This window comes from Tursiops truncatus, chromosome 10 (genome assembly GCF_011762595.2).
Source record: "Tursiops truncatus isolate mTurTru1 chromosome 10, mTurTru1.mat.Y, whole genome shotgun sequence".
Taxonomy (NCBI): Eukaryota; Metazoa; Chordata; class Mammalia; order Artiodactyla; family Delphinidae; genus Tursiops; species Tursiops truncatus.
In genome coordinates, this window is record NC_047043.1 from 59,998,771 (window position 1) to 60,103,952 (window position 105,182).

The 105,182-nt window shown below is 43.3% G+C and overlaps 1 protein-coding gene, 1 long non-coding RNA gene and 1 pseudogene across 2 annotated transcripts; 2 read left to right on the forward strand and 1 right to left on the reverse strand.

The window, feature by feature from the left end:
• Positions 1–5,858: 5,858 nt before the first annotated feature.
• Positions 5,859–5,982, reverse strand: LOC117314037 (U5 spliceosomal RNA; annotated as a pseudogene).
• A 2,762-nt stretch (positions 5,983–8,744) lies between these two features.
• Positions 8,745–87,114, forward strand: SCN11A (sodium voltage-gated channel alpha subunit 11). The gene is made up of 28 exons (XM_073811066.1): positions 8,745–8,834; positions 9,158–9,292; positions 16,107–16,417; positions 19,904–20,021; positions 21,040–21,142; positions 24,255–24,383; positions 25,818–25,921; positions 29,649–29,816; positions 30,587–30,650; positions 38,190–38,331; positions 38,968–39,165; positions 40,098–40,271; positions 42,912–43,041; positions 44,068–44,306; positions 48,677–48,862; positions 51,128–51,496; positions 53,103–53,534; positions 56,059–56,178; positions 56,943–57,057; positions 59,412–59,566; positions 62,865–63,038; positions 67,755–67,856; positions 68,337–68,606; positions 69,300–69,353; positions 71,922–72,063; positions 78,113–78,213; positions 82,156–82,426; positions 85,364–87,114. The coding sequence occupies exons 1-28, from the start codon at positions 8,801–8,803 to the stop codon at positions 86,389–86,391; spliced, it is 5,568 nt and encodes a 1,855-aa protein (XP_073667167.1). The 5' UTR covers positions 8,745–8,800; the 3' UTR covers positions 86,392–87,114.
• A 7,636-nt stretch (positions 87,115–94,750) lies between these two features.
• Positions 94,751–102,987, forward strand: LOC117313906 (uncharacterized). Its single transcript, XR_004528506.2, has 4 exons — positions 94,751–94,896; positions 96,071–96,216; positions 98,091–98,208; positions 100,976–102,987. It is a non-coding gene; the product is annotated as an uncharacterized lncRNA (long non-coding RNA).
• Positions 102,988–105,182: the final 2,195 nt, after the last annotated feature.

Genomic DNA, 105,182 nt, shown 5'->3' on the forward strand with positions numbered 1-105,182 from the left:
CTGATTCTGTCTCTCTTAGGCCACCTGGCTGCCAACAGCTCCAGCTAAAGGAGCACCAGAGTGCGGGTAATGGGACCCAGCCACCACGGGAGGCTAGAGTGGGAGGTTGGCCCAGTACTTGTCATCTCTGCATGATGGCTCTGTGGTCCTGGAGAAGCTACAAGCCTGAGACTGCTCCCACCTCCCCTCCCCATTCAGGGAGGCCCAGCATTTTGTTCCCTCCAATTAACTGTGCATAACAACAAGGAGTGAAACCAAGTGATTTAAGTAATAATTTATCATATTCAGTTCACCATGAACAGCCGTCTAGTGTTTCCTTTGCCCTTTTAAATGAGTCTTTGTTCTGATGCTCAGCTCTTTTGTGTATTCCATAAGCTTTTAATGCATGCCTTCCCTCCCTCCCTCCCTCCCTCCCTCCTCCTGCCTTCCTTGAGCTTTGAAGCACTAGTGTATTTCTAGAAGCAGCTGAGCCACCTCTCATCTAGCATCCTTGTCCCATTTAATAGGGAACTTGAGTGTTAGTTTATGAGCATGAACTCTCGGCTCCATGCTGAGAAATGCAAGGGAAAAGGATACAGTCTTTACTCTGGACCAGCTTTCAACCTAACCGGGGGGATGAGGCTCATCCAACATGAAGCCGTCAGAGGAGGAAGGAGAGGACCGTATTTGTCAGTATCAGCAAAGTTCGGCCTTGCTGTGAGGAAAGCTCCCTGGAGGAAAGGACTGAAACCAGTTCTGAATGTTGGTGTGGATCTGGGGAGGAAGTAGAGGAGAGGGCAGCTCACGCAAGGGCCTAGTGGGAGCACAAGTGTGGATTTGGGCAAATCTGGCGTGAGGGCAGGTGAGGTAAAGTCAGGGAAGTGAACCTTAACCAGGGTAGCACTGATTAAGGGAGCCTTTTGTCTGCCTGCTTGCTAGTTTGTCTCACCTATGGGATCAGCTGGCCTATGAGCCTCCTTTTCTTAACCCCATGGTTTCTGGGGTGTGGAGAGCCCAAACTTACAGAGGAAGTCAGGCAGTTTTAGGTTTTCTTAGTTTATTTACTTTCACAGCTGTATTCTAGTGGGCTCTGTGTGTGTGTGTGTGTGTGTGATCAGGTATGTGTGAATGCACACCTTGGCTCTCAGGGACTCTCATCAGACAGTTATGTTTCTGGATTTGGCACTGGGGTGGTAATAACTGAACTGGGGCAGCAGGGGCCATAGCTTTGAGTCACTGAGGCTGTGAGACCCTGGGCCCCTGAAGAGGCCCTGATAGCAGATCTGTCCCTACCTCAGGCCTGTTGGGCTCCCTGATGGTGGAGGACGGGCCTAAGCATGGGGAGACAGGGAAGCCTGGACCTTCGGAGGAGCTGAAGGAGCGCCTACACAGGTCCGTCCTCTTGAGCAAGGTCCCGGGGCTCTGGGGTCACATTGAGGGTCCCATAGTCAGGGTGTGCCAACAGCCCAGTGCACTGTTCCCTTCTCAGAAGGAGACACCATGCTGGGGGAGGGGGTCTCACTGGCCTTCCAAGGAGCCAAGGTGCTAACAGACTGGACTGCCCAGGGCACAGATCATCCTGGAGAGTGAGCTGAGGAGGGAGACGATGTGGAGGGACCCCATAGTCTGACTCTCCAGCCGTCTAGGAGCCTGTATTCATATGCTCACTTCAGGGTGTCTCTTGGCTAAAATGTCTTAAAAATGAGGCCTCGGGGGGGGGAAAAACATTAACTAAGATTTCTTTTCAATTTCTGAAATTAAATATAAGTTGAGAGCAAGCAAAATAAGACAACATTACCTTTAATTCCAAACTATGGCAATCCAATGATGTGGAGACCTACTTCTTTACTCAGATGTCTTTTGGGAAGAGCATATTATTTATTTGAAAGAAATACTCAGAGAAATTGCTTGAGGTGGAGGGTAAGACCCCAGGGGCATGCACGTAAAAAAATACATGGGGCATCTTTGAAACTGTTATACTCAAGGCATCAAAAGAAATTTGCCTCATTCCTGAGAGGAAAGTTGGTAGGAAATTTAGGTGAATAGAAAGAACTGAGGGTCCAGTGGAGTTGGGGAAAGCCAAGAGAGATCCTCCAGGGCCAGAAGTGAGGGGCAACAGGATTGGATACAGGTGACAGCAGAGGGACAGGCAACTAACATCTGTGCGACAATAAAAGGACACATTCTTTTAATGGCAACAGATGGCCACAGGGTCAAGCATGCCTGGGGGTTTTGGTTGGGCCACCTTATACAGAAGTAGCCGGGGAGGTTCTGTGCTCAGGATTTTAGAGAGAGAACCGAGTCTCATCCAGTTTAGGTTTTGACATGAAACAATTAACCCGAGGCCACATGGTGAACTGAGGAGGAAGGTCTTCCGATTTCTCCTGTGACACTCAGTTATTCTCTTTCTGAACTTAAACCTCAGTTAGCAGATATTGTCTCTGTTCTATGTACACTCATTTCCAGATGCCTTTAAATTTGCTCTAGAAATACCAACATCCTCTTTCTCCCTAGTCAGGAAAGAGCAGAAAAAGAAAGCTGAAATGTCATCTCGAACACTGACTGCAGCCCCTGGACCACCTTCAGCCTCCAGGGGATGGTGGGAAGGGGGCGGGGGGCAGGGGGGAAGGATGGGAAGCGGGGGAGGTCAGGAAGGCAGCTTCACAGTCAGGTCAGATGTGTTTCTTCCTGTTGCTGCAGCTCAACTCCCTTCCTTTGCGTTCCCCAAGGACTGACTGTGCAGATATCTGATGTCACGCAGGCCACTGAGTTTTTGCTGAAAGCCTAGACCCGTTCTTCCCTTTTACAAGCTTGGTGGTGCTGCCCCTTTAAGACTTTTCCTTGGCTTTACCTCTTCCCTTCGTCCCTAACAAGCCCAAGACCAAACCGAGAAGAACGAAGCCAGGGTAAATTGAGAAAAAATATTTGAAACCTATTAAGTGTGGCTACAAGTTTATTGCAATTCTTAAGTTAATTATATCCTTTTTGACTTCCAGCCAGTCCCTCACTGGGCTTCCATATAGACTTGGCCACCTATCCCAGCCTCAGGCTGGCGGCATGCCTATCTGTCTGCCTCATTCCTTCCCTCCCTCCTTCCCACCACCTCTTCCCCCCTCCCTCCTGCACAATTAAGTAGCAATCCTCTGTAGCTACCTCCTGGAGCTTAAATGTGGTCAGGGCTGTAGTGTGTATAAAGAACTTGAAGTGTGTGTGTATTTGTATCCCTGTGAGGGGCAGGGACATGGTAGATAGTGGAAGATCACGTATATAAACGTTTTCTCTTACCTCAGCCACAAACATTTATTTTAACTTGTACCTTACAAAGTGTTATCCCCTGGTCATTTAAATCTCATGAATCCTTTGTACAAGTAGGTGTTATCACTGTACATCCAGGTGTTTATGGATGAAGAAACTGAGGCTCAGAGAAATTTTACAAAGGGATTGATCGCACAGCTATTAGGTGGCAGAACAAGATGGGATTCAAGACCAGGTGTTCAGTTCTAAGTTGTGTGTGTGTGTGTGTGTGTGTGTATGTGTTTCCTCTCTACACTACACTGGTTCTCAAATAACAATAGAGTTGTACCTTTGTATAACATTTAAGAGTACAAAAGGAAGTTCATTCATATTGCCTTATTTAATCATTAAAACATTATGATGTTGGTGCTGTCCCCATTTGGGGGTTCTTTAGGAGTTCTCCTCCCGGATCTATCCCCAGGTTGGCATTGGGAGCTCCCTGACCTCTAGCTTCCTGATCCTCTGTTTATTGGTTTAGAGTCAGGCCCCCGAGCCAGGTGAGGTCACTCAGCCCCTTCCCTGGGAATTTTGAGAATGAAAAAGGTCAGCATGTAAACACAGTGGTTGAGAGTGCCCATTTTCTGTCAGGTCAGCTAGGACCAGAGAAAGCCAGTGTACAGTAAGACAGGAGAGCAAAGAGGCTGGGGAACAGCAACAGAACCAAGAGATGAGGAGAGGCAGAACTTCCTGAACGTCCTGCAGGTCTTCAATCTTTGGTTCTATTCCATGAGAGTCAGCAGCTTCTCTTCCCTTGGATTCTGTATGACACTCCTGTTCCCTGCCAATAAAATATTTTTTGCTTATACTGTATACTAGGGTTAGAATTTTCTTACTTGCAACTAAAAGGATCCTGAAAAATACATATCAGAAAATGGAAGCAGTGAACTAAGCGCTAAATATAGGTACAAGAAGTGAACGATAGGAGTTAGAGGATGGAGCAGTTTTTGCTGTTGTGTTGCAGGAGATCTCATGAGCTGAGCTTTGAAGCCTTGCTCACAACCTACATGTATGTAACCATTTGGCAAACCCTGTGGAGGGGAAAGAAGAATACACAGGAACCATCTTTTAGGAAGTTTCCGAGCATAGCAGATGCTTTCGGTACTCCTGACACATTCCGTCAGACTACCTCTGATTTCAGCTAAAGCTGTGCTGGACAGCTCTTGTGTACTAAGCATCCCACCTCAAGGGTCTGTCTTGCTTCTCTTGGCTTTTCTGTCTCAGTGCTTTCTCCAAAGCCACGGGAGCTCTCTCAGCCCATGAGCAAGCATAGCCCAGAGATTTGGAGGATGGAGAGAAGTTACTCCCAACTGAGATTGGAGGATCTGCTTCCAAGATGGCTTACTCTCATGGCTGATAAGTTGGTGCCAGCTCTTGGCAAGAGGCCTCCGTTCCTCCCCATGCAGAATCTCCCCAGGGCTGGTTGAGTGTCCTCACAGCATGGTGGCTAGCTCTCTCCAGAGGGGCAATCCAGGGAGAAGGCACATTGCCTTTTGTGACCAAGCCTCCCAAATTACACACTGTCACTTCTGCAATATCATGTTGGTTATACCTGTTCAGTTTGGGATAGGACCACACAAGAACATGAATACTGTATCAGAGGTAAGGGTCACTGGGGCTATATTAGAGGCTGATTACCATAATGCCCCTGTGGACAACCCTCAGCCAATAGGGGATGTAAGCTAGAGGACAAATGCCCAGCCTCCTAATTCTGAAGTAAATTCTGCATAGCTCCTCAGAAGCTCCCCAGAGAGGCTGAGCCCCAGTCTGCCATATCTGTAATCATCTGAAGTGCACACCCTTTGTTGGCTTCTCCTCCTTCTTAGCTTTCTATTCCTCTCTCCCTCACTCCTGTTTCCTGTGATTCACCTCCCAAACAAACTCTTTCACTGAAGTACTTGTCTAATGCTTTTGGAGGAACCTAAACCAAAACACAAAGGTAGTATGTAAAATAATTTTGTTTGTTTTAATATTTATTTATTTGGTTGCACCAGGTCTCAGTTGTGGCACGTGGGCTCCTTAGTTGCAGCAGGAGGGCTCCTTACTTGTGGCATGTGAACTCCCAGTTGCGGCATGCATGTGGGATCTAGTTCCCTGACCAGGGATTGAACCCAGGCCTCCTGCATTGGGAGCACCGAGCCTTACAAACTGGGCCAGCAGGAAAGTCCCTCGCTAGGTCTATTTTTTTTTTTCAATTTTTTAAAAATTTTTTTTAAAGTTCTCTTTATTATCAATTAGAAGATCTTTAGTATTCCCTGGCATGGTTTTTTTTAAAAATTAATTAATTAATTAATTTTTGCTGTGTTGGGTCTTCGTTTCTGTGGGAGGGTTTTCTCTAATTGTGGCAAGCAGGGGCCACTCTTCATCGCGATGCGCGGGCCTCTCACTATCGCGGCCTCTTTTGTTGCAGAGCACAGGCTCCAGACGCGCAAGCTCAGTAGTTGTGGTTCACGGGTCCAGTTGCTCCGCGGCATGTGGGATCTTCCCAGACCAGGGCTCGAACCCTTGTCCCCTGCATCGGCAGGCGGACTCTCAACCACTGCGCCACCAGGGAAGCCCTAGGTCTATTTTTATACACAGGAATATTAGGCTTGCTTATTCCCACAAGCCCTCAAAAAATGGAAGCAACAGTCATACTTGTCCCTCTCCACATGAATCTTTAGTAAAAGGCAAAAGATTCATTTGATTATGAATTATGAAAGTACAAGTATAGATTAAAATAGTTTTGAAATGGTGTGGAGCTGATCACGAAGGTATGTGATATACTGCGCTGTTGGAATATTGATGGTTAACCATGTAGAGGAAGCTCACAGAGGGATAGCATGGTCATGAAAGCTTTGTGGAAGCATCAGGAATTGAGAAATGGAGGGATTGGGGGAAGGGGCAAGAAGAAAGGCAAGAGGAAGGCAGCTTTAGCAATACCTGTACCTCTGTATATACCTATACCTCTGTACTGAGCGAGGCAGGGAACAGAGAAGAGGGATGTGGCTGGGAGAGGAGTGGTCAGTGCGTGGGACAGTCTACCAGGAAGGGGCTGGGGCAGACTGTCCGTTGGGAAGGCCATTGTGACAGTCCAGTGAGAGGTTAGAAGGGCTTGTACATCTGGAAATGAAGGATGGAAGTGAAGAGCAAGATCTTACAGAGCAGGACACGCCAGGGCTTCCTTCCCAGAACCAGACAGACAGGATTGAGGAGCCTGCATTGGGTTTCAGAAAGGACTGTGAGGTTAGCAGTTCTTTTATTCATTCATAAATAATTATTAAACACTTATTAAATATGTACTCTTTTAAGCATAGGGCCATAGCAGTGAACAAGATCATGAAACTGTGTCCTCAACAAGCATGTTTTCTGTAAGGAACTATCTAGGAACCTCCCTTAGGATCCTAAAGGCAAGTGCATGCTAGGAAATGGATTCTGGACTTCCTCAGAGCTGTGTCCTCAGCATCAGTCACAGCTAGTTCTCCTTGGTTTGCTCATTCCAAGTTTCCCCACAAAATGTCCTGTTCCCTTTGGCTGCTCTCACCTTCTGCTGTGGTGTACATCACACCTTCAGCATCACTCATTAACATCTGTTCATTTGCATGGATGTCTGATTGTCAGTGTGATTACAGCCATGGTGCATATTAGGGAAACAGGACTTGGTGGTTATTCATAAAATAATCAGAAGCCTAAGACAGTGCTAGTGCCATGCCTGTGACTCAATACAAGTTCAAGTTCATACTCATCAGTATCCAAGTGGTATGCAAGGCCATGCAAATCATCCTTTTATCTTAGCCTCCTCCTCTTCTATCCCCATGGAACCACTTGAGATTCTCTACACATGTCCTATCCTTCCAGGCCTGTGTGTCCTGGCTCATGCTTTTCCTGGAAAGCCCTACTTTCTCACATAGAGTTCTTACTCATTTTCTGAGCCTCAGCTCAAATCCCATCTCTTCTTGGAATGAGTTGCTCTCTGCTCTATGCTGCGAAGGCCTCTGTTTGCATCTTGCTTGCAGCCCCTTGATGCTCCCTTTCTTGTTTTATAGTTCTTTGGACAGGTTTCTTTCTCATAAAGAGACTGCAGGCTGCTCAAGGGCCCAGGTCTTATTTTGGTATTTCCAGGTGCTCTGCAATAGTGGAGATTCAGTGTCATCTTTGCTAAATCAACAGATGGAAGGCATGGCTGCTACTAAAGCTGATGCACCACCTTGACCACTGATGCTGAAACTGATCAGCTTATCAGATGGTGGGACTGAGACTGGCAAGGTCTTGCTGCCTGCTAGCACTCGAGGGAGGTGACGATGCTATATGGCTCAAGGGATGCAAATGTGGGTGCTCTGGCATTGGCATCTTACATTATGAAGTCCCAGCACAGGTGCTCTGCTCCATTTTTCAGACGCGTGTTTGCCTTCCCTAAGTTCTCCACAAGAGACGTGAATCTAGGGAAAGTCCTGAGTGCAAGCCCCATAGTGCTCAGGCGGCCTGTGTTTCTCTTACTCTTAGTCACTTAAGTCCTTACATTTGGAATCATTTTCACCTCCTTGAAGATGGAGCTAGAAAGATTCTTTGAAACTTCAGATTGGGAAGTCTGAATCTGACTTAATAGCTTAGAAAAATAATATTTGCAAAGAGTTTATATTAAAAAAGGCCAAGGCCTCTTAAGATAATGGATTTAGAGGCCTCCTTTACCTCTTCAAATGCACACGTTTTTATCCACGTAAAAAATGCTTATTAACTCTAAGCACTTCTTCTATTCTTTGATCTTCTTTTATTCTGAGAGTCACCCTAAAATCAAACAAGGGTTTAGAATTTCTGATCACTGCCTTAAAAAGTCGGGTCATATACACTGTGCCAGGCCTGGTACTAATGCCATCCCATGTCTGTGATTTCATCCTCTCCATGGGGTCTAGGTGTTGAGTCAGTAGAGGTAGAAAAGCAACCAGGCCTTTTCTCTCTTAAATTAAGATACTTATATCTAGTGTTTGCAAAGTGTTTTCACAGCTATTATCACATTTGCTTCCTAAGACTAAGGAGATTTGGAAGATTATCCCATTTTATAGGGAGAAAATAAGGGCTCAGAGAAATGGAGTGGTCCATCCAATATCACACAGCTTAGAGTGGTAGAGCCCAGTTCTTTTGACCAGTATTCAATGCCCCTTCTGGCAGGACCCAAATCTGCCTGTGATTCCAATCCAGCACTCCTTTCAACACCTACTTCCTACTTCCTACTTCATGCTTCCTTATAAACACACATCTTGTATCCTTTACCTCAGTTGGCTGTCAGCCAGCCTCTGTAAGGTGGCAATGGCTGAAAATAGCTTATGGTATGACATTGCCCAGCAAGATTGCATTTTTCCCCAAGAATTAACAAAACAGAAGCCTACATGGGAGAGTTTGGGTTTGGTGACATGTCCATTGTGGGGTTGCTTTGGTAGCCAAGGGGTCTTCTTGGTGTCCCTTATGACAAACATATAGGCAAGCATGTATTTTCATAGGTCTGAACCCCAGTGTTGATGGCACAAGAGAAGAGAAAGAAGGAGGAGCTGAATGGATGTCTTGTGAACAGTTTCACGTTGTGGAACTTGGTAGGTCCTGGGGGATGAGACCTTAGAGCCCCCAAGTTAGTTGGCCTGCAGGCTAAGCTGAATGCAGAAACAGCATGGCTTTTCAGATAGACTTTTCCGTATTTTCTCACCCACTTGGATGAGGCCAAAGAAAAAAACAACCTGTTTCTTTATTAATGATGCTTTCTGCAGAGTTAGATTAAGCACTGATTAAAGGCAGATGCTTCCAAAGTATAAATGTAAGTACCATCTCAGTCACTCTCCGGTTACAGGGTTTCCTACACGATTCGTTAAAATCACTTTGGCTCTCTTCCCATTTCCCTTCCTCTATGCTCTCCACCCAGCTTTGGAGCTGCCCCTCCCAGAAAGGCTTCAATTGCCAGGAGCAGGAGCTTGGACTCTGCGAGAGACTTGCTCTGTGGAGAGCTTCAAGAGGTACCACAGGGGCTGCTGCCTGGAGCCACCTTACCAGGAGGCAGGTAAGTCCTCTGGGCTGGGGGCAGCCCTGTTCTTCTGTCCTTTCAGGGCTGGACCTGCCACTATGGAACTTGCTCTGTTTTTTTCATCAAGACAGAGTACAGGCCTTTTGTAACCTTTTCCTGCTCAAATCAGAGGCAGAGACCAGGTATAGGATACATGGCTCAGGTGATGGGGTCCATCAGGTGGTTCTCCTCCTTTCAAATGCTCTGAGAGGGCATGAGGGCATGGGGACAGGAGATGGCTGGCTGGCTGGCCTGGTAGGTGCTTGCAACCCTGGACTTTGTGTCAGAAATTGGACTTTTCTAGAAATGATGTGCTCAAGTCTTGTGTCCATCTGAGGCTATGGTGCAAATCCTCCAAATATTTTCTGAATTCCCTGTGGCCAATGAACTTAATCAGAAATTGATGTACATGAAGGGTTTTGTTTTTGTTTTGTTTTTGTTTTTTGCTGAAGAGCTAGCAGCTTAATCTTGGGATTGGCTTTGGACTGAGATCAAACTGTGTTAAAGTCTGTTCAAGTTCGCTTTCTTTCTGATTTTCTTATGGGATTTATGAAGGAGGAAGAATATATATTCTTGTAATCCACATTAACGTACATAGCTTATGAATCACCAAAGTTAGGAACTTGTTATGCAGACCACCACCCAAAATGGGTGAAGGGGCATCCTGTAGGATATATCCACCATTGGGTTGTCTGGCTTGGATGAGTGGGAGGGTGTCATGGTGGGACCAGTGGAATGCCTGTGGGAGTGACATGAATGGAGCGGTGGTGGTGAGGCTGATGTCCAGGGAAGAATGTCACTCACAGTGAGGGTGCCGTCGACCCAGTGCAGCCCAGCTGGAAGCTGTGTGGCTTTCTCCTCCTGACTCCCTTCTCTCAGGAAGGGGTGTCTTAGTTTGAGTATGAAGAACTAGGCAGGTAGGTGGAATTGCATGGTAGTGACTGTTTGGGACTGAGATTCTCCAGCACTTACGGGATCATAGGCAAGTGTCTCCATTTCTCTAAGCCCTAATGTTTTCTTCTGTAAAATGTGGATGATATAATAATATCTACGCTGTAGCTCTCTTGGGAAATTATGAGAGATAATCCATTTAAAGTGTTTGACAGTGCTTAGCCTATGGCTCAGAACTCTTATTAACCTCAGTATGGGCCTTTGGCATTTTAGGTTGTGTGGACCAGATCCATGCCAAAAGGTTCTGGTTGTGCAGCTGCAATCCTTTTGTGACTTCCCCTTACTGCTTAGGGTAAAGTTTAAGGGTCAGGTTGTCCAGTTTGGCTCCTTACCTGGAGAGAAAGTTAGAGAGAAACACTAGTCAAAGGAAGATGTAAGGTTAAAATCTCTGCCTCTTAGGAGAAGAATTCACCAGACGAATATTTCCTTTCAGAAATCCCCCAAGGATAATATCTCATGAGGTTGCTCTGAGGATTAAATGAGATAATAATTTTGCCTGGAGCAAGGTAGACATCCTTAAATGATATCTATCATTGTGAAAATGTTTGTGATATGTTAATTGAAAAGTTCATAGGGTAAAATTGCATACCCATCATAATGACAGCTATGTAAATATATCCACAGAAAGACTGTGGAAAAGAAATACACCAAAATGTTAAAATTTGCATGTGTTAGGTGGCTTTGGTGCGTGATCATTTCCTTGTCTTGTTTTCTAAATTTTATTTAATGGATGATTCTATCAGCCCAAGCCCTGGCAGGAAACAGATGGCACATTCAAACTGGGCATTTTGAGGATGTTTTATTGAAGGGACACTTTACAAAAGTTCAGGCAGAGTTACAGTAACAGAAGCAAGTGACAGTGCCGTTCTCAGGTGTGCTGAGAGTGGGGAGCCATTACACCCTGCATCTGAAGGGGCAGGGGGAGGTGCTGTATAACTGGAGGAGAAGCTTTGTGGATGGGCCATCTGATAGGAGCTGTGGTGCGTGCAGCCATCAGGGAGAGAGTTGGGAAAGAAGTCTCCAACCTCATTCTCCCCTATTTTCTGGGTCTCTTGCTGGTGCCTCCCATTGGCCAAACTCAACCAGAAGCCAGAGTTCAGGGGACCCCAGTGAGGGGTTCATGTGGATCAGCTTCATGGGCACTGAGCAGGGTGGAGAAGGATGGGGAGAGACCTGTAGGGCAAACCGAAGATGGCCAGCACAGTAAGGTTATGTAGCTTTTGTAATTATAGGTAAAGTCATAAATAAGAAACAAAAGCCTTTTGCTACCCTCAGTGCTTTCACACATGCATACTCTTCCCTCTTTCCTTTCAGCTCCATGACTTCATCTTTGTAACAATGCCCTCCTCTGGGCTCCCACAGCACCTGGTGCTTCCCCTAGTGTAGCCACACTCATTGCGTGGTTTCATCCTTTGTCCTTAACTTACCTGATTCCCCACACCATTGTAAGACCCTTGAGGCTGGGATGGTGTTTTATATCACTTTGCATTTCCAGCACCCAGCACATGAGTGAATGAATGATTGGAATTCAGATCTAAATACCTCTATAAAGCTATAGATTTGAAGTAAGGTTCAGAGCTACCTAATCTTAACAGAGTGAATTCCCAAAGAATTTAGGGCCTCTGCTTAAGGAAGTGAGGCTTTGGCTTTCGTTCCTAGATGAGTGTTTGTTTACTTTCTATTTAGTGGGAGTGGGCCCGTGAGCCTGCTGAACACAGGCTGGTCCTCAGAGGCCCTGACAGATGGCTCCCCACCTCCCTTGCCAGTCTAGCCCATCACCTGATGGAGGTCTGGCAGAGCCTTCTCACAGGCCTCCCTGTCTCCCATGATTGCCCTGTGTCAAGTCATAATTCACATGTTGCTGGCCTCCTGGTTTAGGACTGCAAATTGAGATTAAGCTTGCTTCCTTTCTGACTCAAGGAGATTTAGAGCCTGTCTTCATACCTGATATTGACTCTTTGTTTTGATTCTCTATTTTAACTCTCTATTTTGAATTAGAGGATGTTTTGAGCCCTTGAAGGATTTTTACAATCCTTTCGCAATCCTATGGGAGTAACATACATGCATATAATTCAAATAGGTCAGGAGGAAAAAATGTTGGGAAGGATATAACATGAAAAATAAAATGTCTCCACCATCACCTATATATCCAGTCGCACTGTTAACCATTTCAGTTTTTCAGTCTTCTGGTCATTGTCTCACTTAACTCTAAATAATTCTCTTATTCTTCTATTTCTTGATTTATCAAGTTTAAGTAAAAAATATTGAATTGCCCCTATGTGCGATGAGGGATTTAACTTATTGACAGTAAACCTTCTGCCTTTCTCATGATTCCTTCCAGTTTTTTTTCCTTATATTTCTAATTTGGTTTTGCACTTGATTACCTGTGTAATTTTAAGGGATAGACTTATACTTGTATTGCTTGATCCGTTGACCTTCCATAGAATGTCTTAATTCTCCATGTGTTTAAGATGAGGAAATTGGTGCCTCTGAGCTTCCCCTCACCTTTTCTCTCCAACTCCAGCTTGCAGCAGAATTTTATAACATTGATAACATTTGAAGTCTATTCTGTAATTATAATTAATTTTGCTTTATGTATCAGATTGTTAAAAATCAAAAACTAATATATAACCTTTATGATATAAAGATTTTGTAGCTACTAGTCTCTAAAACCAAGTACTATATTGGGGCCCATAAAGAAGGGGCTGGACTCTGATGTCACTGACCTTCTGCTGCATGAAAGAGAACATTCGAAGTGTCAGGGTCAAGTGGACTCTCTTTTTTTCCTGTTATTATATTCTGTCGGCTGCTCAGATCATTTAGCTGGCTTCATATGTAAAATGTGACTTTCTGAAGAACATTTTGTTTCCATGGAATTTCTAATTACCTTTCTTTTTTACCTGTTAATAAACCAGTTTTTTTTTTTAATTTTAATTTTTTTGGCTGTGTCAGGTCTTAGTTGTAGCATGCGGGATCTTTCTTTGCAGCATGCGGGCTCTTCGTTGCAGCCACGTAGGCTTCTCTCTAGTTGTGGCACTCGGGCTCCAGAGCGCACGGGCTCAGTAGTTGCAGTGCACAGGCTTAGGTTCCCCGAGGCTTAGTTCCCCGACCAGCGATCAAACCTGTGTCCCCTGCATTGGAAGGCAGATTCTTAACCACTGGACCACCAGGGAAGTCCCCATCTATAACAAATTTTGACATGTGCAGTTTCAGGAGTTGTCAGTTTTATTTTGTGTTATTTATTTTTATTAAGTCTCTTTTCCTCAAGGACCCAGTCAAAATACCCCAGGGTCAGAACAGCAGGGCCAGAATGTCCAGTTTCTTCTTTAATAGTCTCATTATTATGGCAGCAGCCCTCCACTGGATTTCTTGCTGCAACTTAGCATAAGGTCCAGTTTTTGCCATCCAGGGTCTTTCCTGGCTCATCCATTTTATAGGATCAACTAACATTCATATGCTGTTTACTGCAAAAGACTTCATGCTGTCTTAAATATCTTTTATGAGCTCTAGGGCCAAATTCAGTAGAGTCTTATTATATGCTCACTTCATTTATACAAATTCAATTACATATGTTTATGAGAGAGCGGTGAGGGAAGAAATAGAAGGGAAGAGGAACGGAGGGGAGAGGAGAGGAGAGAGAGTAATTTAAATAGTACGGCCAATTCCATTATCCAGGAGCATCCATAAAGATCTTGACCCTGACATCCATAAAGATCTTGACACTGAATGAATGCAGGACAGAATGCATTGAATCTATGGTCCCATATTTGGTTTCTGTTGACATATGGCTCACACCTTGTGAGTACTGCATTACCCTTAGTGTGTTTAAAGACACATATGTTGCCCTTATCGTGGCCTTTAAACAGAATCCAGCTACTTTCTTCACTGAAGAAAGAGGTTCTATTGAATTTGTTGACCAGTGAGTTGGGATGCCTCTTCAATATGGTACCTCCCTAAGGGATTGGCAAGGGAAGTTTTGACTATGTTTTTTGTTTTTGTTTTTTTCTTATGTGCTTTTTTTCAGAGGCTAACACGTGTAAGCTGTGATTTCTCTGTATTCTAGTGCTTCCCGGTTCTCTCCACTTGCAGGTCCCATCAGTGGCTTCAACTCCATGTGTTTTAATCTGAATCTATTCCCCCAAAACTTTTTCCTTCCCTAGTGCTCTCTGTCTGAGCGAGTGGCACTGTTGACTCACTTGCCGAAGCCAGGAGCCTTGGCTCCTTCCTGTCCCTTAAATCCGTCTCTTCCCATGAGTCACTTGTCAAGGCTATTTTTTAAGTGACTCTCAAATCCATGCACTCCATTAGGTCATCCTCAGTGGTTATGACCTGTTGCAACAGTTTCCAGGCTCATTTCTCCTATTCTGGCCTTCCCAACTCCTTCATTCCCCTATCCCAAGCCTATTCATTCTCACCAGTAAGAGGGATATTTAAAAAATGATAGTGTTGCTCCTCTGGAATAATAATAATAGTAATAACCCACCCTTCAGTAACACTCCACTACCCTCAGGGTGAAGTCCATGATCTTTACTAAGGATTACAGGCCCCCACATGCTCTCCAATGCTGACTGACCATTCCACTCCTCACAATCTCCATTCTGGGCAAACAAAACCTGTTGATGGACACCACGTTCTTTTTCAACCAAGTGTCCTCGTACATGCTCTTTCCTCCCCCCTGCAACACTCTAATGTCCGTTTTTTTCTTCTCTGAGACTTACATCTCCTTCAGGTCTCAGCTGAGACATTAAAGCTTCGGTAAGCCACCCCTGATGCTGCAAAACTGCTCAGATGCTTATCCTATGAACAGACATAGCACCCTCTATTTATTTCCTATAGTAGCATTTGTCTTACTCTACTGTAATTTCATGTCTTTTATCTGTCTTCTCCACTACAGCAGGCAGTGTAACTGTAGGGTCTGGAGGAGAGACTGAGGTTTTTTCACCATTAGTGCCTAGCACTGTGCCTGGAACAGGCTCTGAGCACATGGTTGTCGAATGAATAAACCAATCCTGTGTTGGGTTCCCCATTGTAATTCCTTGGAGTGGTGTGGGAGTCAATCCTAGATTGGCATTCAGTAAATTAGAAAGGAAGAAGATGCCTGGCATGGGGAGCAAATGCATTCAACTTAAACACTACTGCTTTTTCTCAGAGTCTAGTTTTAAGCCTGAGTCTGTAGAGAAAGTCCTTGTAGAAAGGGCTGTCAGGGATAGGGGCTGGGAGAGCTATTTTCCCATGGTAGAGTGACCTATTAGCTTTGGCAAATGCTTTTTGCTTTCTTGGGGTCTCACTTCTGCCAGGTCTGGGTCTCAGAAGTTAGGGAGCTGGCAAAGGATCATAGATGTTAGTGTAAATGTTCATGCCTGTGTTTATGTCTCTTTTGTTTCCATCCTGTCACATTTCGAGAAATTTGCCGACCAAAGGTGAAGACTCATGCACTCATAGTTTTGATTTTACAACCCCCAACTATGGCCCACTTGATTCCCTATTCCTTCCTCTCCTGTTCACACTGCAGCCACTTGTCTACCATCTGCAGGTCCCATTTCAGCCGTTCAACTGGTTCAGTCTTACTGTCTTCCTTGATGCTTGGGTCTCATTTTTAGAGGCTGAGCTTCTTCTGCTCATTGACCCTGAACTCAGCTTCCCACCTATTTCCAGGTCCTCCAGGAATGATATCCTGCTTTGGTCTCGCCTATGCCCAAAATTCTTTTTATATCCACAATAGTGGTCACATCTTCTGACCTTCTCCACAGCTAATGAGTTCCCAGGCCCCCTCACCTCAGTCTCAACTCTTGTAGACCCCATGATATGGTCCTTGGAGAGCGGAATCTCAGGGCAGACAGTGTAATTTTCTACCTCCCAGAGCTCTCTGAGGATCTGCTGCTTGTCTCTGCCCTGAGGGTGAAGATGGATGACAGGTGCTGCCCGGTGATCTTCCCAGATGCGAGGAATTTCCGCCCCTTCACTCCTGACTCTTTGGCTGCAATCAAGAAGCGGATCGCCATCCAGAAGGAGAAAAAAAAGTCCAAAGACCAGACAGCAGCAGAACCCCAGCCTCGACCTCAGCTTGACCTAAAGGTGTCCAGAAATTTGCCCATGCTCTATGGTGACATTCCCCATGAGCTGATAGGGAAGCCCCTGGAAGACTTGGACCCATTCTACAGAAATCATAAGGTACCCTCTGTGGGGAGGCTGGGTGTTCTAACCATGTTCTAACCACCAGCTGTAATTGGCATTGCATGGATCTCCAAATATTGATCTCAGGGTATAAAGAGGCCAGACCCCACTTCTCCTTTGCTGTCACTTGCTGTCATTGCTTTCACAGTCCTGAGAATGGCTTTCAGTACTAAGTTTCTCTCTGTAATAATGCATGTCTTGGAAAAGAAGATGAATGAGGACGAGGAGCAGCAGAAGGGTAAAAGGAGAACAGAGAAAACATAAGATGGTGTCAGGAAAGAGGACTGGACTAGCAGTCAGAAAAGTTGGGTGTAGGCCATTTCACGTAATTGGATTTATAACTTTGGGTAAATGACTTCACTCATTCTCACTTTTCTAATCAGTAGAATGGGAATAATACCTGCTCTCCCTACATTACAACATAGGCATGCTATGGAGCCTTTAAAAACTGTAAAACTTTATAAACTGTAAGGCATTATACTGATATGAAGAATTAATATCACTGTCCATGAATGTCCATTTCAGCAACTAGAGTTTACCTTGAAAAACTCTTAGGCAATAGGCTTTTTAGGCTATTAAATGAGATTTATGAAGGTCAGAGCCCTAGACCAACACTTGGCACATAAGAGGAGCTCAATAAGTGAAGTTTAAGAATATTGTAATCAAGTAGGCACATACAGATTACATGTAAACTCCATGCCAATATGTGATAAGCTTGCTGTTTTATCTACCTAGATGTAGGGAAATTCTAGTAAAAGTTCCTCAAAGGGGTTCCTGGATGAGGAAACGTGAGCTCAGTCTCTTCTCATGGCTGTTTGAAAGCCTGGGGCAGTGAGGAAAGTCCTCTACAGACCATCCCCTTTCAGGAAAGACTCAGAAGACCTTGCCATCATCATCTCACTGTGTGATCCAGCAGAGAATGGAAAACCGACTTTGCCAGACTGAAGACAGGAAGGAAGGAAGCTGGGGAGTTTGGGGCAAGTCCTGGAAAATATGGGATGCTGAGAGCATCCTTTTCTGGCACCCATGAGAAACTGACTTCTCCAAAGAAAGATTGCCTGGTTTGTATGTCCTTGAATTGGACAGACTTGGGGTTACCAGGCCGAATGGGGATTGTGTGATGGAAGAAAGCTGGGTATGAGTGGGAAGGACAAAAAAGGGGAAAAGAGACGAAGGAACAAAAACACTCCAATATTTCTCCTTCTCCTAATGCCCCAGAATTCCAGGGGCTTCTAGGAGGCAGAGTAGTTGGAGGTGAGATAACTCCTGGAGGCCTCCTTCTGCCTCTAGGCTAGGTAGGAGATCCAGGAGGTAGGCAGCAGCTTGGTGTTTTGCGGACAGTCCTGGGAGGACAGGCTCTGATACAGCTGGGGTGGATATTCTAGGACCATCTCTTCTCAGCCTGGGTCCTCCCTTTAAATCAGGAGACATGATACTTGTTCAGAGCTCTGCACACCCATGACCTAACACGTCAGTGCTCTCAGCAGTCATGTGAGCCATGTGTGGTGTCATTTGCACTTCACCTTACAGATGAGGAGACAAAGCCTTCATGGGGAAGTGGCTTATACCAGGTCAAACAGCTAGTGAGTGGTGGAGCTGGGACTCAAACCCAAGGGCTCTTTCTGTAGTCGCAGGTCACTTCCTCTCTTTTCAAAGCTTCCATTTTTGAAGAGCTACAAGGAAAAGCGTGGAGATGTGTCAGCAAGCAGACAGGTTTAAATCATTAAAACCCTGGCAAGTGTAGTTAAATACACCATTAGTTGAAATATTTAAAGCAGTCAGAGGAGACATTAATAAAATATCAAAATCAAAGGACATAAAATGGATAACTAATAAGAACCTGCTGTATAAAAAAATAAATTAAATTAAATTCAAAAAAAATCAAAGGGCATAGAAGTAGAGCCATATCATGCCACCTATTAATCTGGGTGACCCACCTTAGGAAGAGGTTTGCTCTCTGCCCTAAAATCGTCTTTCTGTCCAAAGGAAGGGCACAGAATCCCCAAAGTGAGTCTTAGACTCCTGGGCTCATAGCTTTTAAAGATTTCATTTTGTTATGGAGGAAACAGAAAATATCCTAGTCCACATTTTCCCTGCAGCCAGATGGCCAGCAGACAAGTAAGTTCCAGCAACTCAGTGAAGGAAGCTGATGTTTGGCAGTGGCTGAAGTTCTGGTATCTCAACCAAGGCGGCAGCTACCCCACTGTTTCTGGGCCTGGGTGACAAGACCTGTCTTTCCTGTCTGAGAATATGCTGGATTACATGTCAAGTAGTACTTTTCTGCAAATATGAAAGGAGCAATGACACAGAAGACAGGAATGACCCTAGTTCTATGAAGGCTTTTGTAACAGCCATCAGGACATATAAGGGGACAGCCAGATGACAGTTAAATGGAAAGGGAGAGGTCTGAGGGTTGATGTTAGAAGCTTGTGAGTCATTGGTTGCTGTCCAGGTGCGGGTTCAGGCCCAGAGGGCAGGAAGACAGGCAGGGAGGAAACAGGTGCAGGTTTGGTGTTTTTCAGTGGGGCCCAACTGGACACTTTGGGTGAACAGTGCACCATTTGGTGTGTCTGTCCTGGATTTGGCATCCCAGGACGTACCCACTACAGGCCAGTAGAGCCTCCAGTGATTGTGACAGATAACCAAAAACAACCACACACATTTCCATTGCCTTCTGTAGGCCCTCCCCTGCCAGTTGAGAACCTCAGGCAGATTTGCCTATGTCCAGGGAGGTGGGGGGAATGGGAGAGCAAGTCTGGGAACTGTGATGATTTTTTATTGAAAATCCTCAAGGTTAGAAGTGAATGGCAGACTCTTTCATGTAGCACAGCTCAGGCATAACAATATAAACTCTCTAGGTACCTGACTATTCTAAGATTCATTATAAAGTTTTTATTTAATTTTATCTTTTATTGAAGTATAATGGATTTACAATGTTGTGCCAACAAAGTTTTCATTAGTAATCAAAATAATTTAAAATAATCTGCCGAGTGTGAATGTTCAATTCTATTTCTGTCTCTTCAAGTTTTCTTCTAGTTCTTATCTCCATAAATATATACCATGGAGTACAAATCAGAGGGTTTTGTTTGACCCAGTTATTACTCTTCACCTCTTTTTTCTTTACTTGCAGGGCCCATGCGCTTCATTTCTGGGGCTTCCAGAGTATTTCACTGGGTGAACAGTCCACAGCTCAACAGTTATTTTGGGAGTGAGGGATGACTTTCAATAGATCAGAGTCTTGGGACTCTGAGTGAGACCCAAGCCACATGGGGAGATCTCTTGGCTGCCAGAGTGACAGTGTAGGCTGGTCAGAAAGTACCTCTGGCTTCAGAAGACAGGTCTCCAGTCAGAAGCTACAGTCATCATAATAAGATAAGCCATGACTCAACCTGTGGTTCCACCGAATTTTCTCTGAATGAGCTCATGATAAATATTGTTTGGTCACTGCATGTAATTCCTGTTGTGTTTGGTTTTTTTTTGCAGACATTTATGGTGTTGAACAAAAAGAGAACAATCTACCGCTTCAGTGCCAAACGTGCCTTGTTCATTTTGGGGCCTTTCAATTCAATCAGAAGTTTAGCCATTAGAATTTCAGTCCATTCATATCCTTTTGTTGCTTCTTTTACCAAGTCCAGGTCATGTGAAGTGTGCAGAAGCCCTAGGGGTTCACATGTTTGTTGAGTGGAAATAGCTTATTCTTTTAAGAAATACTGGGTGAGTGGCCCTGCTGTATGGCAGGGCTGTGTTGGGACTGGCACCTGTCTGGGATCCTGTGGCCTCAGAGGAGACAGGTCAAAAGGCAAGCAATTTCTTAGTGAGATGGGCAGTCTGGAAGTGGGAGTGTGGAGAGGCTCTGTTGTGCTTTGGAGGTATCAAGAATGGCCTCCTGAAGAAAGGAACATCTAAGTTGAGACCCAAATAAAGGGTAAACTGGCAAACTGTGCACTGTGTTTAGCTGATAAATGAGTCGTGCTAGAACTACAGTGTTTAAAGCTTTTTTAGAAACACTTTCTAGTGTTAAAAGTCCAGATTTTCAGGGGGTGAGGAGACACCAGGCAGTTTTAGATGGGGGGAAGGGGGGTGTGAAAAAGACGTGGGTTGGTAGACGGAAGTACTCAGGAAAACGGGAAGGAATATCTATTTAAGTTGGGTTCCCTAGAAGCAGAGCCTGAGATGGGATTCTTATTTAAGTGATTTAGTGGGGGAGTGCTCTCTGGAAAAGGAAAAACGGAAACAGCATGGAGCAAAAGGAGGAGCCGAGCAAGGACAGGGTCTCAGTTGAGCCCACATCAGACATCAGCTGGAGCCACGGGGATCTCCAGAGCATGAATCTATCACAGAGCTGCCCCGTCTGAAAGCCAGAGGCCCGGTTTCTGTAAATCTGTCGGTCAGACATGTGGAAAGGGAGTGTAGCCCTCCACGGTGAGGAGGCTGCCATTCAGGCTGAGGACAGTTCTTCAAGGGAGGGGACAGCTGTGGGTTGTTCTCAGCCAACGCTCACAGTTAGAGGACAGATGCTCCTGCAGAAAAGGGGCCCTGCAGGGACCCCCACAGCCTCAACTACAATAACTAATGACACATGCCATCCTGCAGTGTAGCTGCCTTAACGGCCCTAGTCACATTGTTCAGCATGTTCATCATCTGCACCGTCATCATCAACTGCGTGTTCATGGCCATGACTCGTGGGAAGGACAGCATTAACATAGATACTGAGAGTGCTGAGTAAGTGTTTGTCCTGCATGCATTTGTCCTATGTTTTTAAGCAAATAAACCTAAAAGAATTATGATTACCTCAGATTTTAGCTATGGAGAGAAGAAAAAGTCACCCATAATCCCAGATCCCCAGCACAAATGCTGGCAGAGTCAGTTTCATTTTTGTATATGTACACTTACAATTGTCTTTAAAGGCCTTTTAAACTTACATTTGTAATAAACAGCACACATACAGATTTTATGTCTAGTTTTACGTGGTCTTCTTTGTCCTTATGTAGGCTTAATAGGAGCCCATTTTGATGCCAATACAATATTTCATCAGGTGACTATACCATAATTTACTTAACTACTCTTGTATTTTACTACTATAAATAGCATTGCAACAAGCATCTTTTGGTATAAAGCTACTTTAAAAAATCATTATTTTCTTAGAATAGAGTCTTAGAAATGGGTTTACTAGCTAGACAACCATGGCCCTGACTGGACACCCTAACTATGGTTGAACTGACAGTGACACACCCCAGAGGGCCTGATTTGCCTGGTGGGTTGAGGTCTCCCTATCATGGAGATCTCAAGCCCTGCTTCCTGCTGGTGGGCATGGCTGTACTCCATAGCAGATGTCATTTTGGTCTACATGTCCCACCACTGGCAGGCTTCTGCTGGAAAAGAGAAAATGGCAGGGTGGGAGGTGGAAGGCTAAATGGCTAGGCAGAAATAGCAGTCAGAGGTGGCTGTCTCATTTGCTTGAGACCTAGATGAAGACTTGCAGAATCCCACACATCTGCAATTATAGCCTTTTTTCAAAATACCTATAATTTTATAAATTATACCTGAGTTTAAAAGATGGCATTTACGGGCAGACATTAATTAACCTTCTGTGTTTATTTGTCACCTAAAAGGTGAGCAGTTTAGAAAAAAGCGGAAGCAGAAGTAGCTCTTGCCCAAGGCAGCCTCATGACCATTTCTGCTCTTGGACTTAGCTGCTTTGGGATTCTTCGAGTTCCCAAGACCTTAGTTCTTTAGCTTTGAGGGCTAACAATGGTTGGACATTCTACCAGAAAAGGTCCACTTCTTTTACTCTGAACCAGCAGAGTGTTCAAAATCATTGTTTCTGTCCCAGATGTGGGACCAGCGTGTGTGTGTGTGTGTGTGTGTGTGTGTGTGTGTGTGTGTGTGTGTGCGCGCGTGTGTGTGCGCGCGCGCGCGAGCCAATCAAGCATATTTTTATTGGGATTATAACAAGAGAGCTAGAGTATTGTCTTTTGGAGGAGGTGGAAGGGGAAGAAGGGAAATAAATTAGAAGGCAGAACATGATGAAGGACTAAAGGAATAAAATGGAAATAGTTTTTTTAAAAATTGTGATAAAATACACATTACATCACATTTGCCATCTTAATCACTTTTAGGTGTACGGATCAGTGGTATTAAGTACATTCGCACAGATGTTCAACCATTACCACTCTCCATCTCCACAACTCTTTTAATCTTGCAAAACTGAAACTCTGTACTCATAAAACAGTAACTCCCCATTCTGCCCTCCCCTCCAGTCCCCTGGAAACCACCATTATACTTTATGTCTCTGTGTATTTGATTACTCTAGGTGCTTCCTGTAAGTGGAATCATACCATATTTGTCTTTTTAAACTAGTTTAAATCCCTTAGTATATGACCTCAAGATTCATCCATGTTGTCACATGTGACAGGATTTCTTTCCTTTCCTAGGCTCAATAATATTCCATTGCATATATATATACCACATTTTATTAATCTATTCATCTGTCAATGGACATTTGGGTTGCTTCTACCTCTTGGCTATTGTGAATAGTGCTGCTGTGAACATGGGTGTGCAAATATCTCTTCAAGGCTCTGCTTTCAGTTCTTTTGTATATGTACCCAGAAGTGGGATTGCTGGATCATATGGTAATTAGATTTTTAATCTTTTGAAGAATCTCCATATTATTTTCCATGGTGGTTGCACCATTTTACAATCCCACCACTAGTGCACAAGGGTTTTAATCTCGCCACATCCTCACCAACACTTGTTATTTTCTGCTTTTTTAAAAAAAGTAGCCAACCTAATGAGTACAAGGTGATATCTCATTGTGGTTTTGATCTGCATTTCCCTGATGATTAGTGATATTGAACATCTTTTCATATGCTTGTTGGCAATTTGTATGTAATCTTTGGAAAAATGTCTATTCAAGTCATTTGGCCATTTTTAAGTGGATTATTTAATTTTTTGTTGCTGAGTTTGTAGGAGGTCTTCATATATTCCAAATATTAACCTCATCAGATATATGATTTGCAGATATTTTCTTCTAGGAGTCTTATAGTTTCAGGTCTTTTTTAAATATTCACAACATTTTTATTTATTTATTTGTTTATTTATTTATCTGTTGGGTCTTCGTTGCTGTGCGTGGGCTTTCTCTAGCCACGGCAAACAGGGGCTACTCTTCGTTGCGATGCACAGGCTTCTCATTGCAGTGGCTTCTCTTGTTGTTGAGCAGGAGCTCTAGGCGCGTGGGCTTCAGTAGTTGTGGCATGTGGGGTCAGTAGTTGTGGCTCGCTGGCTGTAGAGCGCAGGCTCAATAGTTGTGGCGCACGGGCTTAGCTGCTCTGCGGCATGTGGGATCTTCCCAGACCAGGGCTCGAACTGGTGTCCCCTGCATTGGCAGGCTGATTCTTAACCACTGCACCACCAGGGAAGTCCCTAGTTTCAGGTCTTACATTTAACTCTAATCCATTTTGAATTAATTTTTGTACATGGTATAAGGTAACGGTCCAGCTTCATTCTTTTGCATGTGGATATTGTGCTTTCCCAACACCATTTGTTGAAAAGACTGTCCATGTTGGCTGAAGCTTCTCTCAAGAATATGGCTGTGAAGCTAGGTGTTTAAAAGCAGCTTTACAACTTTATCCATGGGCCTCTTTCTCAGAAATCCCAAATACCAGAACTTGCTTGAGGACCTTACCTTTCTGAACTCTGATTTGCTAAGACAAGAATGTTAAATGTCACATTAAAATGGAATCTGACCTCATGAAGGTCATATCAGACAAATGGGCTCTCTCTTTTTCACATAGCTTATCATATTTCTTCTTGTTCTGAATGATTTGCTTTGTAGGTATGTCTTCACTGGGATTTATATATTTGAAGCATTAGTTAAAATATTGGCAAGAGGTTTTATTCTGGATGAGTTTTCTTTCCTTCGAGATCCGTGGAACTGGCTGGACTCCATTGTCATTGCAACAGCGTAAGAATGTTAAGATTTTTACCAAAGAGACTAGAGGTGGGAAAGAAGCCCCTTGGCTTCCAGCAGGGCCCTGTGTAGATACACATGACTGGCTGAGTGCAGCCAAGTAAAGCCTAGAACTGTGAGTGCAGTGTTGGTTGACACTGAACTGCACCACGTAGCCAACTGACCAGAGGCCTTCACACACACAAATCCATTTCTGGCCGCACCGTGAGGCTTGTGGGATCTTAGTTCCCCAACCAGATATTGAACCCAGGCTCATGGCCATGAAAGCACCAAGTGCTAACCACTGGACTGCCAGGGAATTCCTCACAAATCCATTTCTAGGCCAACACTCATGATCTTACTTTTTCAGCCATTTATTTACCAAACACTGACCTGTTATGGGGCCAGGCTCTGTGCCAGATATAGGGCTTGTGATAATGAAAAAAAATATATCATGCATGGTTCTCACCCTGTTGGAGCTCGCAGGTCAGAGGGGAAGTGAGGCATTTAATGACCATTATAACCTGCTACAGTGAGTGCTAGCATAGGAGCTGTGCATGATTCCAGCTGTTAGAGCATGGAGGAGGAATTAAGGGGTCTAGAACATCTTTGTCTACTGAACGGTCACAAAGAGTTTCTCTCATGTTTTCTCCTAAAGTGTTATTGTTTTGGCTCTTACGTTTAATTAAGTTTGTGGTCCATTTTGAGTTAGTTATTGTATATGGCATGAGGTTAGAGTTGAAGTTCTTCCTGAAGGAGAGGGCATCAATTTGGCATCCGAATGATGAGATTCCAAATTCATGAGTCAGCAAAATAAAAAGCAAGAGGGGCAATGGCCCATTGCCAGCACAATAATAATAAACCCAACCTTATTTAATTTGTGCCAGCCATTGTCTTAAGCACTTTGCATATATTTTTCTGTTTAATATTCATGAAAGCCCTTTGAAGTAGTTACTATTAATTTCAGAGTTTTACATTTGAAGGTCAATGGTCAAGTGCTCCTGGTTATTGAGAGATGGTGTAGTATGTGGGCTCTGGAGCCAGACTGCCTAGGTTCCTTCTGGGCTTGGCCACCTGGTGAGACCTTATGGAAGTGTACTGGGGCCTGGAACTTGATAGCAAGTCAATAAATGTTTAAGTTGATTTCTGTTATCCATGGATGTAGCCACAACTGCAGTGACTATTTCAAGGAATCCTCATCTATGTCCAAGTGTAAAGGTTAGCTGAGAGCAGCCTCCTGTGCAATCTGTGGTCCATAGGGTCCATAGCAATAGAGCACTAGTGGTATTGCCAGGTCCTGACACGAAGGTGGGATTGGAAGGGGAGGTTGCAGATTTCATTCTGGTGGACACACACCTCAGGCTGTGCTTACTTGTGACCTTTGTGGAGATGTGCCGGGCAGACGCATGCCTGAACAAGCCTGGACTTTCCTTGTGCTTTGTCTTGTAGGTTTGTGTCATATTCACCATATATCAAGGACAGCAGCATCAGTCTGTCATCCCTGCGTACCTTCCGAGTGTTCAGAGCTTTGAAAGCAATTTCAGTAATTTCAGGTAAGTCACTCTAACTTTCAACACTGGCTCTTAGCGGAAGAGAATAGTTAAAATTTCTCAATATGTCATGTAAACCACAAACTAACAAACTCTGCTTTATTCATTTATTTGATCATTCAACAAATATGTATTGAGCACCTAATATCCACTGTGCTAGCTGCTTGGGATATATCAATGAGCAAACAGACAAAGGTCCCTGCCCTCATGGAGTTTACATTCTAGGTGGGGGGTTGGGAGACAGACTTAAGCAGTAACTATAATAAATAAGTAAATTATATAGCGTGCTGGAAAGTGACATATGCCATGGAAAAATAAAATGGAAAAGTAGGCGATGTGGTGGCTCTTGGAAGTCACGGGGGTTCATGGAAGCAGGTTGCAATTTTAGTGGGGTGGTTAGGATAGGTGTCATTGAGAAGGTGAGATGTGAGCAGATTTGAAGGTGGTGAGGGAGTTTCACAAGCAGATATATGGGAAGGAGTGTTCTGAGCATAGGAAGCAGCCAGTCTACAGACTGAGGACTATACAACATGTGGGTGGGGCTGGAGCAGACAGAATGAGGGGCCAGGTGGTGGAGGAGGGACCACAGAGGTGAAGGGGAGGCACCTAAGTACCGGGAAGACTTGGGCTTTGCTCTGAGAGAAATGGGAGCCATGCAGGGGCTTTGAGCAGAGGAGTCATGACCTGACCCAGGCTTTAAAAGGATTACTCTGGCTGTTGTGTGGGGAACAGAATGTGCGGGAGCAAAGGTAGAAGCAGGAAGACCAGATAGGAGGCATGTTGGTCACCATGGAAATGTGCTGCTCAGATCTCCTGCTGCAGGGAGTGCAGTTGACTAATGGTCCCAGCTGCCCCCTCTCTGGATTCACCACTGCATTCATGTTCATGCCAAGATCACGCTTTCCCTGCATGTGGGGGCCGCTAGTGCAGGCCCACCCCTGAAAGGTATGGGACTCCTCTATGTGGGACTTTGGCTCAGCGGCTCCTCAGCAACCAGGGTGAGACTGTCTCACAGCAGCACTGCAGTCTGAGGCACTTCCTGTCTATCCTGCTTCCTTCCTGATCTCCTTTCCCAGGTGTCAGCCCTGTGTCACAGTCTGAGGCTCTCTTTGTCCCTCCACTCACTCCCTCCAGATTATTCCTCACAAGCATTTCCCCAGGAAATCTCTTGCAGTCTGGTCTCAAAGTGTCTGCTTCTCAGAGGGCCCAAACTGACACAGGGGGCCACTGCCATAATCCAAGCAAGAAGTGGTGGTGCTCTCAGATCAGGCAGTGGAAGAGGAGTTGGTGAATGCTGGTCAGATTCTGTGTAAATTTGAAGGTGGAAACAAGAGAACTTCCTGACAGGTTGATTGTATACATGATATGAGCAAAAGAAGAGTAAAGGATGAGTCAAGGTTTTTTGTCTGAGGGACTGGAAAGATGGAATCATCACTGAATGAGAAAAGGAAGGCTGTGAGAGAAGCAGGCCTTGGGGGTCAGATTAGGAATCAGCTTTGCATGTGTTCTGTTTGAGATGGCTGTGAGACATCCAAGTCAAAGTACCAAGTAGGCAATGAGATATGTGAGGCTGGAGTTCCAGGGCTGCAGATATCATTTTGGAGATTATGAGCCTGTAGATGATATTTAGAGCCATGGAATCTGATGAGATTACCAAGAAAATGAGCATAGATGGAAAGTAGAAGAGGACCAAGGACTGAGTCCCAGGCACTGTAGACCTTAAAGGGGAGGGGAGAGAGGAGAAACCAGCAAAGGAGATGAGCAAGAGCCACCAGTAAAGGAGGAAAGAGAGCAAAAGTGGTCTCTTGGAAGCCAAGCAAGGAAGGAGCTCAGTGGATCAGGATGAAGCCAAGGACGGGGTTGTAAATATGAATTCCAGTTTATCAGAAATGAGGTTATTATGGCACAGTCTTCTCCTTCCCCTTTCCTCTCTTTCCTTTACAAAAAAAAACTTTATTAAAAAATATTCTCCCTCTGGACTCCTTCCTTCTCCCCTTCTTCTTCCCTTCTTCTTCTAGTCTCTTCTATCAAAACTCCAGGCAATTTGGATCTTCTTCATACAGAGGCAGTGGTTATTTTTGGAAACTCCAGAAGAACAACTGCATAGTGATAAAGCAACTGGCAGTCAGAGGACACTTTACGTAGAACATGTCTCTCTTTCTCTTCCTCTTTTGCAAGGTGGACCTTGGTTTCCCAGGTAGATTAAGGGGCTTTCTGCCTGAGCTGAGTCCCTCATACTTCGCGTGGGTAAAATATACATTCAGGGAGACACTTAGCAGCTTTCATGTTCCCTTCCTCGTCTCTAAGCAGGTGAACATACTCTCCATTTTGACTCATGAAACGCATGAGATCCCTGGATGCTTTTTGGAAGGAAGAGTATGAGATACAATCTTTTATGGGACTATGTAAAAATAATTCAGGAATCACAGCTATCTTTCATCCAAATCATCTTGCTTTGGAGAAGACTCGAGCCTCTTGTTACAGATGAAAAATCAGGTGTAGATGAGGTTACACTATTTTCGTGTTTGGTGCCCCTGACCATGCAGGGGAAACGTGATCTTGGCGTGAACATAAGTGCACTGGTGAATCCAGTGGATGTCCCAGCTTGGCCTGAAGTCTCCTCCTCATGTGGCATCACCCTTGGTGGAAGGTCATCTGCTGTGGGCTTGGCCTCCCATCAGATGCTACTTTGTGTTCTCAAGTCTGCCATTCATGGTTTATGCTGATCAACCGAAACTTTGTCACTTAGTGTCATCCCACACATTACCGATGCCATCTGCTGGTTTCTCTCTCCAGCTGTGTTGAGAGCAGAGCCTGTGACTCAGTGTTGTGCTGGGACTGACTTGTTCCAACTCCCCAGCAGACTGTGCACATCTTTTTCCAACTCTGCATCCAGGGACGTCATGTAGGTAGCTTGAAAACAGCTGGGGGAGAAGGGTGTATGGAGGGAGAAGAGGGATCTACGCTCCGGAATTCAGCAAACAAGGACATCTGTAAATGCTGCAAATGAAGACTTTCTCTGTCTCCCCTCCCTGCAAGAGCTGATTTTAAACATTTACCAACAGACTGCAAGACTATGTCCTTTTTATTTTGTAACTTTGGCAGCCTGACAGTGTACCATGGACATAGTATGTGCTTGGTAAATATATTTCTTGAATGAATTTTTAAAAACCCTTATAATAAGTAGTAATCTGAGTTTCTTTTCCTAAGACATCCTTATTATTTGGGTCCAGACAAAGCTCCTTCTTCCAGCTCCCTGATCCCCCAATTTAGCTATATCTCATGGCACCTCGTGTACCTTATAGTAGGTAGTAGCTACCAAATGTTAAATACAGCTCTGCTCCTTCTCTCAGGAGGCCTCACTTTGGCCTTAATGCTGCCTGTGACCCCCAGCCGTGGAGGTGCCTGCACAACTGTCATCAAGTTATGTCTTGTGTCTCTGTGGCATGTTTCTGCTCAAAGTCTTCTCACTTGCCCTTCAGAGCAGCCCTGTGGCATCTGTAGAGCAGGATAAAGAGGCCAAGTCCTAGACCAGTGGACCACTCTGATGACCCATAGCTTCTAAGGCACAGCATTATGGCCTCAGAATCCTAGGTCAGGCCAGTTTCTGATACCAGCATGCAATCAGACAACTTTTGAGGCCTTGTTGCTCCCTGTCTGTTCCTTGCCTGTGTCTGGTGTGTGTGTGTGTGAGTGGGGGGCTTCTCCCCACATCTGTACTCTTCCTCAGGTCTGAAGGTCATTGTTGGGGCCTTGCTGCGCTCTGTGAAGAGGCTTATCGATGTGATGATCCTGACTCTCTTTTGCCTCAGCATCTTCGCCCTGGTAGGTCAGCAGCTCTTCATGGGAAATCTGAACCAGAAATGTGTGAGGAAAGACTGTGACTCTGACTATAAAGGTAAACACCCCACCTTTCACTCCTTGGTTTGTGCATGGTTAACTTTTATTTATCCCCACTCATATGTCTACTGATCTGCATTACAGAGTATCTTAGGATCAAGGGATGACTTGTCCTTCTAGGGTTCTCAAGTGGGTAGATGCATTTCTTAGAGAACTGCCTCATTCTTTGGGTATCCATGAAGAAGTAAAATCCTGAAGCCACATCTATAGGAGTGGTGTCACCTTCCATCTCTGCCCACTTCCTTGTCATGTTTTGCAGAAGTCTTCAGAGTGCCTGGCTTTGGCCAAAGGGGACCAGCAACTTCCCACAATGCCTGCCCCCACCCAAGTATTTTCTTCAATGATATTGCTCCTTTTATGTTGCACCCTCTCCACTCTGAGGTCAACCCTATATCAATTTCATGTGTCCTGAATTTTATGTGGCCATACTTTCTCCATGACTGTCCTGGTTTATGAGCTTCTCATGGGCTGACCCTGTGTCCAGCTTCTCCTAGGGGTGGTCTCTGGTTCAGTTCTATGTACTGAGAGGTACTGCTTCCTCCTCTTATTTCTCCTTCCTTCTCCTTTTCCCTCTTTTTCTCTTGCATCTTCCTGAGGGCTTAGGCTCTAGTTCCTCTCTAGATCATTTCATTGAGATCACTTTGATCACTTTGATCATTTTGGAGGATTCTGAACCATCTGTTTCAAGCATAATCTGGCATATTTGCTATTCTTTTTCCTTTCAATGTTGTTTTTTCAAATCTGAATTTATAATTATTTCCTTCTCAGACTATTGCTTTGAAAAGAAAGATTCCACTGAATTCAGAATATGTGGCACATGGATGGAGAGCGGGTAAGATGTTTATACTCTTCATTCTATCTTTTTGAAGTGATGTGGCAGACAGTCTTTATCTAATGACTTGTAGAAGCAGTGGTGGTAGTTCTCAAACACTACTATTTCATGTGTCTAAGAAAGTTTATTTTATTTGGTTTTTTAAACATATTTATTTATTTGGTTGTGCTGGGTCTTAGTTGCAGCAGGCGGGCTCCTTAGTTGCGGCTCTCCAGCTCGTTAGTCACAGCACGTGGGCTCCTTAGTTGTGGCATGCAAAATCTTAGTTGTGGCATGCATGTGGGATTGGTTCCCCGACCAGAGAATGAACCCGAGGCCCCTGCACTGGGAGCACAGAGTTTTATCCACTGCGCCACCAGAGAAGTCCCTCTAAGCAGGTTTAGATGTGCATTACTAAATTAAAAATTATTTCCAAGTGTTTAAAGCAGTTCTCTCTCCTAAATTATATTGAATTTGTATCTGATGAGAAACCTACTGAAAACATAGGGATATTTTGACATTATGGAGCGCATATTCAAGGCCATCAAAGGTAAGAAAGGATGTTGTGACTGAAAGCCCCATCTAGACCTATTTCCTGTTCAATGACATGGCCCTGATGGAAGACATCTCAGCACACGTCTTCTGTTTGTTGATCTGTGACCCCCACTGCCTCTAATTGCACACATTGTTGTATGTGTGTTCATACACATTCACTTCAACAGTTAGCCCTCTGACCCTTTGGGGATACTGTTCCTTCTTCCAGGATATTAGTACTCTCTGTGGTGAGAGATTCATTCAGTGAAGGTTTATTGAGTGTATTTCAAATTAAGATAATATGCTAGGCACTTTGATGAAATAGATGACATTTATCTCTCAATAACAAATAGTTATCAAGGGCCAACATTGTGCCAAGCTCTGTGTTAGGCCCTAGGAATCCAAGTACAAACAAAGGAGTGCTGCCCTCTTGAAATTGACATCTTTCAGGCAACAGAGATGTACAGTAAATTCTTGAAAGTGTGATGAATGTTATAAGAGAGACCTGTAGATACTGAGAGAGATAACAGAGATGTAACCCTGCCTGTAAAATTAAGGAAGTCTTCTCGTGGTGGTCACAGATTCTGATTAGGTCAAACTCACAGACTTATTAGGTTTTAATACAGGGTTTATTGAGCTCTCTAGAATGATCCTCGGCAGGACATACTGCACGTACATTGTTTTCATTCAATGAGGAGCCCAGCAGCTGTCACAACAGTGCTTCTTTGATCCATCATCCATGCAGGGCAGGTATGGTTACTATAAGCAAAATCCAAGGTGGGGTGGGCCATCTAAACATACAGATGCAGAAGCCTTGGTTTCCAACTGTGTGCCAGTCACAACTCTCTCAGTCTAGGTGTAGTCTCAAAGCTCAGGAGTTTTACAGTAAGCGAACTCCTAGTACATGACCTTCGACACTGATCATAACGTGGTAGTTTCCAAGGAGATGGCAGATCTGAGGTCACCTTCCCAGACAGGCCTCTGTTCAGGGCCCAGGCTTGGTTTTCAGCCTTTACTCACTGCCTCCTCTGAGGACTGACTGAGTGGTGACTACAACATGGGTCTGAAGCATGAGTGGGAAGTTCTGGTGGATGAGAAGATAGAGCAAACGATTCCTGATGGTACAAATAGCAAGGATGAAAGCCTCAGGACATGAGGACATGCGGGGATAGTAAGAAGCCCAGAAGCTTGTTAGGCAAAGGGGCAGGAGACAGGAGCCAACCATGCAGGACCTGGTAGCCCATCACTGCTGAGGATTTTGACTTCAATCACAAAGGAAACAAGACCTGATCAGATTAGATACTTTTAAAACTCACTTTTGTCTGCTACATGGAGAATGGATGGATAGAGTAGATGAAGCAGCCACTTAGGAGGCTATGTTAATACAGATGAGAGTCACGAAGCTGTTCAGTGGAGATGAAGAGAAATGGATGGATGAATCCCAAAGACGTTTAGGAGACAGAAAGAACAAGACTTGTGGATTGAAGAGGGGTGTTGGCATCTGTGCAAATGCACGTGTAGGATAGTGGTGAGAAGTGCAAAGGGGAGAATAGAAAAAATCAATATAGAATTAAAAGATAAAGCAATGAAAGAGACAGAAAATATGAGAATAAATATCAATCCAGAAGTTTCAGCTTTTGACTAAGTAGGAATTCCAGAAATAGAGCACAGAAAAAGCAAAAGGGAGGAAATTAGCAAAGATAATACAGAGAATTTCTCTGGGATTAAAGATGCAAATACCTCAGTGGCCCATAAAGTAGCCAACACAATGAATGAAAAAGGACCATGTCAGGTGCATTATCATGGCGTTTCAGAACGTTTGGGGAAAAAGATCTGAAAACCAAAGAGAAAAAGGTTACCCACAAAGGAACAGTATCAGAATCCTCAACAACAGCATAGGGTTAATAGCTGAGCAGTGATTTTATGTTTCTGAAGAAAAACTATGTTCAACCCCAAATTCTATTTCTGGTCAAACTGTAACTCTACTGTGAAGGCAGAGTAAAGATATACCCATATGTGCAAAGATCACCCAGTCTTCCTAAAAAGCTACTTGAGGTTTGGTCCAGAAAAATGAGGGAGTAAAACTTAGAAAGAGCAATACAAAAGAGCCAAGAAAAAATGTATCTGACGCAGGAGACCCAATGACACAGGCCATGATATTTTCCATGAAGAATGATATAAGTAGTGGTGAGGTAGGGTGGGATGTTGGAAAACCCTTATCTACCACAGCAGAAAGCTAGTCAACAAAGACTAAAACTGATAAATCAAATACCAGGATAAGCATTTTAAAAAATTATAGGATAGTTGAATCTCAATATCATATTAGTTTCAGGTATACAATATGGTGATTCAATATTTTCATAAGTTATACTCTAAAGTTACTGTAAAATATTGGCTATATTCCTGTGCTGTGTAATATATCCTTGTAGCCTATTTATTTATTTATTTATTTATTTATTTATTATTATTTTTTGTGGTACGCGGGCCTCTCACTGTTGTGGCCTCTCCCGTTGTGGAGCACAGGCTCCGGACGCGCAGACTCATTGGCCATGGCTCACGGGCCCAGCCGCTCCACGGCACGTGGGATCCTCCCGGACCGGGCCACGAACCCGCGTCCACTGCATTGGCAGGCGGACTCTCAACCACTGCGCCACCAGGGAAGTCCCCTATTTATTTTATACATAGTAGTTTGTACCTCTTAATCCCCTACCTCTATTTTGCCCCTCCCCCCTTCCCTACTGGAAACCACTAGTTTATTCTCTATATATTTAATTCTGTTTCTGTTTTGTTATATTCATTTGTTTCATTTTTTAGATTCCATGCATAAGTGATAACATTCAGTATATGTCTTTCTCTGTTTGACTTATTTCACTAAGCATAACCCCCTCTAGGTCCATCCACATTGTTGCAAATGGCAAAATTTCATTCTTTTTTATGGCTGAGTTATAGTCCATTGTATGTATATACAGCACATCTTTTCTATTTTTTATATAGGAGTATAGTTTATTCACAATGTTGTGTTAGTTTCAGGTGTAAAGCAAAGTGATTTAGTTATACATATTCATACATCTAATCTTTTTCAGTTTCTTTTCCCATATAGGTTATTAAAGAGTATTGAGTATAGTTCCCTGTGCTCTACAGTAGGTCCTTTTTGAATATCTATTTTATGTACGGTAGTGTGTATATGTTAATCCCAACCTCCTAACTTATCCCTCCCCTGCCACCTTTTCCCCTTTGGTAGCCATGTTTGTTTTCTAAGTCTGTGAGTCTGTTTCTGTTTTGTAAATAAGTTCATTTGTATCATTTTTTTAGATTCCACATAAGTGATATCATACGATATTTGTCTTACTCTGTCTGACTTATTTCACTTAGTATGATAATCTCTAGGTCCATCCATGTTGCTGCAAATGACATTATTTCATTCTTTTTTATACCACATCTTTTTTATCCATTCATCTGTTGGTGGACACTTTGGTTGCATCCATATCTTGGCTATTGTTAATAATGCTTCTATGAACATTAGGGTGCATGTATCTTTTTGAATAGTGTTTTCATTTTCTTCAGCTATATACCCAGCAGTGGAATTGCTGGATCATATGGTAATTCTTTTTTTTTTTTTTTTTTTTTTTTTGTGATACGTGGGCCTCTCACTGTTGTGGCCTCTCCTGTTGCAGAGCGCTCCAGATGCGCAGGCTCAGCGGCCATGTCTCACAGGCCCAGCCGCTCTGCGGCATGTGGGATCTTCCCAGACCGGGGCATGAACCTGTGTCCCCTGCATCGGCAAGCGGACTCTCAACCACTGCGCCCCCAGGGAAGCCCTATTTTTAATTTTTTGAGGAACCCCATATTGTTTTCCACAGTGGCTGCACTAATTTACATTCCCACCAACAGAGTACGAGTCTTCCTTTTTCTCCACATTCCTGCCAACATTTGTTATTTGTAGACTTTTGGATCGTAGCCATTCTGACAGGTTTGAGGTCGTATCTCATTGTGGTTTTGATTTGCATTTCTCTAACAGCGTTGTTCTGCATCTTTCCATGTGCCCGTTAGCCATCTGTATGTCTTCTTTGAAAAATGTCTATTCAGGTCTTCTGCCATTTTTTAATCAGGTTGTTTGTTTTTTTTTGATAGAGTTGTGTGAGCTGTTTATATATTTTGGATATTAACCCCTTATCGGTCATATCATTTGCAAATATTTTCACTCATCTAGTAGGTTGTCTTTTCATTTTGTCAGTGATTTTCTTTGCTGTGCAAAACTTTTTAAGATTAATTAGTTTGTTTATTTTTGCTTTTGCTTCCTATGCCTTAGAAGAAAGATCAAAAAAATATTGCTATGATTTATGTCAAAGAGTGTTCTGCCTATGTTTTCTTCTAGGAGTTTTATGGTTTCTGGTCTTACATTTAGGTCTTTAATCTGTTTTGAGTTTAATTTTGTATATGGTTTGAGAAAATGTTTTAATTTCATTCTTTTCCATGTAGCTGTCCAGTTTTCCCATCACATTTATTGAAGAGACTGTCCTTTTCCCATTGTATATTCTTTCCTCCTTTATTGTAGATTAATTGACCATAAGTACGTGAGTTTATTTCTGAGCTCTATATTCTATTCCATTGATCTGTGTCTATTTTTGTGCCAGTACCATGCTGTTTTGGTTACTGTAGCTTTGTAGTGTAGTCTGAAGTCAGGGAACATGATATTCCCAGCTTTGTTCTTTTTTCTCAAGATTGCTTTTGCTCTTCAGGGTCTTTTGTGGTTCCATATAAATTTTAGGATTATTTGTTCTAGTTCTATGAAAAATGTCATGGTTATTTTGATAGGGATTGCATTAAATCTGCAGATTGCTTTGCGGTAGGATGGACATTTTAACAACATTAATTCTTCCAATCCATGAACACAGTATATCTTTCCATTTCTTTATATCATTTTCAGTTTCCTTCATCAGTGTTTTATAGTTTTCAGAGTATAGGTCTTTTACCTCCTTGGTTAAGTTTATTCCTAGGTATTTTATTCTTTTTAATGTAATTTTAAATGGGATTGTCTTCTTGCTTTCTCTTTCTGATAGTTTATTATTAGTATATAAAAAGCAACAGATTTCTGAATATTAATCTTGTATCCTGAAATTTTACTGAATGCATTTATTAGCTCAAATAGTTTTTTTGATGGAGACTTTAGTTTTCTATCTATAGTATCATGTCATTTGCAAATAGTGATAGTTTTACTTCTTCCCTTCCAATTTGGATGACTTTTGTTTTTTTTTCTTGGCTGATTGCTGTGGCTAAGACTTCCAATGCTATGTTAAATAGAAGTGGTGAGAGTGGGCATCCACCTTATTCCTGAGATTAAGCAAGCGTGTGCATATGTTCTTCATGAGCAGAGTCTCAGTTTGTTACAGCCCTCCTGTAAGTCCCACTGGTTTTCAAACCAGCTAAGGGAACTTGTCTTCCTGGTGTTGGACCCCAGGGCTGGGGTGCCCAATATATGATTCAAACCCCTCACTCCCCAGGGAGGATCTCCAAGCCCATGATATCCCTCTCTTCTGTGCCCCTAACTAAGGAGTCCCAACCTGATTGCTTCTCCTTCCTTCCTTTCTGACTCAGTGTGGATCTTTCTTTACAGTCTTGTGTCCAGTTTACCACCAGTGTCCAGTTTGTTTTCATTGAGAATTGCTCCACATGTAGATGTATTTTTTAATATAAATTTATTTATTTATTTCTGGCTGCATTGGGTCTTTGTTGCTGTGCGCGGGCTTTCTCTAGTTGTGGTGCATGGGCTTCTCATTTCAGTGGCTTCTCTTGTTGTGGAGCATGGGCTCTAGGCGTGTGGGCTTCAGTAGTTGTGGCACTCAGGCTCAGTAGTTGTGGCTCACGGGCTCTAGAGCGCAGGCTCAGTAGTTGTGGCACATGGGCTTAGCTGCTCCATGGCATGTGGGATCTTCCTGGACCAGGGTTCGAACCCGTGTCCCCTGCATTGGCAGGCCGATTCTTAACCACTGCGCTACCAGGGAAGTCCCATGTAGATGTATTTTTGGTGTATTCATTGGGGGAGGTGAGCTCAGCATCCTCCTACTCTGCCACCTTGATCTTCTCCCAGTAAAAGCACTATATTTAGAGATAACAGACCTAAAAGAGCTAAAAGTTGTTGAATTTGAGGTGTATAAATGACAGATGAAGAATGATGGAATGGTTTTCATTACAAGCCTTTTGGTGCCATGTGACTTTTTTTAAACCACATGCATGTGCTACTTTGATAAAAATACTATGTTTATTACAAATTAAGAAAGTACATACTCATAGTATATTCGATAGATGCACTCAATGATGTGTTTTTGGTGATGTGGACAAAGACCTATATGCAAGATATCTACTGTTTTTAAAGTAAAACCCAAATGTTTGCAAGAATAGAGGACTGATAACAATTGATATCTAAATATTTAGCATTAGCAAAGCACTTATATAAATCCCAGAACTGTAGGACATGAAAAGAAATGAGATATTTCCTTGTATGCTGGTGGAAAAGACCTCCAATCAATACCATTCCATGAAAAAAGCAAAGTGCAAGAGAGTGTTCAAAGAATGCTCCCATCCATATATTATAGAAAATGTATATTGATAATATGTGCTTTTATATTCATAGAGGACTTCTGGAAATTTACTAAAGTAACTGTTAAACTGTGCCTCTAGGAAGTGGGGCTGAGTGGGGAGAGAGGGAGACATCATATTCATTGTATGTCCTTTTTTTACTGTAAAGTGTTCACTATGTCACTGCACTTAATTTTTCAATGAAAAAATGCCGGTATGAACTTCCTAATCAATCCATTTGAGAAAAGTCTATGAGTGCCCATGTTTAGATATAGAATGGGAGGCTTGGAAGGTGGAGGATGGCCAACTCTATAAATATTCTCTTCACCTAGGACTTTTGAGTGTGAGCCCATGGTTCTTGGAAGAATCAGTGCCCTGGGCAGGGTGTCGAGGGGAGGTGGGCTGCAGGATATGTAATTCTTTCTCTGTTCCTTTGTTTCCAATATCTAGGGCTTGTTCTGAACAATTTGAATGCAAACATACCAATAAAAATCCTGACTATAATTACACGAATTTTGACAGCTTTGGCTGGTCTTTTCTTGCCGTGTTCCGGCTTATGACCCAAGATTCCTGGGAGAAGCTTTATCAACAGGTTATCTATTTATTCATTCTCTCTCTTTATTTCCCTCTCTCTCTCTCCCCCTCTCTTCCCTGCCCCTCTGCCTCCTTCCCTCCTCTCTCCCTTTCCATCACTTATCTATCTCTTCATCATTTATTTATAACCTACCATCTCTCCTTCACCTTTGTCATCTATTTCTTATCCTTAACAGTTGTACTGTTAAATTGTATTTTAGAAATTCTATTAGAAACATCAAAAAAAGACTATAAATGTGATATTTGGAAGAAGAGTACAAAAAAACTCCTCTTCCTAGAAATATCACCCCTCTCCAGATTCCCCACTGACTGAAGTTCCACCACTAGTGCTTCAGCTTTCATGCAGCATTGCTCTCTCTCTTGCCTTTTTAATTTAAAAAATGCAAATACCCTTGAGAAAGTCACAGTAAAGTCACTCTGACTTCTGTGTGAATGTACAGATGGCATTTCCTTGCTGAGAGATAGGGCATCAGGAGCTCTAGGTGATGGGGGAGGCAGTAGATGATGCTGCAGGTAGCTGAGCCAACCAGGGCTGGGGAGAGACCAATTGCTACAGTGTAATCTCCACTCGAGGTCAAGTCACCCCTCTGCGGAGGAAGGATTCAGATGCCAGCATGTGCTGTGTCCCTTGCAGACTTTGCGCACCTCAGGGCTCTACTCAGTCTTCTTCTTTGTGGTGGTCATCTTCCTGGGCTCTTTCTACTTGATTAACTTAACCCTGGCTGTTGTCACCATGGCTTACGAGGAACAGAACAAGAATGTAGCTGCTGAGACAGAAGCCAAGGAGAAGATGTTCCAGGAAGCCCAGCAGCGGTTAAAGGAGGAGAAGGAGGTAGGGTCATGTGGTGTGAGACAGTGGGGTCTGCTTGGGAGGACCCCAGAGGCCGTGGGGTCTGACACTCAAGGTTTCTGTATAAGGCCTAGTCTCAGTGCTTTCCTAACTGGTGCTTTTCTGAGAATTTTTAAGCCCTTTGCAGCTGGCTCTGCTACAGTCTCCCACTAAGATGTCCAGGCGCAGGGCTCTTGAGGAAGGGAACCCTTGGTTTTGATGAACGTTGACCTTCTGAAACCTGAACCTTCAAAGATAGATCCCAAATTGCTGGCTAGAGGATAAAATGTATGTGTATGTAAATTAAGCCTCTGCTCCAGGCTTTCTTGTGGGAAGCTGGAGATGTTTGTGTCCAGGGACTTTGCTTGCGAGAGTTTGGAAAATCAATCATGGTGGCTGTAGAGATGACAGTCATGATCCTTTCTTATAATCCTTGTTATATTTACAGACCATTCTTATTGTTTCCGTGACATCTTTACATTTTTTCAGCTCTAAGATTCTAAGATTCGATTCTAAGATTTCAGAGCAGGGCCATGTTTTATGCTTTTTCTCATCCTCCACAGAGATTTGTCAGGAGGAAGCCCATCTTAAGTGCTTGATGTCTGCAGCGTTAAGCGCAAACATTTACTGAATGCTTAGCACATACAGGACACTGTGCTAAGGGTTAGTGACACAGAGGTATCTAAGAGTTAACCCTGCCTTCGAGGGCTGCAATCTCGTGGACAAACAGGACATGTTCCCCACATAAACAATGACAAAGCTAGCATCCCACATAAACAATGACAAAGCTAGCATATTACAGTTGGGCAATGAGCAATCAAAATGGTCCAGTGCTACCAGAAGAGAGGAGAGAATGCTTACTGAGGTCGAAGTCATTTACAGTGTTCTGTGGGGAGTGTGATCTGTTCATTAATTGCTTTTTTTCACTCTCTAAGGCTCTGGTTGCCATGGGTATTGACAGAAGTTCACTTAATTGCCTTGAAGCATCATCTTTTTCCCTGAAGAAGAGAAAGCTATTTGGTAATAAGAAAAGAAAATCCTTCTTTTTGAGAAAGTCTGGGAAAGACCAGGTTCCAGGATTAGATTCTGATGAAGATTCTTCAAAAAAGGCAAGTTTGGGCCAAGGGATTGATGATACTTTGGCACTCTTCAGGGGGACAGGTCAAGTTGTCAATATAATCGAAAGGACTCATTCATTCACTCAATCATTTATCCATTCATCCATTTGCACATACTTCCCTGCATCCATGTGTCTATTCAATTATCCATTTATTTACAGATGTCTATTTAAAATGTTGACAGTGTTTATTTGGCACTGGGGTAGGCACTGGGGATACGTAGGATATATAACACAGGCAAGTAATGATGACGGCACACTGACAAAGAGGCAGTTACTGTTCAGTGTGATGACCGACATGATGATCACTGAGGGAGAGCAGAGCAGGAGCATCGTCTTAGGGGCAATGTTTGTTCCCTGCAAGGCAAACCCTGAGACGTTAGAGTGCAAGTAGATTATTTGGGAAGTGATCTCAGGAAGCACTAAGAGGGGAGGGGAGAAGTGATACATGGAAGAGAAGGTGGCCAATTAGTGTGCATTATTAAGCCAGTTTAATCTCCCTGGAGTGAGGGCACTGGAGTATTTATACATCAGCTTTTGTCCATCATTGGTTCAAGACTTCTGTGGTCAGGAAACAATAATTTTTCTGTATTTCTGACGTGCTATGTGTTAGGGCAAAAGTGTTTGGGTTGCCAAAGGAAGCCTGAGAACATATGGATGGGGCCAACAATAGTGTCTGCTTCAGACAGCCAACCCCAGACTTGGTGGGGGCTGGGAAAAGAGCAGTGGATCAGAAAAGAGTTCCCAGAGGAAGCAGTGTGTAAGCTGAAAGGATGAATTAACCGGGTAAAAGGAAGAATGAAGCACTACACATAGAGAGAACAGCACACGCATAGGCCTGGAAACAAAGGAGAGCAGAACATGACCCAGTAGAAAATGTGCAAGTGTGTGTGCGCATGCGTGTGTGTGTGTGAGATGAGGTTGGGGGGGTGGCAAGAGGCTTTAGTGGTAAGATACGGACCATAATAAAAAGCCTTGAAGCCAAGCTAAGGAGTTCATTCTTTACACTGAGAGCAAGTGGTAAGCAGTATGGAAAGGTTTTAAGCAGAAGAGTGATATGACTAGATTTACATTGTGGAAATCCTGGATGCATTGAAGAGAGGGGATTGGAGGAGTGCGAGACTGGAGGCAACCAATTAAGAAGTTGTTGCAGTGATCCAAGTAAGAGGTGACAATGGCTTAAACTATGGTTAGGGCAGTGAGGATAAAGAGAGATGAACAGGTTACAGTGATCTGCAGAGGAAAAGATTTGGCAATTGACTAGATGTAGAGGGTGGGGTTTATGGCTTGGGTAGCCGACTTGTTGGTGGGTAATCTACTGAGATGGGCAAAGAGCATGTTCTGGGGGCGAGGAAGATAGCAAGCTAAGTTTTGCATGTGCAAATTTTGAGGTGCCTATGGGGCATTCAAGTCAGGCTATTGAGTAGGCAGCAGGATATGCAGAAAAGAAGCTATGGGAGGATGTACTGTAGAAAAAGAAAGCTTATTCTTATCATTTAAGGTGGGGGATGTTTGAACATGTTTTAATTCTGGAGAAGAGAAGTCAAAAGAGAGGAAGATGTTGGTGATACAGGCCAGGGAATAATGGCTAGAGCCTCTTTACTGAGGTAGGGGGAGGATGAAGCAGGCAGGAGGTGGGTGTGTGTGCTTGAGCCCGGGGTGGGGAAAGGGAGGTCAAGGGCCTTTGTAGAAGTAGATGCACGGACCTCACCCACTGCTCTGAGCAGTTCTCTGATGGAGTGACAGGGCAAGATCTCACGATTTAGAGGCTTCTTTGCTGTCAGATCACAGCATATTCAAGAGACTGCATATATTTTTTAATATTTTGCAAGTTTTTCCTCATTTCACAAAGCAATAGACAAAGACCCAGACACCTAACATAAAGTGTCTTTTCCCTTTAGCTAGAATAGGAAATAGCTATAGAAAGACTACAGGCTCCCTTTAGAATAGCTTTTCAGAAATGGATAGTTCCCTCTGGGGCCATGGTTGGTCAGAACTTTGGAGGAATAAGTAATTACGGATACCTGAGTTTTCTGGCTAGCTGAAGGTTTATGTCCTTTAATCTCTAGATACTTTAGAGTTGTAGATAAGGTGAGAATCAATAAGCTCTTAGACATAGCCTGAGTGCTTGAAGTTTAGTATATGGATTTTGTGATATTTATTTTGACTGTTCTTTTTAGTTACTGACTATTTCAAAATCTATTTAAGCAGCCACTCAAGGCACTTCACTATGTGGCCTCAATCCACCTTTCTAAATTTATACACCACTTCTGCCCCTCGCAAACATTGTTTCTAAATCGCACTTTTTATTGTTTTCATACCCTGAACCATTGCGCATTCGTTTTTGTAAAATATTTTTTGCTCTTTGTTGACAATGAATAAAACACAGCGAAAGAAATGTTTCTATAGGTACAACTCTAGACTCTAGAAATGGGCATACATAAGAAATATGAATGTTCAAACCATATTTCTCTTATCTATTAAATGTGAATTAAGAAAACTGCACCTTTGGCATGCCATGAAGTTGAAGTGAGTTGAGCATCTTCGCTGCATGTGGCATTGAAACAGTTTGTCAAGTTTTGAGGAGAGGTCGCCCCTTCCCTTAGACAGTCCACCATGCCTTCTCTTATAGGCACACCTACTTGAACAAACCAAACGACTGTCCCAGAATCTGTCAGTGGAGCACTGTGATGAGCACAGAGACCCCTTCCAAAGGCAGAGAGCACTGAGCGCTGTGAGCATCCTCACCATCACCATGCACGGTAAGTTCTGTTCCAAGACCAAGGGGGAGCCTAACTTCAAGGATGCCCTTCCCTTCTCCCTCTCTCCAGCCCCCCAGAAGCCCTTTGCAACCCACTGTACTTCCTGCAGAGTGACTCCCCATGCTACTTTGGAGCATGTGAGCAAAATGGCTTGGAAGAAGCAGGCCTTCCTTTTGGGCCCACCCTGAGCTGCCACTTGGGTAGTGGTGGGACCAAGCGCACCAACGGGACTTCTCATTCAGGCCAGGCAGTCACAGGAAGTTTCAGTGACAATGATAGCCAGCCAAAGAAGAGAAGACATAGAAGTTTCCAGGAGGTTACAGTTGTCATTGAAGTTAGAATAGGGATCTGACATGAATAATAGAAGAAGACTTGCGTATGCAGGCTGGAACCATCTGATGGACCTGATTAACAGGAGGCAACAGGGACCAAACTGAGGGGTTCGTGTTCAAGGGCAGGACTCAAGTCCCAGCAAGAATGGGATCAAATGGGTTCTTAGCACTTTTGAGCCTATTGCATCATCTCATGAGGCCTTGAAATTGTGTGGAAATCAGGGTGCAGCTGCCTTCTGGCCTGAATTCAACCAACTGATAGCATGCCTTTTGTTTCAGTGCTTATAGATGCCCCTGACTGAATATCTCCCCTTCCCCTGAGCCCTGGTAGCTTCCTGTGCTCTGGTACAGCCGTCACCATGGTCTTCCTTGAGTGAACATAACTTGGGCTTGTGTCTTTCTCTCTCATGGGTTCATAGCCAGTCAGTGTTGACTTCCCCATCTGTATCTCCCACAGTGTGGCCCTGCTCCCAGATTCTCAATATAAGTATAAAGACTTGAAGTACTTGACTATACCACATGGAAGTTGAGTGTGGGAAACCTTCCTAGCTATGCGTCAGTACCCTTCTTGACTGATCATGTTGTAGCACAGGAGATGCTAGGGAAGAGGGAGGAAGGAATGCACCCAGGCAAAGAACAGCCAGACTGGCTCAGACCTAACTCCTCAAGTGCTCTTTCAATTCTCCTTCTCCAGAACAAGAAAAATCACAGGAACCTTGCCTCCCATGTGGGGAGAACCTGGCATCCAAATACCTCGTGTGGGACTGTAGCCCCCGGTGGCTGTGCATTAAGAAGGCCCTGAGAACCATGATGACTGACCCCTTTACTGAGCTGGCCATCACCATCTGCATCATAATCAACACTCTCTTCTTGGCCATGGAGCATTACCAAATGGACCAGAGTTTTGAGAACATGTTATACACAGGGAATTTGGTAACTCTAGGCTTTTTAAAATATAAAACATATTTCAAACTTTGAATTATAACTCTTTCACAGTCTAAACATTTTGTGAGTGGCCTAACCTAACGTAGGTCTTTGGTCCTCTTAGGTGGAGTAGAGGGAAAAGATGACAGTTAGGATTTTATTTTTACCCATTTTAGTAATTTTCTATGGGCCCCTGTTCGCCCTCTAGTACGTTGAGGTGTTTCTTTAGTCATCTAATGGATGACTGAAGGGTCATTCAGTGGTAAGACAGAAGCAAGGAGACATCTTAAACGGTCAACTATTTTGGATAATCAAGAAAACATTAACCATATCCAGAGATCCATGGTGATGAGTACCATGGTCCCCAGTGATATTGATGACATCATTTGTCACAAAACAGTGTGACTGCCATTACTAAGTGTTATTTTCCCTGGAAAGGTGAGTCAGAGCATGGAAGCTGTAGGAGGTTCTTTCCCAGGAGTAGGTGTGAGAGGCTTGTGGGGTGGGGTGGGTGTGGGGTTCCAGACTTGAGCTTGCTTCAGTGTGTTTGTTATTGGATGAAGCTACTCTCAGTTAAATTGGGAACATTAAGATAGGGGAGCAGATTTTTCAAGAACTGTTCACTTTAATTAATAGCTCCTGCAGAAGGCCCAAGGGAAAATTAGTTTCCCAAATATCAGAAATAATAAGTAAGTACCTAGTGAATGTTCTACTGTAATTTGCTAATGAGTTAATTAGCTAAAAATCTTACCAGAATGTCTAGCCTTTTCTTCTTACAGTTTTATGTTATTTTTCTAATTTAAAAATCAATGTATGTTTTTTTTAATTTTAAAAATAAGTAACAATACAAAGAAGGGAAATACAAAGAAGAAACTCATTTCCTATGGTCTTAGTAGCAAAGATGATCATTTTTAGCATTGCAGAGTATTTCCAGGCAGTATGTATGTAGGTAGGTATTTTTAAATTTTCCTTTTTTTTTTTTTACTTTGACAAGAACCCACAGTACGTATTGAATCAGGAGTTGGTCCACAGAGATGCTTCCATGCATCAGGTTTAGGATGGTGCAGAACTGTAGACAGGTGCCTGTTACCCTTGGTTCCACATCCCATGCAGGAAGAGTAGGGAACTGCAGTATAAGAGCAGGGTGGATCTCCTTACAGACAGTCTGCATTTAAGTTCTTTTTCCCATACCGCCTTTGGGAAGAAGTGCCCTGTGGGTGTGCATAGGTCAGATTAGATTCCATGTTGCACAATAAAGCTAACACACACAATACCTTCTAACAGGCTGGCATCTTCTGGGCTCCAGGCCAGGGTGTTTAGCTCTCTCCTGTTGAGGTGTCCCAGAATGGCCTGAGGGTTTAGTTTCACTTGGAGGCAGAATGCTGTGCCCTCAGGGCCACAGTCCCTACCTCGACAGAGTTAGCAGGACCCATCTTTCAGCATCTTCTGGTAGATGGAGTTATTGGATAAATTCCAGAGAATACTCAAAGAACCCAGAGTCATCCCCCTGGACACAGCTTCCCAACTGCAAAGGTGGTCTGTCCATCACTTCATCTGCTGGTCCAACTGTGGGAAATAGCCAAAGCCCGCCTCTCACATTTCCCACTGACCAGGTATCCTGGATGCTGAGGTGAAGTTGCATTTTACAGTTGGAAGCTGGCAAATTAAGTGACATTCTTCTTCACTCTCTCCAGAGGCAAAAGGAACACAGGGACATTGTTGGTGTCTGAGAACACAGGCAGCAGCTGGACCCTGGATCCTGAAAATTGAAGAGGAACATGCAGAGCTGATTATGTAGCCTGTGCATCTGTTCCATGTGCCCCATTCCCTAGACATGCAAAAAAAGGGGCAGCCACCTCTCCTCTTGTGCCCTCGTGTTGGTGGTGCAGGGAGGCCTTGGAGCCCTGAGCTTGAAAGAACACATTCAGACCTCTCCTGTCTGATGGATGGACCAGGATTAAGCTGGCCTGTGGAGTTCTGTGGACTAGACTTAGAAATGGACTCTCTAGGCTTCAGAATTGCTTGAATCAAGCGAGTACATTGAGCTCCCAAGAAGTCATAACTAGCAATTGAATTGGATTGCAAAACCAATGGTCCCAAAGCATCTAGGGACGCTGTTGGGCTCAGACACCTAAAGCCTGAAGGAGACAGGAGGAGGAAGAGTGGGTCAAAAGGGGATGGAGATCAGTCCAGCACAGTAACTGGCATGCGCAACACTGCCTGCTTTTAGGCGCTGGTTATGGCACTGGGCAGGAATAGGCAGCAAGGTTTAAAGGGAGAAGATAGGTATAAGCTTTGATTTTTCTTTGCCACCCTTGATTTCTTTTTATTTGCCTATTCTGTGTTTATTTATGCCTATCCTTTTATTTTAACTTGTGTCATTTTATTTTAGGGATGTATTTTATAAATAGTAAGTCATTGAATTATTTATAAAAATAGATCACGTGTTACTTTTTAATAAGGAAATTTAATCATTTAGGGGTTGTTTTTGCTGTTTCCAGAACTAAAGAGGAGAGTCTTATAACACAGCGGTCCCCAACCTTTTTTTTTTTTTTTTTAAGATGTTGGAGATAGGAGTTTATTAATTAATTAATTTATTTTTGCTGTGTTGGGTCTTCGTTTCTGTGCGAGGGCTTTCTCTAGTTGTGGCAAGCGGGGGCCACTCTTCATCGCAGTGCACGGGCCTCTCACTATCGCGGCCTCTCTTGTTGCGGAGCACAGGCTCCAGACGTGCAGGCTCAGTAGTTGTGGCTCACGGGCCTCGTTGCTCCGCTGCATGTGGGATCCTCCCAGACCAGGGCTCGAACCCGTGTTCCCTGCATTAGCAGGCAGATTCTCAACCACTGTGCCACCAGGGAAGCCCCAGCAGTCCCCAACCATTTTGGCACCAGGGACCGGTTTCGTGGAAGACAGTTTTTCCACGGACTGTGGAGCGGAGAGATGGTTCAGGTGGTAGTGCGAGCGATGGGGAGCAGTAGATGAAGCTTCGCTCGCTCGCCTGCCGCTCACCTCCTGCCTGGTTCCTAACAGGCCACAGACCATTACTGGTCTGTGGCCTGGAGGTTGGGGACCCCTGTTAAGACGGACATTTTAGGGGCTTCCCTGGGGGCTTCCCTGGTGGTGCAGTGGTTGAGAGTCCGCCTGCCGATGCAGGGGACACGGGTTCGTGCCCCAGTCCGGGAAGATCCCACATGCCGCAGAGTGGCTGGGCCCATGAGCCATGGCCACTGAGCCTGCGCGTCCGGAGCCTGTGCTCCGCAATGGGAGAGGCCACAACAGTGAGAGGCCCGCGAACCACAAAAAACAAAACAAAACAAAACAACAATAACAACAAAAAAAAGGACATTTTAAAAGACTTTAACCCTTTTCATATTACCCTATTATTTTCATACTATTGTTTTTCTCATTTCTATTTAATGTGTGTGTGTGTGTGTGTGTGTGTGTGTGTGTGTGTGTGTGTGTGTGTGTGTATGTGTGATAGAGAAAGTGCTATTTGCTATGAAGGAATGCTTTGCTTTATCTTCTGCAAAGAATAGAAGATAGATTTAGTTTTGAATTTGGCTACTATGCTACATTTTGCAAATTTCTTAAGCCTGTATTATCTAATTGTTAAAGACAGAGAATTACTTTCCCCTCGGAAAAGACATAGTTTAGTGCTTTTTAAGCTCTTGCCCCTCCTTTTAATTCTTTGATATTTTGTTCTGGAATGATGCACCCTGCATTCTAGTGAGTCTTTAGGATTATATTCTGACTCGCTAATCTTCCTTTCAACCATAACCAATCCAGGGTTTATCCTCTATATCAGGTTGCTCAAAGACATTTTTCTGTGCCTGGTAGTATTTTTCAGTTCTCTGCTCTGGGCCCTTTTAATTTTTTTTTTTTTTCTGATCAAGGTGTTGAGATTGAATGGTTAGGTGAACTCCTCCTGCATTCTGGTTTATGAACGATATTTATCTTTAGTTTTCAGAGCTGTTGTGTACCCCCCCCCCCCCACTTCAGAGTTATTAGTATCTTAAAGAGAATTCAGAGGAGGAATTGCTTGACACTTCCTATTACTCTGCCATCTACCAAGAAGTCAATTTTGCTTTATTTTTTAACAGAATGGAAAATAATATTTATTCTCCATCCTGATGTCTCTTAGCTTGGTGACACTGGAGTGGAGGCCATGGAGGAGGGCAGAGAGAGGGGCAAAGGTAGAGTGAGGTTCATACTACAGTGGTAAACATTTTTTTTGTGTGTGGATTGCAGGGCATATTGTATCAAGCATGAGAATACATTTTATTTCTTTGTAACCTCTGTAATTCCCTTGGACCATTCTTAAAAGTGTATCTCCAAGAAGAGGTAGCTTCCTTTTCTCATTTTTCTTTGTCTCACTGTAGGTTTTCACTGGCATTTTCATGGCTGAAATGTGCCTAAAAATCATTGCGCTGGATCCCTACCACTACTTTCATGGAGGCTGGAACATTTTTGACAGCATTGTTGCTCTTCTGAGTTTTGCAGAGGTGATAATAAATAGTATGTGTCCAGGAAAACAAAGTTGTATGTCACTTCGTTCCTTAAGAGTGGTAAGGCACTTTCTTTCCTTCTTTTTTTTTTTAAGGGGCTGTCAGGATGATAATCCAATTTAACCAGCTCTTTATTTATTTATTTGGTTGCACCGGGTCTTAGTTGTGGCAGGCGGGCTCCTTAGTTGCAGCAGGCAGGCTCCTTAGTTGTGGCATTTGAACTCTTAGTTGTGGCATGTATGTGGGATCTAGTTCCCTGACCAGGGATCGAACCTGGGCCCCCTGCATTGGGAGCGCAGAGTCTTATCCACTGCTCCACCAGGGAAGTCCTATACTGAATAACTTATCTGACAGGATTGAAGAGTCTTGAGTGAGTTCAGTAGCTAGTTTGGATTAAACTTTACCATCTTACCTTAACCTGAGAACCAAAACTGCACTCCTCCTCCCACCCAGGCCTTTAATACCTTTGTGAGTCCCAAGGCGTCTTCTCTCAGGTGAACCCCTACTTTCCTCCCTCTCCCTCCACAAGATGATCCTTCAGGCAACCAGATGCAAAATTGTGTCTTCTGGTATCAGGACTCTGCTCCTTGCTTCGTGTAGAACCCCTCCAATGATCTCTTCCCCCACAGAGCTCTGAGCCAGGCATCCTCACAGCTGGGCTCACCAAGTGGGTGTAGACTACAGAGCCCAGGACGGGGGTCGGGTGCTGCCTGCAGGTGTTATCTCACAGGGTCCCTCCTCATTGCTGCCAGTACCACATTCCTTTTCTGTAGTCTTTGCCCTCCATCCACGAACCATTGGAGGCATCCTGGCAACCTTTGCCGAGCACCTGATATGTACATGAGGGAAGGTTCAAAGGTGAGGAAAACACTGCCTACAAGGAGTTTGCAGTCTAGGGAAGATACAAGACAGGCCCAGAAATGACCATGAGGTAAAGTGGAGTGTGACAGACCCCACAAGAGGTATGGACAGAAATCACAGAGAAATCACATGTGGGAGGGTAATAGGGAAACCACAAAAGGTGACCTCTTGTCCCCTTTCAGAGATTTACTTTTTTTTTTTGGCATGGATAGGATTTCTAAGCCTGTAGAATAAGACATTTGATTCAGTTACTTAAGCATACATTTTATACTTGGCATATGTTAGAAATCACACTGCTTAAAGTCAGGCATTATTAGGCTGCTCCCTAAAGTTTTATTGGTGCTTGGGTGAGCAAAATTACATTTGCTTTACTATTGTTTAGGCTTATTACAGCCATGCTATGAGGCAAGGAGCTCTGTGGCATTGCCTGTGGATAAGAACAGAACCACAGTTTCTCCCTGAGATGCCCTCAGCTCCCCTCTAAGTAGACAGTTGTGGTCCTTCTCTTGTGATATAAGTCTTACTGACCTGCAGTATCTCCCCACCCCCCAAATAGTTGATACTTAACAGGATTGTACTTTGGAGTGAAACCACTGGTTTACATTGAAAGTTAATATAAGAAATAATCTATGAAACTAGTTGCTGTGTTTTTTCTAAGGTTATTGTCTCCTATAAGGTCTGTAAGTTTCCATGGAGAAAATTTCTCGTGGAAAAAGAGAGTGTGTCTTGACTGGCTGATTGCCTTTTCTCTCCTAGGTACAAAACATCATGTTACTCTTGTCATCCTTATGAAGTTTAGATTCAAACTTGTGACCTCAAATGTATAATACAGGAGTTAGCAAACTTTATCTGTAAAAGGCCAGACGGTAAATATTTTCAGCCTTACAGGCCATATGGTCTCTGTCGAAACCACTCAGCTTTGCTATCGTAGTACAAAAGTAGCTGTAGACAGTAGAGAACGCATGTGTGTGGCTGTGTTCCAATAAAACTTTATTTATGGACATGGAAATTTGAACTTCATGCAATTTTCATGTGTAATGAAATATTTAAAAAAATTATTTCCAACCATTTAAAGATGTAAAAAACATTCTTACCTCTCAGGCCATATAAAAGCAGGCAATGGGATGGATTTGGCCCTGGGGCCAAAGTTTTTGACCCTTGGTACATTATGTACGGTTCCAATACATTCATTATATTTAATAAACATGTATGCTCAATTCCACCATCATGATCCCAAAGTCTTTATCATTTAAAATCTTAGACCAAAATATTCCATTTTTAAAACAAAAAGTAGATACAGGTGAATATTAGCTTGGGACATGGAGTTGGTGACCATGTTTAGGATGGATCTGAAAGTTATAAATGCTGTGGTTTGGGAACATGTCATTTAAATTATAGCTGAGCAGATGGAATTTGTTCTTAACTGGCTTTTCTTCCATTTTTGTTTATTGTCTGTTTTTACAGCTGAGGGTCTTCAAGTTAGCCAAATCCTGGCCAACTTTAAACACACTGCTTAAGATAATTGGCCATTCCGTTGGAGCCCTTGGAAACCTGACTGTGGTCTTGGCCATTGTGGTCTTTATTTTCTCAGTAGTTGGCATGCAGCTTTTTGGCTCTAAATTCAATTGCATAAAGAGTAATTCAAAGTCCCATGACCCTGCAGTCCCATGTTTACGACGCTGGCACATGGGGGATTTCTACCACTCCTTTCTGGTGGTATTCCGCATCCTCTGTGGGGAATGGATCGAAAACATGTGGGAATGTATGCAAGAAGCTAACCAAGGACTGTGCATTATTGTGTTTCTGTTGATCATGGTGATAGGAAAACTCGTGGTGAGTGTCTTAGTTTTGTTGTTGTTGTCATTGTATTAAATACATGGACTAAACAAATGCATTGACTTCTTTTGTAACACTTCACTAGTGAAAATTGTTACTCTAAGTATAGTATTATAAATGTAATGTTATATAATATTTTAAAATCTGCATTTGAATTTTGTTTGAAGACAGTACGGTAAGCATGAAAGAAAACCTTGTCACGTAGTGCTCATAAAAATGTCCCAATGTCTATCCTACTCCAGGTGGTTATTCAGATCGCCATTGATTGGCCGAGGTAGGGGTTTTTGACTTAATTTGTTCAATAGATGTAAAGAGATGTCCACTGAGGAAGGTTTCTTGTTGTTTAAAAGAAGAAGGAGGAGGAGAAGGAAGAGGAGGAGGAGGAGGAAGGAGGGATGAGGAAAAAAAAGTAGTCCTTTTTCTTCCTCTGGACCTTTTATGACCGTGACTCTTGGTAGAACTGCAAACATTATACAACCATGAGAAGAACTAAACTAAGACAAAGTAAGCACTGAGGAAGATAGAGGGAAGGTGGAACAAACCTATTGTCGGGTCATAATTGGTCCCCTGTTTAAAACGTTTCAAATATCTTGTCATGTGACATTTTCTTACTGTGTAAGCTGCCCTGAGTCTGTTACTTGCAGCTGGAAACATGGCTATTTATGGAGAGGCTAATTAGGTGTACACCAGTGAGGGTATGAAGAGACAGGAGACAGACAGGGATACCTGAGCATAAGTTCTTCAGAACTGAGTTGGGGCTATCATGCAAATATAATTAGCAATCCACATAGAAATAAAATTAACTCTCCTAAATACCTAATAAGTGATGTTGATAGACAGTAAGAGATACGAAAGATCAGAAGGGCAGGGTATCACCCAAGGGAGTAGGAAGGGAGCACTAAGAAAGGCTTTGTGGGAGACACAGTACTTGAGAAGGGCACTTAAGATGCAAAGAGGACTTAGCAAATAGAGGAGAGCTTGAGCAAAGATTCGGACCTGGGAATTCTCCTGGTGAAGCTGAGGAAGAGTGACTAGACCCGTTAACACCCACAAGACACTTCTCCCAGAGAGCTGTATATGTTTGAGCTGGCGAGAGCCACAAACAAAAGAGATTAAAAAAAGCCTGCACAAGTATACCATCTCTCAAATTGTGCAGACAGGAGAGGACCTCCTAGCACAGCAGTCTTAGACATCAGACCCATATCCCTGTGGGCAATTCCAGAGAAAGTCCAACCTCATGATTCTGGCTGATCCCCAAGGAATATCCACTTTTGATTTTGCCACATGGTTTCCCCATTCAGCCTTACCCTGGCCAGGTTCTACAATATGTGCTGCTTACACGCAGACAGACTGGATATGTCTGTCTGCACCCTTGAACTTCAGTTTTTCTTTGGTCTTATCTTGATGTCCCTATTACTTCCTCAATCTTCTCTCCTTTTATTTATTTTACAGATGAACTTTCTTGGGAGGCAGAAGGACATAGAACTCTCATTTGATTTTGTTTTGGGTCTTGGGGAAAAGTTGTTGTGGAAACCTACTGTATTCTTTCCTTTGCTAAATTTTTCATTCTCCTTATGTCCCCCCTCCCTTTGCCCCTTCCCAGGTACTCAACCTCTTCATTGCCTTGCTGCTCAATTCCTTCAGCAATGAGGAGAGAGATGGACACTTGGAAGGAGAGGTCAGGAAAACCAAAGTCCAGTTAGCCTTGGACCGGTTCTGCCGGGCTTTTTGTTTTGTCATATGCACTCTTGAGCATTTTTGTACCAAGTGGTGCAGGAGACAACATTTACCAAAGGAAGAAGAGGTGACAGAAGGCCCTGAGGCAGAGAGCAAAGGTGTCATTCTGCTGGTCACAGAGATGAGAAAGGGCCCAGAGACCTGGGAGGAGTTTGGTATACTGACTTCCGCACCAAAGACCTTGAGTGTCGGGCATGATCGGACTTGGTTGGCCCCACTAGCAGAGGAAGAAGATGATGCTGAATCCCCTGGTGAAGATAAGGCACAGCCTATCACACAACCTGAGGCTGGAAAACAGGTATGAAGGTTCACACGTAGACTTAGAGGTTGTACAAAGCTAGAGTTGCCATAGGGCACTGGTGGCCTGCCCTGTTCTGAGCACTATGCAGAGATGATAAGGGTATAAAATGTGGCAGCTGCACATCCGGGGCTGGTTCTGATCATGGTCCTGCACATGTGGCACAGGTGGGTGGTGTCAGAGGAGTTCAGAGGGGAACACGATCAGAGTGGGCTGGGGCAACAGGGGAATCAAGTGCCTTTGGTTGAGCCCTAAAAGAAGAAGTATAGAGTTTGAATTGGCTGAAAGGTGAGAAAGGGAGTGTGGAAGGTGAAATGAATAGCACAAAAAGAGATTTTGTTTCTTACGTATTGCCTACCACCCTGGGAAGGATCACTTAGCCATAGCCACTACCCCTGGTACTCGGAGGGGCAGTAGTAGTCTCTCATCTCTCAGCCTCCCTCTTCCTTCATGGAACCTCTGCCCTGCAAACTAGCTAGAGTAAGGGTGATCAGCACCCTGGTATTCTCAAGCTTTTGAACCTGGAATAGAGTCTCTGTCCTATAAGTAGAAACTGAATTGAAAAAGGAAATCCAACTTCTTGGCCACATTCACCAGAAATTTAGCCTCTTCAACTCAGAGTTGGAGGAGATGAGAAAAGTTGGTAACCTGCACCTTCTGGTGAGATACATATCTCTTGATTGGGAGCTGAGGGTAAAGGGAGCCCCATCTTCTTGGTCACATCTGCCTAGAGTGGAGCTTCTGTCACACTGAGCTGGGGGTGGGAAGGAAGAGAGCAGATCATGGCTCAAGTGACATAGACTCCTGCTGTTATTACTGAAATGTGTAGTTTTTTTAGTAAATATTTCTTCATTTGCTGTATGCCCTTAGGACAATTTCCAGAAACTTAAATGATTTTTTACGAATACTTTCCACCACTTATGTTAATTTTCCTGTGGAGCATGTCTGCAGAGCTTCTTACTTTACTATCCAGGAAGCGAAATTCTGTATATCTTTTTTAAATTAAATTCTAAACTTGTTAATTTTCATGATGCTTTCAGATTACTATACTAATTTCACTTTTTTCTCAAGTAAATTCACCTCCCTGTAGCTAATTTTTGAGGGCTACTGGTTTTATGTTTGTCTCCTCATACATTTTGGAGTGTGAATTTGAAAGCTCATCTTTGTGGGACGATCTGTCCCTCTCTTTGCAGTCTAAGTTCTGTGGTATCTTTAATCGACCCTCCTAGAGGATCCATTTCAGAACTAAGTCTTGTATTGCCAACTTGGGATTCTTGTCTAATAGTGATACTAGGCATTTTGCAGATCCAGTCACTGAACCAGTGGCTCCCATTGCCCAGGTCTTGTTTCTGAGGCTGTGTTTCCTCCTTCCTCTCTAGGTTTGCAGCTTTGTATAATTGTAATCCCAAGCCTTGGCCACAGCTTCTTTTATTTGTTTATTTATTTTTAACATCTTTATTGGAGTATAATTACTTTACAATGGTGTGTTAGTTTCTGCTTTATAACAAAGTGAATCAGCTATACATATACATATATCCCCGTATCTCTTCCCTCTTGCGTCTCCCTCTCTCCCACCCTCCCTATCCCACCCCTCTAGGTGGTCACAAAACCACAGCTTCTTTTGACTTCTCTCTTAAGTGCAAGAACTTCAACCCAGCCCATAGTTTCAAGCTTTGGACATAACTGTGGTTTCTTTCCTCACACGGGGCACTTTTATTCACCATTACCTGCTACATGCTTTAAATTGTTATTACTTTATATTTTTGTTCTGTGTCTGGTCCATAGATAATGTGTACCTGTTTATTGTGTGTATATGTTCAAAGGGGAAAAGTGTTCTTAAATCATGACCTTACAGTGTCAGATTCACAGGAACCCTCACATAGATTTTAGGATGAAACCTTTACTTAAGGTGTGACTTTGCATATATCCTTCTTGGATTTAGCTGCAGGTCATAAGACAAAATTTAGTTTTTATTTTTATGTTGTGATATATTTTCATATTTTCTTTATGTCTTTCAGTTACCTATTTTGCTAAGCCAACCCTCTGTACCCAACAGAGTAAAATATTATTTTCCTAGTTATTCTTCTAATATTTTTATACATCTGTTTTTATATCAGAATATCAAATGATTATGGATTTTAATTTTTACTGTATTCTGACATTGTAATATTTTTTCAGGGATAACTAATTATGCCAGTACCATTTATTAAACAATTTATTATTTTGCCATTGAATTGAAAGGCTACAGTAAGTTTCACCTCTTAATTATTTGGTGAATTTTGTATCCAAACCATATTGTTTTGATTATATTACTTATGAGTAAGTTTTGTTATCTGTTTCCTATAGTAGTGTTCCAGAATTATTTTATGTTGACTTTTTCCAGGATCAGTTTTCAAAAGTAAAGCGAAAAATGTTAATAATGTAATAATTTTCATGACAGACAGAAAACCAAATAGAATTCAAACTTGTTTCATCTCAAGTGAGATGTCCAGGAGGAATATTAATTCTACTCGGGGTTTCTCAGTGTCAGGCCAGTGAACTCCATCAGAAGACCAAGGAGCCCACCAGTCCAGGAGCTCAGAGTGTGGAAATGGACATATTCTCTGAAGGTGATCTTTATCTGTCGGTACAGAATCCCCGAAAGGTAATTTTCCCAGGGTGTTCCCAGAAGAAACATGGCTCATCCATACACCTTCTCCAAGATAGCCGCTGTGGAAAAATATCAAGATTAGTACAAGGCAAACTGCCAGAATTAGATCTTAAGCAAAGGTCTAGGCCAGGGTTTCTCAACCTCTCCACTGTGACATTTGGGACAGGATAATTCTGTGTTATGTGGACTATTCTGTGTATTATAGGGTGTTCAGCAGTACTCTGGCCTCTACCCACTAGATGCCCATAGCATCCCCCCATTGTAAAAATAAAAAATGTCTTTAGACATTGACAAAATGTCTCCTAAAGGGTAAAATCAATGACATTGCCAAAATGTCTACTGGAGGGTAAAATCAACGAGAAACACTGTTCTAGGCCTATAATTCTGGGAGTTGAGGTAGCTGACAGTTTCAGTCTCAGTAAAGTAGCATCCTTCTCATCACCTGGCTTCCATATTTGGGGTTAGTCAGCAGATCAGGTAAGAAGATTTAGAGGGAGGAAAAGGTTGAGGCACTGTGTCTTCATGTGCCTTATCTTTCATCAACCAAGGGAGAGCAGTTAGAGAATTCTTTCCTGAAGTCAGGGCTGGTCAGAACATTTAGGAAAGAACGCAACAAGAGGTATACTTTCTAGACACCCCTCAGACCTTTGCCTAGCTAATTTCATGCATAAAAAGTCATAAAATAAGGTATTAGGTATTAACCATGGTGACAGAGGGTGTTGGAAAGTGATTCCCCCTTTCTTTGTTCTGATGTACAGAAGTCTGATGCTACGAGTGTGCTCTCAGAATGTAGCACCACTGGTCCACAGGATCCCTTTAGGCGGGTACTTGAAATGGTTCCCAAAAAGGAACCAGAGAGATGTTTGCCCAAAGGTAAGTGGCAGTATTCCTACATTCAGTTCATGGAATATTTGGGTGGGATTCTGTTATTTTTTGAAGATCTATGGTTTTGATAGATGCCTTCTTTCTGCTTCTACTGGAGACAAAAGTGAAGAGTCTTCCCTGGATTCTTGGGACCATTTCATGAAATTCTTTTTTTTTTTTTTTTTTTTTGCGGTATGCGGGCCTCTCACTGTTGTGACCTCTCTCGTTGCGGAGCACAGGCTCCGGACGCACAGGCTCAGCAGCCATGGCTCACGGGCCTAGACACTCCGCGGCATGTGGGATCTTCCCGGACCGGGGCACGAACCTGTGTCCCCTGCATCGGCAGGCGGACTCTCAACCACTGCGCCACCAGGGAAGCCCTCAGGAAATTCTTGATTTAGGTGGGGTCAACTTGTACAGCCCAAGTACCAGGGCAGAAAATCTAGAAAACTTTCCCAGAAAGCCCACTGGGCCGGTATTTTTGCCACTTGGTAGAGTTCCCAGTACATCAATTGTCAGGATGTACTAGAGGTCATAGACCAAGAGAACTTGACCATAAGTCTGGGGCTGACTACAGCCCTTGCCAGGCCCTCAGCTCATCTCTCAAGATTTTTCTCTGGGAGCAAGGGTCCAAGATAGTGGCGTAGGAAGTCCCTGAGCTCACCTTCTTCCATGGACACACCAACTCTACACCTACTTATAGAGCAGTTCCTCCTGAAAAAGACCTGAGGGTTGATTGAACAGCTACTGCACATAGAAAGACCACATAGAAACAGGTAGGAAAGACGGAGACATGGTATCCATGGGAATGCCACCCCAACTTAGTGACCTACAGTAGGAAGGAATATGGCTACGGGGCCAGAGCACAGACTCACCTACCTTGGGATGCAGCAAGAAAACAGCAGTTTAAAGGGCATCTAGACTATACTGGAAGGAAATCCATGTACTAACCCTAGAGCTTCTCCAAAATGAGCAGGGAAGTACTGGAGCCCTCTGTGGGGTCAGAGGCACCAGAGAGCACCTTTGTTTGTGTTACCCCTAGAACTCCCCCTAGCCCTCACTCACTCCAGCTCTAGCCACCCCACCAAGACAGCTTTGGCCTCAGCACTCCCCAGGGACTGACTCCAGCCCAAGCCCTCTCTAACCCCAGCTGTCCAGCCTGGGTGGACTTAGGAGGAGTGCTCCCCAGAGATTGCCCCTGGCAAGCTCCAGCCCCAGTTACCCTGCTAAAGCTGCCAGGTGCAAGCCATCTACACGGGATACTCACACACAAGTCCACTCCTTCAAGACCAAGATAGGTAGCTGTTTAACCTAGTTCATAGAAACAAAAACTGAAAGTCATAATGAGGAGATAGAGAAATGTATTCCAAATGAAACAGCAAAATAAAACCCCAGGAAAAACCCTAAAGAAACAGAGGTAAGTAATTTACCTAATAAAGAATTCAAAGAGATGATCATAAGAATTCTGACCAAACTAGGGAGGAAAATGAACTTCATTCCAGTAAGAACTTCAACGAAGACTTAGAAAATGTAGGAAAGAATTGAATAATACAATAATAATGCAATCCACACCAAGACACATTATAATTAAAATGTCAAAAATTTGAATCTATTGTGCCATTCCCTTTGCTCTGTAAAGTTTCTGCTGAAAAATCATCTGACAGTCTTATGGAGGTTCTCTTGTGTAAAGCTAGTTCTTTTTCTCTTGCTGCTTTTAAGAGTCTCTCTTTATCTTTAATTTTTTGACATTTTAATTATAATGTATCTTGGCATGGATCTCTTTGGGTTCATCTTGTTTGGGAACCTCTGTGCTCCCAATCTCCAAACTTGGATGTCTGTTTCCTTCCCCAGATTAGGGAAGTTTTCAGCCATTATTTCTTCAAATAAGTCTTTTGTCCTTTTTCTCCTTCTGAGGCCCCTATAATGCTAATGTTAGTATGCTTGATGTTGTCTCAGGGATCCCTTAAACTCTTCACATTTAAAAAAATTCTTCTTTTTGCTGTTCTGATTGGGTGATTTCCACTACCCTGTCTTCCAGATCACTGATTTCATTCTTCTGCATCCTCTAATCTGTTAATTCCCTCCAGTGCATTTTTCATTTTAGTTATTCTTCAGTTCTGATTGGTTCTTTTTTATATTTCCTATAGTTCTATATCTTTGTTGAATTTCTCACTGAGTCAGAACTGGCACATTATGACTCCTGTTCTGCTCTGTTGGCCAAATGTTGTCACATGGTTGAGCCCAGATTCAAGGGGTTGGAAAAAGACTCCACTCACATGGTGTGTACAAGGAGGGGTGAAGAGTTGGGCTATTAATGCACATGTATTATAGACACTAATGATAGTGATGCTAATTCCTTGCAGGCCTGGATTGCTGCTCTCCATGCTGTACTATGGACAAGAGGAAGTTCCCCTGGATCATTTGGTGGAACCTGCGGAAAACCTGCTACCAAATAGTGAAACACAGCTGGTTTGAGAGCTTTATTATCTTTGTGATTCTGCTGAGCAGTGGGGCACTGGTAAATTATCATGTCTTGTTGGGGACATTGGGGATCAAGGCAGCTGGGTGGCTTCATTCTGACTTGGCCCCTCACTGGGCTGTGAATGTGGGGAGACCAAGAAGAAGTGGGATCTCTGCTATTGTATCCCCTTAGGGGACAGGGTTTTGCACAACAAGTTCTGGAGGAATGCTACAACTGGGAAATCCCCAAGCCGAAGATGCTTTCTTTACCTGTGGGAAGGATGACCAAATTGGCACTTTTTCTTTTTTCTTTCTTTCTTTCTTTCTTTCCTTCCTTCCTTCCTTCCTTCCTTCCTTCCTTCCTCCCTCCCTCCCTCCCTCCCTTCCTTCCTTCCTTCCTTCCTTTTCTTTCTTTCCTTTCTTTATATATTGGCTGCACCACACAGCATGCGGGAACTTAGTTCCCCTACCAGGGATTGAACCCGTGCCCCCTGCAATGGAAGTGTGTAGTCTTAACCATTGGACCATCAGGGAAGTCCCCAAATAGGCACTTTAAAGTGGCTATTGGAGTCTTGCCCTTGACTCCAAGTCTGTCCATCATTCATGGAGGATTTCTAGACATTTTCACTGTATCCTACACGTTTCCTCCTCTAGACGGCAATGCTCCTATTCTCTTTTTTTCTGAAGACCATAGTGCTGCTTTCTAAAAGGTAAAACATTAGGAGGAGAAGTCAACAGGGACCAGGTTAGGATATAAGTTGCCTTGGTATTTTTCACCACTCATGATCCCTTGAGAGGAGAGACAAAGAGATACCACTTTATGTGTATGACAGATCCTTCTAAATTGAGGTATGGTGTGATTTCCAGTGAGGTTTGGAAATAACTAAATCCACCAGCCTCCCTAGCCATATAGTCATTAACTCCTTTCTCCTCTCTCTTCTCACCTTGTAGTCCATCTTTCCTCCTCTGCACATATATCCTCACCTTGGGCAACAGTGTGTTCTCTCTTATCACCTACATGTTTCTCTCTCTCCCTCCCATTATGTTCTGTGTCTCCTCTTAAAATGGCCATAATATAAAACTAAATTCTCTTATTATTTGTCATGTCAAGTGAATGGAGTACTGAGCTATCCCTTATGGATTTAGAGTCACAGAACATTTCACAAGTTGCTAGGAGGGACAAGGACATGTCTTGTTCCTACACCCCTGCCTTCCTGGTTAGTGCTTTACACCTGTGTAATCTCTAGGTGAAAGGAGAAGAGCACACATGGGGGCCCACCAGAGCCTGTGATCAACAGACATCCCCATTTACCCGCTTACTGCAATATAAATTGTCCCTGAAACAAAAAAGAAAATTTCCCTAAGACCATCCCAGAGAACTCCCTTCATTAATTTTTATCGCTCACCCTGTAGGGTTCCCTGTAATCTTCTGGTGATTACATCTCACCAGCTGTCTACACTTCCAAAAGACAGCGTTCTTGCATTTATTCCACAAATGGTCATTGTTGTCTGCCACGCCCTGTGTTAGTCAGTAGAAAAGCAGTGGTGTTGTCACAAGGTCACAGACACACACCCCATGCACCGTGTGAGAAAACTTATAATCAGAAAAGTAGCAGAGGGCACACAATCCTCCTAGTCCTCATCTGCCTTCAGATGAGGCAAGCGTAGGCTGGGCAGTGATACTGAGCACACAATGCAGGGGGTTCCAGGAGAGGGACCCAGGCCCTGTTTCACTACACGTATTTATAGAGAAATGGAGACAAGAAACATCTAGTCCCTCACCACCGTATGTGGCATATGAACCAGCAGCCTCATATCACCTGGCAGCTTATTAAAAATGCAGAGTCTTAGGCCCACCCCAGGCCGGCTGAATCAGAACCTAAGTGATTTGGGGCTCATTAGAGTTAGAGAAGCTCTGATTTGGGCAACTACTTAATAATGGGAGCTTCCTGGATTAGGAAATGGCCTAGTTATATTATGGGAGCTTCCAAAGCTCAGTTGCTGATATCAGCCTGCTCTTCCATTGGGCAAACTCAGACCTGCTGAGCCAGCTTGTTGCTAAGTTTTCAAAATGAGAGAAGAAATGAGCTTCCAACACCACTCAGATATGTCTCTCCTCAAGAGGCAAACAGACAATCCCTGACCTTCAGGAGCTTGGAGGCTAGTAGGGAAGACAGATGGAGTCCAGAAAATTATAGACCAGGGCCATAGTGATACAGTCAGAGAAGCAGTGGGTGACATGGGGCCATGTAGGATGGCACCTAACCTATTCCTGTGGAAGAAGGACAGTTTCCTATAGAAGATATAAGCTAAGCTGAGATCTTAAATGCTGACCAGGAGCCAGTGGGGCAGAGGAGGAGATGAAGGGCCTTCTTCAGTCAAAAGCCCACTTGGGGGTTGGAAGTGAGACTGTTTTATTCTTTATTCTTTTTCCCTAGGGTTGTGGGACTGTGGGATTACCTTAGTCCCTGACAGCAGGGCTGATTTCTTTCTTGCCTTCATTTGGCATTGCCTGCCAAATGACTTGGCAGGTTTAGTACCTCTTCTCCCTTTTCTTTCATCCTCAGTAACACTGTAAAGACCAAAAGGACAGCTTACACCCTAGTAATATAGGCCCTGAAGAGTCACACGCACACATACTTCAGGTGAAGGAAGTTTGGATGTAGCATGGAAAAGCGTCTCTCCAAAAGCTTGGATATCTAATTTTCATAAATCACACTTAATGAAATTTAATATTCAAAGTAATTTACATTGGGAGCTCTAGCCCACTGCTTCCCAAACTTTTGCAAATCATGGTTCACATACAAAATGATCACATCTGTAGGGAACACTGGGGTAACGGATAATGCTGTTTGTGGTGGAAGATGATGAGCCTCAGGGTTGGCAGGATCCAGAGTGTGGGCTAAGGTGTTTGGACTTGATGTTATAAGCAACAAAGAGCCACTGAAATAGAGCCATCCAGATAACTAGGGGGATGAGAGAGATGGTGTATGCCACTGGGAGGTTCTGGAAAAGTTGGCAAGATATTGTTGGCAAGAGTTGAAAGGATTAGGAAGACCAGGAAATAATGTGGTGAAGATTTTTTTTTTTTAAGATTTTTTAAAAAAATATTCCAGGAGCCAGTGATGAGAGCCTGGGGAACTATAGTGGCAACAGAAATCTAGAAATAGGATTTTCCTTCTTCTGGTTTTACTTACTCAAGGAATTTTTTCTATTGGAAAAGTTCAGCCTTAATACCTTTTGTACAAAACCTTGTCACCAAGAGAGGTACTAGTTTATTCAAATAAGGAAGAAAAATAAAAGTTACAGTCAGCAAAGAGTTCAACTTGGCCTATGGATGTGCTTTGTCATTTCAGGTATTTGAAGATATTTACCTTGGTACACAACCCAAAATCCAAAAAATACTTAATTGTACTGACAGTATTTTCACATACATTTTTATCTTGGAGATGGGTCTGAAATGGGTGGCCTTTGGATTTAGGAAGTATTTCACCAGTGCCTGGTGCTGGCTCGATTTCATCATTGTGATTGTAAGTTTACCATCTCTGTGTCCCATGCAGGTGGGGGTTGAGGGGTGGGTGGGTAGGGGTGGAGGAGGGGATCACATGGGAGCTGCTTTTCCTGTGTGCCTTATATGAGTGCCTCTCCAAAATATTTTTCTTCACATTCATCCATCAGCAGTCCAGCCTTTCCTCGTTCCCATTCCTCATACGCTGCATCTCATACGCTCACCACCTCAACCCTTTCCATGATAGTACTCATTCACTTCTCTCCATAAGCACTGCTTATGTCTGATGTAAATCTAGGATAACTTTGCATATTCTCTACTTTTACTTCTCCTTCCAACTTTTCATTTCTTTTCAAAACTTCTCAAAGCAGCTCAGCAGCAAGCAGATTAGACTGGTCTCCGTCTTAATTGTCAAGCAACAAAGAGGATTATTCACATACATTTTTTCATTTAATCTGAACAACAATGTTCCAAGTTAAGCAGACCTATATATCACCTACCATATTACAGACAAGGAAACCTGAAGCTCAGAGGGTTAGCAATTTGTTTCAGGTGAAATTGGAATTCACACTTTGGTCTGTATGATGCTAAGGCCAGTAGTAGTAACAGTAGATCACATTTTTCCACTGTTTTCTCTGTACCAGAGAAAGCAGTACTTTGCCATATGCCTCATATGCATTCTGTCTTTTAGTTTTCACAGCCTTTCCGTGTGGTAGTTATTGTTATTTTTCCCAGATACAAAGGAGTAAACTAAGTCATAGAGAGGCTAAGAAACATGTTCAAGGTTGCCCAGCTAGAAGTGATGGAGGTGAGACTCAAACCTAGTAAGCCTCACTCCAAAGCCCTTGATTTTAACATCTATCTATATCCTTGCTACCATGACCTAATTTGTTAGACTTTGTCCCTGCTATTTAAGGAAGTAGATATGACAAATGCATAGCATAAGCCGTGTGGTCAGCACACCACACTGGAGAGCCATAATTTTGTTGGTGGGCACAAATAAGCCGTGTGGTTCAGGAATTTCAGAAAAGCATCAGTGCCATTAGAGCTCCAACACAAGCAACCCCGTGATCATCATGTCGATCCCTATGAGTTTCCAGAGTGCTAATCACTCTATACCCATTATCTTATTAGATTATAGTGAAAAATGCATAAGACAATGGAAAGATTATTGGTATTTCTGATCTAGGACCTGTGGTTTACTGGCCTAAACTTAGGAGACTGATTCTAAATCTTCTTTGTTTACTCTCTTTCTGTGTAACCTCAAGCAAAGTGCTTGAAGTTTTGACATAAATTTTCATATGGGTAAAAATGAGAGTGTAGATGCTAAATTGCCCAAATTTGACCAGATACAAAATTGAAAACATAAATCTAACAATAGCCATTTAAATATCAAAACAGTAGTTGAATACCACACTTTCAAAAAGGATATTAGGCCCAGGTGGTTTTGAAAACAAGTTTAGCAAACTTCCAAGGAGCAGTGGCTATAGACTAAATGTTTGTGTCCCACCCCTGCTCCAAATTTGTATGTTGAAACCTAATCTCCAGTGTTTTGGTGTTTGGGAGGTGACTAAGACATTTATTCCTGAACCCTCATGAATGGGATTAGTGATCTTATAAAAGAGACCCCACAGGGTTTTCTCACTCCTTCTGCCATGTGAAGACAGGGAGAAGATGGCTGTCTATGAACCAGGAAATAGGCCCTCAACCAGACACTGACTGCCAGCATCTTAATCTTGGACTTCCCAGCCTCCAGACTGTGAGAAATTTCTGTTGTTTATACATCCAGGCTATTGTATGGTATTCTGTTATAGCAGCCTGAACTGACTAAGGCGAGCAGTTAACTCCAACCTTGTTTAAATTGTTACAAAGAACAGAAAAAGAGGGGAGGCTCACAAACTTATTTAATGAGACAAACATAAAGTTGACGACGAAATGAATGGAACAGAAATGAGTAGAGCAAGAAAAGAAATAATCCTGTAAATATATATCTCTATAAATCCCAGAGAAAGCACTCAGTAAGTGTGGTCCGGGGCTTCCCTGGTGGCGCAGTGGTTGAGAGTCTGCTTGCCGATGCAGGGGACACGGGTTCGTGCCCGGTCCGGGAAGATCCCACATGCTGCGGAGCGGCTGGGCCCGTGAGCCATGGCCGCTGAGCCTGCGCGTCCAGAGCCTGCGATCCGCAACGGGAGGGGCCACAACAGTGAGAGGCCGGCGTACTGCAAAAAAAAACCCAAAAAACAATAAGTGTGGTCCACTATTACTATTATCAGCCTTAGCATCATACAGACCCAATTCCATGTGAAACAAGTTGCTGATCCTCTGAGCTTCAGGCTTCCTTATCTGTAACGTGGTAGTGATGTACAACACTGCCTAATTCAGGGCATTGTCGTGCGGATTAAATGAGAGAGAGTGTATGTGAATACTCCTTTTATGTTGCTTGTTACTCAAGATTATATAAAATGATCTTTATAATTGTGGAGTAAGAAAATGCAAACACAACCACAAATACATACGTACATACATATAGACATAAGTTTACCTATTTCAAAATGTAAAACTTTTTTTTTTGTTCAACAATACCATAATTATAGTTAAAGACAGGCTAGACCCTGGAGACAGTATTTGCCATATACATAACAGATAGTTATTGTCTACAGTGTGTAAATACTCCCTACAGATCAACAAGAAAAAGACAACCCAGTGTAAGAATGGGAGGATGAAAATAGGCAATTCACAGAAGGAGCTCAAGTTGCTAATAAATGTATAAAGAAATACACACTAGTCATATCACCAGTTAGCACAGAAGTGCATATTAAAATGAGACACTTCTTTTTACTCATCAGATAGACCAAAGTTTTTAAGTTGGATAATATCTAATATGAGAAAAATTTAGGAAAATGGAATTTTTAGTCACTGCTAACTATCGTACAGTTTGTGGAAAGTTTTGCACTCTTAAGTAAAATTACAAATGAGCCCAATTTACAAACCCAGAAATACCACTTCTAGTTATACATTTAAGGAAAACTTTTGTGTATGTACCCAGGAAAAATGCACATGTCTGTCCAGTTTGCTATTGTTCATAGTAGCAAAGAAATGGAAATAATTTATATATTCACCAAGAGGGAATGAGTTAATAAAATATGAATATTTATATGCTGTAATATTTCATAACAGTTAAAAGGAGCAAACCATGAGAATATATATCAACATGATAGGAATCTCAAAAATATAGTGTGGAGTGATAAATGCAAATTAGGTAGAAATAAAATAAAACTAGTGAAGACTTCCCCCCTGGAAGAATGCCATAGAGTGGGAAAGAATGTGGATGTTTTTATGTTTGTGTGTCTCATCAATGTCTCCCAATTGGTGGAACAGAGACTGGGGGTGAAGTTCCAGGCGAAACGGTGTACAATGCCCCTCTAGGAACATCTTCCCCACCCATGGTAACAGTCATTTAGTAAAGCCAGAACTGCCAAGCTTTGCCATCCTTTTCCCTCTGGCTAGGAACAAAGTAGGTGTATTTGTGGAAAAGCTGATTAAATAGGTCTCCCAACAGGCAATGCTGTCACAAACAAAAGAACAAAAACACCTACTTGAAAAAACCATTATAAATAAACACATTTTGAATTGGTGGTGATTTTTTAAAGTTGGTTACAAATTTTAAAATCTGGTTATTCTGTCATATTCACTCAATTTCTCTCAATTTGCAAATATTTTACTTTTACAATGAGATTGACAGGATAATTCACTTCCTGTCATGCTGAGCCACTCCCCTTCTAAGCTGAGCCTCTGAAGGGTCTGCATAATCAATAAGAATGGCTGAAGATCTGCAAATAGTGGCCTTCAACTTAAGCTCAGCAGGTTTGTTGAGTTTTAAGTTAGTGTATTTACGGAGTTTTCCAATCCTCAGTCCTCTCCCATAGGGAAGAAGTACGTTAGGAGAGAAAATTGGATTTAATTCTCCAAATGGGAGCTATTTGAATGGAGGGAAATATTAGCAAACAAAGAATTATTTCTTCATAACTTGATTTTGGTATCATTTCAAACATATGGAAAAATTGCAAGAAGTAGTGTAAAGAATCCCTTATACTCTTCCCCCAGATTCACCAATTGTTAGCATTGCAGCCCATCTGCCTTATCATTTTTTCTATTTTTTTCCCCCTAAACTGCTTGAGATTAAGTTGCAGGCATCACACTCCATTAGCCCTCAACATTTCAGTGTGTATTTCCTAAGAACAAGGATATTATCTCACACAGTCACAATACAGTTATCAAGGTTAGGAATTTAACATGATCCAATACTAAAACCCACATCCATTTTCAAATTTTCTCAATTGTCACAAGGTTCTTTATGGCTAATTCACCCTACCCACACACCATCACCTTTCCCCCCACTGCAATCCAGGATCAAACTCAGGACCTCACATGACTTATCATTGTCATGTCTCTTTGGTTTCCTTTAATTCACAACAGTGTCTCAGCTTTTCTTTGTCTTTCATCAAGCAAATCGTGTAAATGCATTGTTCTCACCCATATGGGCTGTAGCTTTACCAGGCAAGGAGGAAAATAGCCTCTCACCTGCCGTCCCCTTCCAGCAGGGTCTGGCTGGTTTCTGTGTCTGGATAATCCACTGTGGGCACAATGAGTTTGCCTCTCAGAAAGACAGCTCTTAATCCCCACTGGGTTCTCTGGGCACCAAGTCAGGTGCACTACCTGTGGCTTCTTTTCCCACCAGGTCTCTGTGACCAGTCTCATCGACTTAAAGGTCTTGAAGTCCTTCCGGATTCTGCGAGCGCTGAGGCCTCTGAGAGCACTGTCCCAGTTTGAAGGAATGAAGGTATGTTCTTCAGATGGATGGGAGGAAAGTCAGCTAGCAGGGAAAGGCAGAGAAGCCAACTGCTCTTCTTGGGCTGGGCTTCCCTTAAATTGCCAAGCTTTTCCTGGACTCCTTCCCATCCAGCCCACTGCTTAGAATTTCAGAGATGGAGAAAAGTCTAAGATACAGTCTTCACCTAAAAGTGCTTCTGTGACAGCCAAGATGGGCTCTGGCTTCCCTTCAATCCTAGGGTAGGTGTCCCATAAGTCTCGTAACACCATCATCAGAGGACACTTCTCAAGTGATCCTGTGGCAACAGAAAGGACCCATTATGTATGGAGCTGAGAGCAGGGCTTGCCGTGGGGTGTGGGTTCGGGGCTGGAATGTAAAGACGGGGCTCCAAGGAATCCAGCCCCACACGTTAGGCCCATCCTGGGAAGATCAAGAGCTTTTTGAGTCTCACACATCTATTATATTTTTCTTCTGTTTTGCTTCCTTAAGGTGGTAGTTAATGCTCTCATAGGTGCCATACCTGCCATCCTGAATGTTTTGCTTGTCTGCCTCATTTTCTGGCTCATATTTTGTATCCTGGGAGTAAATTTGTTTTCTGGAAAATTTGGAAGATGTGTTAATGTAACAGATGGAAACTCAGTTATAAATTACAACATTGTTGCAAACCGGAGTCAATGTGAAAGTGGAAATTTCTCCTGGTTCACCCTGAAAGTCAACTTTGACAATGTGGGAATGGCTTACCTGGCGCTGCTGCAAGTGGTAAGCGCTGTGGGTTTGTTTTTCACTCTGGGGAAAGAAACCTTAAAAGAATCATAAACCATTTCTCAGCTAATAAAAATACAGAGACTCTATTGAGATAAGAGAATCAAATCCCAGTTTCTCACATGGGAGCTAATGCCCTCTGGAATTGTTCCGCACCGAGCATCTCCAACCTTATTTTCTACTGAGCCTCAACCCCCAGGCGATATCCCATAAGGGTCTGGACCTCTCACTCTGTCCTAAATGGTGCCTTGCTCTCCTGAGCTCCAGCCAGAGAGGCGTAGAGCCTCAGATGCTAAGCCACTCCATTAGTAACAGTTCCCTGTGGGAAGTCAGTCTCAGGTTAAATCGTGGTTGCAAGGTTTTGGACAGATAGTGCAAACAGATGTGGAATCAGGAAAGAGCCTTAATCAGGCTCTTTGCAGCAGTTGGTTCATAGCTTCTTTAGCAATTTTTAAGGCAGAAATTTTCTCTTGTTTTTAAACTTTTTGTCTTGTGAAAATGAAGAAAAAAAAATCCAAGACATCTATCCTTGAATTTCCTTCTGCTGTTCTTTTATGCGGACATTCTGTCCTGGAAGGGTGGGACATTGTCTTATGTACATCTGCCCACTGGACTTGTGGCTTTTGTATGGCACTTGTCTGTTGATGGCAAGTCTATAATTACATTCATGTTCCTCTGCTTTCATTGCAGGCAACATTTAAGGGCTGGATGGATATTATGTATGCAGCTGTTGATTCCAGAGGGGTGAGCTTGTGTTCTACCATGTTCTAGAGTGCTAGGATCAAATCAGGAGTATCATGACTACATGGACAGCCCAGAACTTCCTGCATCATAATTCCAGTGGCCAGGATTCTTTGCCTTGTTTTCATTAGGACAAACACTATGAAACAGGGATTAAAAGGATTCTTATTCATCCTCCTATGAGTATTACATCCTAGCATGCTACAAAGTCAAGTCCTCTTTCTCCATACTGACCACTCATGTAGGAGGTGGAGCCAGAAGCAACAGAATCACAGGATGCCTTGATTTTCCTCTCTCACCTCCTCTTCAAGTGAGTGGAAAGGCAGAAGCCAAATTTCAAAGGGTACCTGCTCTTGACTGTGGGAAAGAGAACCTTAAGATTGGACTAGGTCTGAGCAAGAGACCCTTCAATGGCTCCAGGTTCCCCAGAGAATAAGGGGATTTCTAGTAATTGCCAACTGTCAAATTATAGTTAAATAAAAAGTGATCATGGATTCCCAAGGTTAGAAGAGTACTCAGCAAAATAGTCCATTTCTATTTCCCAGTTGGGAAAATTGAGGAATAGAAAGGAAGAGTGTTGCCCAAAGTCATAGTGAGAGCAAATGGTTGAATCAAGAATGGAATCAGCATTGTTTATTTTTTCCTACCATCACACACATATGTGTTATTGTTTGAGAGTATATAGAGTTGATGCCTGGCACATAGTAGATGTTCAGTACAGCTGGTAGTAGCAGTAGAGGTGATATGAATAGTGATATAGTAGTAGTAGAGGCAATTTATAACAAAGGAAATATTTAAAAATATTAATATGCTTATTTTTTTGTCTATATGAATATATGAACTTCACCTCAGTTTACCTTAGACATCCATCTGCCTTGAGGTGGAGCTAGGGGATAGGGAAGAGATCTTATGTATGACAGAAGAAGTATATGTCTTATATATGTTCCTTGAGTGAATGATGGGTGGGTGGAGGTGTGTGGAGGTGTGCCTGACCTGATGTGGTCCTGGGATATCCTAACTGGTGTGTGCTAGTATAATGGCCTTTGTCTGTGTAGTCACAGAGCATCCTACTGTTCTCAAATATCGAAGCTGCAACTGGTGAAACCATGGGCCTTTCTCCTCCTTCAACTCCTCCTAGCCTCAAACACTGACTCTCTGCCATATCCTTCATATGGTCTCCTGGCTCAGCAGTCTACTCCCACCCCTTACTATGAAGCCCACAATGGCAGGCATATGGCTGTCAACCCCACGTCCAAGCCACGAGAACTAAAGAAGGTTCAAGAGACCGCTGTCTGCCCAATTATGCTACTCCAGTCTCTTAAGTCATCCTGCCTGCCCAACGTATCCCAGGCCTTCCCAGCAGTAGTTTTCCCTTTGAAAAATACCAAAGTTGAGGCAGAACACACATTCTTTGCTCTCCATGTTCCCCTCGATTTACTGGGCCCCAAGCCCCCTCTCCAAACCCAAAGAAGGGAAAATCAGGACACACATCTCACAGCTCCGATGTTCTCTCTCTCTCTGTTTCTCTTTCTGACAGTTCCCTGGGTACAAGTGAGGTGATCCTTTCTGTGTTCCTCTTTCTGTCTGAACCTCCCTTTGCAAGATGATTAGCCTGCTGCATAATCTTGTTTTCAATGTCAGATACTGAATATTAATGCTTCTTTCCATTACATTGTTTCTAGACTAAATGCCTATCCTTAATTCAAACAAGTAGATGCTTCCAGCCAACTGGGACTAAGGTCAGGTACTCTTCAAGGCAAAAGAGAAAAATAATTGTTTCAAATATTTACCTCTAATACACTAGTCTGTATGGTGGGTTTTGAAAAACAAGTATCATGAGTACATTCAACACAAAACAGAGCTATCAACATTCATCTCTATCTTTGAATGTGATCAGGGGAAAGAAAACAGAGATGCTCCTGCCACCTATCCCCAAAATGAATAAAACCAATGACCATGTGAAGATCTTGGACGCTTTTGGTCATGCCTTAAGCTAGGGGAGCTTGATTATAGTCCATTCTTGTCCATTCTAGAGCTTGATCATTCATCCACTCATTCAATGTGTGTGGAGAACCTACATGTCACAAGCTATGCCAGGCACTAGGAATTCAAGAGTGACAGGATGCAAGCACAGGCTAAATACAGTAGTGAGCCCTGTTTGAAGGATACAGCCTTTCAACAAGGGTTGGTAGTCAATCTCCTGAAGTGAACATGTCCCTTCTCTGGTGGATATCTCCAATCTGGCTCCCTCCAATTATGTGTCCATATGGACATCCTAGAGACCTTTTCAAAGGACACATATGATCATGCCACTCTCCTCCCTCACAACCCTTCAATGATTCTCCATTACTTAGAAGGAAAAGCCTAATCCTCCACCACACCCCCTCCCCACTGTATGGTACCACTCAAGCTGTGCCGGGGGAAGCTGAAAGAGGAGAGAGGGGCTCCCCGCAGGGCCACGGCTGACTGGAGGAGGCTGAGTGGTTAATGCAGCTGCTACCAGGCAGTTGAGATGGCTCATGTTTTTCTCCAGTAATTGTTTTCTTCTCTCATTTAAAAAATCCCTAACAGGAAGGACAACAGCCAAGGTTTGAGGAGAACTCATTAATGTATGTTTACTTCGTAGTTTTTATCATCTTTGGCTCATTCTTCACTCTGAATCTCTTTATTGGTGTTATTATTGACAACTTCAACCAACAGCAGAAAAAGATAAGTATGGGGGTTGTCCTGATTTGGTATTTTTACCTGTCTTCTCCAAAGAGCTTGAATGGAGCATAAATCTGTTCTAAATTGTTGTGCAAAGTAGCCTTTATCATCTGCATGAGAACAAAGAGGGAGCCTCCTGGAGAAGAGTCTTGAGGATATGGCTGGAAAGGAACTAAAACAGCTGGGTTTTATTAAATCATTGTTTTTATTCTCCACTCTACCCTCTTAAACAAAGGAACTCTAATAGAAAAATAATTACCAGGATTAGTATTTATGTCATATTTTTGTAGCCTTTCAAGCGTACCCTGTTATCCAGGATAAAAAGAGTACAAATGATTCCCGACTTAGGATGGTTCAATTTACACGACTTTAGCTTTATGATGATGCAAAAGTGATACTCACTGAGTAGAAACTTTACTTCAGATTTTGAATGGTGATCTTTTCCTGGGCTAGAGATATGCAGTACAATACTCTCTTGTGACACTGGGTAGCAGCAGCCACAGCTCCCAGTCAGCCACGCACTCACTGAGGGTGAACAATCGATATATACCTACAACATTCTGTATCCATACAACCATTCTGTTTTTCACTTTCAGTACAGTATTCAATAAATTACATGAGGTATTCAACACTTTATTATAAAATAGGGCTTGTGTTACGTGAGTTTGCCCAACTATAAGCTAAAGTAAGTGTTCTGAACATGTTTAAGGTAGGCAAGGCTAAGCTATGATGTTCAGTAGGTTAAGTGTATTAAATGCATTTCAACTTACAATATTTTCAGCTTACAATGGGTTTATCAGGATGTAACACCATTGTAAGTACAGGAAAATCTGTAAACGCTCCTTTTTCAGTAAACTTGTGTCTTGCCTCTCAACACCCAAATCTCAGCAGATTTACTGAACTTACTTGGAAAGAAGATGGTTGGGGAAGAGACAGGTTTTTTTAGGGAGTTTTTTTCCCCACGCATTGTAACAACAGATATTTATTTTTCTGATTCTACAATCTATAGGAGCATTGTAGTAAATGTGGAAAAAAAGGAAGAGAAAAAGAATATTTAAATCACCCATAAGATGACCGCCAAATAATAACCATTTTAGATTAAGCCTCATCATTTTGGTACCATCTTCTCCTGTTACTTTTTAACTAAATATTTCTTTTACACCGTTGAAATTATGTAATACTTTTAACTATCCTCTCCATTAGTTATGAGTTCATGTCATGAGATCATCTTTGTTATAAGAATTTTCAGGGCTGAATTTCATCCCATATTATGGATAGATCATAATTTGTTCTAAGCATTCCCCCCACTCCCCTTTTTAAGGACATTTAGGGTCATTTCCAAATTTCTTGCTCTTCTAAAATAATCATGAACATTCTTAAAATTCTCTCTGTGTATCTCTGATTATTTCCTCAGGATAAGCTCCTAGAATTTAAGGCATTAAAGATATATTGTCAAATTACCTTTCAGAAATGCTATTCTGGGTCCCATCCTTTTGCAAGATATGAAGATGCCTATTTACTCTGTTCTAATCATTCTGACTTTTGTAATTTTTAATTATCTTTTCCAGCTCGATGGGTAAAAGTGTTATCTCATAGTTTTACATTCATTCATTTGACCATTTATGAAGTTATATACTTTTTCACAGGTTGATGGCCATAAGTATTTCTTCCTTGAGTTATCTGTTTACTGTCTTTGTCTCTTCTTAAAATTGACATTATCATCTTTTTCTTATGTTTTTATGTAGTAACTCCAATTTGTGACTTGCTTCTTACATTTTTGTAATGACAGTTTTAACTTATAGACATTTAGCATATTTATGAAGTCAAACTCTCAATCTTGTCCTTTTTGGCTTCTTTTCTTGCATTTATATACTGAAGGCATTTCTCAGTCCTAAAATCAGGTAACTAAATATTCACCTTTGGTTTTCCTAATTGTTTTGTGGCTCACTTTTATTTTTCTGTTGAACTTTTTTAATTCATCCACAATGTATCCTGATACTGTTGAGCTTTCTTTGTGTCTGCTGGGAGAATCATTCACGGTCCCAGGCAACTCTATGGCTGCTGTTATTCAGGAGTGTACTATGTGGTGTCCCCTCTGTAATATGCACCTACAATTTGAATGTCAGGCCTTGTGATTTTAGATTTAAGTTTACATTTGAAATCACTGTTTTGATCAGTCCATAGCATTTTTGTTCTGTTTTGTTTTACTTTTTATTACAGAAAATTTCAAACATGCACAAGAGTATGGTAGAGTGAAACTAAAATATCCATCACCCGGCACAACATTTATTGATTTAAGAACATCCTTATGCCATCTATGCCCTTACCCAGTCCTTCCACTGGATTTTTTATAGAGCAAATCACAGATATCATATTATTTCATTCACTGATATTTCAGAACATATCTCTTTTTAAATATAACTACAATTCCATTATCAAATCTAAAAAGTTTAATATGAGCTCTTTAAACTCGTCAAAAACCCAGTCAGTGTTCAAATTTCCTCCAGTCTTTTATTTTCTCAAAATCTGTGTTCATTCTTTCATTGATTGACTGACTGATATTAAAGTTTGTTTCTTTTCAAATTAGGATTCAAATAAGGTCCTCCCATTGGATGAGTTCCTTGCTCTCTGGAATGACAATATGTTCTAGGCCTTGTTTGTACCCTTCCTGCCCAAGATCTGGAATCAGCCATTTCTCTAAGTTGTGCTGGGAGGTGGTGTTCCAAGACAGTCTGGAATGCTTATTGTGATTATTTTGAGACTTTTTCAGTGGACAGAGCTACTTCAAATTTAGGACTACAAGGAAATATATATGTGGAAATATGAATACTCATCATTCAAATTCATGACTACAAGGTTTTCACTTAACCAGTACATCTATATCTCCTCTTTTTCACACTGAGAAAACTGGTTCTCATGGGTATAAAAGATGATACCTTAAAAATTTTCCATAACTACTCATTTTATTTATCTCACAACACACACATAGGACAGTCTCATAATAATAGTATTAATACTATCATGATGCATAAGATTATTGAAGACACTTGTGTCTGCCAGGCATCCTGAAAAAACCTGGTTAACTTCTAAGGCTGTTCTTTTTTTCAATTTTTTTTTTTTTTTTTACTGTGCAAAACACTCATAACATAAAATTTATCATCTTATCCATTTTTAGTGTACATTCAGTGGTATTAATTACATTCATAATGTTGTGCAACCATCATCACCATCCATCTTCATAACTCTTCATTTGTAAAACTGAAACTCTACATGCATTAAACAATAACTCCCCATGCTCGCCCCCAGCCCCTGGTGGCTACCATTCTACTTTCTGTCTCCGTGATTTTGACTATTCTCAGTATCTCATGTAAGTGGAATCGTATAGCGTTTGTCTTTTTGTGACTGGCTTACTTCATTTAGCATAATATCCTTAAGGTTCATGCATGTTGTAACATATTGCAGAATTTCCTTCCTATTTAAGGCTATGTATATACCATGTTTTGCTCTTTCATCCTTCTTTTGATGAACAATTGGGTTGCTTCCACATTTTAGCTATTGTGAATAAAGCTCTTATGAACATAGGTGTGCAAACATCTCTTTGGGACCCTGCTTTTGATTCTTTTAGGTCTATACCTAGAAGTGGAATTGCTGGATCATATGGTAATATGTACAGTATACAAAGGTTCTAATTTCTCTACATCCTCACCAGTACTTGTTTCTGTTTTTTCGATAGTAGCCATTCTAATGGATGTGAGGTGGTGTCTCATTTTGGTTTTGATTTGCGTTTCCCTAATGATTAGTGACACTGAACATTTTTTTCATGTGCTGACTGGCCATTCATATATCTTCTTTAGAGAAATGTCTGTTCAAGCCCTTGTTTTTGAATCAGGTTGTTTGTTTTTCTGTTGTTATATTTTTGGTGTCCTCTATATATTCTGGATATTAATTTTTTATCAGATACATGATTTGCAAATATTTTCCCCATTGTGTGGGTTGCCTTTTTACTTCATTGATAGTGTCCTGGACGCACAAAATTTTTAAGTTATTATGAAGTCCAATTTATCTATTTTTCCTTTTGCCTTTGTGTCATATCCAAGAGATCACTGCCAAATCCAGTGTTGTGAAGCTTTTGTTCTATGTTTTCTTCTGAGAGTTTTATTGTTCTAGATCTTACGTTTATGTCTCTTGATCCATTTTGAGTTAATTTTTTTTTTTTTTTGCGGTACGCGGGCCTCTCACTGTTGTGGCCTCTCCCGTTGCGGAGCACAGGCTCCGGATGCGCAGGCTCAGCGGCCATGGCTCACGGGCCCAGCCACTCCGCGGCACGTGGGATCTTCCCGGACCGGGGCACGAACCCGTGTCCCCTGCATCGGCAGGCGGACTCTCAACCACTGCGCCACCAGGGAAGCCCGAGTTAATTTTTTTATATGATGTTAGGCACTGATTCAGCTTCATTCTTTTGCATGTTGATATCCAGTTTTCCTAGCACCATTTGTTGAAAAGACTGTCCTAGGGCTGTATATTTTTGGTCCATACTGGTGGTGTAAATTCAAACCACACACCCTCATCAAGGCAGGCTTGGATGCACAAATTATCAGGGAAGACTGGGTTTTTACCCATAGGACAGACTGAGACAGTGTTCTGGTTGTCTTCCATTGCCAACAGACAGGTTTGGTTGGTTTTCTTCTTCACCCTTTAATGGCAGCACTTGGAGAGCTCCAGATTCACACAGGGTCCTTGGCCTAACCCCACTGCCTTCTCCCCATGACCCCCTTGTAGTTATTAAATCCCAAGATTCTTGTTTTTACAGAGATTAGCAAATGCCGTTAGGCCAGCCATGGCTTCAGGACTAATTTACTACTCTTTCTTTTTGATCTCTCTTGATTTTCAGACGATGGAGATGTACCTTACTTTTGTGCAAGTTCAGCTATTTCTTTTTTTTTTTTTAACATCTTTAGTGGAGTATAATTGCTTTACATTGTTGTGTTAGCTTCTGCTGTATAACAAAGTGAATCAGCTGTACGTATACATCTATACCCATATCCCCTCCCTCTTGCGTCTCCCTCGCACCCTCCCTATCCCACCCCTCTAGGTGGTCACAAAGCACCTGATCTCCCTGTGCTATGTGGCTGTTTCCCACTAGCTATCTGTTTTACATTTGGTAGTGTATATTTGTCAATGCCACTCTCTCACTTCGTCCCAGCTTACCCTTCCCCCTCCCCGTGTCCTCAAGTCCATTCTATTTGTCTGCGTCTTTATTCCTGTCCTGGCCCTCAGTTCTTCAGAACTGTTTTTTTTTTTTTAGATTCCATATATGTATGTGTTAGCATACGGTATTTGTTTTTCTCTTTCTGACTTACTTCACTCTGTATGACAGACTCTAGGTCCATCCACCTCACTACACATAACTGAATTTCGTTTCTTTTTATGTCAGCTATGTCTTTTAAAGGAATTCTGTTCCATTTTATCCCACATTTCTAGATGTTTTACGACTCCCCCAACCCCAATTTCCAGAAATGAAAATCTTACTTCATTTTTCTATTCTTTCTTCCTTCCGCAGAAGTAAAAACATTTAAAGCTCTCTAATTTTTTTTTCTTTTTCTGAGAATGGCTCTGGACAGATTTTTTTGAAATTTTACTAGTAGTGATATATGCATTCACATATTTAGGAGAATTTTAATTGTCACTTTGTAGGATTTTTTGTTTAAATTTTTGTTACTAATTTCTATTTTTGTTTCATTGTGGTTTGATTTATACAACTTGAAATATATTCGGTTTTTGTAAAGATTCTGTGGTTGTTTGCAAAGAATTTGTAATCTTTGTTTATATTATAAAAAGAGAAATGTAACTGATAAAAGTAACATTTTTCCCTTCTTCCTTAATTTAAACCCTATTTCCTTTCAGCCCTCCCCCAGAGTCTCTTTCTGCTTCCCATTGGAATTTTAGGAATTGTTGATAGAAATGTAATATAACTTTAAAACTATTTCTGAAAATTCAGAACTTGTTTCCAAAAACCCATTAATGATAATTAGCTCTCATCTTCTCCATATACTTAGGTGGCCAAGACATCTTTCTGACAGAAGAACAGAAGAAATACTATAATGCAATGAAAAAATTAGGATCCAAAAAACCTCAAAGGCCCATCCCAAGGCCTCTGGTGAGAGCAGTTGATTGATTCTAAACACATAGATGCATTAAGTGGTTATGAGGAACTCATATCTGTAGTGCCATTCTCCTTTAATTTTTAAATTTATAGACTTTACCTAAGAAGTCAGTATGAACCCAGGTACACTGATGTATGGCTCAAGTCCTTCGGAAGATTAGACGTTCAAATTCAATAGTAAGAGCTTGGGCAACAACTTTAATTTACCTTTTAGTGAGCACACAATAGCTGCTTAGTATATACTCATTGCAATGATGTGAATTTAGCAGTTAGTTTTAATTTACTCTTGGCCAATTGAAAATGTATTTATAATATCTTTTACCAACTTTTTCTGGTATGAAGTTGAGGTCATGCATACTCACTTCCACTTCACAAGTATTTATGATAAACTTTCTATGTCAGGAACGAGCACACTTTTTCTGTAAAAGGTCAGGCAGTAAATATTTTAAGCTTTGCAGGCCATGTGGTCTCTGCTGCTACTACTCAGCTTTGATGTTGTAGCACAAAAGCAGCCGTCGGTGATATAGAACAAATGCGCTTGGCTGTGTTCCAGTATAACTTGATTTATAAACACCAACATTTGAATTTCATATAATTTTCGTGTGTCAAAATTTTATTCCTCTGTGTTTTTCTCCCAAAAGTCATCCTGAGTAAAACCCATTCTGAGCTCACGGGCTACACTAAAACAAGTGATGGGCCATATTTGGCCTGTGGGCCATATTTTGCTGAATCCTGCCTTACAAGATACTAACAGGACTGCTCTGTGCTTACAGTCTAATTGAGGAGCTGGAATTTGAGAGCATTAGATTATAAAGTAATACAACAGGCACAGTTGGTAGCTCTGACAAGTGAGTTTGAAGGCTTTCAAGACAGGGAGGCTCCGTGGGGCCGAAAAGTCTGGGAAAGCAGTATGGAAGAGGGGCTTGATATCTGATACATGTAGAGGATTTGGAGATTTTCATTCAAACATGAGACCACAAATTATCAAAGGTATGTTTAATTTCCTGCTATTCCCAGCAATCGAACAGAGTAAAGTGTGTTCTCAGTAGTTATTTGTTGAATAAAAGAGCATGTTTTCGGGCATACACAAAATCCATCCCACTAGAATTAAACATTTGTGTTGCACTAAAAATGTCTACAAATGTCAGGGCCAAGTGTTTAGAATTTATACAATGAAGAATTTTTACAAAAGGGTTAATCATAAAATTATCAATATATTTGGGAAATTTTCATCTGATGACAGTATGTGGAACTTCATTTTACCTAAGTCAGATCTAGCTTTTAAGTACCAAACTCACTTTCTAGTACTAATTTCACTTTGAAGTTCTTATTTGAACTTGAGCCAACAAAAAAGACAGACAATTTTTATTTATATGTGCACGCTATGCAACAACCGACTCAGTACCAGTTGGTCCCAGATTTGGAGTTAACTAAAAGACTCTTGAGACACATATTTACCAGTTTACTTCATGAAGGATATGAAGCCAGCAGTGCAGCACACAGCCGAACAGAAGTTGCAGTGGCATGGATGCAGCTTCTAGGCCTCTCCACTGCACTGGACATGCTAGGATGCGAGAGATGAGCTTGAAGTGGGCATGGACAGCTTTAACGAAGGGAAGCTGCCACCTCCATTCCTTAACCATCTTTTATAACTTGTTTGTTACATGGCTTATCGGGGAGTAGGTGCTATCCCAAAGCCCTTCCTGCATGGCTCACCAATCGAGATTTCACAATGAGTGATTCCGACAGCCATGTACAACTCACCAGTTAATGCCGAACATTTATGTTAACCTCTGTATTCCAGAGAGCAGTTCTGCATGAGATAAACCCAAAAGCATATCCCCTGGTGTCCCTGAGTTTGAGCTAAGACTTCAAATCAGCTGTTAGCCCTTAACTCACAACTTTACCTCCCCACAGATTTTTTTTTAATCTCTAAAGTCTACATATTATCTTTTGGCCTTTGGAACAAAGGAATAGCAATTGCATAGAGGGGAAAATACAGCTGTTTTAACCTGAGGAGTGATGGATATTCTTTCTAGCAGTAAGAGCAAGAAATCTGGAATCATTTCTGATTCTACCTGAGGTACCGCCACAAGGTAGCTTCATTACTGGGGTTAAAAATTATCCTGAGATATAGGAGTCCCTGTACATCTTAAAATTACATAGAATGTGTTTTGATCATCTACCACGTTTGGTAGCTTATACTTTTAATCTCCATTTTCTAAATATTAGGGTTGAACTGTAAGGCCAATGCTTACCGTTCCTTACATTTATTCTCAGCCTTCGTTCTGCTTCCCTGGAGAGCACCCTTAAAAGTATCTTTTCTCCAGTCCTTTCTGACTTCCCGGATGCATTCTCACATAGGAAATGCATTTGACATTCAAGTTTCTTCTCCAGACTCCTTGATAAAAACTTTAGGGCTCCTGGAGCAAAGTTTGAAAGACACAAACTTACAGGTAGTATCTTACCACTGCCGTCCCGACCCTCTTTCTTCTCATTGCCCTTGCTCTCCCTGAGTGATATCATTCATTCTCTTGGTTTTAGTTCATATCAGTACTGGTGCTGTTGTACTCCACATCTGCATTACAGCTGTCTGCCTGAGCTCCAGACCAATACCTCTACCTGCCCATGTCCCTTGGATGCCCCACTGGCACCTCAAACTCCATGTGCTCAGGACACATTCATCATCTTCCCCCAGAACTCCTCATCCCCTGTTCTCTGGTTGTTTGAATGCTCCACCAAGCAGAAATTATAGCCTCAGCCTTAACTTTCCCATAACCTACTCCATTCAAACATTCTCTGACTCCTGCTGCTTCTACTTCCATATTAGTTCTTAAACCTAAATGCTCATGTCTTTCTCCACTGTTACCACCACAGACCAACATCATCTCTTGCCTGGATTACCTTAACAGATGCCAGGGGTTATAAAGATGAATTCTTAGGGGGTCTATGAGGTTTCTAAATAGAATACTTATATGTATACTTTGATTAGATGATATGTAATATGAAATAATCTAATATATACATATAATGTAAAACAACCAGTGTATAGCCAAGTATGCCGTACAATATCAGTGTCTGAGTTTGTGTTTAAGAAAAGTTTCCACTTAAGTAAAGAACAAAGTGGTGCGTTATAGATGTTAAATTAAAGAAAATAGTGGAATAATTGAGTCATTTCACTGCACATGGTAGATTAGACATGCAAACTTGAGTTAGAACCTGTACCAGAGCAATCAGCACATTTTTACTTTGGAGCAGGCCATCCATGTACAAACCAATATGCAAGTTTACCATCAGTAATAACGTGAAATAATCAGTTTTTCTGTTTCCATTTTTAGTAATCGTTGGATCAGAATCCCATTTATCTAGCCTTATCTTTAAGTGAACAAGAATTAGAAAATTGGCATTCAAGAATTGCTTGAATACAGAGTTTTGGTTAAGTATAAGGTCTGATTATTCTGAACTGACAAATGGAGGCTTGGAGATGTTAATTCTCTTTTGTCCAACATAATTATGTGAGCATTAGAATTATTGAAGTCAAAATACAGAAGCAGGTGAAATACAGAGACCAAACTTCATTTTTTATGATTAAATCCAACATGAGCTATTTTATTTCAGCAAAAACAAATCATCCACCACATCAAAGTTATGTTGTTACTAAAAATTTAATTAATTTACTTATTTGGTTTCAAAATGGAATTAAAGCTATAAGCCTACAACTTAAAATCAGTTATCTAATTAAATTTAATGAAATTAAATGAAAAAATATCTATAGAAGAATTTCTTGCCCTTTAAAAAAGGTCTGTGCATTTTCCAAGAAACTGCTTTAATTGTAAGAGAGGACAAATGCTGCTGTATGTGCCTTTTAATGTATATGATTTCATTCCTACAACTCAAAATGATCTATGATTCCTTTTTTTTTTTTTTTTTCCTCAGAACAAATGCCAGGGTCTTGTTTTTGACCTAGTTACACACCAGGTCTTTGACATCATCATCATCATCCTCATTTTCCTCAACATGGTTAGCATGATGGCTGAATCATATGGCCAGTCCAGAGCCATGGAACTCTTCCTTGAGCGTCTCAACCTGGCCTTTGTGGCCGTCTTTACAACTGAGTGTCTCATCAAAATCTTTGCTTTGAGGCAATACTACTTCACCAGTGGCTGGAATTTATTTGATTGTGTGATCGTGGTCATTTCTATTGTTAGTAAGTAAAATTGGCAGCCAGAGGGGCTTTAATCTAAGAGCCAGAAGTAAACTTATAAATCTTATCATTTGGAATTATGTCCAGAGCATCCACAAAGCAGAAAATTAAGCTTAATGTGATTTCTGAAAAAATAGACAGATGAACTAATGCCATTCTCTTTGGGGAGTTGCTAGGAGATACAGAGTAATTTCCATTCCCTTCACTATCTACACAATTGAAATAGAGTTAAATAATTATGTGGATAATTTATTCAACGGAGGTAGACAAAATTAAGATGACTTAAAAGTTTTTGTGGGGCTACCTGCTTTATCCAGGGAGTTGAGTCAAAGTTCTACCTTTCTTGTGCAACTAAAGAGCATTTCTTGTTTTAAGGATTTGGCATTTAGTTTCCATGTTTTTCCCTAGTTCAAAATCCATGTTGATGTCAGATCACAATTACTGTGCACCCGTGACATTGCCAGGCCTTCCCGTACCTCCTCCTTATACAGGGCCTCCATGGCCCAGCCTAGATGGGGCTTGCAAGAGTGTGTCATAAGGACAAGTAATGCTTTATCTGTATTCTGTATCTCATGTTAACTTAAAGCACAGTGGGAACTACACTTGTCTCAACTGCTCGGATCCCATTCACCAACCAGTCTCACTCTATAATCAGCATATTTTTCTTAACCACAGGCAGAAATTAACTATAAGATTTATGGAAGAAGAATAGGGAAAAAAGAGGGTTATTGTCATACACCTTTTTATAAAACATACACACACACACACACACACATCAACTTTGAAATTAAATTCTTCATGACTAAGCTATAAGATTTCACTCTGGGTTTTTGAAGTCTGCTTTTAACTAAACTGATAATTTGACTTTTTATAATTGTGTAAAACTGCCCAGGGGCTCTTCTCATAGTTCAAAGAGCAATGAAGACAATGAAAAGTGATTTCACAAGTGGAAGTTTTTGTGCTATCTCAGAAAGGATGCATTAAACAGATATGCTGGATCAAAATATTTTGGTTCCTATCACCACAGCAGCAATGCAGATGTTTCAGAGACCAAGAAAATGAATGGTACAGTTCATAGTCTGTTCTGGTTTCTAAGCCATAAAGTTTATGTAGATAAGGTTTAGTAATAGATCTTTCCACATGGTTACGGTTACATAGACTGTTAATCATTATTAGTCAATTCCAAGCATTATTAGTCATTTCCTGGTGAAATCGACAGCAGCAGCAAAGTTAGAAAATGATGACGGGGTGAGTCTGGGGCAGCCCTGTGAGCACTTAAAGGGCTCTTCCTCCAATATGCAGAGAGCAGCTCATTCATTTCACTCTTTACTGACCTTCTTGCAGGCAGTGCCAGGCACTGTAGAGTTCATGGAAATATCTCTGACTTCTGTCCTATGAACAACTGCTAAGCGATTGCAGCTACACTGCATAGCACTGTATAGCATCTTGTTCCAATGGATGAGAAGGTCCACACATTGAGCCAAGTCCTACTCACCAATGTGGGCAGTATTTTCTATGTTTTTGCCAGTTGATCTGCCATCCAATCCTTAGCCTCTACATTTTCTCACGCTCTCCCCTGAGCTTTTAGAGAAATACAAAATGAGTGTGAGTCGAAGTTATTCTCTCTATGGAGTTTACAATCCAATTGAGGTATTAAGACCTACCACCTTAAGGGATCAGAAAAAGAGAAATTGATTGAACCCCAAATCACATGGTACACAAAAGAACTGAGCTCAGAGGAAAGACAGATTACTCTGGGCTTGATTACTCAAAGAAATATTCATGGAGGAGGTGGGCCTTAAAGGAGGGACCTCCTCCAGTTGCTGCTGAATTGGTTTGTAGTCAATTCCACGTCTCACCGGAGTTGCCTGCCCAATTAGCATATGAATTAAACTTCCTTGATACAATCAGGCAGTCAGTGAAGTATATCACCAACTAGTTCTCTTTAGTCATTAGGTGATGGCAGGTAGTGTTGGCCACCCATCACCCCTAATGACCTTAGAGGATCCCCAGAGCAAGAACCAGGCCATGTCTTATACAAGGCAAGCATGTTCCAGCCATTCTATAATATTTGGGCCAAAATGTGAGTTGTTTTAAATTCTTGTATCACTTGATTGCAGAGCAGGCAATGAGAAAACAGGGTGACATTTTAGGCCAAATATTTAGCAGTCTGCAGAAACCTTTGCTTGAGATGCTATTTCTGGTGTATCTACAACATCAGAGAAACTGTCTCCAATTTAGTCCCTTAAGCTTTTTGAATTAGGTCTTCCAGAAGAACTTGGAATGAGCATACTGACAGAGATGAAAGATCCATGGCAGCTTTAGGCCAAAAATGAACATCCCAACACCACCCTCTTTCTCCAGCCCTGTCCTCGCCTGTAGCAGGCTGTGTTCAAATTCCTCTATGATAAGAACCTGTTTGTTTAAGAAGTTTTGGGCTGGGATCGTACAACTTCCACTGTTAACTTAGGCTCAAGCTGACCTTCAGTAGCAGAAATTTCTCCTTGCATTCTAATCTAAATAACTCCATCCGTAGTTTTCCATTCTATATATACAATAAATATGGAAAACTTATATTTGTTACCCCATGAATAACTTTAAATGCCCAACATGGATAATGCACTTCAAGTGCATACGATAACTAATAAAATAACCTGTCATAAACAGCATTTTATTTCTTTTCCTTGGGGGTCTTCAGTATTTTAGATGTCCTATCCCATCTAAAGTCCCATCTAAAACTGTACGAACCTTGGAAATTATTCTCCAACTTAAGGCACAGATATATATTTTCCCTGATATAGGTAAAAAAATCTTAATTTTGTACATAAATTAAGAAGTAATGATAGAAAGTTGCTTCCGCTCAGATTCAAGGCAGCAGAGAGAAGCTATGTCAGTCAGTCTGCCTGCTGGAAATTGATTGACCCTTCTCCTTCTCTTAAGGTACAATTGTTTCTGCCTTGAAAACCCAGGCACACATTCCTTTCCCTCCAACATTCTTCAGAATTGTCCGCTTGGCTCGGATTGGCCGAATCCTGAGACTTGTTCAGGCAGCACGAGGAATCAGAACTCTCCTTTTCGCGCTAATGATGTCTCTTCCCTCTCTATTCAATATTGGCCTTCTACTCTTTCTGGTTATGTTTATTTATGCCATTTTTGGTATGAACTGTTTTTGCAAAGTGAAGGAAGAGTCTGGAATTGATGACATATTCAACTTCAAAACTTTCAAAGGCAGCATGCTCTGCCTCTTCCAGATAACCACGTCGGCAGGCTGGGATGCCCTCCTCAGCCCCATGTTGCAATCAAAAGACTCATGTAACCCCAAGTCAGAGAACTGTTACCTCTCTGCCATAGCCATAACCTACTTCGTCAGTTATATCATCATCTCCTTTCTCATCGTGGTCAACATGTATATTGCTGTGATTTTAGAAAACTTCAATATAGCCACTGAAGAAAGTGAGGACCCTTTGGGTGAAGACGACTTTGAAATATTCTACGAAGTCTGGGAAAAGTTTGACCCGGAAGCAACACAATTTATCAAATATTCTGCTCTTTCTGACTTTGCTGATGCCCTTCCTGAGCCTCTCCGTGTGGCAAAGCCAAATAAATACCAATTTTTAGTCATGGACTTGCCCATGGTGAGCGGAGATCGCCTTCATTGCCTGGATATCCTGTTCGCTTTCACTGCTAGGGTACTTGGTGAGTCCAGTGGCCTGGATAGCATGAAAGCAGTGATGGAGGAGAAGTTCATGGAAGCCAACCCTTTCAAGAAGTTATATGAACCCATAGTCACCACCACCAAGAGGAAGGAAGAGGAAAGATCTGCTGCTGTAATTCAAAAGGCCTTTCGAAAGTACATGATGAAGACCAAGTGTACCTTGGAAGACAGGCCTCATTCACCCCTCCAGACACTCTGCAATGGAGACTTGTCCAGCTCTGGGGTGGCCGAGGGCAAGGTCCACTACGACTGAGCCCCTCACCTCCACCCCTACCTCACAGCCTCAGAGCCTTGCCTCCAGCCTCTGAGCTCCAAGGGGTCCACAGCTCAGTGTGCGAACAAGCAGTGGACTCACTGAATTAGCCATTCCATTTTTCTTTTTCTGGCTAAAAGAAATGGTGTTTCTGAGTTCACTTCAAATGGTTCTTATAGAGATACAAGATAAGGCTGCCCGACTATAACCACCGGTACTGTTTTAACCAGGAAAAAGACACTAGAATGGACTGTAGAGCAGGGGTCTCCAACCCCTGGGCTGCAGACCACACTACTGATCCGTGGCCTGTCAGAAACTGGGCCGCACAGCAAGAGGTGAGCAGAGGGTGAGCCAGCAAGATTTCATCTGCCGCTCCACATCACTCGCGTTCCGTCCGAACCACCCTTCCGCAACCCCGTCTGTGGAAATACTGTCTTCTGCAAAATTGGTCCCTGGTGCCAGAAAGGTTGGGGACCGCTGCTGTAGGGGACACTAATGTGAGGATTGAAGCACAGTTCAAATTATATCAAAAGAAACTAATAAGAAACAGAAAACATTAACATTTTAAATTGTGTTTTTCCAAATGTTCTTAAGTACAGTATCCAACACCTTTGTTTGATGTTTTCCCCAATAAAATATATGGCTTATCACACATAACTCTTCTGCATGCTAAGTGAAAATTCAAAACCTGCCAATAAATACTTATTGCAGATTTTTTTTTAACCAGCATTAAACTTTTGGGGTTTATTTCAAACCTAAAAGCATGGTCATGACTTGTCAGTTACCACCGTATCTTTCACCAGCTGCAATCTCTGTTATATATTTCCAGGGAAAAAATAAATAAATGAGACTTTCAGTTTGCATTTCATTCAGACACTACACTAAAAATCCTCTTGTTTGGTGGCTGTGTGAGTAGTGGTTTAAATGTGGTACTTTGCTTGGAATTAAAGGCGGGAGCCAGTGGTGTGCTGATAAGTGTATAACAGTTGCTCTTCAGGAAAAAAAAGCCATGATTTGTAGCATTTACTGATTTCTGTGGTGAATACTCCCATCATGACTGATTTCAAGCTACCAACATGTTTCTGAACGTAGAGTTGGGAAGAGACGTCCACAATCAGTTCTCGCGAGCTGCCCGGAGCTGGCTCAGCACACCACTGGCTGGAACCAGTAAGACAGTCTCACTTACCTCTGGTTAAAATATCTGCAATGCGCAACTTGGATGGAGAGAGCAACCCCTTAACAACACCTGGACCCCAGGGCAGGGGAGCCATAAGACATACTGGTTAGCCCGTGACCTCAGTCATTTGATGAGCCCTACATTCAGTTCTGGCTGAATGTCTGCATCAAACACAGCCCAGAGAACAACCAGGTCGATCAGAAGGGCCTGGCCCCAGGAGTAGCCCAGGACCTCCCTAAAAACTGGAGATGCCCAGAGGCCAAACAAGACATTAGCTGGACTGGGGACAAAGAACTACACTGTGATAATCTAGGCTTGGAGGAGAACCCTGCAGAAATAGTCCTGGAATCCTGTATCTCAGACAGACTGGAGGAGTTGATGTGTCTGTAAGCAGCCTGGAGTCTGAGGCCTGAGCCTCTGCCCTGCCCTTCACTGTCCAGTGGAGGTAAGGCCAATGCCAGATACTGTGGTGCACGGAGGGGGTGCTTATTTACAATGTGCACAAGATCTAACCATGACTCAATGTATTCGTGTCCAGGGCCTGAGTTTTGTAGGCAGCCTTGTGCTCTGGAGCGTTGGCAAAAAGTAGTAATATCATTATCTAATTATTATCAATATCTAATTTTTACTTAGCATTTGCTGTGTGTCAGGCACTGGCTAAGTGTTTGCCACGCATAATCTCATCTGTACCTCACAATAGCCCAGTGAGTGTGCTGTCACTCAGCAGGTGGAGCCTGAGCCTCTGTGCCATGCTGAGGCAGGGGAATGGCCAGAACAAGGGCACTTTTGAGACAGGGCCACAGGGCTCCCATATAGGGCTGCAAGAGCCTTGTGGAAATCACCAGTTCTAAAGTCATGGCCAGTTCTGCTTGAGGCCCTGGGGATTACCTGTGTCTTCCCTAAAAGATGCCTCCGATTATGAACTCTGGGTGTTTTATGGATCCCTACCAAGTCTTCTGGAAAAGATGGCTGGCCCTGATTCTACTAGGGATATCCCCTGGCTGGAGGTAAGGGAGGGTCTGGAAGGACATGGTCTTGTCTATTCCAGATTACAATTTAGGGGCTTGAATATAATCTGTTCTGTGCAATAGCTTCTGCCCTTCTCACACACACCTGTCCACCCCCACATGGTCCCCTTTCGCCAGTGCTGGATTCCTGGAGCCAGCTTCTGGGGAGAGCACAGGATCCCTCCCTCTGGCTTCTGCAAGAGGCTGAGCCATGCTTCCTTCACTAGATGGCAGCAAATGCCCAACATGTTCTTTTCTGAAAGCTGCACAGCATCTCTCTGTATGAGCCTAGAGCTCAAAGAGCCAGAGGGCTAAAGGTGGAGAAGAGAGCCAAGGCAAGGAAGTGTTTAATTACCTTGGATGGGTGCTAGAGAACTCACACTCCCCAGAGACAGCTCTCACTGTGCAAGGAGCCAGGATACTCCCGAGAGGCAGAGATGTTGGTCTGAGCTCTGTCCTCCTGGGGCCGTGCTGAATGTCAACCGTAGACAGCCCTACAGGCACATGAAGCCAGTCCCCTGTGTTCTGAGCCTTCTTTTCTCCAGGCAAATCAGCCCCTGCTCAATTCAGTCAATAGACAAGTTCCGGGGGGCCAATGCAATACCACCTTGTGCAAACTGCTTCTAACCAATGGCTCTTGACCTCAAGAGTATATATGCTAATTGGGAGGAGAATTAGACAGGTGTTTGTGTGATGACAATACAATGCAAAATAACAAGTGCATGAACCAGGACACAGCTCTGCTCTCAAAGTGTGAGTGGAGACAGGCTCACAGGAAGGCTTCACAAGAGAGAGGGGGGCATCTGAGATGAGCTGGGTAATGTGTGGGATTGTGACGGATGGAGGTGGTTCAGGAGGGTGTTTGAAGGGGAGGAGACAGTATAGGCAGCACCCTGGAGTGTAAGGAGTGTAAACAGTGGAAGGAAGCACGAGCTCCTCAATTGGCTGGGCTCAGAGTATAGACAGTGGAGCAGCAGCAGCTGAATCTAGAAATGGACAGTTTTGTGGAGAGCCTCGAATGCCAGAGCGAAGGGTGCTAACATATTTAGGTAATAAGGAGGCATTGACAGTGTTTGAGCAGGGGAGGAAATTAACTGGACAGAGTATTCAGGTGGAATGGAGGAGAAAGAGATCAGAATGCGGATCCTGGTGCGGAAGAGGCACTGAGTGAGGACGAAGGCAGGGGGCAATGCGGTGTGACTCAGATACCTGTGCCAAATGCCTGTCCATGGGGGAGGTGTCTAGGGAGGAACCTTAAGATTTTGGGCCAGGGTGACAATGTAAATGGCAGCACAAGTTACCAAATTAATGAGCCTAGGAGGGATAAGGTTTTTTTCATTTATTTTTGTTTTCATGAAGGAAGAAGAAAATCTAAAAATCAACTCGGTTTTGAACATTTTGAAGGTTTAAGATGCCAGGTCCAAGTGACAATGTTCAGCCAGGCCTGGAACTTGAGGACATGGCCTGGACAAGAGTCCTCAGCACAAGGGTGACATTTGAAACCCCGGGAGCAGACTAAATCGTGGAGGGGTGAGCATACCAGAGGACTCACCATGGGGGCCATGCTCTCAGAGAATAAAGGTGAGGAGACGGTTCAGAGAAGGGTGTGGGGAGGTAGGTGAAGGTAACACCACGACACACGTCGTGGGCACAGAGCAGGCTTCACAAGAAAGTCATAGCCAACAAGATGAGATACATGATCCCACCTTTTCATCCCTTCCACCAAGAAGCATTCAAGAAGCCAGGGCAGAGCGTGGTGGTGTTCCAGGAAGGGATCCCTACCCTTTCATGGAGCAAGCGTGAGAGCTTGCCTTGTAAATAATCCAGACTCCGGAGCCAGCTGTTCAGGAGAGCTCTCTTGGAATGTCAGCTACTAGCACCCAGTGTCCTTAGAGAGGCTGCAATTCTGTACAGCTCCTCCTGCTCAAGGAGAGGGAGCCACTGGTCCCAGATGGTTGTTGCCTGACAACCCAGATGGAACCTCCAGGGTCATTCAGTGGGCAATCCTGTCCCTCACTGCCTAGGAGTCATCAAAGAGGCAGTGAGAAGACAAGTGCAATAAAAAAACATTTATTGAGCATTTATTCTGGACTTAGTAGCCACTTTCCAGTATTACCTTGTTTAATCTTCACAACAGCTCTAGTAGGGATAAACTATTTTGAATCTTCATTATTCTGATGAGAAAACTGAGGCATGTAGAGTGAATAAGAAGCTTGTTCAAGGCGACGTAACCAATAAGTGGCCCTCACAGAATTCAAACCCAAGCAGTCTGGCTCCAGTGCTTAAGCTATATCACCACTGTAGCACACAGAAACGGTGTGATTGAAGGTGAAGGGAAGGTACAGAGTTTTTCTCGTTATGACCGCGGATCTTTTACTATCCATTTCTTCTCCTCTGGAGACAATGCATGTCTTCAAAGTTCTTACATTGTGGAAACATCCTCTACGTGGGAGGTGCTATGCTTCCTCTCTAAATTTAACAGCCTCAATTCTATGTACTCTGTTCTCTAATACTTTGATGTAGTTTCAATCCTTTTATCATTTTCTCCCTTCTTCTCTAGGCAAGCTCTGGTTAATCTATATCCTCTAGCATCTGGCACCCAGGGGGCAAGAGAGGGACTATCCCCTCCCTTTGGACAATATATCCCTATTAACGTAGACTTCAAGTGTGCTAGTCAGACAGCGGTGGTATCAAGAGGTGACAGTGAGGGTGCTGATTTAGTCTTCCTTAATCTCCATCAGTCCCCCAACCCAAGCCACCCTGAACGAGCATACAGTCTAACTAAAAGCATTGTATCCTCTGTGCCATTACAGCTTCAAGTCTCCTTACCTCCATCCCATACTCTAAGCTCTTTCTACATTTTAATATCACTTTTGGAGCCAAAACACAATGATGGCTTATCCTCTTTTTCTTTTCCCCCCAGCTCTATTGAGGTGTAATTGACAAATGAAAATTGTATATATTTAAGGTGTACAGCATGATGGTTTGAAATACGTATACACTGTGAAATGATTCCCACGGTCAAGTTAATTCTCACATCAATCACCTCACATAGTTACCCTTTTTTTCCTTTTGGTATACTGAGAAAACTTAAGATCTACTCTCTTAGCAAATTTCTAGTATGCAATACAATATCATTAACTACAGTCACTCTAGTGTGTGTTAGACTCCACAGAACTTATTCATCTTATAACTGAAAGGTTGTACCCCTTGACCAACATTTCCCTAATTTTCCCTCCCCACCCACTACCCCCAGCTCCTGGTAACCACTGTTATACTCTCTGGTTCTATGAGTTTGACTTTTTTAGATTCCACATATAAGTGAGATCATGCAGCATTTATCTTTCTGTGTCTGGCTTATTTCACTTAGCATAATGTCCTCCAGGTTCATTCAAGTTATTGCAAATGGCAGGATTTCCTTCTTTTTCATGGCTAAATGATATTCTATTGTATGTATATACAGGACATTTTCTTTATTCATCCATTTATGGACATTTAGGTTGTTTCCTTGCTTTGGCAATTGTGAATAATGCTGCAGTGAACACTGGAGTGAAGACATCTCCTCGAGACTGTGATTTCATTTCCTTTGGATATATATTGAGTAGAGGGTTTGCTGGATCACATGGTTGTCTGTTTTGAATTTTTTGAGGAACCTCCATATAGTTTTCCATATTAGCTGTACCATTTTACCTTCCCACCAACAGTGTACAAATGTTCTCTTTGCTCCATACCCTCAGCAACACTTGTTATGTCTTGTCTTTTTCACAATAGTCATTCAAATAGGTGTGAGGTGATATCTCATTTTGGTTTTGATTTGCATTTCCCTGATGATTAGTGATGTTGAGCACCTTTTCAGGTACCTGTTGGTCATACATATGTCTTCTTTGGAAAAATGTCTACTCAGGTCCTTTGTCCATTTTTTAATTGGGTTGTTTGTGTTTTTGATATTAAGTTGTATGAGTTCTTTACATATTTTGGATATTATCACCTTATCTGATACATGGTTTGCAAATATTTTCTTCCATTCTGTAGGTTGCCTTTTCCTTTAGAAAGAAGAAAATGTAAACTAAACTATAGTGACAGAAAGTAAATCAATGGTAATCTGGGGATAGGGGAAGGGTTGGTAAAAAGGGCAGATAAAGGGGCATGAAGAAACTTTGGGGGATGGTGGATTTGTTTACTATCTTGATCGTGGTGGTTTTCATTTGTAAAACCATCAAGTTTTACAAGTGAAAAATATATGTCTAGGGACTTCCCTGGTGGTCCAGTGGTTAAGACTCCACGCTTCCAATGCAGGGGGCACGGGTTCAATCCCTGGTTGGGGAACTAAGATCCTGCATGCCGTGTGGTATGACCAAATACATATATATATATATATATATATATATATATATATATATGCCAAAATTTATCAAATTGTACTCTTCAAATATGTGCAGTTTGTGGTATGTCAATTATACTTCAATAAGCCTGTTTAAAAAAAAAGCCCTTGAGTTTTTTGAATCTAAATGGAAGTCTCAATATGCCTCTGGAGCTCTTATTTTAGCACTAAATCTGAAGGGAGAGGCTGCTGGGGAGACACATCAAACAAAGGTGATATCTTGCCTGGATGTGTAGAGTGGCTGCCTCAATATTTGGAAAGAAACCTTGGGATAAGAATTGGGATAACTCCTTCATTACGGAAAGACAAAGCTCAAAAGATTTCAAGACATCATCTTGTATAGCTCCTCATTATACAGATAAGAAAACTGATGCCCAGAGATTGGTTGTGATTTATACCAGGTCCATGATTGATAGTAGGGCAGGTTTAAGGACAAAAAGATGAGTGGACATGGCCAGGGGTTGGGGGGCTGCTCCCTACGAGCAGGGACTAAGTCCTCTGTCCCTTCTCCCCACCCCCGCAGTAGTTACTCATTGCATAGTCGTGACTGCTTAAGGGCCGTCACGCATTTGAGTGGGTGGTCTTAGCTCCCGTTCCCCACCCCCGAGAATTAGTGAGAACCAGGTGGCCACTGAACACTCAGTATCCTGACCTGCAGTCTCTCCCAGGGCCTCACCCTTCTTCTGCCTCCCAGGGGAGGGCTCCATCCTGCAGCCTGGAAGATGGGCTTTTCTGCACCCCAGACGCTGCCCCAAGAGGCAGGAAATGCCAGGCACTTTCCTTCTCCCTACAGACCTTGTGAGCTCATTCTGGTAAAAGTTTAATGCCTAAAGTCAATTACACTTAAGAATGCTCTGCTGAGCCCCACAGCTCAGTGGCTCTTTTCTCAGAGCCACTGGGGCCTGTAGCTGCCTTCCTGCTCCCTTGATGAGATGCTGAGAAAACTTCCCTGCCCTTCCTCACAGTGCAGCGGGGGCCTGAGCTCTGCTTTGCCACCAACTTGCTGTGTGACCTTGAGCAATGCCCATGCCCTCTCTGGGCCTCACTTTGACACTAACAAAAAGGCAGCTGAGAGGGCATGCTCAACTTGCTCACCCTTGCAGCCCCTCATCTCTGGGTGAGAAGAGCAAGAACAAGAGGACACATCCAAGATTGGAGGCCTGAAGGGGAATGGTCAGGAGCAGAAATGCCCAAAATACCCTGAATGGGCTCTGAAGTGCAGCCTGCAGCCCCAGCCAAGTCTTGAGGTGACTGTGGCCCCTATGAACAGCTTGGTGACAACCTCATGAGAGTCAGAAGCACCCAGCTAAGGCACCCCCAGATTCTCATCCTGGAGAAACTATGTGAAATCATAAATGTATATTAAGTTGCAAACTGTTGGGGTAATTTGTAACACAGCAATGGGTAACTAAAGCAACTGCATCCACAGTCTGTAAATAGTCCTTCATTCAAGTTTCCTGAACCACCTGAGGAGGATTCTGCTTTCTGACTAGTACAAGGGCTCAAGGCAGCAGCTACTCCACAACTGGCATGGAAAATATTCAATATCTGATGGCTTTTCTCCCCAAGAACAAAAAAATAACATGGGACTTCTATTTGCTCTAGGACTTGGCTGCTGTGGCTGTACTGATGTGCTCCATATGAATATCTTCTGACCCATTCATCAGATCTGGGCTTCTGGGGCAGAGCTGCTGTCCTTAGTGAGGGCCTTGGACAGGGAGAGCCTATGGATTGAGGAGGGAATAGGGCCAGGGGAGCGGAGGAGGGCGGTGGGCGGGAAGGGAGAGAAAGGAAGTGAAAGGCAGACAGATAGGGAGCTCAGAGGCAGAATAGAAGATTCAGGTCTGAGTTAGTCCACAAGAACCCAGGAAGACATCTTCCCGGTCTCCACCGGCTCATCAAATGGGATCAAGATGAGAGCCAGAGAGAGTCCAATACAGGTAAGAGTCCCTGGACTGGCAATTCTGTGTGGTTAATTTAGCATTTCTAGGTGAGTTTTCTTCAAGGCGCTAAATCCTGACAGTGTTGGACTCTCAGCCTCACCGTGATGTCTGTCTCTGCAAGCCAGCATGGGCCCCTCAGAGAGCTCCGGCCTAGAGAAGACAGCGTCCCCTCCGTGGGCGGGGCACTTTCCTCCCTGCAGTCAGCCGGCAGCCTCATATTACTGCGCGGGGGTGGGGGTGGGCCCCCGGGTGCCGCCGCCCCCCCCCCCCGGGGCCCCCCCGCTTTGTACAGCTGAGCAGCGTCGGGGCGCCCTCTGTGAGTCATTTCCTGTTATTCTCCTCAGAGAAGTCCTGCCATTCTTTAAAGCAAGATTTGACATTTTTACAGGACTAACTTCTGGGGCCTTTTTGTCAAGAAAAGAAGCAGGGATACTTTCTTTTATATTTACAAAGCCATTAATTGGCTTCTTTATAAAATTAGACTCCATTATAAGCTCAATCAGAGTGGGAGCACAGCTTTATTTAGTCCAAAACATCAAACAGTCTTAAAGGATTCTTTTAAATAACGAAGTGCTCAGGGGCAAGAAGACTAGTGAGGTAGGCTCCGCCGCCTTCTCCAGCTGAAAGCCGGCAGCATTGACTCCGTGATGCATCTGCTGTTCACCTGTGCATCTCAGGTGTGCCCACCTCTGCCCTGGAGAGGGAGAAGGGCAGGAAGGAGGGGTGGTCCAGAGCCATCACCGGAGCGCTGCCTGCAGCTGCGCTTCTGGCTCCAGGGACCCATCCAGCTCCAGAGAAGTGCCTGATGAGGAACCCCCAAGTCTGATGCCGGCTCCAGACCTAGCCCAGGCACCCACAGTACCAGCCGCGTGGCTCGCCACCCTGTGTTCTGCCAGTCACTGAGCTTTCAAAGGGAGTTTATCTCCCCTCAGCCCAACCCAAGAAACTCCAGGAATCAGTGGTCTCCCATCATCTACATCACAGGCTGGGAACCTGGGACCAGTTGCCTAAATGACTTTGATTTCTCATTTCAGAGCACACAGAGCGTCTAGTGCAGGGTTTCTCAAACTTTAGCGTACAGATGCCTCACCTGGGGAGGTTGCCAAAATGCAGACTCTTCTTCAGTCACTCTGGGTTTGGGGGGACTGCTGAGTTTCTGCATTTCTTCCAGGGTAATGCGATGCTGTTGATCAAGACCATACTTTGTTGAGCGAGGATCTGGTGCAAACCCTTCCTGTAAACGGTTGGGAAGACCGAGGCCACAGGGGGAGAGTGACTTTCCCAAGATACTTCATCAGGCTGGAGGAAGGGTCTCAGGTGAGCACACCTGTCTCCTGTCACCTGGCCTCCCTTGTGATTCAATCCCACGGCTCTAGAGGGAAGTGCATCTGAAACTTTAATGTACCTGAATCACCTGCGGCCTGGTTAAAATAAAGATTCAGTAAGGCAGCAGGGGGACTGAGAATTTTCATTTCTAGCAAGCTCCCAGGTATGCCAGTGCTGCTGGTTCTTAGTGGTGAGGCCATGGACATCATACTTTATGAGGTGCTGTTACATGCATTAGCTCCTCTGAGGCTCACAGCAGCCATGGGACATGGTCAAGCCAAAGGTATTTACTCTCCCCCAACATAGGTGCTTTCCTACCTGAGGCCAGCCCAGAGACGGGCTGTGCTATTGAGGCTGCTGCTAGAAAGAGTTTAAGAGCAAGCAGGGCCAGGCTCACCTCAGGCTTCTGATGGTCAAGCCACTTACAGCTTAGTCTCTATGAAAGTGTTCCCCAGGGCTATCCTTAACTACTGGGACTGAAGTAGCCAAGGCAAAGTAAAGTTGTGGCAGAGGTGGTGAGGGGCTTACCCAATATCCACTCTCCTCTTTCGTTAGTAAAAGAAATCTGATTTTATTAGAGGTGTCAAAGTGCCTACCTTAAAAAAAATACGGTTTTAGGGCTTCTCTGGTGGCGCAGTGGTTGAGAGTCTGCCTGCCGATGCAGGGGACACGTGTTCGTGCCCCGGTCCGGGAGGATCCCACATGCCGCGAAGCGGCTGGGCCCGTGGGCCGTGGCCGCTGAACCTGTGCATCCGGAGCCCGTGCTTCACAGCGGGAGAGGCCACAGTGGTGAGAGGCCCGCGTACCACAAAAAAAAAAAAAAAAAAAAAAAAAAAAAAATACGGTTTTAAGTGCCCACCTTAAAAAAATACAGTTTTAATTCTACCTTGAACCTAGGAGTAGACTTGCTCTAAGTTCTGGCCAATGAGTTATTGGGACATTGCTGAATGAGGCTTCTAGATAAGCTCCTTAAAAGAGGGGGCTAAATCAGTTGATATATGCCTTTTTATCCTTTACCACCTCCTCCTCCTACCTGCCTGGAATACAGATGTAATGGCGGGGCTTCAATAGTCATATTGTGACCATGAGGCGAACTAAAGAATAGAAGCCACATCCTCAGGATGGCAGAGGAGAAAGATAGAAAGAGTGTGAGACCTGAGGGGATCATGGCTCTGCTGCACTAGCTCTGAACCACCTACTTCTGCACATCACATTACGTTAGAGAAAAAGAGATGCAGATTCTTTAAGCCAATCTTTAGCGAGTCTGTGTTTCAAGTGACTGTGGGGAATTTCTAACTGATACAATGGTTCTGTCATCAACTTTGAAGGGTGACACAACATTTCCTATGTATTCCATTCCCAGAATGAAATAATAGAATTTAAATTGAATTTAAAATGACCAGAAATAGATAAATTTGAACCAGAGAGGGTGCCGCTGGGTCTGTGAGTGCAGTCTTCTCCCAGCCCTGTGCCATCCTTATTGCAAGGACTCTGCTGCTGTCTCTGGGCCAAAAACATGGCAGACAATGGCAGCTGCATGGGTCTCACATCCATGCTACCCAATAGTAGCGGGGTGACCTTGGACGCAGTCCTCAGTCTCTCTGAGCTTTAATCATTTTAAAAATGAAGACAATAATGACCATACCTATTTCATGAGGCAGTTATGATCCTTAAGTGAGATATGGCTCAATTAGTATTAACATTGCTATGTGTTAAGTATTTATTGATGTATATTGTTAGATTTCGAAGGGATTTGATGGGGATACAAAGATGACAAAAGAGTAGTCCGCTTCCCCCAAGGAATCTCCAATCTCATTCCTTTAGTCTTCATTCCTTGACTCTTGTTGCCTGTCTTTGATTGTTAGGAAATCATTTGGATGCTGCCAGAGAAACAGCTCTGCATCCTGGGACCCAGCCCCACAAGCATCTGGATGGACATTCTCCTGAGAGTCCATTTCCCAGGGTCCCTAGGGACCCTGCAAGGTGAGTTCTGAATGGGTTTCTCTAGTGTTCTGGACAGTGCAGAGGTCTTTAAGAAACTGGTCACCTCAGTGTCTTGCCTGGCCTTTCCATTTTGTCTTAGAAAAGTTTGTCCCTAAGTCAGTTTCCTTGGCATTAGAATGAGAAAGATAAAACCACTAGTGACTCAGGGCTGCTGTGAGAACTCAAGGAGGCTTGTAGGTGAGAGATTGGGTGTGCTGCCCATCACCCAGGGACAGTCAGTGTCCGTCCTCCTTCTGGTGCGTCTGCCTGTGGGTCCTGGCCCCATGCAGCCCTCCTCTGCATCTCTCTGGCTGAGGGTCCACCTGCCAGGCCCCCCTGCAGCTGCCCAGAAGGTTGGTCATGGAGAAATGCAGTAGCCCTCATGGTGCTGGGCCTAGAGGAACAGGAAGAAGGGGGAGTCACATGAATAATTGCAGCAAACTGACACTTACCCAAGTAAATGGGTCACTCCCTGGCAAGGCAGTCAGGGCAGTGCTGCCTCTGATGTCTGACTGTCTGAGGCCCATCTGTGCCCACCCCAGCACTGCTCCCTAGAGAAATACCTGCATAAGGGAACCTTTCCTTCCCTCTTTTCCAAGAGCTGCCTCGTTCTGCTCCAATGCCTGGTTGGGGCTGTCCCGGCACCAGCCAGGTCAGGAAGAGCCCCCCAGGTACGGGAAGGACGGAGAGCATGGTTTGGGGGCCAGGACCAGCTTCCTTCCCGTGCTCTCTCTCCACCCTGGTTGTTTAGCCATGGCCAGAAGGACACATACACACACTTGCTTTTCCCAACCAGGGAGGCTCCCAGGTGATGGCTGAAGGGTTTTGGGGGTGAGTTCAGGGGACGACCCAGAACTTGCTTAGAACATTTCATCAGAGGAACCCGGGAGCCACTCTTGGTCCTCCTGGCCATCGCAGCCCCTCGGATGTCACTCGGCAGCTCCCTTCTCACTCGCAGCTCCACTACCTTTGTCCTCATTTTGTTCTGGGAATTAAGTGCAATAACCATGTAAGCCTCTTGGCATGTAATAAGCAGTGTCGGCTGGATCACTGTTAGTGTTGGTGCTATTCTCCCTGCTTTCACCGTCTGTCATGGCCTCAGCCTTCCTCCTTGGGTCAGAACAGCTCACTGGAGAAGTCAGTGCTGACCATGTCCCTGCCCAGGGCATGAAAGCACTCCCCACTTTCCTAATGGCTCATGGATAAATCTCAGTCAAGCACTGTAGTTTTAATGCTGCTGAGGGAGCGGTCTCTGGATCTTCTCCCCCGACACTGCATCTGGTGGCCACCCATTCCCATTCTGAGCTTGACGGTGAGAGCTGGATGCTGTGGTCCACGCTTATCATTAGAGGGGGGAGGACGTGTGAAGCTGCCCACTGGCCGGGCACCAGAGCTCTGGGCTGGGCTTTTTACCCGATGTCCAGGGAGAACAGGCCTCCCAATGCTGACAGGGGTTACCTCGGTGTCTCAGAATGTGTGCACATATGTATGTGTGTGTACGTATGTTTCCCTAGGGCTTCCAGATCTACCACACATTTTCTGATGAAGTACATGGTAATTTTATGGTTAGTAGAACCAAGTAAATTATAAGATATAGTTGGAGCAGAGGAACCAGGCCCACATCAGATGAGAATGAAAAGAGCAGGGTCAGTGTGGGAGTCATGGGTGTGGGGGATCTGTTCCTGCCCTGGAACCTGCCTGCTGTGTGACCTTGGGCAAGTACCTTCCCCTCTCTGGGCCCCTGTTTCCTCACCTGTGAAACAAGGAAACTGATTAGGTGAGCTCTTGGTTCTCTCTAGCGTTGACATTCTATGATCCTCTCATTCTGGTGGAGACACTCTGGATCTCTTTTGGTCCCGTTACTTTTCAGACAGTTAGGAAATATGCTCCCTGGCTCTTTCTTGCCTTCCAGGGCTGGGTGACCCTGCATATTGTGCCTCAGGTTCCAGAGACCTAAATACTCCAAGGGAGCTGATAGGGATAGACCATTAAACTCTGCAGTACAAACTCTCAGCTTCCACCAAATCACCAGCTTTCACCTGTTCCTCCCAAGCCCCTACCCAAGGAGGAGGTACAGCAGCATCCCATCACAGGCCTGCTGGGCACAGATCACGGAAGACCTCCCCTCCCAGAGCAGAAGGCATGGAGTGGTGCAGGATCAATGGCCTGGGTCTAAGAATGAAGTGAACATTCCCTGGAACTAGGAAGGGGATTTTCTTGAATGATAGAGACCTCAGTACTTTGTGCACTCTCTTCAGTTTGGCTGGGGAGAAATTTTGAGCTAGGGGTAATGAGGGTGTTCAGGGGTCAGGGCAGAACCAGAGCAAAATACACTTGTGATGTTCAAGGGAAGTTGCGTTCCAGGCCCTAGGTGTCCCAGCCCTGGCAAAAGATGTCTTACCAAGCAGGGCACCAAGCAGTCAGTTGCCACCTTCAAGAGACCATGCAGGTTTAAACAATGAGCATGACCATGGTGACTGGTGCAGGTGCAAGGCCAGGGCACCTTCCCAGATGCTCCAGACCTTGTAAGGAAGGCCTGGAGAGATCACTCGCTCCTGGGAGGAGGTAGAGAGAGGAAGCACCCCAGGGATGACTGAGATGAAGTTCTCATTCCTCAGAGGGATGGACATATGTCATTTAATGTCAGAAAAATAAAGTCATATAGCATTACTTGAGTTATAGTGTAGTAAAACCCCTGCTTGCTACATGCTGATCCTCAAATGGTCTGAAACAGGAGGCAGAACTGACATCAGTCATCTCCCTGCAGAATATCCTTTGCCAGTCTTGGTCCATCTCACTGAACATCCTCCACCATCCTCGGCCAGGTATCCAGGCCCCAGTTCCCTTCCACAGGAGTGGCACCCACTGTGGACTGGTTTGTGTCCCCCGAAATTCATAGTTTGAAACCCTAACTCCCAATGTGGCTGTATTTGGAGATAGAAGATAATTAAGAAGATAACCAAAGTTACAGGAGGTCATAAGGATGAGGCCCTAACCTGAGAGTGCTGGACTTCTTATAAGAAGAAGAAGAAACACCAGAGATCACAAGTGCACAGAAGAAAGGCCGGGTGAGAACACTGTGGGAAGGTGGCTGTCGACAGCCAGCAGGCGAGCTCTCACCAGAAACGCAACCCTGCCAGGCTTGATCTGCAGCTTCCCAACCTCCAGAACTGTGAGAAAATAAACTTCTGTTGTTTAAGCCACCCAGCCTGTGGTATTTTGTCATGACAGCCCACGCTAATACAGTATCCAAAGTCTAATGCTTGACACGCTGCATCAGAATCATCCAGAGTGAAATGCACTTGTGAAAAATGCAGTTTCTTGGAATCAACTGCAAACCTAAAAAAAAAAGAAGAAGAAGAAGAAGAAATCCCTAGAAATAGGGCTCTGGACTATACATTTTAGGATCACCCCTGGCAATTTTGACAGGGGCTGCTGGACAGGATACTCCTGTGAATGACATTTGGCTGCCCCTCTGCTGGTCCATTGCTGGGTCTCCATCCATCCTCGCTCTCTACCCTCCCCATCCAGAGGAGCCCAGATACAGCCCTGCCCCTTCCAGGAAAGCTCCAGCCTGTCCAGCCTGCCGTGACCCCGACTCCAGTGAAATCCTTCAATGAATTTTCTGCTCTGAGTGCCAGGAAGCATACCCTAGGGAGATCTGAGATGGTTTGTCATGTTCCAGTCATTTCTGACCAGTGAGAGGGGTTGTGGGCCAGGGTACACCTTTCCCCTTTGCATTAACAGCTGTTTCTGAACAGACACAGTTCCCACCCATCTGCCAGCTGCCCTTCTTCAGCTCAGCTCCAGTTCTGCTGTTTTATTGGCCACAGTTGCAGACAGGTTGTTCTAGAATTACATGTGACAAGTGCATGAACCTTCACAGCCGAAACTGTGAGTTTGTTGAGGGAGAGGTCGTCTGAGTGCCTCCCCTGGAACGCCAGCGCCATGCACAACTCCTGATATAGAGAGACTCGGTCCCAGCTGGTTCACCACCCCAGCCTTGCTGACCAGCACCTGTCTTCATCTTTCTCCCAGTGGTTGGGTCACAGGTCAGAAGGGCACCATCTGTGGCCTGGGAGAGTAGGTATCTCACTGCCCCTCACAGGAAACTGTCCCCGACCCAATTCTAATCTTATTCTGACTATTGAAGTAATTTCTTCTCACCGTAGAAAACCTGGAAAGCACAGGAAATTAACTGCATTGTTAAAAGTACATTTTCAGAAACCTCCTCTACCAATGCAACTTCATTTGTTCAATCATTCATTCAGCAAATACTTGAGCTAACAGTTCTTTCCCCAAATAAGCATTAGAGAGGGAGAAAATGAAGGTCACAGAGCAATTCTCTTTCTGCACGGAATCACTAACGTCATTTTTGATTTAAGATATGTAGTTTATTTCAATTAAATATATATTATACTGAAATGCTCCTTGGACTCGTATTTCATCTTGGGTTGAAATATCCATTAACATCCATTCTGTATTTCCTTTGTCCATTTAGATTAAGTTATATTCAGAGCTCCCGATTCTCCAGGGCCTGGCATAGCTCTTAGAGCACACCCTGCTTCTTCCAGCCCAGCTCTGAGTTTTTCCTCCAGCCGAGGACTAAGAGGTTTGAGATCCCAAATGTTTTCTCTTCTTATAAGAATTTCTTCGGCCAACTTCTACTGAATCCATATCAGGCAATGCATTCTCCTCTGAACAGTGTTTTGTAAAGTGAAATGCCATTGTCTCAGGCTGGTGCTTTCTGATTTCACTGCCATCGCTGATTTAGGCATCTTTTCTTCTACCTATTTTTTTTCTCTTACTTTGAAATTATGAAAGTAGTTATCAATTATGACTCTAAAACAATTGTCATTTTAATGAATGTGCATCTATTTCAGAGATAATGTGAGCAACAGTGCACTTCTCCTGCCAGCACCGCCCCCATCCAATCCTATTGTAGCAAGGAACTCAGGGTACAAAATAAAATCACACCTCCTTTAGTATTCAAATTCATGTAACTCCAAGCTCTGTTCTGTTCTCTTTGAGGGGGTCTTTCTTCCCCAGTGCCACTGGTTCATGCAAACTTCAAGAATCTCAATGGTGAGTTCACTGTACTTAGTTCATCCAGCCAACTTGGAACCCCAGGGGAAAAGTCATGGTATCAATCCATTTCCTCCCAGATGACTCCTAGACCCTATGCAAATTGTCCCTCTTTCATCCCAGGCACCTTCCTATATCAGGAGTTTTGGTGGGACGTGGTTCGATGAACCTCAGGCCTGCAGAACCCCAAACCTCCCAAACAAATATCCTGTTATACCTTCCCATAGAGCAATGGGCACTCCAGGTCCTGAAGGGCGTCCTTAGTGCCTATGCCTTATTCCCTTGGGTCTCAGCTAAGCTCCAGGATTTAATCTTGGCTTTAGCACTTTTTAGCTGTGTAAACTCTGGGACTACCTCTCTGATACCAGGCTTATTATCTGTAAAGTCTGCACAGAAAGCATATTGAAAATGGCAGCCACTCCCAGTCATAGCTCCTGGAGCAAGAGGGTCATTTCTCTCCTGCCTGAGTCAACAGCGGCCAGCCTTGGGAGAGGGGCCCTGCTTGGGAAGCCGATCTCAGAGTCTCAGAAAGCCGATTGCTGGGGAGGAGGGGCCCGTGGAAACCACCAAACCAGTGCTCCTCACAGCAGGGCCAGGACCTGCTGCTTGTTAGGAACGGAGAATATGACCCACCCCCGACCTCCCCACCAGAGTCAGAACCGCTGGGGTGGAGCCCAGGAATCTAGTTGAACATGCCCTCCAAGTGATTCTAATGTACACTGAGATTTGAGAAACACGCTCTAAACCATCCCATCTCATCTTTCCCCTACTGCCACCTCCCTGGCCATTTTACACCAAGGAACCCCGAGACTCAGCTGCAGGAGACCAGGTGTCCTGAGTAGTCCCCAGTGGGGTGCCACTCAGCACTGCCTCCTTCTAAACCTGCTCTTAGACCCCCTGTAATGGTCACCAAGCCAGCTCATCTAAACTGCCCTTTGCCCACAACTCAAACTCCCCCTCTCAAGATTCTGCTTCCGAAGCTCGTCTTGCCGTGGCTTCCGGAACAACCAGGCCCCACATCCCAGTAGCTCTGCATGACTTTCCTCTCCTTCCTGCTGAAGCCCACAAGACTACATCCTTCTCTAATCCTGGCCCCTTTACCTGAACCCTCTCTCAATCCCCTCAACACCACGGTTGAGCAGACAGACTAGTTAGATTCAAGTCCTGTCCCGCAATGGCTGTGTGACTCACGCGAGTGACTTAATGCATTTGGGGCTCTATTTACCGCTCTATGAAATGGAGGCGACAGCCTCTGTCTCCCAGGGCTGTTGTGAGAGTGAGATGATGTCCGGGCATAAGCCCTCGCCTGTACTGGCCGCTCAGTAAATGGGGGTGAGCATCTTGCTAAAGAATTAGCTGTCAGGAGGTGGAGAAGGAGGAACAGAGTCCACCTCACGGACGGTGCTTACAAGGGAAGAGAAGGGGATGCAAGCACTGGAGGAAGATTACCAAGTGAGTTACATTTCAGGTCCTCAGTGCTTGGCTCCTCACTCCTCCTCCACTTTGACTGAATGGAATTCTGCTTATAAATCCGACAAGTGCATTTCTCAGTGAGGGTATCTTTTCTTTTATGTGTCACTGCTCCACTCCCTAGACCCCAAGGACAGTCCCAGGCCCTAGCCATGGATGCTTGAGTAGGCAATAGGTGGCTGGGGAAGGCGTGCTGTAAGCCTCACCCTGGTACCTGGGGCTCCTGGCAGGTAGCGACACCTCGTGGACTGGCCTGCCCTTGCATAACTGTCACATCGTCATCCCTCAATCTTCCAGCGCAGTTGTGGGAGCTGCAGTGAAGAAGGAGGCCATTCCAACTGGAGGTGAGACATTCTGCACAGGGACCAGACTCTGCCACTTAGGTGCTGGGGACCTGGTCATTTACTTCACCTCTCTGA

Coding starts and splice junctions, on each gene's coding strand:
- SCN11A (XM_073811066.1), top strand. CDS start 8,801: ATGTCTTGTGAACAGTTTCACGTTGTGGAACTTG. Junction 25,922..29,648: donor AGCAATTTCAGTAATTTCAG/GTAAGTCACTCT, acceptor ACTCTTCCTCAG/GTCTGAAGGTCATTGTTGGG. Junction 56,179..56,942: donor CGGTACAGAATCCCCGAAAG/GTAATTTTCCCA, acceptor TCTGATGTACAG/AAGTCTGATGCTACGAGTGT.